The 142,594-nt window shown below is 45.9% G+C and overlaps 3 protein-coding genes across 5 annotated transcripts; 1 reads left to right on the top strand and 2 right to left on the bottom strand.

The window, feature by feature from the left end:
- Positions 1-14,976: 14,976 nt before the first annotated feature.
- Positions 14,977-24,114, bottom strand: LOC145338941 (small ribosomal subunit protein eS17). Its single transcript, XM_080183346.1, has 5 exons — positions 24,025-24,114; positions 21,924-22,075; positions 20,145-20,250; positions 18,072-18,137; positions 14,977-15,102 (listed from the first exon to the last, which is right to left on the bottom strand). The coding sequence occupies exons 1-5, from the start codon at positions 24,025-24,027 to the stop codon at positions 15,028-15,030; spliced, it is 402 nt and encodes a 133-aa protein (XP_080039472.1). The 5' UTR covers positions 24,028-24,114; the 3' UTR covers positions 14,977-15,027.
- Positions 24,115-30,655: 6,541 nt separating this feature from the next.
- LOC145338942 (uncharacterized protein CFAP97D2-like) lies at positions 30,656-42,197 on the bottom strand. Its single transcript, XM_080183347.1, has 5 exons — positions 42,075-42,197; positions 37,726-37,806; positions 34,593-34,711; positions 32,484-32,667; positions 30,656-31,306 (listed from the first exon to the last, which is right to left on the bottom strand). Exons 1-5 carry the CDS (start codon positions 42,165-42,167, stop codon positions 31,256-31,258), a joined length of 528 nt encoding a protein of 175 aa, XP_080039473.1. The 5' UTR covers positions 42,168-42,197; the 3' UTR covers positions 30,656-31,255.
- Positions 42,198-62,447: 20,250 nt separating this feature from the next.
- On the top strand, positions 62,448-141,269 carry sv2 (synaptic vesicle glycoprotein 2). Of its 3 annotated transcripts, none has more exons than XM_080183340.1 (14): positions 62,448-62,526; positions 75,046-75,126; positions 76,808-76,969; positions 79,186-79,348; positions 83,324-83,445; positions 93,197-93,360; positions 110,497-110,577; positions 110,720-110,758; positions 114,442-114,531; positions 117,134-117,222; positions 120,571-120,710; positions 123,609-123,704; positions 127,099-127,258; positions 132,954-141,269. In XM_080183340.1, the coding sequence occupies exons 1-14, from the start codon at positions 62,478-62,480 to the stop codon at positions 133,135-133,137; spliced, it is 1,620 nt and encodes a 539-aa protein (XP_080039466.1). In that variant the 5' UTR covers positions 62,448-62,477; the 3' UTR covers positions 133,138-141,269. The 3 variants fall into 3 exon arrangements, with proteins under 3 accessions (XP_080039466.1, XP_080039468.1, XP_080039467.1); XM_080183341.1 differs by having other exon boundaries at positions 62,459-62,520; XM_080183342.1 differs by lacking the exon at positions 110,720-110,758.
- Positions 141,270-142,594: the final 1,325 nt, after the last annotated feature.

Raw genomic sequence — 142,594 nt, 5'->3', positions numbered from 1 at the left:
CTCCCTCTCCCCCCCCCTCTCCCTCTCCCCCTCTCCCTCTCCCTCTCCCCGGGATACTCACTCACTTGTTGTGGATTTTTTTCGGATGGAAAAAAAGAAAAAAAATCTCCAGAACCCAGAGGGAAAAAACCGGAAACGCCTCTACGTCACCGACCGCCACCGCTTCCGGGTCAGTGAGTGACCCCGCTGTGTGGGCGGGTCCATGACGTCAGCCTCCATCCTAGCCCCGCCCCCAGCCGGGGTTAACCCTTTCCTCGCCCTGGCCCTCCACAGACCTGCTGCCCCTCACACAGCAACTGTGCAGCTCAGCAAATATCCTGAAATTTTGTTAAATTAATTATTATTCATTAATTATTACTTATTCAGTGTCCAAATGTTTTCCTTCTGTGGCCAAATGACACTCAATGGGACAGAATCCCTCTACAACACTGACATGGGGAGACAGGTTATTATTTGAATTGCTGTAATTGAATGTGTTGGATACTCCTGGTCTCCACGCTGGCACAGTGGTTAGTGCTGCTGCCTCACAGCGCCAGGGACCCGGGTTCGATTCCCGGCTTGGGTGACTGTCTGTATGGAGTCTGTACATTCTCCCTGTGTCTGCATGGGTTTCCTCTGGGTGCTCCGGTTTCCTCCCACAGTTGGAAAGATGTGCTGCTTAAGTGCATTGGCCATGCTAAATTCTCCCTCGTGTCCTCTCCCCGAACAGAGTGTGGCGACTGGGGGATTTTCACAATAACTTCATTGCAGTGTTAATGTAAGCTGGACTTGAGTCAGTTGGTACGTGACCTCAGACATTTTTCTGATAGTTATTAGGCAAAGGAGATTTATTTCTAAGTTTGATTTATTATTGTCACATGTATTAGTCTCCAGTGAACTTCGACGCGCTGGACTTGGTCCGCAATCCAACTCATCGATGTAAATTCTAAATAATTGTGGTCCCGACACTGATCCCTGTGACATCCACCGGACTCTGATCACCAACCAGAAACACATCCATTTACCCCTACTCTTTGCTTTCTGTTTGTTAGCCGACCGTCTATCCATGCTAATACATTACCCGTAACTCCATGCACCTTAATCTTACGCAGCAGCCTTTCGTGTGGCACCTTGTCAAATGCCTTCTGGGTGCAGCTCCTTGTCGCATGCCTATCTCTCTGCTCGGAAGGACGCATTCTCCCAAATCAGGGGCAGAGTTCAATTTCTCACTTCATCATAATAAGGATTATTTGCCGAACAGAAAGCTATTAAGAGTTAGTTCCAATGTAGTGTTTTACCCAATTTTATTTATTCATTTGTCAGCATTAGTGGAAGGAATCAAATCCATCAGGTTAGATTAAATTCTGAAATTGTTCTACACCTACGCATTCTCATACCAGCAATCACGAACTGGAATATTATGTTCACTTTACGTTCGAAAGAGGCAAAAGCTTTTTACAGATCTGCTTAAAGTGTACCCCTGAATCACGACTGACTAATTTCAAGTAGGCAGTGCAGTGCGTGTCAGTGTTGTGATGCAACCTCTGAAATCAACAGCCAGAGGTAGCAGATAAAAATCATCAACAGGTCCAAGATGATTCTTCACATTAAACCCAACCCACATGCTAACACAAACCCACGCAGAATCGTACTCCTTCTGCCAAAATCACATCCCTCGTTCCTGAAGCACCACCTGCTGATACAAGAAACGCAAATAAAGAAAATATGCGGAACAGCAAGCGCTTGGTTTCCTTCCATTGGCCTGGATTTTGCCCGAGTAGATTCACAGTCATCGTGAGGTACTTCAGGCAGCAGAGGAGGCCCACGCACGCACAGGTGGACTCAGAGATCTAGAGGTTTCTGTCGGCCACTCCACAAACTTGGTTTTTATTCATTCGTGGGACATGGGCATCGCTGGCTGGGCCAGCATTTGTTGCCCACCCCGAGTTGCCCGAGGGCAGTTGAGAGTCATAGAATCCTAGAAACCCTACAGTGACAATAACAGAAACAATATTTTTCACTGTCTGCTAATACATGTGACAATAATAAATCGAATCACCACACATTGGATGAAGACTTGCAGGGAGGTGTAGTACCAGGGACCCGGGGTCGATTCCCGGCTTGGGTCACTGTCTGTGCAGAGTCCGCACATTCTCCCCATGTCTGCGTGGGTTTCCTCCGGGTGCTCCGGTTTCCTCCCACGTGATGTGGAGGTGCCAGCGTTGGACTGGGGTAAACACAGTAAGAAGTCTCACAACACCAGGTTAAAGTCCAACAGGTTTACTTGGTAGTAAAATCCACTAGCTTTCAGAGCGCTGCTCCTTCTTCAGGTGAGTGTGATGAAGGGGCAGCGCTCCAAAAGCTAGTGGCTTCTGCTACCAAATAAACCTGCTGGACTTTAACCCGGTGTCGTGAGACTTCTTAATGTGTTCCTCCCACAGTCCAAAGATATACTGGTTAGGGTGCATTGGCCGTGCTAAATTCTCCCTCAGTGTATCCGAACATGCGCTGGAGTGTGGCAACTGGGGGATTTCACGGTAACTTCATTGCAGTGTTAGTGTAAGCCTACTTGTGACACTAATAAATAACTTTAAGTTGGCAAAGTTAACCGGGTCCCAGGTTCGAATCCCACCACGGCAGATGGTGGAATTTGAATTCAATTTTTTTAAAAATCTGGAATTAACAATCTACTGACAAACCGATCGTTAGCTCACTAATGTCCTTGAGGGAAGGAAATCATAGAATTCCTACAGTGCAAAAGGAGGCCATTCGGCCTATCAAGACTGCACCGACCACAACCCCACCCAGGCCCTATCCCCATAACCCCATGTATTTACCCTAGCTCGTCCCCTGACACTAAGAGGCAATTTAGCACGGCCAATCCATCTAACCCACGCAACTTTGGACTGTGGGAGGAAACTGGAGCACCCGGTTTCTGTCCTTACCCGGTCTGGCCTACACGCGATTCCAGAGCCACAGCAATGTGGTTGACTGTCTGTGTGGAGTTTGCACATTCTCCCCGTGTCTGCGTGGGTTCCCTCCGGGTGCTCGGGTTTCCTCCCACAGTCCGGGTTAGGTTGATTGGCCGTGCTAAAATTGTCCTTAGCGTCCTGAGATGCATAGATTAGAGGGATTAGTGGGTAAATACGTAGGGATATGTGGGGGGGGGGCCTGGGTGGGATTGTGGTGGGTGCAGACTCGATGGGCCGAATGGCCTCTTTCTGTACTGTAGGGATTCTATGATTTCTAACATAGACCGCACTTGTCAACAATCAGCCAATCAGGAGGCTGCATTCACCTCCCAACATGGCCAATTCCTTCGTTCATTCAAACTGCTGTGGAAAGGAGAGGGGGGCTCTGATTGGAGAATTAGTTGGGCTGAATGGCCTCCTTCTATGCCAGAGCTCCCTTCTGTAACCACTTGTACGAAAGCTAATTTGCCAATTACACACCTACCCGCAAGTTTGAAATGTCTCTCTGTCTCCTATCGCAGTCCATCCCTTATTACGGACACCCCTGATGTGGTGTCCAGAATTGTAAGCCCACATCCACTTTTCCAGTCTAACTAATCAGGCCCCAGTGGATAATTCTTCAACAGACCAGAGCCCCCGTGTTTCCCAGCCCTCCAGGGTAAGTAACTTTCTCCCATTCTCAGCACCCCGATTATATTTAATAAATCCCAATAGTGTTTTTTTCCCCTTTTGGTTCTCCTACTCACACATAGTCACGATCCCCCTGTACAGGATCTGAAAATGACCTCCCATAGCTGTACACGGACAGTGAAAGGTGCAGAAAAACTCTCTGGGCAATATCTTTAAGCCTGTTCACAACACGTTAATGAGAATGGAAATGCGGCCCCCTTTGGAGATCGTGTGGATTCTCCTGTCTCCTGGTCAGTTACTCTTTCCGCTCCTCGTCGCCCAAGTTCTGACCTCCCCCAGAGTAAAGGTCGGGGCAGGCCTGTCTCCACTTGGTCACGCGATCCCTCAGCCATTTAACACCAGCTCTCTGGTCAGCAGTGCCACCAGGAGTGGTGGCCACTGCTGGAATTGCAGGAAGAAGAGATGCCACAGGGTGAAGCTTTTAAGTTAAGTTCAGGATTCCCCCAGGGCAAGGCAGGACCCAGCGAGGAGTGGCGGGAGGGTGGGGGGCAGACAAACTGCTGGGGAGTGGCAAAGTAGGAGGGGGGGGAACCCAGGATTGGGGGGGGGGCAGGGGGAAGAAAGTTGAATCTTTGTTTGGCACAGGGTGTATGAATTGGAGGAATTGGCCACGCAACTGGCAACAAGATTCACCCATTATTACAACCCTCACTCCACCCACAACTCCACCTGGCCACCCCTCGTGGGGATGGGGACGGGGACGGGGGACGGGGGGGGGTGGGGGGACGGTGGTGGGGGGGGGGGGGGGGGGACTGGGGGGGTGGGGTGGCAGGTGGAGGGGGGGGGACTTAAAATCCCAACAAGGGATTAAGGTTTAAAAGCAGTTAGTCAGACTGGAAAAGTGGGTGCGGGGGGTATAATTCTGAAATTTGCAGACAACCCCAAATCAGGGGGTGTCCTTAACACGGGGTAGGCTGCGATAGGAGACAGAAAGACATTTAAATCTTACAGGTAGGTGTGGAATTGGCAAATTAGCTTTCGTACAAATGGTTACATAAAGGAGATACAATGTAGAAAGAGGCCATTCAGCCCAACTAATTTATGCAAGTATGCCTGCTCCACTCGAAACTCCCCTCTCCTTTCCTTTCCTCATCTAAATCTACCATCGTAACTCTCTATTCTTTTCCCGAGCATCTATATTGCTCACTCCAAGCACATTCTCACCACCCTCTGGGTGAAGAGGTTTCTTCCTCACTTCTATTGGGTTTCTGGGTGACTATCTTATATTGACAACCCCATAATTATGCTCTTCCCCACAAGAGGAACCAGCTTGTCTGTACAGGTGGGATGGGAGACGGTACATACCGGTAGGAGGTCACTCACTGTTTGGAAAATAAATGGCGAAATGGGCTTCCCCCAATAGTAAACCAACTGATCATCTGTGACGCTAGTGTACCTTTAAGAATTTTTTTTTTAAATCATGCTCTCTGCGGTTTGTAAGCCAGTCTTTTGTTTTTGTTGTAGCACTCGCTTTCTGATTGGACATCCTTTCATTACTACTTAAGTAGATTAAATGGGGGTTTATTTATTTTTACTCTGGGTCAGATGCAGTGTCCTGGATTTTTATGGCCATGAATTGTTGGAGAGAGAATGATGGATAGGTCAGGTGCCTTTGGACAGTTTTTTTTCCTCCTAAGAGTTCTTTATCATTTTCAGTTTGGGCTGCTGTTTTAGTCAGAAAGTGTTTTACTTCAGGCTGGATGCAATGTTCTGGCTCTCTCTCTCCCTGGTGTTTTGGGAAACTGTTCTGACTTCAAGCTTGTCTGGGTGCGTCTGTGTGTCAAGAAAGCCGCAGAATCCAACAGCAACATGTGATCATCCTTGTTTTCTGTGTTAAATCTATGGCCGGGGTATATTTACATGGTAGTTTGTTTGGTTGGAACATTTCAGTTAGCTGTTAAGGTTTATACAATATCATAATTGCTTTGTTTCTTGTTTGCAATGAGTGAAAGTTATTGCTAATTTTCTTTCTATACCTGTTAACTATATTCTTTGTTTGATAAAAGCTCCCTAGTGGGTTATTTGAATCATACCTGATGTGAAACATCACATGCTCAACCTAGCCAAATTCAAATAGCAAAACTTATGATCCAGGTGGACTCCATAAAACTCTTTGGAGTTTCTGACCTGTATTATAAATACATTGTGTGTTTGGAAATATGGTCCCTCAGAGATTGTGTGGATATTTCTGTCTCCTGTTTTGAATTACTCTCCCCGGTGTCCTGGCCAACATTCATCCGTCAACGTCAGAAAGAGACAGATTACCCAGTCATTATCCCATTGCTGTTTCTGGCATCTTGCTACATTATGACTGGGATTACACTCCAGTAGAACCTCATTGGCTATAAAGCACTTTGAGACACCCTGCTGGTCATGAAAGGAGCTGTAGCCAATTTGCACACAGCAAGATCTCAAAAACGGTGACACGAGAACGGCTAGTAATCTGTTCCTCTGTGACGTCGATTGAGGGATGAATATTGAGCAGGGGAGTGAGAGAGTAATTCAGAACAGGAGACAGAAGTATCCACAAGATCTCCGAGGGGGCGGCACTGTCGCACAGTGGTTAGCACTGCTGCCTCACAGCGCCAGGGACCTGGGTTCGATTCCTGGCTTGGGTCACCGTTTGCACATTCTCCCCGTGTCTGCATGGGTTTCCTCTGGGTGCTCCGGTTTCCTCCCACTATCCAAATATGTGTGGGTTAAGTGGATTGGCCGTGTTAAATTGCCCCTTAGTATCGGGGGGACGAGCAGGGTAAATACATGTGGTTACGGGAATAGGGCCTGGGTGGGATTGTGGTTGATATGATGGGCTGAATGGCCTCCTTCTGCACTGTAGGGATTCTATTCTATGAACATGTTGGGCCTTACTGTTGACCGGGACTGAGCTTGACCTGTCATATAAAAACTGTGGCTACAAGAGCAGATCAGAGATTAGGAATCGTGCAGCGAGTAACTCACTCCCCAGAGCCTGTCCACCATCTACAAGGCACAAGTCAGGAGTGTGATGGAATAGTCCCCATTTGCCTGGGAGAATGACTCAAAAAGACTGCTGACACACTCTGGCAGCAATGTGTACCGTCTACAAGATTCACTGCAGCAACTCACTCAGGCTCCTTCGACAGCACCTTCCAATCCTGCGACCTCTCGCCACACACTACCAGAAGGATGTGGATGCTTTGGAGAGGGTACAGGAGAGGTTTATCGCCTGGGTCTGGAGGGTATTAGTTGTGAGGAGAGGCTGGAGAAACTGAGTTTGTTCTCCCTGGAATGACGGAGATTGAGGGGTGACCTGATAGAGGTTTACAGGATTATGAGAGGCGTGGACAGAGTGGATTGTCAGATGCTGTTTCCTAGAGTAGAAAAGTCAAGTACGAGAGGATGTAGGTTTAAGGTGCGTGGGGAAAAATTCAGAGGAGATGTGCGAGGTGATGAGTGTCTGGAACTCGCTGCCTGGGGAGGTGTTGGGAGCGAGTACGATCGTGCTGTTTAAGGGGAATCTAGATAAATACATGAACAGGACGGGAATGGAAGGATACGGACTGTGTAAGTGCAAACGGTCTTAGTTTCGGCAGGCATCATGATCGGTGCAGGATCCCAAGAATTTGTTGGGAATCGGTTAACAGACCTTCCAATTAAGTCCTAATTTAATGTCAATTATTTAATAGAAGTCGCTGACATATAAAGGGGCCACAGGTGGCTGGGGAGAACTGTATGTGGAGTTGGATCAAAGAAATATCGGCAGGTTATGAAGAAACAGAACTTGTGTTCATCTTACTGAGCTGCAGCTGGGAGGCTGAAACAGAAGCAGACTGGCAAATCTCCCTGGGACTGCCTGCAATGTTAATACATCCTCTTTTTCAGATAAGGGGACCAAAACTGTACGCAATGTTCCAGGTGAGGCCTCATCCTATACAACTGCAACAAAACCTCCTTATCTTTATTCAAAGCCTCTGTGCAGTGACTCATTCCAGAGTCACTTTTATATTCAGCGATTGTCAGGATCAGAGCTAGCTACTTTTTGAATATTTCTCCCGGTGACTGATGGTGCCGATAATCTCTAATTCTTATTTTCCTTTTTGAGGATTCCCTGCACCTCGTGTCCCAAGTGCCAAAAAGCTCAGAGGGTTAACCGAAGCCACGGGAGGAACCTTGTGTTTCCCACAGCACCATCAACCCAAGGACCCCCAGCCCTCTCCTCCAGCTGCCCTCACCAAACTGATGGGATTCAGTTCCAGACACGGCCAAACTCTCCACCCCCTTCTCAAGGGTAATTAGGGATGGGTAATAAATGCTGACCCAGCCAACGACACCCATGGCCCATGAATTAATTTTAAAAAGCCCCTCATCCTTGGTACCGTTCTGCTAAATCTATCGTGTCTGCACCCCAAAAACATTGGCATCTTTTCAGTAGTACAGTGCCTTCAATCGTTCACAGAATCCCTACAGCGCAGAGAGGGGCCATTCAGCCCATCCACAATCCCACCCAGGCCCTATCCCCCGTAACCCCACATATTTACCCTGCTAGTCCCCCTGACACTCAAGGGCAATTTAGCCTGGCCAATCCACCTAACCCATGCATCATTCAGACTGTGGGAGGACACTGGAGCACCCGGAGGAAACCCACGCAGACACGGGGAGAATGTGCAGACCCCACACAGACAGTGACCCAAGCTGGGGATTGAACCCGGGTCCCTGGGGCTGTGAGGCAGCAGCGCTAACCACTGTGCTACCCATTGGTTTGGGACTCTATGCCTATTTGTAATGATGAAATGCTGTTTGCCTTTTCCCGGTCTCCTGCTGCCTTTGAAGATTTAAAAACACTGTTACTTTTTAATAATGGTCATTTTTAATAAATATTGGACCTCTGGCCCCACCTGCTGGAGTCACTGAGTATTACTCCTGTCATGCTCTCCAAGAGAAACACTGCAACTCAGGACCAGGGGTCAGATTACTGATTCCACAAACTCTATCAGCCAACTCCACACGAACCACGGAGAGCTGAATCACAGAGAGAAAGCGGCAAATCCACTTTGACACAGTCAAGGCCCCCAGGGCTCCTTCAGATATGCCTGGCAGTGCATGGTGGCACAGTGGTTAGCACTGCTGCCTCATTGCGCCAGAGACCCGGGTTCGATTCCTGGCTTGCGCCACGGTCTGTGTGGAGCCTGCACATTCTCCCCGTGTCCACATGGGTTTCCTCCAGGTGCACCGGTTTCCTTCCACAGGCCAAAAGACGTGCTGGTTCGGGTGCGTTGGCCGTGCTAAATTCTCCCTCAGTGTACCCGAACAGGCGCCGGAGTGTGGCGACGAGGGGATTTTCACAGTAACTTCATTGCAGTGTTAATGTAAGCCTAATTGTGACACTGGTAAATAAACTTAAACTTCTGACGTACCCTGCTGTGGACTCACCGCCCAAGGCTGTAAGAAACTAAACGGGTAAGTGTTCTCCAAGGCGGCCATCAAGACACAACGCAGAATCGCTGAGCAGAAACTGATAGCCAAGGTCATGCCACGCTACGTGTAACCCCCCCACCATTTGGCCTGGGCTTGTAAAATCCTACTAACTGTCCTGGCTGGAGACAATTCACGCCTCTTAGATGAATGGTCTAGTTGGACCAATGAGCAGCACAGGCTTGGAGGGCCGAAGGGCCTGTTTCCTGTGCTGTACTGTTCTTTGTTCTTTAACCAGTGCTTAACCCTCTCCCAACTTGCATTGCCTGTACCTGTAAAGACTCGATTACTTGTTAAAACTCACATTCCAACATTACCTTGCAATTGTGTCTGTGTCTATAAATGTCCTGTTTGTGAACCCAACTCTCCGCTCACCTGATGAAGGAGCAGCGCTCCGAAAGCTCCCGATACCAAATAAACCCGTTGGACTTTAACCTGGTGTTCTTACTGTGCCCACCCCAGTCCAACACCGGCATCTCCACATCATGTCAGTAAACTACAGAAGGTCGTGAATGTAGCCCAATCCATCACGCAAACCAGCCTCCCATCCATTGACTCTGTCTACACTTCCCGCTGCCTCGGAAAAGCAGCCAGCATAATCAAGGACGCTACACACCCCGGACATTCTCTCTTCCACCTTCTTCCATCGGGAAAAAGATACAAAAATCTGAGATCACGTACCAACCGACTCGAGAACAGCTTCTTCCCTGCTGCTGTCAGACTTTTGAATGGACCTACCTTGCACTGAGTTGATCTTTCTCTACAACCTAGCTATGACAATAAGACTACATTCTGCACTCTTTCCTTTTCTTCTCTATGAACAGTATGCTTTGTCTGTATAGCGCGCAAGAAACAATACTTTTCACTGTGTAACTAATAATGTGACGATAATAAATCAAATAATGGAAGTGGTTCCCTGCAGGGGGCAGTATTTCTCACTTTCTGCTCACACACTGCAGACTGCCCTCAGGCAGTGACAGAGAATCCATCGCCTGTCTGGGAGGACTGAGCTCCCAGAGTTGTAAATGATGCCAAGTCTGCATTCAATCTTTGAGCTTTTCTGCCCTGCAGCCTGTTCCTCATTGATAGCGGGAGTGAAATCAATATCTTTTCTTCTGACAAAAGTAAAGCGAGTTTTTCAAAAAATATTATTCAGAGTCACAAAGCCATTGCGTCAAAGACAGTGAAAGCCTTAAATCCATCTCCCTGCTTGCTCCAAAATACACCATTCCAAATTAGGGGAGGCGATGGCCTAATGGTGTTATTGCTGGCCTATTAACCCAGAAACTCAGCTAATGTTTTGGGGGACCCGGGTTCGAATCCCACCACAGCAGATGGTGGAATTTGAATTCAATAAAAAAACCTGGAATTAAGAATCTATGATGACCATGAAACCATTGCCGATTGTCAGATAAAAACCCATCTGGTTCCCTTTAGGGAAGGAAATCTGCCGTCCTTACCCAGTCTGGCCTACATGTGACTCAAGAGAGCCACAGCAATGTCGTTGACTCTCAACTGCCCTCCAAGAGCAACTAGGGATGGGCAATAAATGTTGGCCCAGCCAGTGACACCCATGTGCCGCGAATGTTCCCCAGGGTCTGAGCTCAGGAAGGCACCGGATATCTGGAAACCTGGTTTTTATGCTTTAATCCATTTCAAGATGGGGTTGGATTTTGGCGACTTCTTGCGAACTGTCCCCAGCAAACACTCTCATTCCATCTTTTATCTTATTCTGTTTAAGGAGACAGAGAGAGAGAGAGAGAAGGAGAGGGAAAGAGAGCACAGGGGAAGAGACAAAAGAGGGAGGAAGAGAGAGAAAGACAGAGAGGGAGAGAGACAGAGAGGGAGAGAGACAGAGAGGGAGAGAGACAGAGAGGGAGAGAGAGACAGAGAGGGAGAGAGACAGAGAGGGAGAGAGACAGAGAGGGAGAGAGACAGAGAGGGAGAGAGACAGAGAGGGAGAGAGAGAGAGAGGGAGAGAGAGACAGAGAGGGAGAGAGACAGAGGGAGAGAGACAGAGAGGGAGAGAGACAGAGAGGGAGAGAGACAGAGAGGGAGAGAGACAGAGAGGGAGAGAGACAGTGAGGGAGAGAGACAGTGAGGGAGAGAGACAGAGAGGGAGAGAGACAGAGAGGGAGATACAGAGAGAGAGGTCTACAAGTGTTCCTCACAGACGTCAGTGTGAAACCACCTGCAGTTGTGTGGTATTGTACAGTTCACAGATGATACAAATTGTTGAGGGGGTAAATAGCGAAGAGAAAAGCTCCAATTACAGGCGAATTGTTCAGGTGGGCAGAACAGCGGCAACTTGCTGCATTTTGGGAGGACTAACAAAGCAAGGGAATAAATAGTGAACAGTGGGAGATTAATTAACACAGAGAACCAGAGGGAGCTTGGGGTCCTTGTCCAAAGATCCCTGAAGGCAGGAGGACAGGTAGATATGGTGGATAAGAAGTCAAATGAGATGCTTGCCTTTATTAATCAAAGAATAAAGTTCACAAGAAACTACAAAGGGTTGTGAATGTAGCCCAATCCATCGCACAAAGCAGCCTCCCATCCATTGACTCTGTCTACACTTCCCACTGCCTTGGAAAAGCAGCCAGCATAATTAAGGACCCCACACACCCCGGTCATTCTCTCTTCCACCTTCTTCCGTCAGGAAAAAGATACAAAAATCTGAGGTCACGGACCAACCGACTCAAGAACAGCTTCTTCCCTGCTGCCATCAGACTTTTGAATGGACCTATCTTGCACTATGTTGATCTTTCTCTACACCATAGCTGTGACTATAATACTATATTCTGCACTCACTCCTTTCCTTCTCTATGAATGGTATGCTTTGTGTGGAGAGTGCGCAAGAAACAATACATGTGACAATAATAAATCAAATAGAAAATAAGAATAGGGAAGTTATGACGGAGCTGCGTAAAACAGAGCACTGCTGGAGAACTGTGCGCAGTTCTGGTCGTTATACTATAGGAAGGATGTGATTGAACTAGAGAGGGTGCAGAGGAGATTCACCAGGGTGCGACCTGGGCTGGAGTGTTTCAGCTATCAAGGGAGGTTGGATAGGCTGGGATTGTTCTCCTTCACCTGATGAAGGGTCAGAGGCCCACAAAGCTAGTGGCTTTTGCTACTAAATAAACCTGTTGGACTTTAACCTGGTGTTGTGAGGCTTCTTATGTCGTTCTTCTTAGGGAAAGAAGGCTGAAGGGAGACTCTGTTGAGGTGTATAAGATGATGAGGGACACAGGGAGGGTAGATAGAAGGTAGAAAGGCACTCTTCCCCTGGACTGAGGGGTCAATAACCTGCTGGGGGGGGGGGGGGGATTGATTTAAGCAAGGGATAGGAGATTGAGAGATTTCAGGAGACACTTCTTCACCCAGAGGGTGGTGGGGGTCTGAAACTCACTGCCTGTAGGAGCAGGAGAGCCAGGAACCCTCACAACATTTAAGGAGCATTGAGATGAGCATTTGAAACGCCGCAGCAATACAAGGCTATGGGCAAAGTGCTGGATAATGGGATTAGGATAGGTGCTGGGGTAGACATAATGGGCCAAAGGGCCATCTTTCTAATATGAACCAGTGGACAGAAAGTTACACAGGACTGGAACAGAATGAACCAGCCTGTATTGGGTGCATCAATTGGCATTGTCACCCAGGGGGGCAGGTGGGGGCAAGGAAAGGGTACCACAAGGATCCTAGAGCTGAACCATGATTGGCCCAACCAGCACAGTAGCACAGTGGTTAGCACTGCTACCAGAGGGCCAGGTTCGATTCCCGGCTTGGGTTACTGTGCGTGTGGAGTTTGCACATTCTCTCCGTGTCTGCGTGGGTTGGGGTGTGCAGGTTGGCTGTGCTAGTTTGTTCCTTAGCGTTGGGGAATAAAAACCCCATAAATATGTGGAAAACTACATTTATATTCCCTAGAATTTAGAAAAAAGTAGAGGTGGCCAAATAAGAGCTGTAAAATTCTGAAGAGATTTGAAGATGTTTCCCTGGTTGGAGAATGAAGAAAGAAGTTGTCATTCTTAGAATAAGGGGTCAGACATGTGCGATGGAAGTGAGAAACTGATTCAAGAAAGCTGCAGTTCTATGGAATTCTCCAACGAAGGCCACACAGCCAATGAGTGTATCCAAGACAAGATGTGGAGATGCCAGTATAGGATTGGGGCAGGCACACTAAGAAGTCTCACAACACCAGGTTAAAGTCCAACAGGGTTATTTGGTAACACAAGCTTTCAGAGCACCAGAATCACCTGTTAAGGGGCAGCGCTCCAATCACTCGTGGTACCAAATAAACCTGGTGTTGTGAGACCTCTTACTGTGTCCAAGACAAGAACAATTGGTTTGTGGATACCAAGTGAATTGGAGGATAGTATAAAAGGTGAAGTAGATCGATAAACTTATGCAATGACAGAACAGGCTTGAAGGGCTGTATGATTTACTCCTTTCCAATAAGTGATTAACCTCAACATGGTTTATTTTCAAGAGCATGGCCATACCCACCCTCTCTCCAATTTTAACATTCAGGGCAGGATGTTAATGATATGGCAGATTCTTCCCCACGCCCTACACTATTCCCAGTTTCATAGAATCCTACAGTGCAGAAGGTGGTCATTCAGCCCATCAAGTCAGTACCAACCACAATCCCACCCAGGCTCTATCCCTGTAACCCCACACATTTATCTAGTTTCCCTGACACTAAGGGGCAATTTAGCATGGCCAATCCACCAGATCAGCACATCTTTGGACTGTGGGAGGAAACCGGAGCACCCGGAGGAAACCCATGCAGACACGGGGACAACACACAGATAGGAATTGATCCCGGGTCCCTGGCACTGTGAGACAGCAGTGCTGATCACAGCTGAGTCTGGTCAGAAAAGTCCTTCAGCTGAATACCGGGTAGTGGATTAAATTCAGTTCCAGTCTATAAGTGAATGGCTATAACTAGCAATAACCAGGGTGATTTAAACACGGAGGCAGTGAGGTGATTTGTTACAGGATATAAACACCCTTAGGTGAATTAACAGCCTATTCTATCCTGGTTCTTGCTGGTCACACCCTCACTGATTTCACATCCATGTCCCAACCCTGCGGTTAGATGTGAACTCCCTCTACTGGCATCCACGCCAGTTGTCATAAAAATCAAATTTGTATACATGCCAACTCGTCACCCTTATGCCCCCTACCCCCCAAGCAGTTTCCCGTCACTAAACTAGCTGTACAAACCTTTCCAACATCTGCGTGCAAAACCAAGCTACCAAAGCGTCTGGCACCACTGGTTGTGGAATCGGTCATGAGGGGGCAGAGTTTTAGGGTGAGGAGCAGAGGATTCAGAGGGGGTTTGAGAAAAGCTTTTTGGTTCAGAATGTGGTGGGAATCTGGAATGCGCTGCCTGGGAAGGTTGTGGAGGCCAGAAACCTTTAAAAAATATTTGAATAAGCACTTGAAATGTCATAACATTCATGGATATGGGACATGTGCAGGAAAATGGGATTAATGCACCTTTAGTGGTGTTTGTGCAGACATGATGGGTCTTTTCTCTGCTGTATGACTATGAACCGTATTTTTGCGCACCATAAAATTCAAGGGACCATATATTAAGATTTAAATCTGAATTTCCAATCCGAACTGCAGGAGTCTCTGATTTAACATTCCCCTAATAAGGATTCCTCAATAAGCAATAATAACCTGCCTGATGTACAGGTAAAAAGAATAACTCCCCTGTGAGAGTTAAAAGATTTAGTAATCAGGATTTACAATCACTGAGCTATCAGCTTGCAGCATTTTATATCGAGCCTTGTTCATTGCTTTACAGGAACATCCAGCAGGTCACAAGGGGAATATCGATCAAGTGGAACGTTAATAAAGCCACAAACCAGCGGGGTGATTTTGTCTTTTTTAATGAGAGAACATTCTGGTACAAATAACTTTAGATTCTTGGAGTCCGGAAAGCCATTCCTACAGAAGGCTGTGTGACTTGCAGGTTGGACAAGCTGCCAAAGTCCTGCAAAAAAGAGAGAGGGAAACAGATTAAACCCCAGGCAGAGAAACGCACACAGGTTCATTCACTAACCAGGCACTGCTGGACCAGTAAGGTAATCTTCCTTCAAACCAGCCATCGACAATGCTGTATGCTAGGGGGCTTAAAGATAGACACATTCTCATATCGACAATGAAGTTAAAAGGATAATTTATTCTGTCCAGTCCCAGAAAGCCCCAAGACGTTGCTCAATTCTTTCTGGGGGTCATTGACTAGACCAGCACTCTCTGTCCCATCCCTAACTACCCTCAAGAAAATGGTAGCCAAGCTGCCTTCTTGGACCGCTGCAGTCTATGTGGTGTAGGTACACCCACTGTGCTGTTAGGGAGGGAGTTCCAGGATTTTGACCCAGCGACAGTGAAGGAACGGTGACGTTTCCAAATCAGGATGATGAGTGGCTTGGAGGGGAACCTGCAAGTGGTGGAGTTCCCAGGTATCTGCTGACTTTGTTCTTCTAGATGGAAGTGTTTGTGGGTTTGGAAGTTGCTGCCTTAGGAACAAGTGCCTCCTGCGCTGGCCTAGAGGATAACAGTAATTTTTTATCTTGGGCTGTGCACAACGGCCAGTCTTTAACTATTACCGACTTCCGTCTGAACATAGAAGCAATTTCAGAAAATGAAGCCTTTGACTGAAAGTAGGTCAGACAATCTGAATTAAATTGAGTTTAATCCAAACCTGGATGTCCTTCATGGGTAAAATTACACAATGTCGAGAATGCCTCTATTTGAGGGAGTGGGAATGAGATGATAGGGCTTGTGGAACCAGACTGAGCTACCATACACAGTAAAGCAGCAGTAAGCACTGCTTTAGTCCAGACACCAACCAACAACCCCATACACAACGCTCAAAGAAACAAGATCATTAACTTGATGAATTAGTCTTAATTTAAAACTTTAGAGTGTCACAAGTAAGGCTTACATTAACACTGCAGTGAAATTACTGAAATTCCCTGAGGTGCCACACTCTGGCGCCTGTTCCGGTCAATGCACCCTAACCTTGTGGGAGGAAACCAGAGCACCCGGAGGAAACCCAAGCAGACACAGGGAGACTCCGCACAGATAATGACCCAAGCCAGGAATCGAACCCAGATCCCTGGAGCTGTGAGGTAGCAGTGCTAACCACCGTGCTGCCCCATACAACTGAAAACTAACCAAAGTCAGCATAAGTTGAAAATGGGCTCGATTCTTTTCTTTGATAAATAAATTCTTCCCAATGCCTCAGCAGACAATTCTTCTACATGAAGCAAGTGGAGAGCCAGATCATATTCATACAGAGTTTATCAAACACTACACTGTAGGGACCTGGAGCACACAGGGTAGCAATCCTGTGCACCCATACTGAGATTATAGAGGTTTGGAAAATCAAACCAATCCTTGAATCTGGAGCAAGCCTGCCCTACTTCACTGTGTATCTGCATCCCAGGTAGATGGATACGGGACCACCTGCACTCTACGGAGCCCAGGTAACTCTCACAAACACGGCTAGTTCTGCCAACGTGTCTAATCTGAAAACTAATAATGTACGGGGGTGGGGAGATTGGGGCTGAGATGAGTCCATAAAAAGATGAGTGAAAAGGCCGAACAGCTGGTAACTTCAGAACAGAAGACTTTGTCTAACATCTTCCCATCTAGAAAAGTCACACTGTTGTAGGGAAGGGGCAGCACAGTGGTTAGCATTGCTGCCTCACAGCGCCAGGCTCCCGGGTTCGATTACTGACTTCTGTCACTGTCGGTGGAGTTTGCACATGCTCCCCATGTCTGCGTAGGTTTCCTCCGGATGCTCTGGTTTCCTCCCACAGTCCATAAGATGTGCGGGTTAGGAGGCCTGGCCATAAATTGTCCCTTAGTGTCAGGGGGCTAGCTAGGGTACGTGGTTCGGGCCCAGATGGGATTGTGGTTTGTGCAGATTCGATGGGCCGAATGGCCTCCTTCCACACTGGAGGATTCTATGGAATCTATGAGACCCCAGAACAATTATAAGGGTACACACTCCTGTAACTATAATTATCTCCCAGTTTTGCCAGACAATGCACTCGGCATTATCGATATAAACGTACAAGTTATCTACTCAGCCTCTGTTTGAAAACTCTGAGGCACGAAGACTTTACATTCAGCACATCCAAGATCTGTCAAATGCCAGACTGGTTCCTGGTGACAGTAATGTGCTTCAGGACAGTGATACGATTGGAGAAAACTAACGCTGTATGGGCTCCTCAACTCCCCCCTCACCATGGGTGGCACAGTGGGTAGCACTGCTGCCTCAGTGCCAGGGACCTGGGTTTGATTCCCGGCTTGGGTCACTGTCTGTGTGGAGTTTACACATTCTCCCCATGTCTGCGTGAGTTTCGTCCAGGTGTTCTGGTTTCCTCCCACAGTCTGAAAGATGTGCTACTCCCTAGTGTACCCAAACAGGCACCTGTGTGAGATTACAGGATTTTCACAGTAACTTCATTGCAGTGTTAATATAAATCTAATTGTGACACTCAAATAATAATGGGTGAAAAATCACAAATGTTCCGAGCCACTATTTCACTTTCTACTTTAGTAGGATCTAATTAGTCACAGAGCGAAAGACAGAGAATGTGAAAACGGGTGATACTTCATATAGAAACTCATAACATCGAATTATATGGGCGAGAATCCCAAATCCTACTGGAAATCGGAACAATTTGATAAGAATATTAAGTTGTCCATTTTAATGATGATTTAGTTGCTTAGTCTCTCCCACAACAACAGGAACCCAGCCAACTTTAACCTACACCACCAGGATGGTTTTTCAGTCGAGTAAACCTCACATACACGTGAATTCCCCCCACCAGAATGATAGAGCTGTCTGCACAGCATCACATTCCAACCTCTGGAGGCGTTTAGTCTCAACAAACAATACAGGACAAATTTGGAACATGGTGAAACAGCAAGCTCCCTGTCACTCACCAGTAGCTTCAGCATTTCCTTGGTGTCTGGGTCCACCTCAATCATCTCCTGGTCCAGAGCAGAAACCTGGAACACACGCAGAGAGGCAGAGTTCAGCACAGACCAGCCACACCACCCAACGCAATCTTTACCAATGATTCGTCAGTGAGCAGCCTGGCTCAGCGGGTGAACACTCACATCCGAGTTCAGGCCTCACTATTGATCCACGCACACACGAAGCATTTGACCAAAGCCTGAAATGGCAGCTCACATTCGGTTACACATAAAGAGCAAAGAATAGTACAGCACAGGAACATGCCCTTCAGCTCTCCAAGCCTGCGTCGATTGTGATGCCTGCCTAAACTAAAACCATGTGCGCTTATGGAGGCCTTATCCTTCCATTCCCATCCTGGTCATGTATTTGTCTAGATGCCCCTTAAATGCCGCTATCGTACTCGCTCCCACCACCTCCCTGGGCAGCGCCTTCCAGACACTCACCACCCTCTGTGTAAAAAGCTTGCCTCACACATCTCCTCTAAACTTTTCCCCACATAAAACCTCGCACCTAAAACCCGTGTCCCCTCGTACTTGACTTTTCTACCCCAGGAAAGAGTATCCAACTTTCCAGCATCTGACATGGCCTCGACGCCACTACAGAAACACAGGAGAGTTCGAGCACACATTCCCCCAACTACAAACTCATCACTCGGTCACCGATTTAAGATTGCAGCTGTGGGATGTTCCTGTGCACTGTAGCTGCCCCACTGACCAACCAGTAACTACAGCACATGAGTGAGTAAGCTCAACTGTCAATTACAAAAACCCTTTCACGCTCTGTATGCACAAAACAAACTATACATCTGCTTCTTCCTCCCAAGGGAAGCTAGTTTTGAAGCTGACCAGAAATACAAAGCACTCTCCCCATCAGTGCACCGCCCCAGGAAAGTTACAGACACTAACCCAACCTGATTAATCCTTTAGTCACTGGCTGCGGCTCAATTAAAGGGCCCAAACCCAGCCAGACTTGAACCAATTATATTAACGCAGCTATTGAAAATCCCTGCGGGAGATGAACAATTGACACTTCCACAATTGGACAAGACCAAACAAGGCCAGGGAAGATATAAATACAAAACAATTTTCACTTTAAATCAATAAAGTGCAATGCCTGGGGATAAATTAACCAGCATGTCAGATTCCACACGCACTGTGTCCTGTGCTGTACACGTCATCATGTAAAATGGGATGGAGCTAATCGAGAGGCCAAACCTAACCTTCAGCAATCCTGTAACCACGCTAAAGATCTAATCAACGTTTCCCTGCTGAGCTGGTAATTGCGTAGCACGATATGTTGGTGCTGTAGCTGGCTACATGATAAAGGTTTGGACACTGTCTATACTGAACTGTCCACTGGGAAACACGGCGAAAATAAGTGAAGATGCATATCGTACAAGTGTCAGAGAGAAACATTAACTATTTGTGCTCGGACGCTCAGCTCACATTGATAACAGCACCTGTACCTTACTGTGGAAATCGTAAATACTTAACGTACACTCGCTCAACCGAGGTCTGAGAGAAGGGAAATTTGAAAAATCAATTGGAAAACTGGAGAGGTTCCAGCAGGCTTGGAATTGGCGCTGTCTGCCCACTAACCTCAAACTGTAGCATAGGTAGCTGCAAGAGGCTACGGGACTGAAGGAACACGTGTATGACAGGATAGAAACACAATGCGCAGCCCAACATCCAAGATCCAGATGAAGGGCAGCAGACACAATTCATTCTCCATGTTATAACTCACTTTCTGGACGCCAAAGCAAGAGAGTTGTGCTGGTAAATGTGGAAGGGTGAGCTCCAATCAGGCTGAATCTAAATCTGAATCTAAATTATGATCCAAGTTCAGAAGCAGAGCGATTCACTTCATTCCAAATGGATATAAATAGTGAAAAGTACCCTGGCCAGTTCCAACCAAGTTCCAGTACTTTGTCTAAAGTCTTCAAAGATTCTCAATCTTGCTCCTTAAAACTACAAAGTCCAGGTTCTCAAAGCATTCAGATTAAACCCAGCAGTGAGTGAAGAGACTGAAGAGGAACCCACCTCTGGGACATAGTTATCCCTCCTCTCCCGCTCTTCTTCCTGCAGTTTGATGGAGATGCCTCGGACGGGCCCACGCTGAATCCGCTTCATTAAGTGTGTCACATACCTGGGTAAATTAAACACCAGTTATTGGGCATTTTCATTGCTGTACCCAAATCTATACTCACACAAGGGCACTAGCAAGCTACTCAACGATTCTACACCAGCTTCCAGCCAAGCTGGTCATTCTAATTTACAGCCGCCTCGAGCTCCAACAGAAACAACTGAGCCGAGAGAGATTATTCCTCTCCCAAGGTGCCAATCGAACTGGATATACATAGAACCCTCCAGTGCAGGAGGCTATTTGGCCCATCCAGCCTGAGCCACCCACAATCCCACCCAGTCCCTAAGCCCATAACACCAAATACTTATCCTAGCTAGTCCCCCTGACACCAAGGGGCAACTTAGCACAGCCAATCAACCTAACCAGCACATCTTTCAGATTGTGGGAGGAAACCCGGCACGTGGAGGAAACCCACACAGACATGGCGAGAACGTGCAGTCTCTACACAGAGAACGATCCAAGTTGGGAATTGAACCTGGGTCCCAGGCTCTGTGAGGCAGCAGTGCTAACCACTGTGCCACCCCAGTATGTTTTAAATTTCAGATTTCTGCAGCTTTTGTTCTTGTTCACTGTGACTCTTATCAACATAACCTGGCCACCAATCCTGGTCTCTGCACATGGACTTGCACAAATACCCACTGACGTCACAGGTTGGACCCATCTACAGCAACACTGCAAAGTAAAACCAGACGCCTTCAAAATGACCTCCTTCAACTTCCTCCTCCTGCCAGGGAAGCAGCATCACCTCCTGGTCTCCCTCAGGTATACTGGTAGAGCTGGCCACATTTTTAAACAGAGGGCAGGAAACACATGAACACCTCAGACCTGCTTGAGGATGAGGCCAGCGAGTGCAGCAGAAACCAAGGAAGTACATGAAAATAAACCTGTAAGGGGCGACACAATAGCACAGTGGTTAGCAGCACTGCTGCCTCACAACGACAGGAACCCAGGTTCGCTATCTGTCATGTCTGTGCAGAGCCTGCACATTCTCCCTGTGTCTGCGTGGGTTTCCTCCGGGTGCTCTGGTTTCCTCCCACATTCCAAAGATGTGTGGGTTAGGTGCATTGGCAATTCTGAATTGCCCCTTAGTGTCTCAGGGTGTGTAGGTCAGAGCGAGGTAAATACATGAGACTATGGGGATAGGACCTAGGTGGGATTGTTGTTGACGTAGACTCGACAGGACAAACGGATTTTATGAATTAAACAAAAGCATTACCACTGGGATGGGAGTGCCCAAAATGGGATGAGTAGATAGCTCTTCCAAAAAGTTAGCACAGACATGATGGGTTGAATGGTCCCTGAGTCAATAAACCCCAACTGAGATTAAAAGATGATGTTCTACAATTGGCCTCAATACTTCTCATGCCCAGTGAAGAAGGGGAAAAGCAGCCAGGGCAGTGTAAGTTTAAAGGTTGGGCAAGAAAAGGATTTGCCTCAGATTCTTTTTTTCTACACTTGCCTACACCCTTAACACGCACACCCCACCCCAGCATAGAAGCCATAGGTGAATAATTTTCCAGAATTCATTAATTTACATGCGAATAGCAATCACTTTATACAATTTTCAGAAGGAAACAGTGTAACAGGAACAGGAGGCAGCCATTCAGCCCCAAAAATCTATCCCATCAATTAGATCCAGTTAGTTGAATTCTGGGGACAAAAAAAAGAGTTCTTACCCTGCAATTTTGTTGCGCAGTTTCTTGCTGGGGATGATGGCAATCTCCTCACAGACCCTCTTGTTGGTGTGGAAGTCATTGCCAAGGCGGGTGTAGTATTTTTCAATGATCACTCGGGCAGCTTTCTTGACTGTCTTAGTCCTGACGCGACCCTGGATGGGAGAGAGGCGAAGCGTTATGAAAGGCCCCCCTCATTCTTCAACTCACTCCAACAGTAACCCAAAAGCAGGTTGTGGAACAAGAATGGTTTGACAAATCATTCCAGCATTAGGGTTCTGGGGCCAATGGAGGCAGTTTTGCATCTCAAGGCAAGCCAAAAACACAAATGGTTTCAGACCTGTCAGACTGCCCTCCTGTCAGCGCCCAGATTAATATCTATTTGATGGTTACAATGCAAATACATTGGCTTCCTCAAATAAGTTGGGCAGCATCAGTATAATCAAGGGCCCCACACACCCTGGACATGGTTGAGAGCTTCAGGTTTTTAGGTGTCGACATCACCAACAACCTGTTTTGGTCCCCCCATGCCAAGATTATAGTTAAGAAAGCCCATCAACGCCTCTACTTTCTCAGAAGACTAAGGAAATTTGGCATTTCTGCTACGACTCTCATTTATAGATGCACCATAGAAAGCATTCTTTCTGGTTGTACGGTTCCTGCTCTGCCCGAGACCGCAAGGAACTACAAAAGGTTGGAAACAAAGTCCAATCCATCAGACAAATCAGTCTCTGATCCACTGACTCTGTCTACACTTCCCACTGCCTCAGAACAGCCACCAGCATAATTAAGGACTCCACGCACCCCGGACATTCTCTCTTCCACCTTCTTCCATTGGGAAAAAGATACAGAAGTCCGAGGACATGTACCAACCGTCTCAAACAGCTTCTTCCCTGCTGCCAGATTTCTGAATGGGCCTACCTCCTCATAAGTTGATATTTCTCTACACCCTAGCCATGACTGTAACACTACATTCTGCACACTCTCCTTTCCTTCTCTATGAACAGTATACCTTGACTGTATCGCGTGGAGGAAACAATACTTTTCACTGTATACTGATACATGTGACGATACTAAATCAAGTTTCAAAAAAAAAGCCATTCTCTCTCAGATACAGAAGTCTGACGTCACATACCAATCAGCTCAAGAACAACTTCTTCCTTGCTGTCAAGCTTACCGTATATTAAGCTGTTCTTTCTCTACATCCTGTGACTATTACACTGCATTCTGCACCCTATCCATTTTCCCTATGTACTTCATTGCTATGTCACAAGAAACAATACTTTTCACTGTACACTAATACATGTGACAATAATAAATCAAACCAAACACAGCTCTGAATATATATAATTTTTCCAGCCCCTCCTGTACATTAATTTTCATACTGAAAACCCCTCAGATAGAAGAGGGACATTTGCACTGGGAGGTTCAAACAATATCAATACCTAACGCATGATACAAAGCACAGAATGAGGCCCTTTGGCCCATCACAGTAGTGCCAGCCTTTTGACAGCCTATCCAGTTGAGCTGTAGGTGTCCCCTTTTCCCAAATTTTATGCGTTTTTTAAAAAAATTTACCATCCAATCTGCCTCCATCCCCCTTTTCAGGCAAATCATATCAATTCTGCAGCACTTAAATCCAAGAATTACCTTCCCCTCTGGCTGTAAACTTGGATACGATTAGTTTTATCCCCGATTTATTCCATCCAAACCTGTCCAAGGAGAGCTCCAGCTTCCCCCCCAGAGCTGCACAGACATTCTGCTTTAAAGCTGCTGCCAGCCTGAGTCAAGCTTCCCCACCTCGGACACAGCAAACAGCCGGGGAGAGCCCGAGGCCTCCCTCACAGGCCTCCCTGCCCGTCCTCCCTCCACCTCCTGAAGCCTTCTCCCCCCCAGGAAGGCACAACATCCCCTTCCCCCTCCCCCATCCCTCATCGGCCGATTCTTTAACCGCTCCCCCCCCCCCCCCCCCAGCTAATATCGGCGGGTAAAGATGGCCGGGGGAGTTACGGATGGGCCCGCACCGCCGCTGGGAACCGTGGCGGCCGGTTAGTGAGCGGATGGAAGCGGATTATCCTCCCCGGCCCCGGCGCGGCGAACCCACCATCTTGGATTCCGACCCGGAGAAGAGAGCGAGTGCTGCCGGGAGCGGCTCTATCAGGACCCCAGCGGGCAGGGTGGCCAGCGCACTGCCTGATTCCAACACCCAGCAAGAAGCCTCAGACCAACAGGTTCAAGTCCAAGAGGTTTATCTGGCAGCAAAAGCCACTAGCTTTTTGAGTGGGGAATGGTTAGGAATGGTGATCACAGTCAGAAGTCTCCTCTTTCAAGGTCAAACCAAATAGACAAACTCAAATTAAGTTAAGACAAAGTAAAAGGGGCAGCTCCCCAAAAGGAAGGGGAACAAAAACAAAAATACAAAGGAAACTTAAGACACATCAAATCAAAATGTGATTGCTGGGGTCTATAATCCACCCCAGCCCCTGCGGTGCCCAGCGGGCATGGAACTGTAAGAAAAAGGCGGCCTTCACGATACACGACAGCGCAGAGTCGCTGAACAGAGACTGATAGCCAAGTTCCGCACGCATGGGGACGGTCTCAACAGGGATCTTGGGTTCATGTCGCACTATCTGTAACCCCCGTGACTTGCCTGGGTTTGCAAAACCTCACTTACTGTACTGTCTGGAGACAATACACATCTCTGTAACCTGTGATCGGTGCTCCTTCCACTCACATTGTCAGCCACTTCAGGTCTTGAACAGCAGGTTAGGTGTAAGGATTCGCATTCTAATCAGTAATCTCTAAACTGTCTGTGCTTTATATGCTCTGTCTGAGGCCAGAACTCTCCATTCACCTGAGGGAAACCTCGAAAGCTTGTGAGTATTATCAAATAAATCGGTTAGACTAAAACCTGGTGTTGTCAGACTTTTTACTGTGTTTACGCCAGTCCAACGCCGGCATACCCACATCAAGTCTCACAACACCAGGTTAAAGCCCAAAAAAGTTTATTTGGTAGCAAAAGCCACTAGCTTTTTGAGTAGGGAATGGTTATGAATAGTGATCACCTAAGAAGTCTCACTACCCCAGGTTAAAGCCCTAAAGGTTTATTTGGTAGCAACAGCCACTAGCTTTTTGAGTGGGGAATGGTTATGAATGTAAGAAGTCTCACAACACCAGGTTAAAGTCCAACAGGTTTATTTGGTACCAAAAGCCACTAGCTTTTTGAGTGGGGAATGGTTATGAATGGTGATCACAGTAAGAAGTCTCACAGCACCAGGTTAAAGTCCAACAGGTTTATTTGGTAGCAAACGCCACTAGCTTTCGGGGCTCTGCCCCTTCATCAGGTGAGTGGGGAATTCCGATCACAAACAGGGCATATAAAGGCTCAAATTCAATTTACAGAATACTGATTAGAATGCGAGTCTTTACAGGTAATCTAGTCTTAAAGGTACAGACAATGTGAGTGGCCTCTTTTAAGATCAAACCAGACAAACAAACTCAAAATTAGGACAAAGTAAAAAGGGCAGCTCCCCAAAAGGAAGGGAAACAGCCCAAACAAAATCAAAGTACAAAGGAACTTGAAAACATCAAATTAAAATGTGATTATTAGGGTCAATAACGCATCCCAGCCTCCTGTGGTGCCCAACAGCCGCGGAAGGCATCAACTGCGCCCGTGGACACAGGACAATGGGAGTGGAGAGAGCGTTAAGCACAGGTTAAAGAGATGTGTATTGTCTCCAGACAAAATATAGTGAGATGTTGCAAGCCCAGGCAAGTCTTGAGGGTTACAGATAGTGTGATATGAACCCAAGATCCTGGTTGAGACCATCCATATGTGTGCGGAACTTGGCTATCAGTCTCTGCTCAGCGACTCTGCGCTGTCATATGCTGTGAAGGCCGCCTTGGAGAACGTTTACCCGAAGATCAGAGGCAGAATGCCTCTCACATCTCACTTACTGTCCTGTCTGGAGACAATACACATCTCTTTAACCTATGCTTAATGCTATCTCCACTCACATTGTCTAGACCTTTAAAACTTCATTAGCTGTAAAGACTCGCATTCTAATCAGTATTCTATAACTGACTGTGTGCCTTTATATGCCCTGTTTGTGATCAGAACTCCCCACTCACCTGACAAAGGAGCAGTGCACCAAAAACTAGTGGCACTTGTTACCAAAAGTTGAACTTTAACCTGGTGTTGTGAAACTTCTTACTGTGTTTGCCCCAGTCCAACGCTGGCATCTCCACATCATGACCAACACCCAGCCACAGCTTTCTGGCCATCACCATTCATACTGATACGCTGCAGGAAAGGATGTCCCGAGCCATGGTACTCTGGAGAGACCATGCAGACGCTACGACAACAGATGAATGAACACCGCTTAACAATCACCAAGGCAAGACTGTTCTCTTCCTGTTGGGGAACACTTCAGCGGTCACAGGAATTCGGTCTCTGATCTTCGGGTCAGCGTTCTCCAAGGCGGCCTTCACAACACATGACAGCGCAGAGTCGCTGAGCAGAAACTGATAGCCAAGTTCCGCACACATGAGGACAGCCTCAATCGGGATCTTGGGTTCATGTCACACTATCTGTAACCCCCATGACTTGCCTGGACTTGCAGAATCTCACTAACTGTCCTGTCTGGAGACAATACTCATCTCCTAAACCTGTGCTTAATGCTCTCTCCACTCACATTGTCTGTACCTTTAAGACTTGATTACCTGTAAAGACTCACATTCCAGTCATTATTGAGTTTGTGTCTTTGTGCCCTGTTTGTGATCAGAACCCCCACCCACCTGATGAAGGAACAGCGTGTTCCAAAAGCTAGTGGCGTTTGCTACAAATTAACCTGTTGGACTTTAAGCTGGTGTTGTGAGACTTCTTTCTGTTTTTACCCCAGTCCAATGCCAGCATCTCCACATCAAGTCCCACCATAGCAAGACTCTCAACCTTCAGAGAAGAAATCTCTCCTCATCTCAGTCCTAAATTGACACCCCTTTATTCTGAGACTATGCCCTCTGGCCCTAGACTCTCCCATGAGGGGAAACACCTCAGCATTTACCCTGCCAAATCCCTTAAGAATCTTGTGTGGCTCAATGAGATTACCTCAACTACAATGAGTAGAACCCCAACCTGTTTAAGCCTTCCTCATTAGACAATCCCTCCACACCCGAGATCATCCGAGCAAACTGTCTCTAATGGGGACCACAACTGAGTGGTAACATTTGGGCAACATGTGGAGTGAATTAATGTCAGATTTGCAAACAATTCCAAGGTTAAGTCTTCTCTTAAAAGAGATTGAATCAACTAGGATTGTGTTCGCTGGAGTTCAGACGAATGAACTCATAGAAACCTGTAAAATTCTAACAGGGCGAGACAGGTAGATGCAAGAAAAGTGTTCCTGATGGTGGGGGAGTCCAGAACCAGAGGTCACAGTCTGAGGACAGGGTAGACCATTTAGGGTGGAGATGAGGGGAAATTTCTTGGGAATTTATTACCACAGCAAGTAGTTGAGGCCAAAACATTGTGGATGGAATCTCCCCATCCTGCTTGCCATGGGAATTGTAGCAGGCAGGGGGTGGGGGGGCCCACGGGGAAACTATACACAGGTCCGTTGACCTGGGGTGGGACTTTCCAGTCTTGGGGGCGAGCATCACCGGAAAATCCCATCCTGTATGTTTTCAAGAAGGAGTTACATCTTGCTCTTGAGGCAATGGGGATCAAAGGATATGGGGATCAAAGGATATGGGGAGAAGGTGGGATCAGGCTATTGAGTTGGATGATCAGCCATGATCACAATGAATGGCGGAGTAGGCGCAAAGGGCCGAATGGCCACCTCCTGCTCCTATTTTCTGTGTAAGCTTGAGTCAGCATCCCGATGGGGGAAAAAATTCAGTTGTTAGAAAGAAAGCTGAGAATTTTAAAACACAGAAAAGCAATGACAGATCTTCCAGATTACCTCAGAGAATGACGTTCCAAAACAGAGTCATCAAGTTTGGCAAATTCTGTTCTGGAGATTGAGTCAAGCTCCCAAAACCTGAGATACACGGTGAACAATGTTAGGGACAAAAATCAAAGCTTTGTGTTTTATTATGCAGTTCCAACACAGAAGTAGCTGACATTACAAAGATTTGAGACAGACCACAGAAATGTTTATTTATTTTGTGTGCTGCAATTACAGTGTACAATCAGGCCATTCAGCCCATCGTATCTGTACTGGCTGCTGATTTTATTCCTATTTCCAGCACCTGGTCCATAGCCTGGCAGGTTCCAGCTCTTCAGGAGCAGATCCAGGTACCTTTGAAATAAGTTGATTTCAGCCTCAGAGACAACTTAGGCAGCAGATTCCAGACACCCACCACCCTCTGAGTAAAAATGTTTCCTGTCATGTCCCCACTGATCCTTCTCCCAATCACCCTCAATCTATGCACCTTGCTAAGTGACCCCTCAGCTGAGGAAAACTAATCTTTCCTGTCTACCCTTCCTAGAGTAAGAAGTCTCACAACACCAGGTTAAAGTCCAACAGGTTTATTTGGTTCCATAAGCCACTAGCTTTCAGGGCACTGTCCTTCATCAGATAAGTGGGAGTTCTGTCTACTTACCTGATGAAGGGACAGCACTCTGAAAGCTTGTGGCTCGTGCTACCAAATAAACCTGTTGGACTTCAACCTGGTGTTGTGAGACTTCTTACTGTGTTTACCCCAGTCCAAAGCCAGCATCTCCCCATCATGGCTACCCTTTCTAGACCCATCACACTTTTGTAAATGTCCACGAGGTCACCCCTCAATCTGTTCTGTTCCAAGGAAACAGCCCAAGTCATCCAATCTCTCCTCATAGCTGTGAGTTCTAATCTCTGACAACATTCTTGTAAATCTCCTCTGCTCTCTCTCCAGAGCAATTAGGTCCTTCCTGTATTTTGATGACCGGAACTGTACACACAATTCCAGCTGTGGCCAAACCAGTGTTTTATACAGTTCCATTATTACATCCCTGCTTTTGTATTCAATATCTCGCCCATTATAGGAGGGCATCCATATGCTTTCTAGACCACCTTGTCCATCTGTCCTGTCACTTTCAAGGATCTGCGGACATGCACTCCAAGGTCTCTCACTTCCTCACCCCGCTCAGTATCTGCCTGTTTATTGAGTATTCCTTTGCTTTGTTTACCCTCGAAATCCATCACCTCACACTTCACCAGATTGAATTCCATTTTGTCACTTTTCCACTTGCTCAATCAAACCATAGATATCGTTCTGGAATCGACAGCGACCCTCTTCACTGTCAACTACACAGACAATTTTTGTGTCATCTGTAAATTTCCCAATCATGCCACCCACATTTAAATCTAAACCATTAAATATACAACCAACAGCAAGGGCCCCAACTCTGGGCTCTGTGGAACATCAGTGGAAACCGTTGTCCATTTTGGGGTGGCACAGTGGTTAGCACTGCTGCTTCACAGCTCCATGGAACTGGGTTCAATTCCCGGCTTGGGTCACTGTCTATGTAGAGTTTGCATGTTCTCACTGTGTCTGCGTGGGTTTCCTCCGGGTGCTCCGGTTTCCTCCCACAGTCCAAAGATGTGTGTGTTAGGTTGATTGTCCATGCTAAAATTACCCCTTAGAGTCTTGAGATGCGTAGGTTAGAGGGATTAGCGGGTAAATGTGTAGGGATAGGAGGGTAGAGCCTGGGTGAGGTTGTGGTCGTTATAGACTCGATGGGCCAAATGGCTTATTTCTGTACTGTAGGGTTTCTATGATTCTAAGTTTCTTTGATTTACAAAAACATTACTCTCTGTTTCCTATCACTTTGGATCCAACCTGCCACTTTCTCACGTATCCTATGAAATCTCACTTCCCTGACCAGTCTGCCTTGTCAAATGCCTTACTGAAATTTGGAACACCTTTCAGCCTGAGAGGCACAGCGGCGCAGTGGTTAGCACTGCTGCCTCACAGCGCCAGGGTCCCAGGTTCAATCCGGCCTCAGGTCACTGTCTGTGCAGAGTTTGCACATTTTCCCCACGTGTCTGTGTGGGTTTCCTCCCACACTCCAAAGATTAGCTGGCCAAGTTAAATTGATCCTAGTATCGGGGGGATTAGCAGGGTAAATGTGTGGGTTACGGAAAAAGGGACTGGGTCGGATTGTGGTCAGTACAGACTCATTGGGCTGAATGGCCTCCTCCTTTACTGTAGGGATTCTATAATGAGTCACATGTCGGTCAGACCAGGGAAGGACAAAATGTAATAGGCGATGGCCTAGTGGTATTATCACGAGACTATCAATCCGGAAACTCAGCTAATGTTCTGGGGACCCGGATTCAAATCCTGCCATGGCAGATGGTGGAATTTGAATTCAATAAAAAATATCTGGAATTAAGAATCTACTGATGACCATGAAACCATTGCCGATTGTCAGAAAAAAACCATCTGGTTCTCTAACGTCCTTTAGGGAAGGAAATCTGCTGTTCTTACCCGGTCTGGCCTACATGTGACTCCAGAGCCACAGCAATGTGGTTGGCTCTCAACTACCCTCCAAGGGCAACTAGGGATGGGCAATAAATGCTGATCAGCCAGCGATGCCCATATCCCACAAATGAATAAAAAAAAGAACCAGATGGGTTTTAACAACAATCGACAATGGTTTCACGGTCATCATTAGACTTTTAATTCCAGATTTTTATTGAGTTCACCCTCTGCCATGGTAGGGTCCAAACTCAGGTCAAACACTGGGTCTCTGGATTACTCATCAGTGACAGTGCCACTGCCTCCCCTTACCTGTTACCTGGATTGGAGAATTTTAGTTATGAGGAAAGTTAGTTGGGCTAGGGTTGTTTCCTTGGGAATGGAGGAGCCCTGGGGAAACCTAACTGAAGTATAAACATTGAGGGGTCTATATGGAGTGAATGGGAATGGTCCATTTCCCCTTATCATTGGGGACAATAACTAGGGGGAATGGATGTAGGGAAGAGGTGGGAGGTTTGGGGGAGATACCGGGGAAATACTTCCATCCAGAGGGAGCTGAGTGCCTGGGACTTTCATTCCCTGAAAGGGTCATGAAAACAGAAACCCATATATCTGTTAAAATGTACTTGGACCTGCGCTTGAAGTGTTGTATGTAATCCATGGGACCAAGAGTTGGAAATTGCAATTAACCTGGAAGGTGAGTTGCTGGCGGGCTTACACACAATTCTTCTGTGAGATTAATTTCTTTGTTTTCTGTGGGTGAAAGGCAGAAGTGAGGATGCTGAAGGCAGTTCTTCTGTCGCCACTCTGTTTGTTGACTCCTCTCCTGCAATCTTCCCTGTTCTTGGACTTGATCTGAGGTGTCATCACTCCTATGACCTCTGACCCTTGACCTCTCTGCTGCAGACTTGCTTTTTATATTTCTGTGGAAAGTAGCAGAGATTGATCTTTCTCATTCAAATTCGCCTCAGTTATATTTGCAAATATTCCGGGTGGTTTGTTGCTGCAGAGGTTATAGAATTTAATTATGTCACAGAAGTATATTGCACTGAAGGAGGTCACCTTACTTGTGTTGGCTCTTTGTAAGAGTTAACCAATTAATCCCACTGCCCATTTCCCCATAGCCTTGCAAATATATGATTAGACCATAAGACACAGGAGCAGAGGTAGGCCATTCAGCCCATCGAGTCTGCTCTGCCATTCAATGAGATCATGACTGATCTGATACGATAATCCTCAACTCCACTTTCCTGCCTTATTCCCATAACCCTCGATTTCCTTACAGATTAAAAATCTGTCTCAGCCTTGAACATACTTAATGCCCCAGCCTCGACAGCCCTCTGCGGGAAGAATTCACTCCCCTCCGAGAGAAGAAATTCCACCACGTCTCTGTCTGAAATGGGTGACCACTTGCTCTGAGATTATGCCCTCTGGTCCTAGGCTCTCCCATTAATTAAAGCACGTGGGACTGGGGGTAATATATTGGCATGGATTGAGACAGGCAACAGAGGCACGGCAGCACAGTGATTAGATCTGGATGTTCTCATTTGTGAGTCACAGAAAACTAGCATGCAGGTACAACAGATAATAGAGAAAGGGAATGGATGGTGGGCATTTATAGCTAAAAGAATAGAATACAAAGGTAAGGAAGTATTGTTGGCATTGGTGAGGCCACACCTGGAGTATTGTGCACAGTTTTGGTCCCCTTATTTGAACACAGATGTAGTGGCGTTGGAGGCAGTTCAGAGAGGGTTCACTAGACTGGTTCCAGAGATGAGGGGTTTGTCGTATGAAGAGAGATTAAACAGTTTAGGCCGATAGAGATTGGGTAAACTGGGGTTGTTCTCCCTGGAAAGACGGAGAATGAGGGGAGACCTAATAGAGGTGTACAACATTATGAAGGGTATAGATAGGGTGAATAGTGGGAAGCTTTTTCCCAGGTCGGAGGTGACGATCACGAGGAGTCACAGGCTCAAGGTGAGAGGGGCGAGGTATAACTCAGATATCAGAGGGACGATTTTTTACACAGAGGGTGGTGGGGGTCTGGAATGCGCTGCCAAGTAGCTTCTTCCTCATTCTGAGCCAGCGTGTGTTTCTTACCTGCTCAGTGTTCAGCCCACGGGGGTAACGTGCGATATCCCTTTGCACTCTCTCCACTTTCTCCCACTCCTGTCTCAGTCTGCTGTGGCTGTACTCCGATTTGCAGTGCACAATGCGATGCAGAATGCCCTGGTTGGCCTGCGTGATCTGCACCAGCTCCCTGTGACGTTTCTCTGCATTCAGGCTGTGTGGGAGGACACTGGAAGATCTCAGTTCAGGGATAACAAGTAAAGTTCTTCTTAATTCATTCAAGGGATGCTGGCTGAATCAGCATTTATTGCCCATCCCTATTTGAGCTTGAGGCTGGAGTCACATGTAGGCCAGACTGGGTAAGGATAGCAGATTTCCTTCACTAAAAGGCATTCATGAACCAGATGGGTTTTTCCAACAATGGTTTCATGGTCATCATTAGACTTTTAATTCCAGATTTTTATTGAATTCAAATTTCACCATCTACGATGGGGCATGGGTCCCCAGAGCATTACCCTGGGTCAATAGTGCAGGATAACATCTGCGTCCCCAGTGCTTTGGGATGAACCAAGTTTCTGTAAAGTGCTATATAAAGGCAAGTGACTTTTTAAAAGAATGACTATGGACTGTTGATGAACATCCTCAAAGCCAATATGTGGGCAAAAACTTTCACTCCGCCTTGATAAAACATACAACCTGCAAACTGCATTTACATTGCATGTTTAATGCAATAATGTTTAAATTAAGGTGTTGCTTAACCATTGTAAGTGACAGAGGATAGGATTGAGAGGGTACAGGATGACTACAAGTTAAGATAATGATAACAAAGTTTTGGATGATCTCAAGTTTACAGAGAGCAGATTGTGGGAAAGGGGAGGTCCTGAGGCACAGTGGGTGGTACCCCCCCTACCTCTGGGCCAGCAGCTCCAGGTTCAAGTCCCATTTCGGGATTTGGCCACAGAAGGGGAGTTCATCATGTGGCTAAACAGGTCGATTAGTAAATCCTTCCGAAATGCCTGATGGAAGGAGGTAAAAGTGGTCAACCATAATCATAGACCGATCCAATGGGAACCCATGGTCTCCAAAGCCTTTGTGAGCATGGTACCTTAAAGAGAAGGATACGGGAGGCCAAATCAATTGGAATCAGCAAAGAACAAAGGACAAAGGACAGCACAGGAACAGGCCCTTCAGCCCTCCAAGCCCACATCGATCACATTGTCCTGTCTAAACTAACTGCCTATATCCCTCTAATCTCCATCTGTTCATGTGTCTATCCAGATAATTCTTAAATGTAGCTGATGTATCTGCCTTAATCACCTGACTCGGCAGTGCATTCCAAGCTCTCCGAGTAAAAAACCTCCCCCTGCACATCTCCCCTGAACCTTTCCCCTCCCTCACCTTGAACCTGTGACCCCTTATAACTGTCATTTCAGCCCTGGGAAAAGGCTTCCAACTCTTCACCCTGTCGATATGCCTCATAATCTTATGAACTCTTATCAGGTTGCCCCTTCAACCTCTATCCTTCCAGGGAGAACAATCCCAGTTTATTCAATCTCTCCTCAAAGCTAATACCCTCCATACCAGGCAACACCCTGGTCAATCTTTTCTCCACTCTCTCCAAAGCCCCCAAGTCCTTTACACAACCTTGGTTCATCCCAAAGCACTGGGGAGGCAGTGGTACTGTCACTGTACTATTGACGCAGGGTAATGCTCCGGGGACCCATGCCCAATCGAAGATGGTGAAATTTGAATTCAATAAAAATCTGGAATTAAGAATTTCCTTCCCTAAAGAGCATTAGTGAACCAGATGAGTTTTTCCCTAAAGCTTGGTAGTGTGGTGACCAGAATTGGACACAGTGTTCCAAATGTGTCCGAACCAATGTTTTATACAAGTGTAACATAATTTGCCAACTTTTATACGCGATGCCCCATCCGATGAAGGCAAGCATGACATATGCAAGTCTAGGGTGAGGGTTAGGGTTAGGGTTAAGGTTAGGGCTAGGGCTTGAATAAGGGTTCCCGGAACAGATGAGCTGAGACAGAGGCAATATTGTGGAGATGGAAATTGGGCAGACGTGCGAGGAAAACTTATATCAGGCAACATCAAGCACCCAAATCTGCCCCTCCTAATCTCTGTACCTTTTAGAGGTGTAATCATTCCAATTTTCCACTCTCCCGTTGGATCTTGTGATTTCAGCCAGTTTGGAGGAAAGGTTCTGATTGTCCCTTGTGATAAGAGCCAAGCGTTCTTCCTGCAGCTGAACAAAGGAGAGTCAGTCATCAGCAATCAGCCCATCTGCCTTCTCTGGAGACCCTGGGGGCTGATTAACGTTAAGCTCGCCAACAGCATCTAATAGTCAATCTGCAACACTAATGTGATGAGACTTTGCTCCTGTGTTCGGAACTTCCTCCCATAGTCCAAACATGTGTGGGTTAGGTTGATTGGCTGTGCTAAATTGACCCTAGTGTCAGGAGAATTAGGAGGGTAAATATGTGCAGTTATGGGAATAGGGTCTGGGTGGAATTGTGGTTGGTGCAGACACAATGGATTGAGTGGCCTCCTTCTGTATTATAGGGATTCTATGATTCTATGAAATCATCTATGAGATGAGAGAAATCTGCCATCAGTGTGAAACTCCACTTGATGGCAGCACAGATTATAAACTGGACCCTATGAGGTTACAGCCCACATCCAAACTGGGAGTGTTCCTCACACTGCTCTACACTGAGAGCAACAACTCTCAAAAAAAAAACCAATGGACCTATGATCTGTGACATTTGCAAATTGTGCTGGAGATGGGATGTGGTAATCATAGAATAGAATCCTCTCAGTGCAGAAGGAGGCCATTTAGCCCATCAAGTCCTTACCCAGGCTCACCGATGCCCCCCACAACCCCCCAGTCATATCTCCGTAATCCCAGATAATACATGGGGTTACATTATGTGGGGTTATGGGAATAGGGCCTGGGTAGGATTGTGGGCTATACAGACTTGATGGGCCGAACAGCCTCCTTCTGTACTGAAACAATTCTATGATTCTATGGCCAATCCCCCTAACCTACACGTCTTGGGACACTAAGGGACAATTTAGCATGGCCGTTCCATCTAACCCGTACATCTTTTGGATTGTGGGAGGAAACTGCAGCATCCGGAGGAAACCCACGCAGACATGGGGAGAATGTGCAGACTCTGCATAGACAGTGATCCAAGACCGCTGGTGCTGTGAGGCAGCAGTGTTAACCAGTGCTGCCCGTCATGTAGGGATTATGTTACTGGACTAGTGATGCAGAGAATATGGGCAAATCTTTACAATACCCCACAAGCTGATTTGACAGTAAGAGATTGGGGGGGGGGGTGGTCAGGCTTGTAAAATGCAATGCTTGGCCTTTCCACCCTCTTCCTGCCTGCCCCATTTCATGACGTATGGCTTAGGTGGAATGGCCATGCTAATTTGTCCCTTAGTAACCCAAGACGTGTAGGTTAGGGGAATTAGCCACAGAATCGCTACAGTACAGAAGGAGGCTGTTCGGCCCATCAAGTCTGTACAGACCACAATCCTACCCAGGATTGGTGGTGACCACAATTCCTTGTGGTACAACCCATGTATCGTGGTGATGGAGTTAGCTTGTCCTTGGCTGACAGCAGGAATCCTCTGCTCCCGTTGTTGTCAACGGGTTTTCCTGCTGAATGTACCCCTTGCCACCAAGAAACCCGCAGGAGGGGGTGCGCCATCGGCAGGACCAGATCATCCTGCCAATGGTCAGAAAATTCCAGCCATTGAGTCTCTTAAATAGAACCTCAATGCCCTCCACCACTAATCTACCCACTGCAAGGGGGAGGGGGGGGGGGCAGGCCAGTTGGGTAGCGTGACGTCTATTACTGGGTATGCCGGTGCCTGTCAGAGGCAACCCCTCCCGCACAACCCTAAAATTTAAAAAAACAACAAAACTTGGGAAATAATTGCTACTGGAGTTCCATTTTAAGACCAGTTCAGACCAATAGCAGTCATTTCCCAAGTTTTATATTTGGTTTCTGGAAAGGTCACACCGCCCTTTAACTCTCCACTCTGGCCTCTCAAACTCAGCACCTCCCAACACCCTTCTCACCTCCCTCGCTGAGGCCTTCCAGCCAGGTCCTGCCAGTACCCCAGGAGTTTGGCTTCCATTAGCACCTCATTTTCAGGGATTAGTCATAGCCTCAGCGATGGCCACCCGCTCAAACCCTGGTGCCATTGGAACAACAGCACTGCTGGATAATCCGTTTGGCTGGCAGCTCTCTGATCACAGAATCCCTACAGTACAGAAAGGGACCGTTCGGCCCATCGGGTTTGCACTGACTCCGACAGAACATCTTACCCATCCCCTGCCCTATCCCCGTAACCCCACACATTTATCCCGCTAGTCCCCCCAACTTACACATCTGTGGACAGTAAGGGACAATTCAGCATGGCCTATTACCTAACCTGTACATCCTTAGAGTGTGGGAGGAAACTGGGGCACGTGGAGGAAACTGGGGCATGTGGAGGAAACCCACGCAAACACAGGGAGAATGTGCAGATTCCACACAGATAGTGACCCGAGGTCAGAATTGAACCCGGGTCCCTGGCGCTACGAGGCAGCAGTGCTAACCACTGTACCACCGTGCCATCCCAGATGGGTGCGGAAGTTTTACCCTTAGCCAATTATCATCCTGCCGAGTATTAAACGGCTGAAGGACAGCTGGAAATGGTGGGGATGAGTTCCATGTTGAATCTCCAGCTGCCCAACAAGTTGTCCAAAGATGTGCAGGTTAGGTGGATTGGCCATGCTAAATTGCCCCTTAGTGTCAGGGGGACTAACAGGGTAAATATACGGGGTTACAGCGATTGGGCCTGGGTGAGATTTTTGTCAATGCAGGCTGGCTGGGCCGAATGGACTGCAGACATTCTATAATTCTACTTTGGCAGTGAGAATGTGAATTTAATTTAAAAAAGATGAGCCTGGAGAAGATTTCAGAAAAGTTGGGTTCAGCAAAAGTGACCGTTAGATTCTTGGGATTATGGCAAAAAATCCCAGTGGTTTGACTCTGAGGATTAAACCAGCCGTCCCCACCCGTCCTGGGACTATGACTCACTTCGAGGCCCACATGACTGGCTACTATCTATCCTCGGAAAGTAGCCCAGTGAGTCACTGAGTTGTGCCAAAGCTCAGAGCAACTGGAGATGGGCGAAGAAAGGGGTCACTGGCTCACAACCTAAAACAGAATTTTAAAAGGACGCTGCCCATTTTTGTACCTGTAGTTTTTTCAGCTTGACTTGAAGGTGTGCAGGAATCGGAGGTCCCCTCGTATCCACAACTGCAGTGGCCTTTCGCACCTATGGATGAATAATCAAACATCTCAGCACTATCTTCTCTTGCAGTACAGTTCCCTTTAATGTTGACAATCTTTGGTATTTGTTTGTGAGTTTTTCCATACCCATATATCAGTATGAATCTACTTTCTAACTCGCGTCTCCATCTCTGTGTATGCCTGTTCTATCTGTCTCTCATTAATGGAGCGTTGATTCTTTAGCACGAGTGCAATTTTTTTCTGTTGATGGTGATGTGTTACAGCTCGCTCAGGAAGTCCGAGTTGCTGCAGCAACATACATTTTGATAGAGCATTCAACCATGTCTGACCCATCTCCTGTACCCTCACCCCTTCCCCTCCTTCACAGAACCTCTTGGTCACCTCCAAACACATCTTCCCCTCCCCCCACCAGTCAACACTCCCTCCGTGATGTCCTGGTCCACTGCTCCATTGCACCGGATCCTTCATCCCATTCCCAAGACACTTCTCCCTGCAATCGCAGAGGGTGTAACATCTGACCCTTTTACCTCCTCCCTCCTCACAGTCCAAAGCTCCAAACGTTCCTTTCAGGTGAAGCAGGGTTTCACTTACACCTTCTCCAATCTGGTCCACTGCATTCGCTGCTCACAGTGCGGTGTCCTCTACAGTGGAGACACCAAACGCAGACTGGGTGACCGCCGCCTTGTGGAACATATGAGCTCAGTCCACAAATAGGACGCCCAACCTCTCAGTCGCTCACCATATTAGCACCTCATGCCCACATGTCCATCCTTGGCCTGATGCAATGTTCCAGCGATGCCCAACTAGCAGAACAACACCTCATCTTCTAATTAGACACTTTGCATCAATATTGGAATCAACATTGAGTTCAACAATTTTAGATAGTAAGCACCCCGTCCATCTTAACCTCCCCTTTAATAATTTGCTGCCTGTAGTTTTTCTGCACCTAACCCTGGTCTTCTATTCTGCCCCACCTCCTCCACTCTCTTTTCAATGATATAATTCTGTACATTTCTACCTTCCTTCTGTTCTGCGGAAGGATCATTTAGATCTGAAATGTTTACTCTGTTTGGTCTCTCTCCACAGATGCTGACAGACCTGCTGAGTTCGTATCATCATCATAAAATCCCTACAGTGCAGAAAGAAGCCATTTGACCCATTAAGTCTGCACTGACTCAGCATTTCACCCAGGCCCATCCTTGACCTTTCGTCTAACCCCATATATTTACCCCTAACCTGCACATCGGGGCCACTAAGGGGTAATTTAGCATGGCCAATCCCCCTAACCTGCACATCCCATGTTTTCTGTTTTTATACACTTTCACATGTATGTTGTAGTCTGGAGCTGTGGAGAGTAAGACTAGTGACTCCAATGTTCTTTCCATCACACGGCTGACCAGGAGTCCCTCCCATCCTTACGCCTGCATTGTTGGAAAGGTTTACAAGCTGAAACTCAACCTGTTAGACCACATTGTGAACGCACTTTCCTTAGCTGTCAAATCCCAGGCTGGGAACCTGGAGGTACTGCTCCGAGGCAGGGATGTTACACACTGCACCACAAAACCTCCTATTTCCCTGTAACTGTGTGTACCCCACCTTGGGTATATCTATCTGTCCATATGTGTACATCACTGTGTGAGTATTCATGTTCCTCTGTCTCAATGTGCATCAAACTTGAATAAGAATCAGTTCAGAACAAGGGCAAAGTACAGTACATGATGTAGAGATGCCAGCATTGGACTGGGGTGGGCACAGCAAGAAGTCTGACAACACCAGGTTAAAGTCTGGCAGGTTTATTTGGAATCATGGGTTTTTGGAGTGCTGCTCCTTCATCATGTGTGGAGAGGTAGGTTTCACAAACACAACATATATATAAGCAAAGACAGGATTGTAAGATAATGATGCAATTGGTGCAAATGATGTCATTATCTTACAATAATGTCATTGCCTAAGTCTGCCGGGTTTGCGAAACCTACCTCTCCACTCATCTGATGATGCAGCAATGCTCCAAAAGTTCATGATTCCAAATAAACCTGCTGGATTTTAACCTGATGTTGTGGGAACTTCTTAAAGAATAGTCCAGCACAGGAACAGGCCCCACAGCCCACCAAATCGGCGCCAATACACGATGCCTTTCTAAACCAAAGCCCTTCAGGTGATGAAACCAAAGCCCTTTTGCCCCTTCATGGTTCATACTTAAATACATTTTTCTACTACGCACCTTTTACAGAGTAAACACTGCGATAAACTTTATTTCCTACAACATACTGGCAAGAAGTAAATGGAGGAATGTAACAACAATCATTTGCATTTGTATAGCACCTTTAATATAGTAAAACATCCCAAGGTGCCACACAGCAGGGTGATCATACAAAATTTGACCTAAGGACGATCAGAAGTTTGGTCAAAGAGGTAGATTTTAAGCAGTGTCTTTAAGGGGGAGAGAGATGTGGGAAGGCTAAGGGAGAGAATTCCCGGTTAAAATTGGGGACGTGTGGAAGAATATGGAGTTGGAGAAGAAATCTCAGGAGGGAAGGGATTATGAGAATGATACCAGGGATGGGCACTGGAGTTAGTGGCAAGGCTGGGCTGGTTTTCCTTACAGCGGAGAAGGTTAAGAAGAAATCTGACTGATACTTTCACATCACAAAGAGCTTTGATCCAAGGAGAAACTTTCCATTGGCAGTAAGGGAACCAGTGGGATATACATATAGGATTAGTTGCAAAAGAAGCGTGCATTTTTCACGGAGTAAGTTATTGGCGCAGAGATTTTACAATCTGGAATGTGTATCTGAAAAGGCGGCGGAAGCAGATTCACTCAGAACTTTCAGAAAGGACTTGGATAAATACTGTACTGGAATATTTTAGAGCAGGGGAAGAGTAGGATTAATTAGATAGCCCTTCCAAGCAGGCAGGAGAGGCTAAATGTGTTATACCATATTATGATCTTTGAGGCTTGGAGGAATACTCAGGTGAAAGAGCTGGGATTATAGTGACAAAGGCTTAGGGAGAGATGATTGCAACATATTAGAGACTGATTGAAGAAAGTTACTCAGCAGCACAGTGGGCAGCACTGCTGCCTTACAGTGCCAGGGACCTGGGTTCGATTCCCGCTTTGGGTCACTGTCTGTGCGGAGTTTGCACATTCTCCCTGTGTCTGTGTGGGTTTCCTCCAGGTGCTCCGGTTTCCCCCCACAGTCCAAAGATGTGTGGGTTAGGTGCATTGGCCATGCTAAATTGCCCCTTCGGGTCAAAGGATGCATAAGTTAGAGGGATTAGTGAGGTAAGTATGTGGGGTTATGGCGATAGGGCCCGGATGGGATTGTGGTCGGTGCAGACTCGACGGGATGAACGGCGAGCCACCTTCTTGGACCACTGCTGTCCCCGTGATGTAGGTACACCCACAGTGCTGTTAGGGAGGGAACTCAAGGACTTTGACCCAACGACAGTGCAATACAGCCGATATATTTCCAAGTCAGGATGGAGGTGTCTTGGAGGGGACATTGCAGGAGGTGCTGTTCCCATGTCTCTGCTGCCATTGTCCTTTTAGATGGTGGAGATTGTGGATTTGGAAGGTGCTGTCGAAGGAGTTGTTGTTGTGAATCTTGTAGGTTGTACACACTACTGGGTCAGTAGTGGAGGGAGTGAATGTTTAAATTGTTGGATGGGGTGACACTCAAATGGCTGCTTTGTCTTGGATGGTGTTGAGCTTCTTGAGTGTTGTTGGAGTTGCACTCTGACAGGCAAATGGAGAGTATTCCATCACACTCCTGATTTGTAACTTGTGGACAGGCTTTGTGATGCATTTAACTGTTAGTCCAGCTTCTGTCATAGAATCCCTACAGTGCAGAAAGAAGCCATTTGGCCCATCGAGTCTGCACCGACCACAATCTCACCCAGACCCTATCCCCATAACCCCACATACTTAGCTTGCTAATGCCCTGATATTAGGGTCAATTTAGCATGGCCACTCAACCTAATCTGCCCATCTTTGGACTGTGGGAGGAAACCAGAGCACCTGGAGAAAACCTGCACAGACACGGGGAGAACGTGCAAACTCCACACAGACAGTGACCCCTGAAGCCAGAATTGAACTTGGGTCCCTGATGCTATGAGGCAGCAGTGCTCACCACAAGCTAGCCTACTCAGTGATGGTCACCGCCCCAAATGAATAGGAGAATGCAAAAACATTGACAGATTTCAGACACGCAGCAGTAACAAGATACTAACAAAACGTTAAGCCGAAATGTACTTTTAATATGATATTTTCTACCATGTTCAACACCACCTGACCTTTTCCTTATGCCTCTGGTAATCATTCTTGTCCCATTTCTGCTGCAGGTACTTGTTGCTGGTTGCCACAATGGGTTGATAAGCTCGATGCATCTCCCAATATCCTAAAGACGCGAGTGTGGTCTTGGGGTATTGAGTTACTAAATAGACCAGAATGGATGTCCAGTGAGTCAGAACATTACCACACATAGAGCTACCTCTCCTGGGTCCTAGTGCCTCCCTGTTGTCCAATTTAATATCATAGAAATCCTACAGTGCAGAAAGAGGGCCATCGAGTCTGCACCGAACACAATCCCACCCAGGCCCTACCCCCATATCCCTACATATTATACCCACTAATCCCTCTAACCTACGCATCCCGGGACACTAAGGGGCAAATTTAGCCTGGCCAATCAACCTAACCCGCACATCTTTAGGCTGTGGGGGAAATTGGAGCACCCGGAGGAAACCCACGCAGACACGGGGAGAATGTGCAAACTCCACATAGACAGTGACCCAAGCCAGGGATCAAACCCGAGTCCCTGGCGCCGTGAGGCAGCAGTGCTAACACTGTGCCACCGTGTTGCTGCAGATTTGTAAATTGGGGGAATCTTAGAATCATAGAACCCGACAGGGCAGAAAGAGGCCCTTTGGCCCATCGAGTCTGCACCGACCACAATCCCACCCAGGCCCTACCCCAATATCCCCACACATTTACCCACTAATCCCTCTAACCTCCGGATACTAAGGGACAATTTTAGCATGGCCAATCAACCGAACCTGCACACCTTTGGACTGTGGGAGAAAACTGGAGCACCCGGAGGAAACCCACGCAGACACGGGGAGAATGTGCAAACTCCACACAGACAGTGACCCAAGCTGGGAATCGAACCCAGGTCCCCGGAGCTGTGAAGCAGCAGTGCTAACCGCTGTGCTACCGTGCCGCCCATATGCGGGAGTATAATAAATTCAGGCACCAATATTGTGCATAGAATCTGGCACTCGATGCAGAGGGTCTTCCCAAAAGACAAGAGCTCTTGCCGGCTCTTTAGTTAGCCACTGAAACCCAAGTCAGTGTCACTAAATTCTGCCAAGATTTAAGTTTTTAAGTTCATTTTTTACTGTCACAAGTAGGCTTACATTAACACTGCAATGAAGTTACTGTGAAAATCCCCTAATCGCCACACTCTGGCAATTTGTGGGAGTCAGTGGATGTTGGAGCAGTCCCATTGATTGAAAACAAAGTTAACATAATGTACATTATAAGACTTCTTTTTATTCCTTCATGAGATATGGGCATCGCTGGCAAGGTTGGCATTCGTTGTCCATCCCTAGTTACCCTTGAATTGGGTATTTTGCTAGGCCATTTCGGAGGGCAGTTCAGAATCAACCACATTGCTGTGGGTTTGGAGTCACATGTAGGCCAGACCAAGTAAGGACAGCAGATTTCCTTCCCTAAAGGGCATGAGTGAACCAGATGGGTTTTTCCAACAATCGATGATCGTTGTCTTGGTCACTGAGACTAGCTTTATATTCCACATTTATCAATTAAATTTAAGTTCCACCGCCAGCTGCCACAGTTGGGTTTGAACCCAGGCCCCCGAGCAATGCCCTAGGCCTTGAGATGACTAGTTTCAGTGAAGTTACCACCACACTGTCTGTGTGGAGTTTTCATGTGCTCCCCGTGTCTGAGTGGGTTTCTTCCGGGTGTTCTGGTTTCCTCCCACACTCCAAAAATGTGCTGATTAGGTTGATTGGCCATGACAAATTGCCCCTTAGCGTCAGTGGAATTAGCAGGGGAATAGGGATAGGGCCTGCGAGAAATTGTTGTCAGTCAAGGCTTTACGGGCCGAATGGTCTCCTTCTGCACTGTCAGGATCCTGTGATTCTATGATAATGCACTGTCCTGGAGTTTTATGACCCTTCTGAGATTATTGGATGGAGCCTGATTGACAGCTCAGCCTGTACCTTGGGATAGGTTTTTTTCCCAGGAAAAATCCACAGGTTTTAGTTTGGGACTACAGACTGAAAGCAGTGTTCACTGTCTCTCTCTCTGGAGTGAAAATTCTGCTGCATGTGAAGTGCAGTGGACACTGGAGGCGAACAGTATCTGTGTGTCTCAAGGTGTGCTGGAAGTTCCAGGTCTCAGAAAGCCTCAGTGATTTCAATATCCAAAAGGAGTAATCCGCAGCAGATGTTGGAGAGCTGAAAATTCCAGCATCACATGAGCATACTTGCTTTCTGTGCCAAGCCTAGAATGTTTGTGGGGTTGTTTAGCTTGGAACAGTATACTTAGATGTTAAGGTTTATACAATATCATGTTTTTTTTGTAATTGGCAAAAGTTATTCTAATTTTCTTACTCTATGTTAACTATGTTCTTAAATAAACTTTGTTTGATAAAAGCTTCCTAGTGAGTCACTTGACTCGTACCTGAAGTGGAACACCTTGTGCTCATCATCCATGCCAAATTCAAAGTGCAAAACTTATGATCGAGGCTAACTTCATAAAATACCATGGAGTTTCTGGCCTGGATTACAACAGTAGATTGTGAAAAAAATGTTCCCGATGGTGGGGGAGTCCAGACTAGAGGGGTCAATATTTTAGAGAATAGACTCATACGGTGCAGAAGGAGGCCATTTGGCTCATTGAGTCTGCACCAACTTCACATGTTGCCATAGAAACATAGAAAATGGAGCATATGTAGGTCATTTGGCCTTTCAAGCCTGTTCTGCCATTCAGTATGATCATGACTGATCCTCTATAGAATCCACAGAATCCCTACAGTGCAGAAGGAGGCCATTCAGGCCATCAAGTGGTAGTAGAGGATTGTTTTTCAAACTGGAGGCCTATGACCAGCGGTGTGCCTCAGGGATCAGTGCTGGATCCACTGTTATTTGGATGAGAATATAGGGGGCATGGTTATTAAGTTTGCAGATGACACCAAGATTGGTGGCATAGTGGACAGTGAAGAAAGTTATCTCCAGTTGCAATAGAATCTTGATAATTGGGCCAGTGGGCTGACGAATGGCAGATGGAGTTTAATTTAGACAAATGCGAGGTGATGCATTTTGGTAGATTGAACCAGGGCAGGACTTACTCAGTTAATCGTAGGGCATTGGGAAGAGTTACAGAACAAAGAGATCGAGGCGTACATATTCATGGCTCCTTGAAAGTGGAGTCACAGGTGGACAGAGAGGTGAGGAAGGTATTCAGCATGCTTGGTTTCATCGGTCAGAACATTGAATACAGGAGTTGGGACGTCTTGTTGAAGTTGTACAAGACATTGGTAAGGCCACACTTGCAATACTGTGTGAGATTCTGGTCACCCTATTACAGAAAGGATATTATTAGACTAGAAAGAGTGCAGAAAAGATTTACTAGGATACTACCAGGACTTGATGGATCGAGTTATAAGGAGAGGCTAAATAGACCGGGACTTTTTCTCTGGAGCGTAGGAGGCTGAGGGGTGACCTTACAGAGGTCTATAAAATAATGATGGGCATAGACAAGGTAGATAGTCAATATCTTTTCCCAAAGGGAGGGGAGTCTAAAACTAGAGGGCATAGGTTTAAGGTGAGAGGGAAGAGATACAAAAGTGTCCAGAGGGGCAATTTTTTCATACAGAGGGTGGTGGTGAAACAAGCTGCCAGAGGTGGTGGTAGAGGCGGGTACAATTTTATCTTTTAAAAAGCATTTAGATAGTTACATGGACATGATGGGTATAGAGGGATATGGGCCAAATGCAGGCAATTGGGATTAGCTTCGGGGTTTAAAAAAAAGGGCAGCATGGACAAGTTGGGCCGAAGGGCCCGTTTCCATGCTGTAAATCTCTATGGCTCTATAAGTCTGCACCAACCCTATCCCCGTAAAGCCATGCATTTACCCCAGCTAGTCCCCCTGACGTTAAGGGGCAATTTAGTCACGGCCAAATCTGCACACCCTCGGACTGTGGGAGGAAACCAGAATATCCAGAGGAAACCCACCCAGACACAGGGAGTTTGAGGATTGGGGATAAATCTTTTAGGACTGAGGCGAGGAGAGATTTCTTCACCCAGAGAGCGGTGACTCTAGAATTTACCACCACAGAAAGCAGTTGAGGCCAAAACGTTGTGTGATTGCGAGAAGAAATTAGATGTAGACGTTGGGGATAAAGGATTCAAGGGATATGCGGGGGGAGGAGGGGGGTATGATCAAAATGAATGGCAGAGCAGGTTTGAAGGGTTGAATGGCCTATTCGATTTTTTGTTTCTACATGTTTTTACTGGAGTTCTATGAGGATGTGTCTAGGGCAGTGGATAGAGGAGAGCCGGTGGATGTGGTCTTTCTGGATTTTCAGAAGGCGTTTGACAAGGTACCTCACAAGAGGTTATTGCAGAAGGTCAGGGGACATGGAGTTGGGGGTAGGGTGTTAGCGTGGATAGAGGATTGGTTGTCAAATAGGAGGCAGAGAGTGGGGGTCAATGGGTGCTATTTGGATTGGCGGATGGTGACTAGTGGGGTGCCCCAGGGGTCGGTGCTGGGGCCTCAGCTATTTACCATTTATATAGATGATCTGGAGGAGGGAACCGAGTGTAGGGTGTCGAAATTTGCTGATGACACCAAAATTGGGGGAAAGGCAAATTGTGCGGAGGGTGTGGAGAGTCTGCAGAAGGATCTAGATAGGCTGGGCGAATGGGCCAGGAAATGGCAAATGGAATTTAATGTTGGCAAGTGTGAGGTGGTCCACTTTGGTAGGAAGAATGGTAGGAAGGACTATTACTTACGTGGCGAAAAACTGCAGCAGGCGACGGTGCAGAGGGACCTCGGGGTCCTTGTGCATGAGTCGCAAAAACCCAGCTTGCAGGTGCAGCAGGTGGTCAGGAAGGCGAATGGGATGCTGGCCTTCATAGCGAGGGGGATTGAATATAAAAGTAGGGAGGTCTTGCTGCAGCTGTATAGGGCATTGGTGAGGCCGCAGCTGGAGTACTGTGTGCAGTTTTGGGCGCCGCACCTGCGCAAGGATATTTTGGCCCTGGAGGGAGTGCAGAGGAGGTTTACTAGGCTGATACCGGAGTTGAGGGGATTGAGCTATGAGGAGAGGCTGAATAAACTAGGCTTGTACTCGTTAGAGTTTAGAAGAATGAGGGGAGATCTCATTGAGACGTATAAGATGATGAATGGGATGGATAGGATAGAGGTGGAGAGACTCTTCCTGCTCAAAAAAGACAGTAGGACTAGGGGGCACAGCCTCAAGATAAAGGGGAGGCGGTTTAGAACGGAGTTGAGGAGGAACTTCTTCACTCAAAGGGTGGTGAATCTCTGGAATTCTCTGCCCGTTGAAGTGGTGGAGGCTGCCTCGCTAAATATTTTTAAGAAGCGGGTTGATGGGTTCTTGATAAGAGAGGGGATTAAGGGTTATGGGGAGAGGGCGGGAAAGTGGAACTGAGCCAGAACAGATCAGCCATGATCTTATTGAATGGCGGGGCAGGCTCGAAGGGCTAGATGGCCTACTCCTGCTCCTATTTCTTATGTTCTTATGTTATTTAAACGCTTGTTAGAGCACAAATTAGCCTGGAGGCTAATGGAGTCGTCAGGGATCGGATTTCCACCGTTTCTTCAGAGCTGGCCCCCCCACCATCCCAAAAATTCAGGCCCATTCCCCCCTCCAACCCCCTCCCGTCCCTCCCCACCACCACCAGAGACACACCAGTAACTGCAGAGCCTTCAAATCTACCTCAGTACCAGTGAAAAGAGTGGATCCGATTAGCAGGGTTTCCCGTGTGATCCTAGTAAATAGTCGTCAGCGCACGTTTAAAAGGAAGAGAGAACCGATATAATTGATTTTTTTCTAAAGTGTGGAGGTTTGTTAATGTGGCACACCATCAGGCCTTTGACAAAATGGCCTGCTCCTGGCTAATAAGGGAAATAAATGAACAGCTGCATTTATATAGCACCTCTCATGATCTTAGATTGTACTGAAATGCTTCACAGACAGTTGAATACTTTGAACGTGCGTGATGGGGTTTTCTATCTGTGCTCGCCCCAAGTCCAGAAAATCCCGCCCGAGGCCAATAGATCTTTGTATGGTCCGTGTCCCATCCCAATATGATTCGTGTGGTAGGCAGGATGGGAAAATTACACTCACAGGGATAAATTTATGCACAGCAAGCTCCCACAACCCCTTCGCAAAGAGGGGTATTCTCCTCCCCCCCCCCCCCCCCCCCCCCCCACCATTAGATAATGGGTCACCCCCTCCCCCCCCCCACCTTCTACACCATACAGGCCTGGGGGTGACCCCTAACCAACCCCTCTCTCCACCTCCCCCTGAGGGATGGTGTCCACTCCCTCAGACTCCCAATAAGCTCCCTCCCTCCCTCAGATCCATACTCAGGACTCCCGTTAGGCTACGCACCTTGGCAAGGCCAATGGTGCACTGCTCCCTGGCATTGACACCCTGGCCTGGCATCTTGGGCCCCAAGCGAAGTTACTGTGAAAATCTTCTAGTCCCCTGTTCGGACGCACAGAGGGGGAATTTAGCACGACCAATGCACCTAACCAGCATGTCTTTCGGGCTGTGGGAGGAAATGGGAGCACCTGGAGAAAATGCAAGCAGATACGGAGAGAACGTGCAGACTCCAGTGACCCAAGCGGGGAATTGAACTCAGGTCACTGGCACTGTGAGGGAGTACTGTGCCACCGTGCCACCCAGTGGGGTCAAGCAGGTAGGTCCAGTGGCCATTTGCCCTCCTATTGCTGCCCAGGCTGCGGACAAAGTGTCCCATAAGGGTCCTGGGGGTTGGGTGGGCTGGGGCTTGGGGCCAGGGGTTGATCTTGGCACTATCCCCTGGGATGGAGGGGGGTCCCATAGCTGGACTGCCCTTTCGAACCCTGATGTGGAGATGCCGGCGTTGGACTGGGGTAAACAGGGTAAGAAGTCTCACAACACCAGGTTAAAGTCCAACAGGTTTATTTGGTAGTAAAAACCACTTGCTTTCGGGGTTTGCCCCTTGCCAGATTACCCTGGGCATGGTGATTTCAGGCAGCTCATTCCTGCCTATTAGCTGTGAAAATTTGAAATGGCCTGGCCACTTTAATCTCCATGCCCCCTGGTCACCCGTCAGGCTTTTAAACGTTGCAGCACTCCATTCAGCTGCAGGAATTTCCCTTCCTCACTGTCAGAAGCTGCAGGTGTGAGCAAACACCTTTGAAGTCCTCTGACAGACAGATGTCAACTTCACTAGGGGGGTGTTTCCTTTACCATAGCTGTTCACTCAGCCCCAATCTATTCACATATAACATTCACATTTAACTATCTGTCTTGATGGAAATGAATGTTAAAGAATGAAAGACATGAACAAGTCAGGAAAACATCAGTAAATAATTTATATTGATGCCAGGAGAAGTATAAGCTTGAGATCAGCCATGAGGAAGGGTTATGTTTGTGATATATGCTAGGTACAAAAGATAGTAAATTCATTAACCCTTTCCCTTCTTTGCTTCCTCTTTTGCAGACCACTTATTTATCTTGAAGAAATGACAGCTGTCATATCAGGCTTAGCACCGTTGTGAACAATGCGGTTAGGAACAATGGGGGTACTTGAGAAACATTCAAGCTTGAAGGGAAGGGTAAATAAACACAGCTGACTGGAGGCTGAGTAGAAAACCATTAAGCTGTCAATCAAAGCCTATTTCAAAGCCCTGCACTGTGAAATTGAAATAGAAATGGTTTCAAAGCATTTGAGCTTTCTCAGAAGGCTCAGAGGCTTCAAATAAAAGTTGCGGTTTATGTCGGCATAAACACAAGATGGGTCTGTCCCCTCCCCTGCCAGAAGTTCAACATTGGCAACATCACTACAATAAATTAACATGTCATTCTCAGGTCCCCATGCCGGAATGAACCCCCCCCAACCCCATCCAAAAATCCATCCACAGCAGCATGAGGACAGCCTGGCATGAATCACAGCTCATCTCTGAAACTGTCCTCCTGGTGGGGGGGGATGGGTGGATGGCAGGGGGTTAGGTGAGTGCATCGTTTGGGGGGGAAGAGGATCATGCCAGGTACTGCTCTAGCATGGCCCAGACAGTCCTGACAATGCCCAAATAGGGCCCAGATATTGCTGGGGACAGTGCCCTTGCCGTGCCCAGATAGTGCTAGGGGCAGTGCCCTGGTAGCACTGGATGAAGATGCCCGGGAGGTTGCTGAGGGATTCCACGGTTAACTGGTTTGGTCATTATGGACACGCTTTAAAAACGGCACCCAAATCCTCACACCTCTAAATTGCTGGTGGGGATTAATCAGATGTCCCCACTCCCCCTGTCAGTTATACGTTGTAGGCGCTGATCTTTGAGGCTTTTTTTCAGATTCCTGCAGTATATGATGAAGAAAGCCACTGATTACCACTGCCTTCCTTGCCTGCCATCGCGCTTTACATAAGAACTAGGAGCAGGAGTAGGCCACCTGGCCCCTCGAGCCTGCTCCACCATTCAATAAGATCATGGCTGATCTTTGTGTGGACTCAGCTCCACTTACCCGCCCACTCACCATAATCCTTAATTCCTTTACTGTTTAAAAATTTATCTATCCTTGCCTTCAAAACATTCAATGAGGCAGCCTCAACTGCTTCACTGGGCAGAGATTCACAACTCTTTGTGTGAAGAAGTTCCTCCTCAACTCAGTCCTAAATCTACTTCCTCTTATTCTGAGGCCATGCCCCCTAGTTCTAGTTTCACCCGTAGAAACAACTTCCCTGCTTCTATCTTATCTATTCCCTTCATAATCTTAAATGCTTCTGTAAGATCTCCCCTCATTCTTCTGAATTCCAATGACTATAGCCCCAGTCTACTCAGTCTCTCTTCATAAGCCAACACTCTCAATCCAGAATCAACCTAGTGAATCTCCTCTGCACCCCCTCCACTGCCAGTATAGCCTTTCTCAAGTAAGGAGACCAAAACTGTACACAGTACTCCAGGTGTGACCTCACCAGCACCTTGTACAGCTGCAACATAACCTTGCTGTTTTTAAATTCCATCCCTCTAGCAATGAAGGAGAAAATTCCATTTGCCTTCTTAATTACCTGCTGCACTTGCAAACCAACTCCTTGAGATTTCCGCACAAAGACACCCAGGTCCCTCTGCACAGCAGCATGCTGCAATTTTTTACCATTTAAATAGTAGTCCATCTTGCTGTTATTCCTACCTAAACGGATGACCTCTCATTTACCAACACTGTACTCCATCTGCCAGACCCTCGCCCACTCACTTAGACTATTTATATCCCTTTGCAGACTTTCAGCATCCTCTGCACACTTTGTTCTGCCAGTCACCTTCGTGTCATCTGCAAATTTTGACACACTACACTTGATCCCTAACTCCAAATCGTCAATGTATAAATCACAACCAATTGCGCTCCCAACACTGATCCCTGAGGCACACCACTAGTCACTGATCGCCAACCAGAAAAACACCCATTTACCCCCACTCTTTGCCTTCTGTTAGTTAACCAATCCTCTAACCATACTAATACATCACCCAGAACACCGTGCACCTTTATCTTATGCTTTGCCAATTTCCGGGAACATCTCAGCAGGGTCGAGAATATTCTCGGCTGAGTTTGATTTCTGAGTGGCGAGAACTGAAGGGGGTGGATGCAGGCAAGAGAATGGAGTTGAGGCCACAATAAAATCAGCCATGATTCTATTGAGTGGTGGAGCAGGCTTGAGGGGCTGAATGGCCTTCACTCCTATTTCCTATGACCTAATGAGTGCGGATTGAGGGCAAAACGGAGGAGAAATTGGTTGAAGATTGAGAACCAGAAGTTAGTTGTTTGAAAAATGGCGTGGGATAAGGGAAGGTGCTGTCACCGAACTTGGTTCACAGCTTAGAGGCTCTCCTCAAGAGCTGGTCAGCTCTTACTTTCTATTGTGCAGTTCCAGCTGCCACTGTCCACCAACCAACTGAACATCCATTGGCATGTTTCGATTTCCCACAAGAGGGTGCATGTGATTGGACTAATTATTCAGAGACAATCATGAAGAAAGCTAAGGGGATGGGAGGAGGGGGATGGTGAGAGTGTGTACCTGTTACTTGAAGGTAGCCAGGATTTGACAAATGAGTTAGATAAAAGCACGGTGGCACAGTGGTTAGCACTGCTGCCTCACAGTGCCAGGGAGCTGGGTTTGATTCCTGGTTTGGGTCACTGCCTGTGTGGAGTTTGCACATTTGCCCCATGTCTGTGTGGGTTTCCTCCAGGTGCCTTCCACAGTCCAAAGATGTGTGGGTTAGGTGCATTGGCCGTGCTAAATTGCCCCTTAATGTCAGGGAGATTAGCTTGGATATGGGGATGGGGCTATGGGGATAAGGCCTGGGTGGGATTGCAGTCTATGCAGACCAAATGGCCTCCTTCTGCACTGTATGAAAATGTGTCAATGGGCCAGATGTGGATATGCCAGCGTTGGACTGGGGTAAGCACAGTAAGAAGTCTGACAACACCAGGTTTAAGTCCAATTGATTTATTTGATAGTAAATCTACTATCAAATAAATCGGTTGGACTTAAACCTGGTGTTGTCAGACTTTTCTCAATGGGCCAGAACAGTGACAGACTGGATAAATAATGCACCGTTATAACTAGCTGATTAATGATTCATAGCAATATTTTAGAGGTAATTTTTAGTTCCGGGAAGATTAAACTTTAACCGTAGGAAGTGAAATAAACGCAACCAAGGCAGCTTGAAGATTAGCACACTGATAAAGGTCAGGGCAACGTTAAGGGGTTAACAGCCAGATCATAAAACAGTCCGTGAGCTTACTTAGCTGGAGAATTGGAGACATCTTGTCTAGTCTGTTGCAAAGAAATGCAACTCAGAGAGTTGTTTTGTTTAGCGCTATAATTAATTTAAAAGCATTCAGTTATCCCTGGTAGGCTATGTTGTCATGGAGATGGGTGAAGCTTTAGAAAGTTCTAGGGCAGGCTCGTCCAATCTTTTCACGTAGGGGAGTCCCTCTTCCAGCTCTTTTCTCACTCACGCGGCTGATGAGCAAATTTAGGAAAGATAAGGTTGAGCACAACATTGAACATAAATTTTAACAAAACTGAAACCTAACAATTGAACCAGCATCCACCGCAGTTTGAGGAGGAGAGTTCCAAACCTCCACCACTCCCTGCGTGTAGAAATTTTTCTAACATCTGTCCTGAACGGTCTGGCCCTAACTGTCAGATTATAGCCCCTGGTTCTCGAGCCTTCAATTCACGGTTTATCCTTATCCACCCTGCCCTTCCCTGTAACTATTTTGTAGACTGCTATCAGAGTAGAAGGCTGAGGGCTGATCTTATCGAGGTCTATCACATAATGAGGGGCACAGATCAGCTAGATAGTCAATATCTTTTCATAAGAACATAAGGAATAGGAGCAGGAGTAGGCCAGCTAGCCCTTCGAGCCTGCCCCGCCATTCAATAAGATCATGGCTGATCTGTCGTGGCTCAGTTCCACATTCCCGCCCTCTCCCCATAACCCTTAATCCCCTCTCTCATCAAAAACCCATCAACCCGCGTCTTAAAAATATTTAGCGAGGTAGCCTCCACCACTTCAACGGGCAGAGAATTCCAGAGATTCACCACCCTTTCAGTGAAGAAGTTCCTCCTCAACTCCGTTCTAAACCGCCCCCCCTTTATCTTGAGGCTATGCCCCCTAGTCCTACTATCCTTTCTGTGCGGGAAGAGTCTCTCCACCTCTATCCTATCCATCCCATTCATCATCTTATACGTCTCAATGAGATCTCCCCTCATTCTTCTAAACTCTAACGAGTACAAGCCTAATCTATTCAGCCCCTCCTCATAGCTCAACCCCCTCAACTCTGGCAACAGCCTAGTAAACCTCCTCTGCACTCCCTCCAAGGCCAAAATATCCTTGCATAAGTACGGCGCCCAAAACTGCACACAGTACTCCAGCTGCGGCCTCACCAATGCCCTATACAGCTGCAGCAAGACCTCTCTACTTTTATATTCAATCCCCCTCGCGATGAAGGCCAGCATCCCATTCGCCTTCCTGACCACCTGCTGCACCTGCAAGCTGAGTTTTTGCGACTCATGCACAAGGACCCCGAGGTCCCTCTGCACCGTCGCCTGCTGCAGTTTTTCTCCACGTAAGTGATAATCCTTCCTACCATTATTCCTACCAAAGTGGACCACCTCGCACTTGCCAACATTAAATTCCATTTGCCATTTCCTGGCCCATTCGCCCAGCCTATCTAGATCCTTCTGTAGACTCTCCCCACCCTCCGCACAATTTGCCTTTCCACCAATTTTGGTGTCATCAGCAAATTTCGACACCCTACACTCGGTTCCCTCCTCCAGATCATCTATATAAATGGTAAATAGCTGAGGCCCCAGCACCGACCCCTGGGGCACTCCACTAGTCACCATCCGCCAATCCGAATAGCACCCATTGACCCCCACTCTCTGCCTCCTACTTGACAACCAGTCCTCTATCCACGCTAACACCCTACCCCCAACTCCATGTCCCCTGGCCTTCTGTAATTTCCCAAAGGTAGGGGAGTCTAAAACTAGAGGGCATAGATTCAAGGTGAGAGGGGAGAGATACAAAAGTGTCCAGAGGGGCAATTTTTTCACACAGAGGGTGATAAGTGTCTGGAGTGAGCTGCCAGAGGTAGTAGTGGAGGCGGGTACAATTTTATCTCTTAAAAAGCGTTTAGTTACATGGGTAAGATGGGTAGAGAGGGATATGGGCTAAATGTGGGCAATTGGATTAGCTTAGGGGTTTAAAAAAAGGGTAGCAAGGACAAGTTGGGCTGAAGGGCCTGTTTCCACACTGTAAACCTTTATGACTCTATCAGATCAACCTTCTCAATTCGAGAACTGTCCGTGTGGAGTCTGCACATTCTCCCCATGTCTGCGTGGATTTATTCCATTTGCTCTGGCTTCCTCCCACACTCCAAAGATGTGCAGGCTGGATGGACTGGCCATGCTAAATTGGCCCTCAATGTCCAAAGATGGGTAGGGTAGGTGGATTTGCCACACTAAATTGGCCCTTAGTGTTGATAGATGAGTCAGTTAGGCGGATTGGCCATGGTAAATTGGCCCTTAGTGTCCAAAGATGTGTAGGTTAGGTGGATTGGCCATGCTAAATTACCCCTTAGTGTTCAAGAATGTGTAGGTTAGGTGGACTGGCCATGGTAAATTGGCTCTTAGTGTTCAAGAATGTGTAGGTTAGGTGGACTGGCCATGGTAAATTGGCTCTTAGTGTCCAAAGATGTGCAGGTTATTCTGTCAGAAAGTTGGTGCAACTCAATGGGCTGGATGGCCTCCTGCACTGCAGGGATTTTATGAGAGGATATAAAGGCCTAATGTGTCTAATCTTTCCTCGTAACTTAATCTCTGGAGTCCAGGTGTTATTCTTGTAAACCGAGGTTGCACCACTTTCTATCTCTCAGAATTACAACCCTCCTCCAGCTCTGCGCTCCTTCAACTCTGGCATTTTGTCCTTCCCCACTTCCTTTGCCCCATCCATTTAGCCTTAAGGACTGGAATTCCCTCTGCAGATCGCTTTGCTTCCCCACTCCCTGTAAAATGCTGCTTCAAACCAACCTCTTTATCCAAGCAAAAAAACAAAACCGAATAATGTAGATGCTGGCAACTGAAATGAAAACAGAAAATCATTAACTCCGTTTCTATCTCCACCCACGCTGCCAGATCCCTGCTGAGATTTTCCTGCATCTCTGCTTTCATTTTTTTTAACAAAGTGTTTGGATACCTGCCCTGAAGTCTGTTCGCTTGGCTTAATGTCAATTGTTTGTCTGATTACATTCCCCTGGGATGCTTCATTCAGTGAAAGGTGCAATATAAACGCAAGTTATTGTCTGATTTCTAATGATGGAAATACCCTCTCTCAAGAACGCTGTGTACAGAAGCCAGACTCCACCTGACAGCAAGAGTCTAGATGCAGCGTACAGCTGGCATTAGAACACAGAGCAAATCTTCAATTATCAGTGCTGGGGCTAAGATTGAGCCTTTAGATTAGATCAAATGTCTGTTTCTTTGGCATCTTCTGTACTTTTTGCACGGTTCCTGGTCTGTTCAAATATTTCATGGTTTAGAATGTCGTTATAGTAACCAGGGAGCTCAGAGGGTTTAAAAATCAACAGGGCATTGACCCGAGTCAGAAAGAGCATTGGATTCAATTTTCCTCCTTTGTCCTTTCTGACCTGTTTCTGAGCGAGATTGGTACTTATTGCCTGTTCTCAGGGTCTTTGATAGTGAATAAGTTTCCCCAACTGTGTGATGTGCTGGGCCACTCCAGGGTGTATTAAGAGTCAATCATAACAAAAGGAAGATTTGCAATTATATTGCATCTCATGACTGCAGCCAAAGAAGTATTTGTTGGTGTCACTGTTATAACAAAATGCAGCAACCGAGTGCCATACAGGAAGATCCCACAAGTTAATAATCCATCTTCTGTGATGTTGGTTGAAGGATTAACGCTGGTCAAGATGCAGGGGAATAGCTGCCTGTGGTATGATTCAATGGTCTGTGAAGCTTTATTTAAGTAAGAAGTCTCACAACACCAGGTTAAAGTCCAACAGGTTTATTTGGTAGTAAACGCCACTAGCTTTTGGAACGCCGTTCCTTCGTCAGGTGAGTGGGGAGTTGTGATCACAAACAGGGCATATAAAGGCACACACAGTTTACAGAATATTGATTAGAATGTGAGTCTTTACAGCTAATCAAGTCTTAAAGGTGCAGATAATGTGAGTGGAGATAGCATTAAGCATAGGTTAAAGAGCTGTGTATTGTCTCCAGACAGGACAGTGAGATGTTGCAAGTTCAGGCAAGTCAAGGGGATTACAGGTAGTGTGACATGAACCCAAGATCCCAGTTGAGACCATCCTCATGTGTGAGGAACTTGGCTATCAGTCTCTGCTCAGCGACTCTGCGCTGTCGTATGTCGTGAAGGCCGCCTTGGAGAACGTTTACCCAAAGATCAGAGACCAAACGTCCGTGGCCGCTGAAGTGTTCACCAACAGGAAAGGAACAGCCTTACCGGGTGATTGTTGAGCGATGTTCATTCATCCGCAAACACTACGACAGCGAGTGATCAGAACTCTCCACTTACCTGATGAAGGAACAGCATTCCAAAAGCTAGTGGCGTTTACTACCAAATAAACCTGTTGGACTTTAACCGGGTGTTGTGAGACTTCTTACTGTGTTTACCCCAGTCCAACGCCGGCATCTCCACATCAAGTTTTATTTAAGCCAGGAAATAGAACTTCTAAACATTGAGTTACAACACAGCTGCATGGGAAGTCAAAAGAGAAAACGCTGGAAAATCTCAGCAGGTCTGGCAGCGTTTGTAAGGAGAGAAAAGAGCTGACGTTTCGAGTCCAGATGCCCCAAGGTCAAAGTGCTTTAACAACAAGTTTTGACAAACTGGTCATCTGGACTCAAAACGTCAGTTCTTTTCTCTCCTTATAAATGCTGCCAGACCTGCTGAGATTTTCCAGCATTTTCTCTTTTGGTTTCAGATTCCAGCACCTGCAGTGATTTACTTTTATATGGGAAGTCATATCACTTCTTAGAATAGAACAGAATCCCTCCAGTGCAGAAGGAGGCCATTTGGCCCATTTAGTCTGCACTGGCTCCATTACAGAGCATTTTACCCAGGCCCTATCCCTGTAACCGCACATATTTACCCTAACCCACACATCTTGGGATACTAAGGGGCAATTTAGCACAGTCAATCGTCCTAACCTGCCCATCTATGAACTCTGGGAGGAAACTAGAGCACCCGGACAAAACCCATGCAGACACAAGGAGAATGCGCAGACTCCACACAGACAGTCATCCAAGGCTGGAATCGAACCCGGGTTCCTCGTGTTGTGAGACAGCAGTGCTAACCACTGTGTCACACGCCATGCTCTAACTGTTACCCTGCCCTCACCACATATCACTGCAGCAACATCAGAAATAAGGCGCATTGCACCAAGTGCACATTGTGATCCACACTCACTGCCTATCTGGCAGCTCCACAAAGTGATGATATTGCAGAATAAAGGACAACCTTGTGCTGCTGCCTCACGCTCACGAAACTGAAACTGGCCAAAATGTTTACGTCAACCACATGAGTTTGTTTAACAGCTTTAGTATCATCAATTGTTACAAGACACTTCACAAGAGCGTGATACAAGTGATAGGCCTACATTGATTCCTAGAATCATAGAATCCCTCAGTGCAGGAGGCCATTGAGCACATTGAGTCTACACTGAACTCAATCCCACCCAGGCCCCATTCCCACAACTCCATGTATTTACCCTAGCTAGTCCCCCTGACACTGGGGTCAATTTAGCATGGCCAATCCACGGAACCTGCACATCTTTGGAGTTTGGGAGGAAACCGCAGCATCCGGGAGAAACCTACGCAGACACGGGGAGAATGTGCAAGCTCCACACAGACAGTGACCTGAGGCCGGAATCGAACCCGGGTCCCTGGTGCTGTGAGGCAGCCGTGCTAAACATTGTGCCACTGTGCCACCTGGTTAAGCAATGCCTCTATTTTAACATTCTCAACCTTTTTTTTCATGGGCTTGCCCCTCCATATCTTTGAAATCTTCTCCAGCCTAACAACCCTTTGAGCTATCTATTGTCCATTAATTCTGGCCTTCTGTGCTTTGCAAATCTTAAATGCTCTGCCATTGCTTGTGTCTCTTCAGCTGCCTTGGCTCTGGATGTCTCTCTGCTCCTTCAAGACAATCCCTTAAAAACTACCTCTTTGACCAAGACTTTGGCCTCTTGACCTAATGGTTGGAATTTTACTGCCCTACCTGCCACAGGAATTGGAACGGGCAAAGGTCTGTGTATTGACTTCAATCAGGCCATTGAAGTTGGCCTACTGGAGTGTGAACTCCCCGATTAAGGATCCATCTACAGGTTCAGGCAGCAGGTGATCGAGGGGGCCATCCAACCTGACCATCTGCCCCTCTGCCGTGGCTACATTCGGGCGGGTGTCCCTGGAAAGGGAGCATGCGATGTCTGAGGGCACACTTGATGCCTTCCGTGTCTGCTGGGCATCGCAGGGACTGGGGTGTATCATTGAGCCTTTAATCACATTTTAATTTGATGTTTTAAGTTTCCTTTCTGCTTTGTCTTTTGTTTCGAACAGTTCCCCCTCCTTTGAGGGAGCTTCCCTTTTTGAGTTGTCCCTAAGTTAAGTTGATTTTGTTTATTTGGTTTGAATACAGAAAGGTGTCTCTGATTAAGGATCCAATTGATGAGTCAATCAGGGAGTTTTTGCCTTGTACTGAACCGGTAGTGTCGGTTCCTCTGACACCCCGGGAGGTAGACTGCTGACTGCTAGCATTCTGCGTACTGCTGTTAGAGTTGTAAATAAAGGGATATTGGTGAAGGGACTTCTGCCTCTATAGGTTTATTACAATCCTTTGACCTTGGATGGGATTTTGGGATGAGCAAGACCGTAAAATCCTGCCCTAAGTCTCCTTAGATGGCCCAGTGCCTCGTATTTGTTTCATAATGCCCCTGCAAAATGTCATGTGGTGCTGCATGATATTAAAAGGTGCTAGATAAATTCAAGTTGTTGTTGCTGATGTGAAATATTCCTGCAGAGTTGCACAGGGATTGTCCTTAATTCTGTAATATCAAAGAGGCTGCAGGATGGGCAGCAAAAGTGGAAAACAATTTTCTCCTGATGTGACAGGTTTAATTTTGATGTTGTGGATGGTGCCAATTAGTTAGTAGCTTTACTTTCCATCTAAATGTGCTAAAAGTTTGATCTCCTGGCTTGATGTGGAGACGCCGGCGTTGGACTGGGATAAACACAGAAAGAAGTTCCACAACACCAGGGTAAAGTCCAACCAGCTTATTCGATAGTAAACCCACAAGCTTGCTTGTGGGTTTACTATCGAATAAACTGGTTGGACTTTAACCTGGGGTGTTGTGAGACTTCTTACTGTCTGCTGTTTTGCATGCCAAACAAGTAAACAAACTCAAATTAACTTAGGGACAAATTAAAAGGGGCAACACCCCAAAAAGGAAGGGGGGGACCACCTGAACAAAAAAAACTTTAAAACATTAAATCAAAATGTGATTGTCAGGGTCTATAATGCACCCCAGTCCCTGCGGTTCCCAGCGGGCACGGAAGGCATCAACTGCACCTGCAGATACCGCATACTCCCTCGGGACACCTGGCCGCGAATGTAGCCACGGTAGAAAAGGCTTCACAGATCCCAGCAATATATTGCACAGAAGGAGGCCATTTGGCTCATTGTGCCTATGTTGCCTCTTTAATCGTTCTCCAATGATCTCACTGTTCCTTCTCCACAGGCTTGCTTTGTTTTTTTTTGGTTAAATATGAGAATCTGATGAACCTTAAATACAAATTTCTGGCAATCACGTCAAATTTCATAAGCAAGTGAAACCTGATTTATGAAATAATTCCTCAGTTAATATAGTGTTGCCTTGGTGCATTTCTGATGTTGTCATGCTCCTGCTGCTGTTTGAATACCTGGTATTTCTGCTTTTGAGCTGTTTCTCTGCTCCCATACATTTACCTGGCAGTACTCTACTCTTGCTTTGTTGTCTCTCCTGTACCCTCTTTTGAGCCAGATATTGGCCTACTACCCATACACTGTCCCATTTTCCTGCACATTATCCTGTCCTCAAGAGAGTACACATATACAGACATCCTTGTTGGAATTCAGAAGGATGAGGGGGGAATCTTATTAAAACTTACAGGATAATACAAGGCCTGGATAGAGTGGACTCGGAGAGGATGTTTCCACTGGTAGGAAAAACTAGAACCAGAGGGCATGACCTCAGGCTAAAGGGGCAATCCTATAAAACAGAGATGAGGAAGAATTTCTTCAGCCAGAGAGTGGTGAATCTGTGGAACTCTTTGTCGCAGAAGGCTGTGGAGGCCAGGTCATTGAGTGTCTTTAAGACAGAGATGGATAGGTTTCTTGATTAATAAGGGGATCAAGGGTTATGGGAAAAAGGCAGGAGAATGGGGATGAAGAAAATATCAGCCATGATTGAATGGTGGAGCAGACTCGATGGCCTAAGTCTGCTCCTGTGTCTTATGGTCTTACAGTGCCCTGCATCTGGGGTGTATCTATCACTGGGCGAATTATCCTCTCCTGAGGGGTAGTATTGGCCTCTCTGAAGATATTACCCTCTGTAAGAAGTCTCACAACACCAGGTTAAAGTCCAACAGGTTTATTTGGCAGTACTAACCACAGAGTGCTGCCCTTTTATCAGGTGAGTGGGAGTTCTGTTCACAAACAGGGCATATAAACTCAATTTATAAAATAATGGTTGGAACGCAAGTCTTTACAGGTAATCAAGTCTTAAAGGTGCAGACAATGTGAGTGGAGAGAGGATTAAGCACAGGTTAAAGAAATACAAATGATCTCCTGCCAGGACAGTTAGTGAGATCTTGCAAGTCGTGGGGGTTACAGATAGTGTGACATGAACCCAAGATCCAAGTTGAGGCCGTCCTCATGTATGCGGAACTTGGGTATCAGTCTCTGCTCAGTGACTCAGCGCTGTCGTGTGTTGTGAAGGCCGCCTGGCGAACACTTACCTGAAGATCAGAGGCTGAATGCCCATGACCACTGAAGTTTTCCCCAACAGGAAGAGAACACTCTTGCTTGGTGATTGTTCATTCATTATTGTAGCGTCTGCACGGTCTCCCCAACGTATCATGCCTTGGGACATCCTTTCCTGCAGCCTATCAGGTAGATAATGTTGGCCAAGTTGCGACTCTGTGTGGAGGGGGGGGGAGATATATCCCTTTTGGGGGTATTGGCCACTATCGGGTACTGACCCCACCCAGGGGGTATTGTCCTCCCTCAGGAGGATATATCCCTTTTTGGGGTATTGCCCACTCGAGGGTACTGACCCCTCAGGGGTATTGCCCACTCGAGAGTACTGACCCCTCCCAGGAGTATTGTCCACTCCAGGGTACTGACCCCTCCCAGGGGTATTGCCCACTCCAGGGTACTGACCCCTCCCAGGGGTATTGCCCACTCCAGGGTACTGACCCCTCCCAGGGCTATTGTCCACTCCAGGGTACTGACCCCTCCCAGGGGTATTACCCTCTCCAGGGTACTGACCCCTCCCAGGGGTATTACCCTCTCCAGGGTACTGACCCCTCCCAGGGGTATTACCCTCTCCAGGGTACTGACCCCTCCCAGGAGTATTGTCCACTCCAGGGTACTGACCCCTCCCAGGGGTATTGCCCACTCCGGGCGGGTATTTACCTTGCTGCCCTTTCCCTGTTTCCATGACACCGAGTGACTTCCAACCCCTCACTTTCACGTCCGTCAATGACGTGAGACGTAGGGCCGGCCAGCCAATGGGGGTGGAGCTGCCCGCCCCGCCCATCCGATGACGCAAGCACCGGGCTCGAGCTGCCGCGAGGATGTCGCTGAGGGATCGGGAGCCGCTGCTGAGGGCGGAGGAGGGTGAGGGTGAGGGAGAGGGAGAGGGAGAGGGAGGGGGGTGAGGGTGAGGAGGGTGAGGATGAGGAGGGTGAGGGTGAGGGAGAGGGGTGAAGCACGGACACAGAACATATATTCTCCCGGCCATTGCCTCCCCCCTTCCCCATACCCCTTCGCCCCCCCCATACCCCTTCGCCCCCCCCATACCCCTTCGCCCCCCCATACCCCTTCGCCCCCCCATGCCCCTTCGCCCCCCCATGCCCCTTCGCCCCCCCCATACCCCTTCGCCCCCCCCATACCCCTTCGCCCCCCCCATACCCCTTCGCCCCCCCCATACCCCTTCGCCCCCCCATACCCCTTCGCCCCCCCATGCCCCTTCGCCCCCCCATGCCCCTTCGCCCCCCCATACCCCTTCGCCCCCCCCATACCCCTTCGCCCCCCCATACCCCTTCGCCCCCCCCATACCCCTTCGCCCCCCCCATACCCCTTCGCCCCCCCCATACCCCTTCGCCCCCCCCATACCCCTTCGCCCCCCCCATACCCCTTCGCCCCCCCCATACCCCTTCGCCCCCCCCATACCCCTTCGCCCCCCCCATACCCCTTCGCCCCCCCCATACCCCTTCGCCCCCCCCATACCCCTTCGCCCCCCCCATACCCCTTCGCCCCCCCCATACCCCTTCGCCCCCCCCATACCCCTTCGCCCCCCCCATACCCCTTCGCCCCCCCCATACCCCTTCGCCCCCCCCATACCCCTTCGCCCCCCCATACCCCTTCGCCCCCCCCATACCCCTTCGCCCCCCCCATACCCCTTCGCCCCCCCCATACCCCTTCGCCCCCCCATACCCCTTCGCCCCCCCATACCCCTTCGCCCCCCCATACCCCTTCGCCCCCCCATACCCCTTCGCCCCCCCATACCCCTTCGCCCCCCCATACCCCTTCGCCCCCCCCATACCCCTTCGCCCCCCCCATACCCCTTCGCCCCCCCCATACCCCTTCTCCCCCCCCATACCCCTTCGCCCCCCCATACCCCTTCGCCCCCCCCATACCCCTTCGCCCCCCCCATACCCCTTCGCCCCCCCCATACCCCTTCGCCCCCCCCATACCCCTTCGCCCCCCCCATACCCCTTCGCCCCCCCATACCCCTTCGCCCCCCCCATACCCCTTCACCCCCCCCATACCCCTTCGCCCGCACCCCCCCCCCCAATTTGGAAAATCCTGATGATGTGAAACTGCTTCACCTGTAGTGAAGGGGTAGCACGGCAGCACAGTGATTAGCACTGCTGCTTCACAGCGCCGGGTAGCTGGGTTCAATTCCCAGTTTGGGTAACTGTGTGGAATTTGCACATTCTGCCCATGTCTGCATGGGTTTTCTCCAGGTGCTCTGGTTTTCCAGTGTTGTGTAGTTTAGGATGATTGGCCATGCTAAATTGAACCGAATATCTGGGGATCAAGAGGATAAAAATGTGGGATTATGGGAATAAGGCCTGAGTGGAGTTGTGGTTGGTGTCAACCTGATGGGCCGAATGGCCTCCTACAGTGTAAGGATTCTGTGGATTTTATCCTATGGATTCTATTATGTGTTGTAAAAATGCTTGTAAGAAAACAGGTCTTTATTTTATGTATGTCAGTGAGATGGTTCTTCCTGCTTCTCATTGCAGAGCTATGTTTATTCTTGGTGTGGTGTTTGATATTTGCGCTGCTTAAATATTTTAAAAGTAATTCTCTGGAATTGATCTGGCACTTCTCCAGACTTGTTAATAGTCAATCTGCCTGTCAATCTTTGCATTGCTCTCCATGCTCCTCCGTGGTGACTCAGTCACCCCACGCTATGAATCTTTTTGGTAAAACAATTAAACTAAATCACATGGAATCATAAAATGGTTATCACACAAAGGAGGCCATTCATGTTCTTGCTGGCCCTCTGCAAAAAAAGTAGCTCAGTGACCCCTCACTCCTCCTCTTCCCCCACCTTTACTCATGGGCCTAAAATTTTCTATTTAGATGCTTGCCCAATTAAGTTTTGAAAGCCACAATTGAATCTGCCTCCACCACATTCCCAGGCAGTGCATCCCAGGTCCCAACCGTTCACTGTTTAAAAAAGTTTTTTCCTCCTATCACCTTTGCCAATCATCATAATGCAGCATCTTCTGCTTCCCGAAACCTCCACCAAAGGTCTGTCTATACACCTCCCAACTTCCAACCCCTCTGATTAGGCAACTTAAGGTGACGGAAGTCTTAGAGAGCAGTGACCACAATATGATAGAATTTACACTTCTGTTTGAGAGGGAGAAGTTGGAATCAGATGTAACTATTACAATTAAATAAATGTAACGACAAAGACGTGAGGGAGAAGCTCGCCAGAGTTGATTGGAAAGGGAGCTTAACAGGGAAAACAGTGGAACAGCAATGGCAATAGTTTTTGGGAGTTATTTGCGAGGCACAACAGAAATTCTTCCCAAGGAGGAGGAAACATGCTAAGGGGAGGACGAGGCATCCATGGCTGATGAGGGAAGTCAAGGACAGCATAAAAGAAAAAGCATACAAAGTGGCAAGAATTAGTGAAAAGCCAGATGACAGGGAAGCCTTTAAAAGTGAGCAGAGGACAACTAAAAAAGCAGTAAGTGGGGGAGATGAATAAACCATGAGTGTAAGCTAGCTAGTAATATAAAAGAAAATAGGAAGAGTTTTTTTCAATGTATAAAAGGAGAGGCAAAAATAGACATTGGACCATTGGAAAATGAGGCTGGAGAAGTAATAATAGGAAACAAAGCAATGGCAGAGGAACTGAATAGTTACTTTGCATCAGTCTTCAGAGTGGAAGATAGCAGTGGGATGCCAGAGCTCCAGGAGAGTCAGGGGGCACAGGGGAGTGCAGTGGCCATCACTAAGGAGAAGATTCTGGGGAAACGGAAAGATCTGAAGGTGGATAAATTACCTGGATCAGATGGACTACACCCCAGGATTCTAAAAGAGATAGCTGAGGAAATTGTGGAGGCATTGGTGGTGATCTTTCAGGAATCACCACCAATGCCTCTTTCAGGACTGGAAAGTAGGGAATGTAACACTGCTGTTTAAGAAGGGAGGGAGGCAGCAGATAGGAAATTGTAAGTCAGTTAGCCTGACTTTGGTCAATGCAAGATTTGAGAGTCCATTATTAAAGATTAGATTGCAGAGTACTTGATAAAGTAGGACTGAGTCTGCATGGCTTTGTTAAGGGGAGGTCATGTTTGACAAATCTGTTGGAGTTCATTGAGGAGGTAACAAGGAAGTTAGATAAAGGAGAACCAGTGGACATAATTTATTTAGATTTCAAGAAGGTCTTTGACAAGGTGCCACGTGGGAAATTGTTAAATAAGTTAAGTGCCCATGGTGTTAAGGGTAAGATCCTGACATGGATAGAGGATTGGCTGACTGGCAGAAGGCAGAGAGTAGGGATAAAGGGCTCTTTTTCAAAATGGCGGCTGGTGACTAGTGGTGTGCCTCGAGTCAGTGCTGGGACCACAACATTTCACAATATACATTTCACAATCTATGATTTGAGGAAGGAACTAAAGGCAGTATTGCTAAGTTTGCAGATGATACAAAGATATGTAGAGGGATAGTTAGTATTGAGGAAGCAGGGGGCCTGCAGAAGGATTTGGACAGGTTAGAAGAGTGGGCAAAGATGTGGCAGATGGAATACAATGTGGAAAAGTATGAGGTTATGCACTTTGAAAGGAGGAATGGAGGCATAGACTTTGTTCTAAATGGGGAAATGCTTAGGAAATCAGAAACACAAAGGTACTTGGAAGTCCTTGTTCAAGGTTCTCTTAAGGTTCATTTGGCAGTTAGGAAGGCAAATGCAATGTTAGCATTCATGTCACGAGGGTAAGAATGCAGGAGCAGGGATGTACTTCTGAAGCTGTATATGCTGTGGTCAGACACTATTTAGAGTATTGTGAGCAGTTTTAGGCCCCATAATCTAAGGAAGCATATGCTAGCCTTGGAAAGGGTCCAGAGGAGGTTCACAAGAATAATCCCTGGAGTGAAGAGCTTGTTGTATGAGGAATGGTTGAGGACTTTGGTTCTCTACTTGTTGGAGTTTAGAAGGATGTGAGGGATCTTATTGAAACTTACAGGATACTGCGAGGCCTGGATAGAGTGGACGTGGAGAGGATGTTTCCATTAGTAGGAAGCACTAGAACCAGAGGGCATAATCTCAGGCTAAAGGGACAATCCTTTAAAACAGAGATGAGGAGGAATTTCTTCAACCAGAGAGTGGTGAATCTGTGAAACTCTTTGCCGCAGAAAGCGTGGAGGCCAGGTCATTGAGTGTCTTCAAGACGGAGACAAACAGGTTCTTAATTAATAAGGGGATCAGGTGTTATGGGGAAAAGGCAGGAGAATGGGAGTGAGAAAAATATCAGCCATGATTGAATGGTGGAGCAGACTCGATGGGCTGAGTGGCCTAATTCTGCTACTGTGTCTTATGGTCTTATCAAATCTCCTTTTTGATGAGAACAACCCCGCACCTCTAATCCATTCACAGGACTGAAGTCCTAAGCCTGGCCCCGATCTTAAAAATCTTCAGATCCTTCCTGATGTGTGGTGCCCAGAATTTTCTAAAGCTTGTTTGTAACTTTGTATGACACCTTTTTAAAATTCCATGTAAGTTTTTAAAATCATTTCTCAACCTGCCTTGCCCCCTTCCATGATTTGTACACGAAGGCCCACTGGGTCTCTCTCTGTGTAAGAAGTCTCACAACACCAGGTTATGGTCCAACCAGTTTATTTGATAGTAAACCGTCTCTGAAAGCTTGTGGGATTACTATTGAATAAACTGGTTGGACTATAACCTGGTGTTGTGGGACTTCTTACTGTGTTTACCCCAGTCCAACGCCAGCATATGTACATCATCTCTCTCTGTGCCCACACCCTTTTGGAATTTTACCCTTTTGTTTTATATTACCTTTCCTCGTTCTTTTTACCGATGTGTACCACTTCACATTTGTGTTAAATTCCATCTACTCACACTTCTGTGTTAAATTGTATCTATGATGTGTTGTATACTTTTATCTAGCCTGTCTGCATGCTCTTAAAGTCCATCATGATCTTGTTCCTAATACTTCCAAGTTTTGTGTCACCTGCAAATGTTGAAATTCTGCACTCCAGTAACTCATTGATAGGGATCGAGAAAAGCCTCACCTGGGAACTCAGCTGAGACCAGTCAGTCAGGAATGCAGCCACTTTGTTTCCTCTCACTTGGCCAGCATTTTCCCAGGAGAACATAAGAAATAGGCACAGGGCCCAGTACGACCATGGCTAATCTTGGGCTTCAACATGGGGTGACATAACTGAGTGATAGGGAGAGAGTACAGGGTTCAAAAACCAGGGGTCATAAATTCAAACTAAGTGGCAGAAGGATTAGAGAAGACAGAAGGAAAGAACTTCTTATGCTGAGGCTATCTGGAATTCACTGCCTTTGATTTGGTTTGATTTATTATTGTCACACGTATTAGTAAGTAGTGAAAAGTGTTGTTTCTTGTGTGCGATACAAACAAAGCACACCGTTCATAGAGAAGGAAAGAAGAGAGTGCAGAATGTAGCATTACAGTCATAGCTAGGGTGTAGAGAAAGATGAATTTAGTATGAGGTAGATCCATTCAAAAGTCTGATAGCAGCAGGGAAGAAGCTGTTCTTGAGTCGGTTCATACGTGACCTTAGATTTTTGTATCTTTTTCCCGATGAAAGAGAGTGTATCCGGGAGCATGGGGTCCTTATTTATGCTGTCTACTTTTTCAGGCAGCAGGAAATGTAGACAGAGTCAATGGATTGAGGTTGGTTTATGTGATGGATTTGTTCATGACCCTTTGTAGTTTCTTGCTGTACCAAGCTGTGATACAGCCAAAAAGAATGCTTTCTAGTGCATCCATAAAAGTCAGAGAGAATTGTAGCAGACATGCCAAATTTCCTTAGTTTTCTGAGAAAATAGAGGCATTGGTGGATTTCTTAACTATAGTGTCAGCATGGGGAAACAAGGACTGGTTGTTGGTGATCCAGACACCTAAAAACCTGAAGCTGTTGACCATTTCTACATTATTCCCATTGATGTAGATAGGGGTATGTCCTTCGCTGTGTTCTTGAAGGTGATGATTATCTCCTTTGTTTTGTTGACATTGAGAGAGAGATTATTGTCGCCGCACCAGTTCATCAGATTCCCTATCTCTTTTCCTGTACTCTGTCTTGTCTTTGTGATCTGGCCCACTGCGGCGGTGTCATCAGCAAACTTGAAAATTGAGTTGCAGGGGTATTTAGCCATTTAGTCATAGGTGTATAAGGAGTATAGTATGGGGCTGAGGACACAACCTTGTGGGGCACTGGTGTTGAGGATGATCATGGAAGAGGTGTTGTTTCCTATCCTTACTGATTGGGGTGTGTGTATTATCAGGATCCAGTCGCAGAGGGTGGAGCCAAGTTGAGTTTCATAGGAATGATGGTGTTGAAGGCTGAGCTGTAGTTGATAAATAGGAGTCTAACATAGGTGTCTTTGTTATCTTGGTGTTCCAGGATTGAGTGCAGGTCCAGGTATCAGCTGTGACCTATTGCGGTGATAGGCAGACTGTAGGGGACCCAGGCAGTCTGGGAGACTGGAATTAATTCATGCTACGATGAACTTTCGAAGCACTTCATGATGATGGATGACAGAGCCACTGGATGATAGTCATTAAGGCACACCGCTTGGCTTTTCTTTGGTACCAGAATGTCTCCTTGAAGCAGATAGGGACCTCAGATTGGTGTAAAGAGAGATTGAAGATTTGCAAATACCCTTGCCAACTGGTCCGCGAGTGTTTATTCAGGTATCCCATCTGAGGGTTGACCTTTGAGAAGGCTGCTCTGATATCTGCAATAGTGATCTCGGATACAGGTTCACCTGAGGCTTCTGGTGTGGTGGTGAGGGGGGGGTGCGCGTGGTGTGCTTTCCCTGACTTCTTGCTCAAAACGGGCATAGAATGCATTGAGCTCATCAGGGAGAGGTGCGTTGGTGCCGGCGATTTTACCTGCCTTTGTCTTGTAACCTTTTATGTCTTTGGTGGGGGGACTTCTGTGTGGCTAGTCTGGGACTCTAGCTTGGTTCGGTACAGGCATCTTTGGATCTCCTTAGATAATTTCTGGCTTTCTTGTGTAGGTCAGGGTTGCTTGACTTGAGCGCTTCAGACCTAGACTTTAGGAAGCAGCGGGGATCCCTGTTCATCTGTTTTCTGTTTGGGATTTGCTTCTTTGGCACAGTCTTCTGCCCACTTGCTCGTGAAGACCGTTACTGTAGTGGCGTACTCATTCAGGTTGGTCGCAGTGTTTTTAAATATTGACCAGTCTACTGACTCTCAGCAATCCGTTAGGAGATCATCCAATTCCTCAGACCAACATTGCACTACTTCCTTAGAAGGATTCAATGATTTGACGGCCTGACTTGGTGGTGGAGGCAGAAACCCTAAACTAATTTGAAAAGTACCTGGATCTCCACCTTATGTGCTGTAAGCTGCAGGGCTATTAGGCATATGCAGGAAGGTGGGATTGGCAAGGGGACTTGGGTGTCTTTGGGTCAGCATGGGCAAGATGGGCTGAATGGTTCCTTTCTATGCTGTATAGTTTCTATGGTTCTAACTCCACTTTCCCAGCCACTCCCCCAATTTCCTAGGAGCACAAGTTCCAGTCTTAAATATATTTGATAATATGGGGTAGGGAATTCCAAACATTCACAATCCTTGGAGTGAAGTAATTTCTTCGCGTCTCAGTCCTAAATGATTAACTCCTTATCCTGAGACCGTGTTACAAAGTTTTAGACTCCTCACCCAGTTGAATCAGCTCTCAGCGTCTTTCGCATTCTGATTAAGCCTCTGGAATTTTATATGTTCAATCATGTCTCATTGTTCCAAACTCCAGAGAATTTTGGCCCAATTTACTCAGCCTCACCCCATAGGACAAACACCTCATCCTAGGGACCCACATAGCCAGCCTTGCTGCAAGCATATCCTTTCTTCAATTCTCAATTTCCACACAACTATCCCTTCTATTCCATCATCTTCATCTTCGCTGATGAACTTGTTATGTGGCACTTTGTGAAATGTCTTATGGAAGTCCGTATCCACCATCCGCGTTACCTTCTTCAACTATTTCCTTTTACCATTGGAGTGCAGAAGTAAAAAAGTCTAGAATTTTAGGGCTTTGGTGAGACCCTACCTGAATACTACGTGCAGGAAGGGTATGCTTGCAGCGGAATCAGCTCAAAAAAAGTTCACTAGGTTGGTCCCTGGGATGAAAGGATTATCGTAAAATGAGAGGTTGAGTAAATTGGGTCTGTGTTCTCTGGAGTTTTAAATAATGAGAAGTGATGTAGTTGAAAGCTACTGGATTCTTAAAAGTTTTAAAAATTTAAATTTTATTTATTAATGTCACAAGTAGGCTTATGTTAACACTGCAAAGAAGTTGCTGTGAAAATCCCCTCGTCGCCACACTCTGGTGCCTGTTTGGGTACGCTGAGGGAGAATTTAACATGGCCAGTGCACCGAACAAGCACGTCTTTTGGACTGTGGGAGGAAACCAGAGAACCTGGAAGAAACCCACACAGACACGGGGAGAACGTGCAGACTCTGCAGAGACAGTGACTCGAGCTGTCCAAAGATGTGCGTGTTAGGCGGATTGACCATGCTAAGTTCCCCCTTCGTGTTGGGGGATAGTGGGTTAAATGCGTGGGGTTGTGTGGATGAGTCAAGAAACTTGTTTTCAATCGAACAGAATGTGTCTTCAGATCTAAGGTGCAAATCTCTCACACACACACACACACACACACACACACACACACAGTCGCAGGCACACTGTGCTCCACACAGGAATCTGAGACATCCGGAATCCTGAGCTATTCTGATGGATTTTCGACTTGAGTTTCTCACTGATGCAACTCAAAAATGAAAATTCCAGCAAGGTTGGCTGCTCAGTGTGACCACAGGCAGAGAGCCCTGTTAACAGAACTTGCTTAAAAAACAGAACTGTTTGGTGTTGTCAGAAAATGCCACATGAGCATCTTTTATACTGCTTTAGTCAGGCTTCTTGAAAATGCAGAGTTGTTGTTTCAAATCATTTCATGTGAATCAGGTTTCGATATGATTTCTCTCTGTTCTGATGATCCTCAAGTGTGTTGTGGACCAATAACAAATTCTGTTCCTCTTCCGCTAGGGTCTGTCATGATGCTCACCTGTGTATGATATAGCCCTCCACCACCACTCTAACAGTGGATTTTTGAAAGAAAGTACTGAACTTGCTGCAAGAATCATATAGGTTTTGTCACTGATATTAGCAAGTAGCAGATATCACGGTCTCCAGGATGTCCCCCAGCATTTCCATCAATGTATTTTTCAAGTGTGGCTGCAGCTAGGATCAGGAGGCAGCTGATATGTGTGCAACCAGCTTCCACTGTGCTGTAAATGAGTAGCCTAAAGATGACATGGTGGCACAGTGATTAGCACTTCTGCCTCGCAGTGCCAGGGACCTGGGTTTGATTCCTGGCTTGGATCACTGTCTGTGTGGAGTCTGCACGTTCTCCCTGTGTCTGTGGGTTTCCTCCCTCATTCTGAAATGGTGCTGGTTAGGTGCATTGGCCATGCTAAATTCTCCCTCAGTGTACCCGAACAGGCGCTGGAGCGTGGCAACTAGGGGGATTTTCACAGTAACTCCATTGCAGTGTTAATGTAAGTCTACTAATAAATAAACTGCAAACGTTGAAAACTTTTAACTAATGTACATGCAGATCAGTGATGCTGTCCGTGGGACGGTGAAACAAACCTCAGGAGCTAAATGGCTGCCTCCTGTTATGATTTTTCTGCATCATTTTTCTATTTGCCTCCTCTCTGTGACATAGTTCGAAAGCTCAACATTAGTTTTCTCATGTATGCTGATGAGACCCAGCTGTATCTCAGCATAACTCTATCTCTGTCAACTGTTGTTAAATTAGCTCTTCCAAAATTTACTCCAATTAAAGGAAAAAGTGCACCACAGGAACAGGCCCTTTGGCACACCAAGCCTGCACCGACCCTTCTACGTAGCCCTCGTCCTCTCTATTCCTTGCCTATTCATGTATCTGTCAGGATGCCTGTTAAACGTTGCTGTTCTACCTGCTTCTACAACCTCCTTGGTAGCGCACTCTAGGCACTTACCATCCTCTGTAAAAAAAAACTTGCCCCTCATATCTCCTTTGAACTTTCCCTCTTTCACCTTAAACCTATGTTTCCACATGATTGACATTTCTACCTAGGGAAAAGCTTTTATAGTTCAGATTGGGCCTGAGTAACACTGACACCCAAGCCACAAGGTCGTAGTGTTAAGCCTCACTCCAGAGACTTGACCACAAAACCTCCAGTACAGTACTGAGGGTGTGTTGTACTGTCAGTGGTGCCATTTCTGGGGTGACACATTAAAAACTTCTATCAGGTTGTCTCTCAGCCTCTTTTGTCCAACCTCTCCTCATAACTAATAGCCTCCAACCTAGGCAACATCCCTAGTAAATCTTTTCTGTACCCTCTCCAAAGCCTCCACATCCTTCTGGTAGTGTGGCGACCGCAATATTCCAAATATGGCCAGACTAAAGTTCTACAAAGCTGCAATATGGCCCGCCAATTGCCCTGAAATCTTGGGAAGACTGCCGTTGTCCCCACTCCCAATCCTGTTCCCTGACTCCTGACTCCATCCCTCTCCCCTGCAGCAGTCTGAGGGTTAGTCCAGTCCGTTTGCAACCTGTGACATGCTGCAGTATGGAGAGGAAACCCACTCTTACTGGGGCATTAATGTCACATTTCAATTTGTTTCTCCGTTCACTTTCTCAGACACTCTGTTCTTACCTCACTGTCTGACCTGCTGCTTTGGATCTTTCTTTCTGGCAGTCGCATTGTTGCTGTGTCTCGCTCTGTTTCGCTTCCTCTGCTTTTCCTTTCCATATTGCAGCATTTCACAGACACCGATGGGCCTCAAGACCATTTCTGCCTCTGTACCGAGGCCCAGCAACAAGTTTTAATTTGTACGTGTGTTCCCAAAGTTAAAGAAAGTTATTATTCATGATTGAAGAATATACTGTCCTCTGCGTCCCATTCTCTAAAGACTTGTTGCCAGTTTATTGAGTAGAATGGCTTCCTACTTTGTGATTTGGCCTCTCTCCAGATTGGTAAGTGATCAGGGCGGGGCATCTAATTTCAGGTTGCTATGGTGTTGTTGTCCTCAAGTATAACACAATACATTTGTACATGTAAAGACACCATAAATTTGTTATTTAAATACGCCTTGCCATCCTGACACCAGTTTAGAGTTAAAGTGCCTTATAAGTGCTTTGGAGCACTGATCTAATTCTTCTTTTGCATCCTATTTGTGCGACTGCACCTCTGTGTATATCTCTTAACAGAACCACTGACTTCTTTTAAAAAAATAACTTTATTTTGCTTAAGTATTATTTTGAAAGTTGCCAATTTTGCTTTTTCTCAGAGGAGTTCCCGCAAACTGGATTTTCATGTCAGCTGTGTGAGAAACGCAGCTCACAGTCAAACAATTTTAGTCGAGTCAAGTTCTGAAGGAGCAAGATATTTTATTTAACGTTCTTGCAAGACCGGGTGTCCAAAAATATAGGCACACCTTACGTCGGTTTGCAGCACGTTTTTATATTTTTTCTACAAGCATTGTAATGGCTTTGCAATATGTTGTTCTACCCTAATTGGTGGTCCCTGTCCCATCTATGTGTTGTCATTCCCCTGTTGGCCCAAGGTGCCCCAAGTTCCCATCCCCTCTACTCCCCTTCTAACCATAAGAGTGCATGTTTGTAGTGTTGATTTAATGTCCTTACTTGATTAGTCCTTATGGGTACCCATCCGTCTTATCTAAAACTGTTCACATGTCCAGTTCAGACCAGCTGTAATCAACCTTTTGCCAACTTAATCACTGCTGTCCTGACTATCTCAGTGACCTTCTTCCCCTTTAGGGAGTATGCTCAGTTGTAGAATCAACACATTTTGCATACCATTTGTTTTTACAACCTGGACCTTATACATTCTTACAGAATGTGGTGTATGCTTCACTGCACGCTACACATCTGGCATTATTCCTGCACCACAGGCAGTCTCTTTATTGTCCCTGACTATTGTTCTGTTAGCAGCAGCGAATTTTATGTCCTGTGTTTGTGACTAAAATCACAGTTGTTCCCATAATGTGGGTTAGCAATGTGCCTGACTATATCCAGTCTACCTGACTTTAGGCTATTTTTGTATGGTGTACAGATATATGTGTTAACAGCATCTTTACCTGTTGCTCACAATTGGAAGGTGTGTTGTGGCGATATCAGCCCTGCGTCACAATCTCTCCCTCTGTGTTGCTTGAGGGCCTTCCCTCTTGCATTGTGGGTGGAACATTTTGGTATATTTAAACTGCACGCTCGTGCCAGTTTCCAGTCAGTTCACTGCTCCTCCAGTCCTCAGTTTATCTTCCCCTTTTGGAGCTGCTTTACACCGATGAGTAAGGGAATGACTACTTCTCTTGCAGGCGAGTTTCTTGATCGGAAGAAAGCTGGACGGAATAGTCACCAAGCCGCGTTGACCTTTGAAGAAGCTGTGGAAGAAACTGGTATTGTTTTCTGCAATCCTTTTATGCTTTTGTGTCAGTTGGAAAATGATTGTTGACTGTATTGTAATAATTGTCATGCTCTCGCTGCGAGTCCAGACCTTCGCTTTGGTTTGGTGGCCTGAGATGAAATTCTTGTTCTGTCGGGCAATCATGTGTTGGCGACCAGCTGTGCCCTCAGTGGGCAGCACTCTGGCCACTGGCTCAGAAGGTTCTGGGTTCAGTCCAAAGATCTTTTAAGTTTAAGCTTATTTATTAGTGTCACAAGTAGGCTTGCATTTTCACTGCAATGAAGTTACTATGATAATGCCCTAATTACCCTGCTCCTGGCTCCTTTTGAGTACCCTAAGGGAGCATTTAGCATGGCCAATGCAACTAACCAGCACGTCTTTTGGGCTGTGGGAGGAAACCAGAGCACCCAGAGAAACCCATGAAGACATGGGGAGAACATGATACTGCACACAGACATTGACCCAAGGCCGGGAATTGAACTCAAGTCCCTGGCATTGTGAGACAGCAGTGCTAACCACTGTGCTATTGTGCCACTCTGTGGGCACAAAATCCAGATTGTCCCCTCATGGTGGAGTGCTGGGCTGTTGGAAGTGCAGTTTTTCTGGCGGGATGTTAAACTGAGGCGTTTTCTGCACTCTTGAGTGCAGGTATAAGATGCCATCACTATTCGGAAGAACATCAGGGCAATTCTGGTGTCCTGGGCTATGTTATGCTTGAAGCAAAATAAGAAATACTTGAAGGAATCAACAGGGTAGATGTAGGTCAAATGTTTCCTTTAGTTGGCGAGTCTAAAACAAGGTGGCACAATTTCAAAATAGGACCAAGATGAGATTTTTTTTACTTAGTGTTGTGAATCTTTGGACTTCTCTCCCCAGGGGGTTGTGGAAGGTCAGTCATTAAGTATGTTTCAAGCAGAGATTGACAGGTTTCTAAATATCATTGACATAAAGGAATATGGGGACACTATGAAGGGGAAAAAGATATTGAAGTAGATAATCAGCCATGAGCGTATTGAATGATGGAGCAAGCTCAATGGGCTGAATGGCCTACTCTTGGTCTGTGTTCCTATGTAATGCTTCTGTGAAAATCCTAAGGTGCTGCATGGTAGCACAGTGGTTAGCACTGCTGCTGCACAGCGCCAGGGACCCGGGTTTGATTCCCAGCTTGGATCACTATCAGTGTGGAGTCTGCATGTTTTCCCCATGTCTGCATGGGTTTCCTCTGGGTGCTCCAGTTTCGTCCCATGCTCCAAAGATGTGTGGTATAGGTGGATTAGCCATGCTGAATTTCCCCTTAATGTCAGCTAGGGTAAATGCATTGAGTTATGGGGATAGGGACTGGATGGGATTGTGGTCGGTGCAGACTTGATGGGCCAAATGGCCACCTCCTGCACTGTAGGATTCTATGACATCCTGCTGTATTAAAGGTATTATGTAAACAGATTGTAATGAAACCTAAAGTATTCCAAAATAAAACCGTTGGCCATAAAGACAAAAACTGATGACGTTGAAGAGTGCTCAGGTACGACTGAGAATCCCACCAGTTTTACTGTGGCGATTTGAATTCCGAGGGCTTGAATAATCATTATTGAATGTTGTGTTTTTTCTTTCTCTGTCAGTTTTACTTTATTGCTGTTGGAAAGCCTAACTTTATTTTCTGTTAACTTTTTCAGGGTTTGGCACTTTCCACGCGGCACTGTTGATTATCTGTGGCTGGGCAAATGCCAGCGATGCAGTTGAAATTGTGTGCGTGTCATTCCTGCTTCCCACTGCCCGCTGCGATCTTCACCTTAGCACGGCAGATATGGGTTGGCTGACAGCAAGCATCTTCCTAGGTAGGCCTTTTCACAAACTGACGGCTATTCCTGGTACCAGCAACTGACGTGGAGATGCTGGCGTTGGACTGGGGTAAACAAGAAGTCTCACAACACCAGGTTAAAGCCCAACAGGTTTATTTGGTAGGCTTGTGTTTATTTGGTAGCACAAGCCTCGAGCTTGTGCACTAACCACCAGCAACTGAGACAGCCCACTTGGGTCTCAATGCCAGGCAGCTGCAGGCACGGTGGCACAGTGGTTAACACTGCTGCCTCACAGTGCCAGCGACCTCGGTTCGATTCCCAGCTTGGGTCACTGTGCGGTGTCTGCACATTCTCCCCATGTCTTTGTGCATTTCCTCCACGTGCCCCAGTTTCCACCCCACAGAGTGAAAGACGTGCTGGTTAGATGCATTGGCCACACTAAATTCTCCCTTGGTATACCTAAACAGGCACCGGAGTGTGGCAACTGGGGGAATTTCATTGCAGCGTTAATGTAAGCCTTAATTGTGACACGAATAAATGACCTTAAACTCAGAGGTATCCAAGGCAAGCCTGAAAATGAGGAGACTAACGTGGAAGTTTTTCTGTCTGCCATTTCCACATGTCACGTCTCCTTCATCTGGTCAAAGAGTGCGTGTTTCTTCTGTCCCAATGATGCGATAGCCTGGTTTGCACAAGCTTCTCTGCCCCAAACCCGTATTGATTTGTGGATGGTTGATGGTAAGCTTTGATGATGGCACAGGGCTCACTGATGAGATGCTGGATGGGTGATGCAGAACCCGCCAAATGAAATCAAGAATTAACATTTAGTGGAATTGAGTCAATTTTGGGTTGCGACTAGATTAAGTGACCCATAACACTGCCAGATTTCTGTTCTTTCATGGAATGTGAGTGCTGGCAAGTCCAGCATCTGTTGCCCATCCCTAATTACCCTTCAGAAAGTAGTGGTGAGCTATCTTCTCAAGGGTAATGAATCATTGCAGTCTAACTGGTGTAGGTACACCCATGGTATTTTTAGGTAGGATGTTCCAGGAATTTGACCCAGCGACTATGAAAAGTTTAAAAAGTTTATTTATTATCGTCACAAGCAGGCTTACGGTAACACTGCAATTAAGTTACACTCCAGCGCCTGTTCGGGTATGCTGACGGCGAATTTAGCACGGCCTGTGCACCTAACCAGCATGTTTTTTGGACCTTGGGAGAAAACCGGAGCACCTAAGGAAACCCATGCAGATTCTGCACAGTCACCCAAGTTGGGAATCGAACCCAGGTCCCTGAGGCTGTGAGGCAGCAGTGCTAGCCACTCTGCCACCAAATCCACCCTACCTACAATATTTGCTTCCTTCAATGCTTAAAAAAAAGTTTAACAAATGCGTAATTTGATTCAGTTAAATCATGAATGTGTGTAGATTCATCATCATAGATTAAAAATTGAATGTACAACATTTATTTAATGGCTTTCAAATGTCGCTTTAATGCACTCTGGGGTCCTGAGTGCGTAATTCAAAACAGGTACTTGTAAGTTTTTAACCTGGTGTTTCCCAGGGTGGAGTGTCATTGGTTAGACTAGCATTTGTTACCCATCCCTAATTGCCCTTGAGAGGGTAGTATTGAACTGTCTTCTTGAAGCGCTGCAATCAGTGCGGTGTAGGTACATCCACAGTGCTGTTAGTGAGAGAATTTCAGGATTTTGACCTAGTGACAAGTGAAAGAACAGTGATATATTTCCAAGTCAGAATGGTGGGTGGCTTGGAGGGGAAATCTCCAGCTGCTGGAGTTCCCATGCGTCTGCTGCCTTTGTCCTTCCAGGTGGAAGAGGTTTGGAAGATGCTGTCGAAGGAGCCTTGGTGAGTTGCTGCAGCGCATCTTGTAGATGGCATATACTGCAGCCACTGTGCACTAGTGGTGGAGGGAGTGAATGAGGGAAAGCTGTGCACTGTTGGAGATTTCATATGAAAAGTTAAACCCAGTGAGTGTCAAAGGCCCTGTGGACTTTGGAGGTAGGTGTAGTTGTGATTGGATGTGGTTGTAGTTATGAGTGGCTGCCTTAAGTTCAAAATTTCTCCTCACCCTGAATCTAAACTGTCTGCTGCTTTGTACTTCAGAATATTTGACTAGATGGCTTTAGGATGACTTGGTATCTGGTATGGATGCAATTCATTTTTTCCAGTGGGTTAGTCTGAGTTACGTGTACGCACCCTTGGATTGACAATGTTTCTTCTTGATTTCTGCAGGTATGATGATTGGGGGATACATATGGGGCGTTCTCGCAGACTTAAAAGGCCGTCAGCGAATTCTTGTATTTTCTTTGGCGGTGAATGGTATCTTTGGAGCTGTGTCCAGTATGGCATCTGAATTTTGGCAATTCCTACTCTTGCGATTCATAAGTGGAATCGGGTGAGTATTGAGTCGAGCTGCTAATGCTCCTCTCTTCACCTCCCTTAGTTCCCTGCAGTGTGTGTGACTAAGTGGCCAAAGCACAGAACATGGCCTGCTGCTGTGTGATGGGACTTTACTGTATTGTCTCGCATCTTTGTTCCTTCTCCCCCTCGTCCCAAACATATTCAGCTGAGTTTGAAAAAGTGGATGGGATCATTAGAAAGGTTGCTGGAGTACTAATCTTCTTCCACAGCTCTTCCTTAAGTTCTGCCTCTCAAGAGGGGCTCATCTTAGTTGTGAGTTGCTGGTCAGTTTTCTCTGCCTGCTCTGTGCAAGAGCAGAAATTGAGTGGGATGGTGTGGGTTGGAGTGGAGTGAGGAGACTTTGACCTACGTGGCTGTCGGAGCTGGAACTGTGCATTGGAGCCACAAATGAGAATACTGTTGACGTATAAGAACATAAGAACATAAGAAATAGGAGCAGGAGTAGGCCATCTGGCCCTTCGAGCCTGCCCCGCCATTCAATAAGATCATGGCTGATCTGTCGTGGCTCAGTTCCACTTTCCCGCCCTCTCCCCATAACCCTTAATCCCCTCTCTTATCAAAAACCCATCAACCCGCTTCTTAAAAATATTTAGCGAGGCAGCCTCCACCACTTCAACGGGCAGAGAATTCCAGAGATTCACCACCCTTTGAGTGAAGAAGTTCCTCCTCAACTCCGTTCTGAACCGCCCCCCCTTTATCTTGAGGCTGTGCCCCCTAGTCCTACTGTCTTTTTTGAGCGGGAAGAGTCTTTCCACCTCTATCCTATCCATCCCATTCATCATCTTATACGTCTCAATGAGATCTCCCCTCATTCTTCTAAACTCTAACGAGTACAAGCCCAGTTTATTCAGCCTCTCCTCATAGCTCAACCCCCTCAACTCCGGTATCAGCCTAGTAAACCTCCTCTGCACTCCCTCCAGGGCCAAAATATCCTTGCGCAGGTGCGGCGCCCAAAACTGCGCACAGTACTCCAGCTGCGGCCTCACCAATGCCCTATACAGCTGCAGCAAGACCTCCCTACTTTTATATTCAATCCCCCTCGCTATGAAGGCCAGCATCCCATTCGCCTTCCTGACCACCTGCTGCACTTGCAGGCTGGGTTTTTGCGACTCATGCACAAGGACCCCGAGGTCCCTCTGCACCGTCGCCTGCTGCAGTTTTTCGCCACGTAAGTAATAGTCCTTCCTACCATTCTTCCTACCAAAGTGGACCACCTCACACTTGCCAACATTAAATTCCATTTGCCATTTCCTGGCCCATTCGCCCAGCCTATCTAGATCCTTCTGCAGACTCTCCACACCCTCCGCACAATTTGCCTTTCCCCCAATCTTGGTGTCATCAGCAAATTTCGACACCCTACACTCGGTTCCCTCCTCCAGATCATCTATATAAATGGTAAATAGCTCAACATAAAGATTGCGTTGGATTTAATTGTAACTCTCAAAAGAGGAACTAATGAATACCAGAAAAGGAAATATTTGCAAAGCTATGGGGAAAGATTAGGGGAGTGGGATTAATTGGAAAGCTTTTTCAAAGAGTTAGCATCGTAAAGATGGGATGAATGACTTCCTTCTGTGCGGAAGCATTCTGTGACTCATTATTCTTGGGCTTTAGGCCATTGTGTAAATCTATTCCCATCGGATGATATAGAGCTATAGAATCCCTACACTGCAGAAAGAGGTAATTTGGCCTATCGAGTCTGCAGCGATTCTGTCCCACCTAGCCTTCATCTCCTCCCTATCTCTGTAACTCCAAGCATTCACCATGGCTAATCCACTTAACCTACACATCTTTGGACACTAAGGGGCAATTTAGCATGGCTAATTCACCTAACTTGCGCATCTTTAGACTGTGGGAGGAAACCCACATAGACACGGAGAGAAAGTGCAAACTCCACACAGTCTGGTCAACAGGAATGGAATTGAACTCGGATCCTTGGCGCTGTGAGGCAACAGTGCTAACCACTGCGCCACCATATGTTTGTGATCATTCTGACCCACCTCATTTCTAGCTAACTGCCTTCCTTTTCCTTTGCTCTGCAGTTTGGGATAAATTTTTTAATAGGCGGGCTCAAATTTGGAGCCTGACTGAGACTTCCACGGTGCTCTGTATCTGCCCACAGTCTCAGAAGGTGAAACCTCAGATGTTTTGGGGTTAGGGCATGGAGGATAGCTTAATTTGATTTATTTTTGTCACATGTATTAGTATACAGTGAAAAGTATTGTTTCTTGCAAGCTATACAGACAAAGCATACTGTTCATAGAGAAGGAAAGGAGTATAGTGTTGCAGTCATAGCTAGGGTGTAGAGAAAGATCAACTTAATACGAGGTAGGTCCATTCAAAAGCCTGGCAGCCAAGAAGTTGTTCTTGAGTCGTGTCCTCAGACTTTTGTATCTTTGTCCTGACGGTGTGCGTGGGGTCCTTGATTATGCTGGCTGCTTTTCCAAGACAGTGGGAAGTGTAGACAGCATCAGTGGGTGGGAGGCTGGTTTGCGTGATGAACTGGACTTCGTTCACGACCCTTTTGTTTGGCAGAGTAGAGGCATGTTGCATGCTTAGAAACGTAGAAATATAAGGACTAACCAGGTACTCAGGTATCCAAGTCACACTCAACCCCTCTGAAATATACATGACACCTTAGTTATCCGAGGGCTACGTTTCATTGTAACATTGTGCAACCGATTAACTTGACAGAACAAACAGAATACGTTTTTAAATAATTAACTTCAGCATTCGCGTTCTCTCTCTGATCTCTTGCTAGTCACGCAGTCTCTTCCTTCTACCTATTACAATGAAGATGAAACGGGCCAAACTACATTCCTGTATCAAACCATCATTGCAAAGTTGGCTGGTATCCATTCAGACAGAGACTAGAGACAGAATTAATCACCTTTTCCCACAAACTATTTAACAATCAAGATCTATACCAGTGGTTTGTAACATTAAGTCTTCAAATGATAATTATCAGAGTTTTTAACTGATTGCTAGGTTTCGTCTAGTGCTTTGCAAACTTTTTGATTTATTATTGTCACATGTATTAGTATACAGTGAAAAGTATTGTTTTTTTGCGAGCTATTCAGACAAAGCATACTGTTCATAGAGAAGGAAATGAGTGTAGTGTTGCAGTCATAGCTCGGGAGTAGAGAAAGATCAACTTAATACGAGATTCAAAAGTCTGGCAGCAGAGAAGTTGTTGTTCTTGAGTCATGCCCTCAGACTTTTGTATCTTTGCCCTGACGGAAGAAGGTGGAAGAGAGTATGTGTGTGGGGTCCTTTGATCAAAACTTCCCCTATGTGACCTTAGCATGTGTGTGCGGGAGTGCCCTAGGGAGCCTATTAGGACAGAAATCCTTTGTGTGCATGTTGAGCTAATCCCAGGATTGTTCCATCTTGAGTCGCCGTTCCACAATCACTATTGCTGCCACAGAGGAGAGGGTGCTTGTGAGCCCAATTGTTCACCCAGCCTGGGAACCCCTGTTGTTGACAGACACTCAAGGCTAAGTTTTGTGCCTCTGCCAGGTTCTTTCACCCCACGTTTAATGCATATTCAGATCTGTATAGCACTCGATTCATGCTCTACAGGCAATGAAGCACCTTTGAAGCAACATGGTTGTTGCAATGTAGGTAACGCATCTGCTGTTTTGTATACAGCAAGATCCCACAAAAAGCAATGGACTAAAAGACCAGGTGATGTGTTGTTACTGATGTTGGTTGAGGGTTAGACACTGTCCAGGACACTGAGGTGTGCTACTCTGCTCTTCCTTGAAATAATGGCCCTAATATTTTGCATCCATGTGCGAGTCCCTTGTGGAAAAGTCAGCATCTCTTGGATCCAAAATGTTCTTCTGTATGGATAGAGGGAGCTGAGGTGGATGTGTTTGATCTTTGATAGTAGGCATGCTATCTACTGACTGGTCTTGTGCTAATCTAACTCTGCTTGCTTCCTCAGTGTCGGCGGTTCCATACCAGTCATATTTTCCTATTTTTCGGAATTTCAACCCCGGAACAAAAGAGGCTGCATGGTCAGTGCTTTGGCCACTTTCTGGATGACAGGCAACATTATAGCAGCAGGTGGGTGAAGTCGTGTGTGTGTGTGTGTGTGTGTCTGTGTGTGTGTGTCTGTGTGTGTGTGTGTGTGTGTGTGTGTGTGTGTGTGTGTGTGTGAGAGAGAGAGAGAGGGCATATGGAGGCTTACACTGCCAACCCTTGCCTCACCCCGTGCCCCACCTGGTGTCTGCTGGATTACTGGGTGCTGGTGGTGTTGCTCCCTTGGGCCCTGTTTGGTGAGAGAGCTGTTGATTGCCAGTTCTGTGAATGTGCCGCCGTCTGGGTAATGGATTCCAACTTTGTTATTCATTCATGGAACATGGGTGTCGCTTATTGACCAGCATTGCCTATCCCCAGTTGCCCTTGAAACTGAGTGACTTGCTAGGCCATTTCAGAGGGCAGTTGGGAGTGAGTCTGGAGTCACACGTAGGACAGACCAGGTAAGTAGGCAGATTTCCTTCCAAAGGACATCGGTGAACCAGATGTGTTTTTCTGACAATCAACTATGGTTTCATGGTCATCAGCAGATTTTTAATTCCAGATATTTTTGCTCTATGCTTCAGGTCACTGTCCGTGTGGAATTTGCACATTTTCCCCATTCCTGTGTGTGTTTCCTCTGGCTGCCCTGGTTTCCCCCCTCGGGTGCAGGTTAGGTGGATTGGCCATGCTAACTTGCCCCTTAGTGATGCGATTTGTGTAGCCATGATGTGGAGATGCTGGTGTTGGACTGAGGTGGGCACAGTAAAAAGTCTCATAACACCAGATTAAAGTCCAACAGGTTTATTTGGAATCACGAGCTTTTGGATTGCTGATCATCTGATGAAGGAGCAGCGCTCCGAAAGCTCATGATTCCAAATAAACCAATTGGACTTTAACCTGGTGTTACAAGTGTATATGTTCGGAGGTTAGCCATGGTAAATGTGTGGGGTTACAGGGATAGGGTGGAAGTGTGGGCCTGGGTAAGTCGGTGAAGACTCAGTGGACCAAATAGCTGCCTTCTGCCCTGTAGGGATTCTATTCTATGAACATCAATGAATGCATCTTTTTCTGACATGCCTCCAACCTCAAATTGAATGATGGTGCAGCATCTGTGATTTTTGCCAGTTCTCTAATGTTTTGTATCTGCAGCAAGAACTGTTATGATGACAATATAATTAGTACTAACCGTTGCCTCAACACGTAAAACACCCTTTGGTGCTGTGCGGTAGAGCGTGTCGTTTTGCCTACTCTCTAATACCATTTGCTGACACGTTGAAGAGTTTCCTTCATCTGCTTGCATCCGTTCAAGATTAAATTTTGATTCGGCAAAGGTATCCTGCATCGTAACGGCAGCAACTTTAATTTGTAATGTGGCAAAACCTCCCACAGACCTGCACTGGGGATCAAATGCAATTCCCGTCCCCAACTCTCTGCAGTCACGTAAATCTTTCCTTGCCAATTGAAAAGGACGTTGCTGCTGCTGCTGCTGCTTGTGGGGTTGGAGAAGTAGTTTACCAATGTCTGAGTATCCGCTAGATATCTGTGAGGATGTGATGGTGGCTAACACATGGGTTACGATTCCACAGGGCAGTGGTAACTAAACAGAAGAGTCCCTTTAATACTGTTTGCAAAACGTCCAAGAGTTTATGTGAGAGATATCACTAGTTTGGAACCAAGGGGTGGCATGGTAGCACAGTGGTTAGCACTGCTGCCTCTCAGCGCCAGGGACCTGGGTTCAATTTCTGGTTTGGGTCACTTGTGCGGAGTCTGCACATTCTCCCCATGACTGCATGGCTTTCCTCTAGATGGAAACCCAGCTCAGGTTTAACCCCACAGTCTGAAAGATGTGCTGGTTAGGTGGATTGGCAGTGCTAAATTCTCCCTCAGTATACCCGAACAGATGCCAGAGTCTGGCGACTAGGGGGATTTTCACAGTAACTTCATTGCAGTGTTAATGTAAGCCTACTTGTGGCACTAATAAATAAACTTTAAAGTGCTGAGGATCCAGCTATTGAGTGATACTTTGGATGATTTAAAGTCGTCTCCACCACCCATACCAACACCAGGTGCAGTGAGAATGAAGCGTGTGTCGTGTGCCTATGTCACATGAAGATTGCGTGACCATCTCAGTACCAGTAGACTCACAACCCAGTTTCAGAATCACGCACCACAGAAGGAGACTCACCATACCTCTGCTAGCTCTTTGAAAAAGCCATCCGATTAGTCTAATTAACTCCAGCTCTTTCTCATGACCCTATTAATTTTTCCTTTTTGATTGTGTCCCGTACTAATCTGAAAGTTACTGTTGCATCTGCTTCTTTTCAGACACTGGATTCCAGACCATTTTAATTTGCTGAGTTTAAAAAAAAAAGAAATTCTCATTTCCTTTCTCAGGCTTGCATTAATACTGCAATGAAGTTATTGTGAAAATCCCGTAGTCACTCTGACGCTTGTCTGGGGATGCCGAGGGAGAATTTAGCATGGCCAGTGCACCTAACCAGCATGCCTTCAGGCATTGTCCATTCGGGTGTGTGACTAGGCTCATTCTCAGTCGTTCTCTGGTATTCCACACTGAGACCCCAGCCTGGATTGGTTACTAGGCCGCAGAATACCCTAAGTTAAGACAAATGAGGGGGAATCTCAGAAACTCCTCAAATTCTAACAGGATTCGACAGGGTAGATGCGGGGAGGATGTTCCTAGTGACGGGTGTGTCCAGAACCAGGGGTCACAGACTGAGGATTTGGGGTAGTCCATTTAGGACAGAGATGAGACATTTCTTCACCTAAAGAGTGGTGAGCCTGTGGAATTCATTACCACAGGAAGTAATTGATGCCAAATGTATTCAGGAGGTGGTTGGAATGGGATCAAAGGTTGTAGGGAGAAAGCATGATTAGGCTATTGAGTTGGATGATCAGCCATGATGAATGGCAGAGCAGGCTTGAAGGGACAAATGGCCTCCTTCTGCTCCTATCTTCTATGTTTCTTACTCCTCCGAGTAAGTGGATAGACATATAACTTGTTGGTGCTTCCTGTCAATGTTAATTCAAAACAAATGTTACTCTATTACTCAGGCTAAATGTTACTCAGGCTGGTGCCTGACCTTGTCTAATTTGGATTAACCTTCTCTGTTGATCTAACTTTCCTGTTTCCCCTGCTTACCTTGTGCTTTCACACAGGCTACCTCTATTACCGATGCTGCTGTTTTTCTTCAGCTAAGGCTGGCATTCCCTTCATCCTGTGTTGACACTGAGTCGCCTTGTTTTTCCACTGTCCTTACCCTCCTTTTGAAGGTATGGCTCTCCTTTACCACCTTTATTACATATCTGCACCAGATAATGTCAATTTGAGCTCTCAATCTTTATCTTTGCGAGTTCTTGCATCATTTCCTTACTGCTCTTTGGTTCTAGTCAATTATTTTAATCTTAGTGTCCTGCAGTGCAGAAGGATCCCATTCAGCCCATCGAATCTGCATCGACCACAGTCCCACTCAGTCCCTATCCCCAATGCATTTACCATAGCTAGTCCCTAATTGGACCTTTTATGGTCTATTTTTTATTGTCTGTAGCTACAACTAATGGTTAGAATTCAAACGTTCTCCCAGGGACTTTATTTTCACTTTATTTACGAGGCCCATTTCCACAGGCCAGCGTATATTGAGACATTGTGTGCAAAGTGATTGAGATAGCACTCCTGTTCATTGTCTGTTCTTGGGTCCAGAATGGGATGACCACTTCATGTTGCTGACCTTTCTGAGAGATGAGAGAATGTCAGACCGACAGGTCTAGGATCCCAGGCAAAAATTCACCATCTAATTTATTACACAATGTAAATTTATAAAGAGTAAAAATAAATTGAACTAGAGAACAGGACAGTGGTTTCACTAATTCATGAAATCTAAATCCTGATCACAGAATACTAATATGATTAAATTCTCTTTTAAGCCCTTTAGTTCCCTAGTTTGATGTAGATCATACTTTGGCCTCCAAGTGATTGTGATTCACCTTTGTAGAGATGTGGGAATAAGATCGAAACAAATGAACTGAGGAAAGATTGCTCCAGTTATACCTGGTCCAAGCAATTTCCAATCAAAACTAACAGTAGGAAAATTCCTCAAAGTAAACCCCAAATCCTTCTCTCTCAACCTTTCCACGTAGGTCAGACTTTCATCTGTTTCTGTAGCTTAATATTCCTGGAACAGCCTGGCTAGCCTGTCACTAGGGGCTTAGAGCTTGAGGGGTATTACACACATTTCTCGTCGTCTGTCTCTCTCTCTCTTGCTTGAAAGCGCATGTGCTCATGCACGCACACATGCACACAAACACACAGGCAAATTAGCATAGTTAATCCACCTAATCTGCACATTTTTGGACTGTGGCAAGAAGCTGGAGCACCCGCAGAAAACCTGTGCAGACGCGTACAGACTTTACACAGACGCTGATCCGAGGTTGGAATCGAACCTAGGTCCCTGGAGCTGTGAGGCAGCAGTACTAACCACTGTGTCACCCATACAGGGTGATGGACATTTCTTAACTTCTCAGGTCAGAGAAATAATTAGTGGGAAGCAATACACGTTTATGCCTTCAGGGATTTATTTACTAGTTTAGATCTGATGCAGAGTCCCCCGCTGCCTCGCTCTGCAGTCTATGGAAGTTGCACCCAATTAGCTCATATGCTCACGTTGTATACTTTATCTGTAACCTTTCTGCAGGAAGATCATAGCCTTGTTTAAAAATTAAGATTTGTATATCACCCGACCAAAAGTACTTATTAGCAGGTATAAGACTGAAACACATTGTCTTGATATTGGTGGTAACTTGTGTTTCCTGTAACTACTATGGTCACTGTTGATTGAAGTTTTCTCCTCATTCATTTAAGCTCTGCAGCTACTGTATCTAATTCAAGGATAAAATGATGACTGCCTAAGTCTCTTACTCTTGATGCTTTCTTAGAACTGTTGATTTCCTTAATTTCCTCAGTCTTTTAAACCCAATTGTTAATTACAAATTCAAATAGTAAATACGTGGGAAAGAGGAACAGGAGTCGACCATACCCTATAATGTCCCAAATATGGGACAGTACAGTGGTTAGCACTGTTGCCTCACAGTGCCAGGGACCCGGGTTCGATTCCTGGCTTGGGTCACTGTCTATGTTTGCATGTTCAACCTGTGTCTGCATGGGTTTCCTCTGGGTGCACCAGTTTCCTCCCACAGTCTGAAAGACGTGCTGGTTAGATGCAGTGACCTGTTCAGGTGCTGGAGTGTGGCAACCAGGGAAATTTCACAATGACTTCAGTGCAGTGTTAATGTAAGCCTTACTTGTGACTAATAAATAAAGTTTATTATGTTAGGAGTTGTTGGTTTTAAGCAAAAGAAAAGACGTGGCTGGCATGTGTAGGTTCAAACTAACAACAGTAGATCTATTCTAGGAACTATGGCCTGTGAGGCAGCAGTGTCAACCACTGTGCCACCATGCCACCCTTCATCTCAGCCCCTTATCCCATGCTTTTGTTCTCAGTTCCCCAGCAACAATCATTCCATGTCCTAAACTAACAAGCCCATTCAAATTGGAATCATTCTCAGAGTTGCTGCAGACTGGATGGGCTGAATGGCCTCTTTTGCATTGTAGTCGTTCTATGATTTCCTTTAGTTTACGCCTTTGAACTTGATTATTGCTGCTTAGTAATAAAGCAGAAGCATTTAGAAATTCTTGCTGAAGATTATCCCTCTTCTTTGCATCGTTGGTTAAGTTTGTAACTTATAAAAGATATATTCTTTATAAATCTAACCTAGAGCAGAAAAAAGTGCAAAAATCCATTCTGCTCGTCCACCATCTTCAAGATTTCCCCATTAGCATTTTCTGTCATATGAGATGGGAATGTGCTTTAGTTTGAATTGTCTACTTTCATGACAGAAATACATAGCGTTAGATTTTTCAGTTTCTTGGCTTTGCTTTGTAGAAGTCTGTATGGCTCTGTAAACTCTACTCTGAGCAGCCTAGCTTCCTTTGTGCCGTGATATAATTATCTTTTACCAAGGTTGCTTCAAGGTGGGTGTGAAGAAGTGGTTTCAAATCTCTTCCCTGGGGTCACCAACACTCATGGTAGCATAGCCCATATTTAAATTAGATAGTCATCAAGTCTGGAGAGACTTGAGATAAAACTCTCATATCCTTCAAAGTCACTCAACAAACATGGTGGGGACTAACTGCATGGTGGAGATGCGTTCACCTTCAAAAAATACACAGTGGGGAAACCACATTAAGTTTGTATGGGAGAGGAACTTTACTGTGGAAGTTCAGTGATAGTAATAGAAGTGCTGGGCCAAACTATATTCCTAGGCAACCTTTTGATAAGAATTTGGAATGAGTCCAGTGACTCTGAATGAACAGTTCACCAAGTGATACCCTGTAGCCTGTGCATTAGAATCATTGAATCCCTGAAGTGCAGAAGTCCAGTGAGCCTGCACCAACAGCAACCCCACCCAGACCCTATATCCCCGTAACCCCACATATTTACCCCCACTAATCCCCTGACGCTCGAGGGCAATTTAGCATGGTCAATCTACCTAACCTGCATGTTTTTTGCAACGGGGAGAATGTGCAAACTCCACGCAGACAGTCCCGAGGCCGGAATTGAACCCGGGTCCCTGGCACTGAGAGACAGTAGTGCTAACCACTGTGCCACTCCTTTCAGATAACTTTTCTTTCTTTGCAGATAATCATCCAGTTCCCTCTTGGATGCCTCAATTGGCCCTGCCTCCACCACACTTCAGAACTTAATCATTCACTTTTCGCGTGTCTCCATTGCTTCTTTTGCCAATTATCTGCAATTTGTGCCCCCCCTCCCCGGTTGTTCTTGATCCTTTTACCAATGGGAACAATTTCTCTCTCTACTCTGTCTAGGCCCCTCATGATTTTGAATACCTCTATCCAACTCCACTCAACCTTCTCTCCTTCGAGGAAAATAGACCCACCTTCTCTAATCTTTAGTCCACGTAACTGAAGTTCCTTATCCCTGGGGATATTCGCATGAATCTTTTTTACGCACTCTCTCATGTTTTCACATCCTTCCTAAATTGCAATGCCTAAAACTGGGTACAATACTCCAGTTGAGACTAAACCACTGTTTTATATAAGTTTAACACAACTTATTTGCTTTTGCCATCTATGTCCTTATTAAAAGCCCAGGATGCCGAATGCTTTACTAAGTGTCCGCAACCTGTCCTACATCTTCAGTGATTTATGCGCATATACATCCAGGACCCTCTGCCCTTGCATCCACTTCAGAGTTGTACCCTTCGTTTTATATTATCTTCCCGTGTTGTTCTCACAACAGTGAATCATAGAATCTGTATGATGGAGAACGAGGCCATTTGGCCCATCGAGCCTGCACCCTTGACTATCCAACCAGGCCTTAAAACTGTAACTTCACGTATTTACCCTGCTAGTCCTCCTGACAATAATAGCCAATCTTCCTAAGCCACACATGTGGGAGGAACCTAGAACACCTGGAGGAAACCCACACAGACACAGGGAGGATGTGCGAACACCACACAGACGGTGACCCAAGGCCGGGATTGAACCTGGGCCCCTGGTGCTGGGGCAGCAGTGCTAACCGCTGTGTCACCGTGCCACCCACTTCACATTTCTCCGCAATAAATTTCATCCACCACTTGTCCATCCATTCCATCATCCTGTCCTTTTGAAGTTCTACAGTCTAATCACCCCAAATTCCACCTGCCACCCCTCCTACAGGGCTGCGCCGATATTAGTGACAGCATCTGAAAATCCGAACATTATTATGCAGGCCCAGGGTGACTTCCCAATATATGTGGTCGAGATATGCTCCTCAGACACTGTCTCCAGTTTTTCCACAGTGAACAAGTACCCACTGATTAATTCAAAATGGCTCATTATTCTGATGGTGCCAACAACTTGTATAAATGTTGTGTCTTTAATGTTGTGTCTTTAATGTTGTGAAGCATCCCAAGGCACTTCACAAGAGCGTTATCGAGCAATATTTTGACACTGTGCCCATAAGGAGATACTGGAGGCAGCTAGCAGCTTGATCAAAGAAATAGGGTTTTAACAAATATCTTAAAGGAGGAGAGAGTGATAAAGAGACAGAGAGCAACTTGTAGAGCTCAGGGCCCAGGTAGCTGAAGATGTGACTGCCAGTGATGCACAGGTGCGAATAGTGAATGCACCAGTGGGCAGAACTGGAGGAATACAGAAATCTGAGTTGGAGAGCCAAAGAAGATTAGAAAGATGGGGAGGTTTTTAAAGTTTTTAGAATTTTTAAAGTTTATTTATTGGTGTTACAAGTAGGCTTACATTAACTCTGCAATGAAGTTACTGTGAAAATCCCCTAGTTGCCACACTCTGGTGCTTGTTCGGGTACACTGAGGGAGAATTTAGCATGGCCAATGCACCTCGTAGAATTAGAAGGAGGCCATTCAGCCCATCAGATATGCACCGACCATAATCCCACCCTGGCCCTATTATAACATCATGCATTTACCCTAGCTAGTCCCCCGACACTAAGGGGCAATTTAGCATGGCCAATCCACCCAACTGGCACGTCTTTTGGACTGTGGGAGGAAACCGGAGCACCCAGAGGAAACTCAGACACAGGGAGAACATAGACTCCGCAGAGACAGTGACCCAAGCCCGGAATTGAACCCGGGTCACTGGCTCTGAGAGGCAGAAGTGCGAACCACTGCTGCCCGGGGCGAAGCTGTGGAGAGCTTTAACAATGGTAACTTTAAAATTGGCATGGCTCTATGTAAAAGGACGAAATGGTTCATCAGGTTTAACTTGTTAAGTGTTGGAATTTTGTATGTTGACATAAGATCGCAATGTGATGAATTGCTGATCATTTAACATAACTTATCATTTAAAACTGAAGCACAATATTCAGGGGAGGGACAGGGGAAGTTATTCCAAACAGGGGAGAATTGGTAGAAAGCAGAGTTCCATAAATCTGAATAGATTAATTTTGTTTTATAGAAGAGCATAATTGCTTTCCTTCTGATTTCAATGGAAAATTTCATTTATAATCTAAAACGTTCAAAATACAATTTGCTTTTGTTGGGAATGACTTTAGCTCCCCTCTGTGGAAACTGCACTTAAGTGGAATCTAATAGTATGTCTCAAATTGGGTGGCAGAGTGACGCAGTAGGTAGCAGTGCTGCCTTACAGTGATCAGTGCTCCTTCCGCTCTCATTGTCAGCCACTTTAAGACTTGAACAGCAGGTTAGGTGTAAAGATTCGCATTCTAATCAGTAATCTGTAAACTGTCTGTGCTTTATATGCTCTGTCTGAGGCCAGAACACTCTGTTCACCTGACAAAGGGACTAACCCCAGAAGCTAGTGAGTGTACTATCAAATAAATCGATTGGACTTAAACCTGGTGTTGTCAGACTTTTTACTGTGTTTACCCCAGTCCAACGCCAGCATATCCACATCATGCCTTAAGGCACCAGGGACTCAGGTTCAATTCTGATTGGGTGACTGTGTGGAGTTTGCATGTTCTTCCCATGTCTGTGTGCTCCGGTTTCCTCCCACAGTCCAAAGATGTGCAGGTTAGATGGATTGGCCATGCTAAATTGCCCCTAGTGTCAGAGATTTAGCAGGGTGAATATGTGGGGTTGCGAAGTTGGAGCCTGGTTGGGATTGTCGTTGTTGTGGATCTGATGGGCCGAATGGCGTCAATCTGTGCTGTAGGATTCTATTCTATGATTCTGCCTTCCAGCCCTGTCTAACCGTGACTTACCTTTGTTCTGTCTTTGTTCTCAGGCCTAGCTTGGCTGGTTATCCCCAACACATCACTGAATTTCCAGCTGGGTTCTATGCACTTTCAGAGCTGGAGGCTCTTTGTGATGCTCTGCTCAGTACCCAGCCTGTCCTCTGCATTCATCTATGCTTTGGGAATGCCCGAGAGCCCCAAGTATCTGATGGAGGTAAGAATGTGTCACCTTCAAATTGTGTGTAACCAAAATGGGGTGGTATTTTTTCACTTTATGTATCTGTGCATGATTAAAACTCTAAGTGTAAGATTTCCTTTCAGCATGGCTTTTGATCACCTTTTATGTGCAAGTGTTAACATTAAAACTTGTACAAGGAGTCATAGTAGAGTCATAAAGGTTTACAGCATGGAAACAGGCCCCTTGGCCTAACTTGTCCATGCCGCTCTTTTTTAAACCCCTAAGCTAGTCCCAATTGCCTGCATTTGGCCCATGTCCCTCTACCCATCTTACCTATGTAACTGATAAAATACTTTTTAAAAGACAAAATTATATCCACCTCTACCACTACCTCTGGCAGCTTGTTCCAGACACTCACCGCCCTCTGGACTCTTTTGTATCTCTCCCCTCTTACCTTAAACCTATGCCCTCTAGTTTTGGACTCCCCTACCTTTGGGAAAAGATATTGACTATGTAGCTGATCTATGCCCCTCATTATTTTATAGATCTCTATAAGATCACCACTCAGCCTTCAACATTCCAGAGGAAAAAATGTCCCAGTCTGTCCAGCCTGTTCTTATAACTAAAACCATCAAGTCCTGGTAGCATTCTAGTAAATCTTTTCTGCACTCTTTCTAGTTTAATAATATCCTTTCTATAATGGGGTGCCAGAACTGTACACAGTATTCCAGGTGTGGCCTTATCAATGTCTTGTACAACTTCAACAAGACGACCCAACTCCTGTATTTTTACAGTAACGCTTTGGTCACAGGCTCTGGTCAGTAAGTGATGCTGTGGAGAGTTTCTGTATTCTACCTCCCAACTCTTGTATAAAACAAAGGGAGCTCACTGACTCACCATGGCAACGCCAGAGCACTTGGGTCTAATTTTTCAATAGTTAAGATAAACCTGTGTTTAAAAATAACTGACTGTTTGGTCCAATTCATTCTTCTGACCGATTGTCTGGACATGGGTGATACTGATATGGTCTATTGTCCAGCCTTGGATGCAGTGAGAAGGTGGGGCTTTTCCATACAATCCCTACAGCGCAGAAGGAGGCCATTCAGCCTATTGAATCTGCGCCGACTTTCTGTCAGAGCATCTTACCAGGCCCATTCCCTACCCTATCCCCGTAAGCTTGCACATTTGCCATGGCCAATCCACCTCACCTACATGCCTTTGTGACACTAAGGGACAATTTATCATGGCCAGTCCACCCTTCTGCACATCTTTGGACTGTGGGAGGAAACTGAAGCATCCGGAGGAAACCCACGCAGACAGGAGGAGAACGTGCAAACCCCACACAGTGACCCGAGGCTGGAATTAAACCCGGGTCCCTGGCGCTGTGAAGCAGCAGTGCTAATGACTGTGCCATTGTTTTCCTTCAGTTGCTATGGTGAAGCTGTCCCCATGCTGATGCTGGATCGTGCACACTCTGATGAATCTCATTAAATATTCGGAAGACTGAAGTCCAATAGTCACCAAGTTAATGCAACAGGGAATTCATTGCTTTCTTTTGTTATGAACAGAATAAATTTATTCTGTGTGTCTGAGTTTAATATGCAATCATGCTGCACAGGAGGCGGCCATTCGTCCCATTGGACCTGTGCTGTGTCTTTGAAAGACTTATCCAGTTACCCTCACATCCTGCCCTTTTTCCCATAAATTTGTGAATTTCCTCTTTTTCAATTAATTCTCTTGAAAGTAACAATTAGATTAGCTTCCGTCAAAGTTTCAGACACTCCATACAGATTTTGACAAATTGGGTAAAGAGAAAATCTCATCTCCCTTCTGAATTCTTTTGCCCATTATCTGATTGTGTTCTCTGATTGCTGGTATCCTGCCAGTGGAAACAGTTGCTCCCCGTCTACTCCTCAAAACCTCTCATGATTTTGAATGCCCCTAAATAATTGCTCCTGACCTGAAAAGAAGCAGCATTGTGTCCTCTAAACCTCTCCATGAATGAAGTCCTTTACCCCTGGTATTGTTGGAGTGGATCTACTTTGTGCACTCTTCCAAGACCTTGACAACCTTTGTAAAGTGTGGCATGAGGAATTGGACACAAGCCTCTTGTTGAAGGCTAATCAGTAATTTACCTTCTGGCACGGTGGCACAGTGGTTAGCATTGCTGCCTCTCAGCGCCAGGGACCTGGGTTCAATTCCTGCCTTGGTCACTGCCTGTGTGGCATCTGCACGTTAATCCCTTGTCTGCGTGGGTTTCCTCCCACACTCCAAAGATGTGTGGGTTAGGTTGATTGGCTAAGCTGAGTTGACCCTAGTGTCAGGGGATTAAAAGGGTAAATATGTGAGGGCATTGGGCCTGGGTGGGATTGTGATCGGTGCAGATTCGATGGGCCAAATGGCCTCTTCCTATACTTGTAGGCATTCTGTGATTCTTTTGTACTTCGTCTCTGCAAAGCCAAGGATTCCTGGATTTTTTTTTGTTTAAATTACCATATCAATTTCTCCTGCCAGTTTCAAAGATTTGTAGGCGAACGCTCCAGAACTCTGTTCCCACGCCCATTTTAAAATTGTCCTATTTATACATAGTGCTGTAATGAATTTCCACCAAGAAATGAAGGAGAACAGGACGGTCTATCTGCTAATCTCCACTGCCTTGGTTCTTGATGTTCAGTGCCTGTGGAGAAGGATTTTATCTGCTTGCATTTGCTGCCCAGAATATGCAATCTGTAGCTCTGTTTTTCTGATTGTCTCCATTTAGTCATTGCCGTTATTCTGTTGTATTCAGCATCTTGATTTGTAGTTGATTTTTCTTTTCCATTTATTCGTCCTGCCAAAAGAGGTGTCTGAGAATCAATTACTTTTCGTCTGTTTTTGCACAAAATACTACAGATTTTGGTACCTGCCTCCCAATTCCTTTCTCTCTCACTGTCCCAAAGACCCTGCTTTATGGAAGGTTGCCATCTCGGTTGTCCTTGAGCAGTTCCTTGTGTGATGATATTGTGTCTTTAAGAAATGCATTCCAATCATGGTTCTTCATAGAATGATAGAACCCTGCAGAGCAGAAGGAGGCCATTCAGCCCATCAAGTCTGCTTCAACCACAATCCCACCCAGGCCCTATCCCCATACATTTACCCTAGCTTAGTCTCCCTGACACTAAGGGGCAATTGAGCATGGCCAACCCACCTAACCTGCATATCTTGGGACTGTGGAGGGAAACCGGAACACCCGGAGGAAACCTATGCAGACACGTGGAGAATGTGCAGACTCCACACAGACAGTGACCCAAGCTGGGAATTGAACCCGGGTCTGTGGTGCTGTGAGGCAGCAGTGCTAACCACTGAACCACAGGCTAATGATTGATTTTAGCTTGGGGTGTGTCTGTTTTAATCTGAGCTGAGTTTGTTTGCTGTCTCCCGCTGGGATCTCAGTGTAGGGTTTTGATTAGGTTCACTGACAGTCATGTGCTTTAAGGGAGCAGCTAAGCTTGCATGGAAAAGCAGGTGGTTATTGCCAGGTTCTGAAAGAAGCAAGAGATCTTACACTCGAGAGATTCCCAATCTCAACAACGTTATTGGAGAGAGTTCTAGATTTTTAAAATTCATTCACAGGACCTGGGCATTGCTGACATGATTGGTATTTATTGGTCACTTGTACTTACCCCGGAGATGCAACTTGAGTGTGTTGCTAGCCAATTAAGACTCCACGATTTTGTTTAGGCCCTGGAGTCAAGCATAGGCCTGATTGGGAAGGATTGAGAATTCCCTTCCCTGAAGGACATTGGTGAACCAGATGAGATTTTACAACATTCCAGTAGTTTATGGCCTATGTTATTTGAATTTCAGGCTTATTTAATTGAAGTTGAATTTCCCCGCAGTCATGATGGTATCCAAATTCAGTAGTCCAGTATCATTGCCACTATCATGCCCTCATTTCCTGTTATCATCCCTGCTCATTTAAACTTGAATTTTAAGATTAAACTCCCTGCTTTTGAATCCCCCATTAGGAAACTCAAACTGACTTCTTTAATCATCTTAAAACGCACCCCCAACCCCCACCGCAGGAGGAATGCCTTCTGAGTGACTGACCGCCCCCAACCATCCCAGGAGGAATGCCCTTGAATGACTCACTGCTCTCAACGACCCCAGGAAGAATGCTGTTTCAATGACAAATTTCCCCCAAGAGCCCCAGGAGGAATGTCCTTTGAATGACTAACTACCCCTACCCACCCCAGGAGGACTGCCTTCTGAATGAGGAGCCGCACCAAGAGTTAACTTGGTTTTGAAGTGCTTACCACGCTAAACGCAATCAGACCACTGCCAAGGGTCAGGAGGACAGCAAAGATATCTTGTGAAAAATACACTCTTAAGTGTTTTCACTTCCTGTTGAGTCTGAAATGCTGAATGGTTAAGTGGGCAAGGATTTGCAAATTGGCCACTGTTTTTAAAAAAAAAGTAATTGGGAGTCCTGATTCAAGCTCAAATTTCTTGGCCAGGACCCGTTTGGTCATTCATTTCCCTACTGCGGGAATTTGCATTGGTGCAAATTGATATTCCTTGCGTTTTATTTATTCCGTCCAGCTAGAGAGATGATGGATGCTGATATTTCTAGGCGTGTAGTCTGAGAGTGGGATGGCAGCGACGTGGCAGTCAGCAGGACTTTTTCAAGGTGCCTTCGCTGTCTAGTCTGTATGTAAATCTAGCAACAATTCATCTTCAATGCTCAGCTATTTAAACCAGTCAGCAGATGGTGCTGATCCAGAGCTCCAGCCTCTTTGGCACAGTTAAGCAGCAATAAATAGCAACTGACACTCCATGCATTTTATATTATAATGGGCCAATAGGATTGCTGCCATTATTAGGGCACGGCGAGAGGGAAGTTAGGAAGCACTTATTCTTAAGAGTCATAGAGGTTTTACAACATCTACCTTATCTATACCCCTCATTGTTTCATAGATCTCTGTAAGATCACTCCTAAGTCTCCTGCATTCCAGGGGGAAAAAAAATTCCCGGTCTATCCAGCCTCTCTTTATAATTCGAATCATCAAGTTGCATCCTAGTAAATCTTTGCTGCACTCTTTCTAGTTTAATAATATCCTTTCTATAATAAGGTGACCAGAACTGGGTGCACAGTATTCCAAGTGTGGCCTTGCCAATGTCTTGTACAACTTCGACAAGATGTCCCAACTCCTGTATTCATTGCTCTGACCAATGAAACCAAGCATGCCGAATGGCTTCTTCACCACCCTGTCCACCCGTGACTACACTTTCAAGGGGCTATGAACATGTACCCCTAGATCTTTTTTTTCTATAACTCTCCCAACACAATACCATCAACTGAGTAATTCCTGCCCTGGTTCAATCTACCAAGATGCATCACCTCACGTTTATCTAAATTAAACTCCATCTGCCACTCATCGGCCCACTGGCCCAAACTGATCAATATCCCATTGCCCTAGATAACCTTCTTAACACACAAAAGTTTATAAATCTCCCCAAAAGGTTGTTGAACAACAGTTGGACCAAATTGGTAAATGGACTTGAAAAGCAAGGTTGGCTGTGACACATTGGGATGGCACCAGCACAGACTTTGAGGGGCTGAGTGGCCCTGGGCAGTTCTTGTTTCCCCAGCTCTCTTACCAGTGAGCCAGATTAAGGTGTGAGGATGCTGACCAAATGATTGAGCTAAGACTTGAGGCAGGCAATTTACCAGAGAGCCCCAGGCCACCAAAACCGCTGATAAGCAAGAGTGAGTTCTGTGGAACGGCAAAATTGAGTAGCGGCGCCCAGCTTGCCTGACGTTTGTCCAGATTGGATTTTAAATCTTGCATTGAATGATTTGAAGAACAGCAGGAGGTTTTTTTCAGTTCATTCATAGGATGTGAGCATTGCTGGCCAGCTAGCATTTGTTGCCCATCCCTAATTACCCTTGCGGAGGTGGTAGTGAACCACTGCCTTGAACTGCTGAAGCCGATCTAGGGTAGGTACATTCACAGTGCTATTACAGAGGAAGTTCCAGGATTTTGGCCAAGCTACAGTGGAGGAACTCACGGTCTTCCCTATTCCCCAGTTGGCCAATGTTTAAAAGCAAAGTGCATTTTGATTTCTCCCCTAAATGCCCAAGCCCTGATTTATAATGTTTGCTTCCTTGTTTTTATTCCTGTCCCACATCCCCCCCGCCATACAAAACAGTTTCTCGGCATTTACTCATTAGTTTCGTAGAACCCCCTACACTGCAGAAGGAGGCCATTTGGCCGATCAGGTCTGCACTGATCCTCCAAAAGAGCACTGTAGGCCCACTCCCCTGCACTATCCCTGTAACCTTACACATTTACCATGGCCAATTCACCTAACCTACAAATCCTTGGACACCAAGAAGCAATTTAGCATGGCCAACCAGACTAGCTGACACATCTTGGACTGTGGGAGGAAACCCATGCAGACACGGGGGGAGAATGTGCACACTCCACACAGACAGTGACTCAAGCCAGGAGTCGAACCCTGGTCCCTGGCATGGTGGCACAACCAACATCACTAATAACAGGGCATATGGTCATCATCTCATTGTTGCTTGTAGGAGCATGCTGTGTGAAAATTGGCTTCAGTGACGACTGTCAAAAATAGTTAATCAGCTGTTCATCAGATACAAGTGGAGGTAGTGCATTTTGGTTGGGAGAATAGGGAAATCATTTATTACTTGGAAAGTGCAAGTCTTGGCAGGGTGGAGTGACAGAAGCAGCTCGGAGTATAAACACATCAATCACTGCAAGCCTCGCAGCAGGTTAGCAAAGGCCTAAGGAAATCTAACCAAACACTGGACTTTATTTCTACAGGGATAAAATTGGGAAGTTGTGCTAAGGCTTTATCAAATCTTAGTTTCGAGCACAAGTACACCGTGCAGTTCCAATTTGCAAAAAGGGAATGAATGAAGACTGAGACAATTGACCAGAGGTGCATTGCTTACACATCAGCGTAGGGCTGATAGGTTGGCCATCTTTTCCCTTTAAGTAGAATTGACGTAATAGACTCCCTACATTGCAGAAGGAAGCCATTCAGCCCATCAAGACTGCACCAAATCTCTGACAGAGTACCTTACCCAGGGCCCCTCCCCACCCCCCCCATCCATGTCATCCCTGTAACCCCCCACATTCCACACTGTCATCCAAGGCTGGAATTGAACCCAGGTCCCTATAGCTGTGAGGCAACAGTGCTATAACCGCTGTGCCACTTGAGTAAATAAATAGAGCTGTTCAAAATGATGAAATAACTTGATAGAGTGGACACAGGAAGAATGTTTCCTCTTGTGGGGAGGAGACTGACAACATAACATAGTTATCCAATAGGGAATTCAGAAGAAATTTCTTTACCCAGAGTGGTGACCGTGTGGAACTTGCTACCACGTTGAGTGGCTGACATCAGTGGTTTAGGAATATTCAAGGGGAAACTACATGAGCATATGAGGGAGAAGGGAACGGAGAGTTCCAATCATAAATTTAAATGGGAAAAGATTGGAGGTGGCTGAATACCAATATAGACTGGTTGGACCAAATGCTAGTTTTCATACCCGTATATACTATATAAAGCGCTTGGGGACATCTTGAAGTTTTGATATAAATAAGTTCTTTCCTTTTCTGCTCACTAATGTACAACATTAGTGAGAGGACATGAGAGCAGACGAACCCACTCCTTTTCTCCCCAATAAGAGGTGACCCTGCTGTTAGACTGGCCTCCAGGTGACTCAGTCAGGGTTCAGGTTGAGGTGCACAGAGCAGCAGCAATCGTGAATTACCTCACCCACCATGGATTGTTCAGGGCACTTGGCAGAGTCAACTCTGAGAGGGAAATTAAATGGAGGTGACAAGTTCCTCTTTGTGTGCCAATCCTCTGGGACTCGGCTAAAGAGATGCTGTCTTTAACTGTGTCTTGTCTGTTCTGAAAGAAAAGCGGTCTTGTGTTTATACAGCCCTTTTAATGACCTCGACCACCCCTAAGTGTTTTATAGCCAGTGAAGCATGGTTGCTGCTGTATTGCAGGAAATACAGCAGCTCGTTAAGAATAGCATGTTCTCACAAATAGCAACGTAATATGAAAAGACAGATTGATGTTGAGAGAGCACTTTTTCCAATCAAAATGTCTCCAAGTGTGTTACAGCCAATTAAGTATTTTTGACATGTACCATGGAAAATGTGGCAGTCAGCTCACTCTCAGCAAACTGCCACAAGCAGCAGTGTATTGGTCTGTGTGTTGTGATGTTGATTGAGAAATGAATATTGGCCTGGTCGTTCCTGATAATGCCACTCCCCGTTCTTCAAAGTAGTACTGTGACATTTCTTTATGGGAGCCAGGCTGATCTCGAGAGTGCAGCACCCCTGCCTTCCTGCACTGCTGTGCCAGCCAACATTTTGCTTTCATCTGATGGGCAATTCCTGTGGCTGATCGCGTTCAGCGTGCTTGTCCAATGTCTTCAACACTCTCCCCAAAATGTGCAATTTTTAAAAACTTCCCATAGCTCATGGCTCAAGTTGGTCACGTTACCTAATTATAGTCTTGCTTTTTTTTTGTTGGCGTGCTGCTCTCCAGATTTGTGTAACTACAAGAGCATAATTTACCATCTCTGGTAGATTAAAAAACCAGGCTTACGCATGAGAGGATCGATGTTTAACGTTTGTAAGCTAAAAATATACATTTGAGTGATTGGAATAAATATCATTTAGCTGGCTGCTTTTGCCATGAAATCGGCACTTTTCACATGGAGTGCCGTGAGTCATTCCTGACTCATGAATATTTGACAACCCCGTGCTAACTTGCCAAATCCTCCCATTGTTCCTTCAAAGTCAACCATTTTCATAAGTCAGTTGTTCTGGTTAACACCTTCGTTCCCTGCCTTCTCCCTCTGAAATCGTCCATTGTTCGCTATGGAATATGGAAGGCATGAGTATTACAACAACTTTCTTTCCAATAAGTACCTTTAGCCCAATGAAATATTCCAGAATACTTACAGGTGTGTTCTCAGGCCACACCGTGGCACAATGGTTTGTACTTCAGGGTTCGATTCCGACTTGGTCTGTGCGAAGTCTACACATTCTTCCTGTGTTTCCGCCAGGTGCTCCAGTTTCCCCTCATAGTCCAAAGATGTGTAGGTTAGGGGGATTAGTGGAGTTATGGGGATAGGGCAGGGGGGTTTTGTGCTTGAGTAAGATGCTCTTTCTGAGAGTCGGTACAGGCTCAGTGGGCCAAGTGGCCACCTTCTGTACTTAGGGACTCTTTGGTTCTATGATATGAGAGTAGGCAGTGAAGTTAAGCCCATTATCTGATCAGCCATGAACAGCAGAGCAGACTTGAGGGTCTGAATAGCCTACTCCCGTTTCTAATTTCTGTAAGTCTTCATCTCAATAACATAGCAGTAGGCTAGTAGTTCAGAGACTCGGGTAGTGCTCTGGGAACCCAGGTTCAAACCTCACCATGGCAGATGGCAAAATTTGAATTCAGTAAAAATCTGGATTTAAAACTTTAATGATGACCATGACCATCATTGTTAATAAAAGCCAATCCATTAGGGAAGGAAATCTGCCATCCTTATATGGCCTGGCCTACATAGACTACAGATCCACAGCAATGTGGTAGACTCTTAATTGCACTATAGTGGCCCAATAAACTGCTCAGTTCAAGGACAATTAGGGATGGGCAATAAATGCTGGCCCCAGCCAGTGACACCGACGTCACATCAATAAATAAATAGTCACTCGTGCAATGACTCCTTCTTGGGAATAGCATTACTTCTGAAGTTTAACTTTATTTATCAGTGAAACAAGTAGGCTTACATTAACACTGTAATCATAGAATCCCTACAGTGCGAAGGAGGCCATTTGGCCCATCGAGTCTGCACCAACCACAATGCCACCTGGGCCCTGTTCCCATAACCCTGCATATTTACCCCTGCTAATCTCCCTGACGAGGGTCAATTTACAACGGCCAACCAGCAGATCTTTGGACGGTGGGAGGAAACACGCACAGACATGGGGAGAATGTACAAACTCCACATAGACAGTCACCTGAGGCCGGAATCGAACCTGGATCCCTGGCGCTGAGAGGCAGCAGTGCTAACCACTGTGCCGCCCATCAGCAGAGGTCCTCACTTAGCAGTTAGAACTTCAGTGCTTATAGAGTGCATGCAAGATGATGCACACTACCTAAACATTTAAAAGAACTCAATCTTCCCATTTTTCAAACCCACTTTGACAACACACTGGAGCTATAGTCCATGCAGGATTAAAGAATTGTGTGCAACCATCTTGCTATCTAGAGTGCAGCTAGCACCAAAATCTGACTTTAAACCATACATTTAGCATTGGTGCAACATTAAAGTTGCAGCATAAACAGACGCTTAGTAATATTTTCATGTAAAAAATGTATTTTTACACACTAGCAGATCCTTGGTGATGTTGCTCATGACAGTTGAATTATAGACCGTTTTCTAATGGAGCTGTATTTGATTTGGAAAATGTTACAGGAAGTAAGTGTGGCATTTTTGGAGGTGTATCGCTTATGCAAGGATCTTAATATATTACTCAACGAGCAAGAGCAGGGCCAACAAAATGGGAGGAAGAGTAGTACATTTTTAAATAATAGGATGGGGCTGGAAAGTATTCTTTAGTTGACAGGTATTTTAAAATTAAATGATATGAACAATATTAGTATTTCAGAACACAGGTGATCGCAGGTTGGAAAGAAAGACGTAAACAAACTGGCCGGTATAGAACAGGACGTTGGAGCTTATAAACACCTGAAATCAAATGTGGAGCTACTTTATCTAAATTACAAACATTGAGATATCGGGTAGAATAGAACTGGAAGGGGAGTGGGAGCTGTCGGGTGGAGAATCAGAAAGCAAGTCAGAGCAGATGGCAGGTCCAGAGGTTGGATGTATTAGAATTAAACTATGTAGAAAGAGGATTGAGACCGAACTACCTAAATGTCTAGGAGGAGGGAGTGGGGCCGAAACAGACAATGAGAAGTGGTCAAGAATGAAGTCACTGTGAAAATCCCCGAGTCACCACTCTCTGGCACCTGTTCGGGCACACTGAAGGAGAATTTAGCACGGCCAGTGTACCCTAACCAGCACGCCGTTCAGAGTGTGGAGGGAAGCCAGAGCACCTGGAGGAAACCCAGAACCTGTTCCTCTGATTTTTATGATCCTTGTAATTTTCTTTGTTATTTCCTTGCTCTTTACATCACAAAATAATGCTCAGCTCACTGAGATCAGCACTTTTTGTCAGAAAATAAGTCTCTAGAATGAGATTTGAACCCAGAACCTTCTGACTCCGAGGTGAGAGTGCACTGCAGTCTGAGCCACGACCCACCCACCATATCCAGCAATCAGTGTTTCTGAATAATTCCAGCGTTTTTGATGTTGTCCCTAATGAATGGAGCATTCTCGATGGGCCAAATGGCCTTGTGTTCTGTAACCATCTATGAATTTTTTTGAAATCAGACGCTTGACCTCCGGTGACCTAAAAGCAGTCAGGCTGAAGCCAAAAACATGAATCAGGAACAGTCTAGAAATCTCCGAGACAGTTCAGATCAATTCACTTCCTGTACCATTTTCTGAGCAGCCAACACTGCATGAGTCACTGATGCGATGGACTAAATTGGTTTGCTCTATGCAAGTATTGTATTGATGAGTTTCACTGTTAAGCACATCCACTGGCTTGGTAAAGCCCTTTCAAATTATCAGTGGTTACTGATGGTTTCCGTTTCTTCTGCAGCTGCGTACAGAATGTTATTTCCAGACTTAACTTGTCATGTCATTCCTATCTTATTGATCCAGCTCTCTTTGAGGGAGACCTGTGTGCCAGCGTGAACCTCCTGGCCACATCCATCAGCTGGAGAGGACAGATCTGCACTTGTTCAGGGAATGGCTCTCACGGAGGCTTTGTTTTCAGCAGGCAGGCAATGCCTGAGTTGTATCGTATTGGGGGCAGCACGGTGGTTAGCACTGCTGCTTCTCAGCGCCAGGGACCTGGGTTTGATTCCTGGCTTGGGTGACTGTGCAGAATTTAGATGTTCTCCCCGTGTCTGCGTGCGTTTCCTCCCAGAGTGCAAAGATGTGTGGGTTAGATTGATTGGCCATGCTAAATTGCCCCTAGTGTAAGGGGGATTAACAGGGTAAATGTGTGGGGTTGCGGGAATAGGACTCGGATGGGATTGTGGTTGTCACAGACTCAATGGGCCAAATGGGAATATATGTGTAAAGATACTATGATTTGGCCAAACTCCAGTGAAGGCAGCCAGTGATTGTATCTTTAGCAATGAACGTTAATGTCTCTGGCTCCTTGTTGGCTGGTAGTACAGGGGTCTGTGCTGCGTGCAGTTTGGAACTTGCAAGTCATTGGAGAGGGTTGGCTAAATGGTGCAAATGTATCGCGATGGGGAGAGATTTTGCACTACCCCGCCCCCGGGCTTCCTGTCACTGGGTCACTGAGCTAAACGAGATGGTTCACATAAACTACTGACCACCAATTTCTACCTCTGAAAGATTGCCTGACTTTGCCCCTGTATCAGTTATCTGCTGCTGTGACCCTCATTCCTGCCTTTTGTTATCTTTGGACTAGACTATTTCAACACATTGTTAACTGGTTTCCTCTATTCTACTCTCTGTAAATATAAGGCTATCCAAGGCACTGCTGGCTGTGTCCTTACTTGCACAAAGCCCCACTCAGTCATCATTCATGTACTTAACGACCTACATTGTTTCCTGGGTTAAGCTGTCAGTTGGTAGGACTCTTGGCACAGTGGTTAGCAGCGTTGCCTCAGTGACAGTGCCGGGTTTGATTCCGGCCTTGAGTGACTGCCTGTGTGGAGTTTGCACATTCTCCCGGTGTCTGTGTGGGTTTCCTCCCATAGCCCAAAGAAGTGCGGGTTAGGTGGATGAGCCATGGTAAATGTGCAGGGTTACGGGGATCGGGCAGGAGGGGAGGGCCTGCGTAAGATGCTCTGTCAGAGAGCCTCCCCAATTTTAATCGCTACATCATAGAATCCCTACAATGCAGAAGGAGGGCATTTGGCCCATTGAGTCTGCACCGACAATAATCCCACCCAGGCCCACTCCCCATAACCCCACGTATTGACCCTGCCAATCCCCTTGACACTAAGGTCAATTTTGCACGGCCAATCAATGCATCTCGCGCATCTTTGGAGTTGTGGGATGAAACCGGAGCACTCAGAGGAAACCCATCTAGGCAGGAGGAGAATGTGCAGCCTCCACACAGACTGACCCGAGGCCAAAATCGAACCTGTCTCTCTCACACTGAGATGCATCAGTGCTCACCACTGTGCTGCTGTTGGTGGATGTACCTTTAGCTGCTCTGCCCTAAGGTTCCCCTCTCTCTCTCTCCCCCACCCCCCACTCCCCTTCTCCCCACCCCACCCACGCCCCCGTCTTGTGCCTCCCCCCCTCCGTCTTGTTCTCTCCTCCCCATCCCCCTGTCTTGCGCACCCCCCACCCCGTCTTATTCTGCCCCCCCCCCCGGCCCATCTTGTTCCACCTCCCCCCCCCCCACCCCTCTGTCTTGTCCCTCTGCTCCTCGGCCTCCCCCCCGCCTCAAACCCCCCCGCTTTGTCACTCGTTCACCCCCCTCGCCTCGCCTCACCTCCCCCACCTCGTTCTCTTCCCCCCACTCCCGCCTAGTGCCTTGCTTCATGTTATTACATTAAAGGCACTGTATAATTGTGTTACTGGACCCTGGGGTGTCACTAGTGTTTATTGGCTGTAGCTCAGTTCCCTGGAGAAGGTGCTGGAGAACCACTGCAATTGCTGTGATGCAGGGACTGCCGCAGTGCTGTCGTGCAGGGAGATCTTGGCCTTTTGACCCAGCTGTGACTTTGTCAGTCAGACAGTGTGCAGTCTGGGGGAGGAACTTAGAGGTGACACTGATACTCCCATAAACATAGTGCCCTCATCCTTTTAGATGCTAGTGGTTATAGGTTTGGATATTGATGTTGGGGAAGCCTTGGTGAATTGCTGTTGTGTATATGATGCACATTGCTACCTCTGTGCACTGGTGAAGGAGAGCTCAAAGTGGAGGGGGCCAAGCAGGGCTGGATTGTTGTTGGAGACGTACTCATCCAGACAAGTTAGAAAATATTCCATCACACTCCTGACTTGTGCCTTATAGGTAGCAGATGGGCTTTGGGGAGTCGGAATTCATTTGAAATGCATGGATTGGTAGTAGGGCCTCTGCCAAATGAATTTTGCCACAGGTGATGCCGTAATTACCTTGTTCTACAACGTACCTGCAGAACCTCTCAGCTGTGTGTACGTGAAATTTTGAAAATTCTAGAAACACTCCAATCTAATAGCATACGGGAAAAGAGAAGCTGTTAAGGTTTCCAGTTGATGCTCTTTCAACAGAACACGGCAAACACATGATCAAGCACAAGAGTGTAGAAAAACCACTTGCAGAACTGTTGCCTCCTTCACACTTGTTGCCACTTGATAAAAGCTGCCATGATGTTCACCGATGACATCTTCTCCTTACAAAGCATCATTATGCAAATTATGCCAGAGATCAGGATCCCTAGGGTGGCACAGTGGTTAGCATGGCTTCCTCGTGTTACATGAGAACATTACATGTACAGTGGACAATGGGGAATCTGTGGATATGGTGTATCTGGATTTCCAGAAGGTATTTGACAAGGTGCTGCACCAAAGACTGTTACATAAGCTATGTTACGGATCAGGTATTAGCATGGATAGAGGATTGGTTAACTAACAAAGCAAAGAGCGGGGGTAAATGGGTGTTTTTCTGATTGGCGATCAGTGACTAGTGGTGTGCCTCAGGGATCAGTGTTGGGACTGCAATTGTTCACGATTTATTTGGATAAATTGGAAATGGGAACCAAGTGTAATGTGTCAAAATTCGCAGATAACACTAAGATAAGTGGCAGAGCAAAGTGTGCAGAGGATTCTGAAAGCCTGCAAAGAGATATAGATAATCTAAGTGAGTGGGTGAAGAGTACAATGTTGGTAAATGTGAGGTCATTCATTTTGGTAGGAATAACAGCAAAGTGGATCATTATTTAAAAAGTTGCAGCATGCTGCTGTGCAGAGGGACCTGGGTGTCCTTGTGCAGGAATCTTAAGGAGTTGGTTTGCAGGTCCAGCAGGTAATTAAAAAGGCAAATGGAATTTCGTCCTTCATTGCTGGAGGGATGGAGTTCAGAAACAGCGGGTTTATGTTGCAGCGTATAAGGTGCTGCTGATGCTTTACCTGGAGTACTGTGTACAGTTTAGGTCTCCTTACTTGAGAAAGGATATACTGGCACTGGAGTGGGTGTAGAGGAGATTCTGGAGTTGAGAGGGTTGGCTTATGAGGAGAGACTGGGGCTATGCTCATTGGCATTCAGAAGAATGAGGGCAGATCTTATTGAAACATATAAGATTATGAAGGGAATAAATAAGATAAAAGCAGGGAAGTTGTTTCTACTGGCGGGTGAAACTAGAACTTGAGGGCATGGCCTCACAATAAGAGGGAGTAGATATAGGATGGAGTTGAGGAGGAACACCTTCACACAAAGGGTTGTGAATCTGTGGAATTCCCTGCCAGTGAAGCAATTGAGACTACCTCATTGAATGTTTTAAAGACAATGATAGATAAATTTTTGAACAGTAAAGGAATTAAGGGTTATGGTGAGCGAGCAGGTAAGTGGAGCTGAGTCCATCAAAAGATCAGCCATGAGCTTATTGAATGGCGGAGCAGGCTCGAGGGGCCAGATGGCCCACTTCTGCTCCAAGTTCTTATGTTCTCACAGTGCCAGGAACCTGGGTTCGATTCCCGGTTCGGGTCACTGTTTATGTGGAGTCTGCACATTCTCCCCGTGTCTGCGTGGGTTTCCTTCGGGTTTGCTCCAGTTTCCTCCCACAGTCCGAAAGACATGCTGTTTTGGTGCATTGGCAATGCTAAATTCTCCCTCTGTGTACCCGAACAGTTGCCGGAGTGTGGCAACTAGGGGGTTTTCACAGCTGCTTCACTTCAGTGTTAATGTAAGTCTGCTTGTGACACTAATAAATAAAGTTTTGTGTCACTGCTGTGGGAGGGTTTTTCCCGGTGTCACTCACCTCTGCTCCTGCTCAATTATATTGAATCGCTCCTGGCTCACTTCCCTTAAACCCAACTCGATCAATTCTCTAGGATGCAGTATAATGAGATCGACTGATGCACTGTTGCCTGAGGTGCAAGATTGCTCCAGATTACTGTCTGCCAATGCAGATTTCCCCTGCCTTAGATCAGAAAGCCTGCCTCTCTGCATTGCTCCAGTCCTTGTCCATTCCTCAATTTTCATTGCTTTGTCATTTCTGGCTGTGCCTTTAGCTAGAATCATCTGTCCCTCCTTTCTCCCTTTCAGACACTGCTTAAAACTTACCTTAAAACAGGCTCAGGAACACCTGTCCCAATGCCCCCATAGTGTCGATTAATGTGTTCTATCACATTAAGGTGCTTTATAAGCTGAACACACACACATTGACTGAGTTCAGAGCAAATTACTGCGGATGCTTGAATCTGAATCAAAAACAGAAAATGCTGGAAAAATCTCAGCAGGCCTGATGGTATCTGTGGAGAAGGTATTGAGCCAACATTTTGATTTGGGTTATTCAAACTTGAAACATTGGCTCTATTCTCTAGGCACAGATGCTGTCAGACGTCTGAGTTTTCCAGCATTTTCTGTTGAGTATCATAGCGTTCCAACAGTGCAGAAGGAGGCCATTCGGCCTGTCAAGTCTGCACTGGCCACTCAGATCCCATTTCCCGTGAGCCCACACATTTCCCTTGCTAATCCCCCTGGCATTTAGCATGGCCAATCAACCTAGCCCCACATCTTTGGACAGAGGGAGGAAACCGGAGCACCCGGAGGAAAGCCACGCGGACACGGAGAACATGCAAACTGCACACAGAGAGTGGCCCGAGGCTGGAATTGAACCCAGGTCCCTGGCGCTGTGAGGCAGCAGTGCTAACCACTGTGCCGCCGTGGATTAGGTATTACTGCTGAAGCTCTGAGTGTCGGGGATCCCTGCTAGAGGGCGGGGGGGGGTCTAGAGGTGAAGGAAGGTTATTTGGGAGAATTGATCTGTTGGAAATAATCTAATGAGCCAACTGTTTTAATTTACCCCATCCAGGCCGGTCGGGAGGATGACGCACTGAGGGTTTTCCAACGCATGTTTTACTGGAATAACCGCAGGACAGCTCGGTCCTTCTCCGTAAGTGAGCAGCAGCTCCTGTTAACTTCGGGCTACTTCCTGCAGCTGAATTCATGTTAACACTGCGCTGTTTACTGTCCTCTGCATTAATAATATGCGTCTCTCTCTCTTTTTTCCACTGCTACTTTTATCTTTTGCTTAGATGTTAATGACTCTGCAGGATTCTGATCTCTTGCCGAAGGTAAGCTCGAAAGCTTTCGCCGTTACCGATTACCCCAGTGGGTTCGGAAATCTTTTCGCGTGCCAAGTTTTGGTGGCAGAATGTATTCAGAATTGTATGCTGTCTGCACCGATGGATACCCTTGTTTTGTGAATGGACATGACGGAGCAAAACTCCTTAATTTGCAGTCAATAATTTGGGCTTACATAAAGGTGGAAATTGGGGTCTTGGTGTTGCCTTGGGGGCGCAAGGCTCAATTAAGGGATAGTGGCTCAGCTTTGGAGTTGGCCAAGAAAGGGCCCGAGTCTGGGAGATTAGATACTGAATTCCCCTACAAATAAAGCCCAGAATACTATATGCACATTGCTGCAAATGTTTGATCATTTATTATTACAGCTAGGTTCCCATCGATATTTAATCAGGTTATTTAACCAGATCACTCATACTTGCTATAATCGTATGAAAGGACCTGATCTCTGCAGGCAAAAGGAACATGTCCAATAATACATGTGGCAAGCAAAATGGAGGGTGCGTTTTCTATCTGCTATGGTTGGTTACCATCTCTACAGCTTTGGGAAGTTCACTAAAAACCTGCTGTAAAATTAAAATTGAGTATTGCTGAAAAAGAGACCTGCTGCTGAAGATTTTCCAGTCTTGCACTCATCAGGACACGCACAAGAACACCAAATTTCAGAGGGAACAGCAGTTTATATTGCATGAGAAAAGAGGTTTGGTTAGCAAATCAACTCTTGATTAGTTGAGATGTTGGCTTGGCAAATGCACCAGTAAGATGTAAGAGGCAAATTGGCCCCCACGCTTCTCTTTATTCAAAAAAGGATACAATGCCTGGACATGTCCTTTTTGCCTGCAGAGGACAGGGCTGTGCATATGATTATAGCAAGTATGAGTGATCTGATGAAATAACCTGATTAAATATCGAGGAGAACTTAGCTGTAATAAGAAATGATCAAACACTTGCAGCAATCTGCATACAGTATTCTGGGCTTTATTTGTAGAGGCATAAAGTACAACAGCAGGAAAGTTATGCTGAACTTATACAAGACATTAGTTAGACCTCAGCTGCAGTATTGTGTACAGTTCCAGATGCCGCATGACAGAAAGGATGTGACCACATTGGAGAGAGTGCAGAAGAGGTTTACAAGACTGGTTCAAGGCGTGAGAAACTTCAGCTATGAGTATTTGGCAAGGTTGGAACTGTTCTCCTTACAGAGAAGAAAACTAAGAGGAGATTTGATAGAGATGCTCAAAATCATGAGGGAGCTGGACTGGACAGAAAAGATAGTTTATTTATTGTGTCACAAGTAGGCTTACATTAACATTGAAATGAAGTTACTGTAAAAATTTCCTAGTTGCCACTGCTCCCACTCAAAAAGAACAGAATGATTTGCAAAAGAAGCAAATGTGATGTGAGGAGAAACTTTTTCACACAATGAGTGGTTGGGGTCTGGAACGCACTGCCTGGAAGTGTGTTGAGGGCAGGTTTAATCAAAGTACTGAAGAAACAATGTGCAGAAGTACAGGGAAAAGACAGGAAAATGGCACTGTCATTTATTTAATCAGTGTCACAAGTAGGCTTACATTAACACTGCAATGAAGTTATTGTGAAAATCCCCGAGTCGCCACACTCAGGCACCTGTTGGGGTACACTGAGGGAAAATTTAGCATGGCCAGTGCGCCAAACCAGCATGTTTTTTCGGACTGTGGGAGGAAACCGGGGCACCTGGAGGAAACCCACGCATACACGGGGAGAACGTACAGACTATACACAGACAGTGACCCAAGTTTGGAATCGAGCCCGGGCCCTTGGTGCTGTGAGGCAGCAGTGCTAAGCAGTGTGCCACTGTGCCTGCAGCGTGGAGAGCTGGTGCAGACATGATGGGCCAAATGGTCTCCTCCTGACATAGATGAAAGTATCAGGATACAAAGGCAGATTCTTGGGATATAAATTCAGCAAGTGTTACAGAAACCAGATGGATCACTCAAACAGTTTCTTGCCCAACTGTGGGCAATAAAAGTATCTACAGTCAGTAATCTGAGAGGATTTAGATTAAGAATAGTATTAGCTTAAAAGTAAAGGCTTATCATGTTGTCAACAAGAGTAGTAAAGTGTGGGAAAATTTTTAAAAAACCAACAAAAGATGACCAAAAATTGATAGGAGTAAATAGAACGAGAGTAAAAAAGCAAACAAAATAGAAGCCCGTGCTATCGGCTTTTGTAAATATGTAAAGAGGAACAAAGTAGTGAAAGCAAGCATGTGCCAATTAGAGACAAACAGGAGAAGTGATGATGGGGTTTCAGGAAATGGCAGAGCTGCTGAACAAATAGTTTGTGTTTGCCTTCATAGCAGTTGAGGCAAAACTCACGAGAAATTGTGGGGAATCGCAGGGAGAGCAAGGAACTTTAATTAACAGCCAAAGAGAAATTAATGGGACTAAAAGCTGACAAGCCGCCTTCCCTGAAAATCCTTGTGTTTTAAAGTAGGTGGCTGCAAAGATAGCTGTGATCTTCCAAAATTCCCCTGGTTTTGGATTAGTCCCAGTGGGTTGGAAAGTACCAAATATAACACAGCCGTTCGAGAAAGGAGGAGAGGATGGCAGGCCGGTTAGCCTGACGTCAATTGTCGGGAAAATGCCAGAATCTATTGTCAGCTAACAGAATGCTGAGAAAATTACAAGATGATTAGGCAGAATCAATATGGTTTAATGAACCAAGTTGTGTTTGACAATTCCATAGGAGCTGTTTGAGGGCAGCGGTGTAGATAAAGTGAATGTAGTGCATTTGGATTTTTGAAAGGGTGCCATGTACACAGTTCATAGAATCCCTATAATACAGAAGCAGGACATTCGGCCCATCAAGCCTGTACCAACCACAATCCCACCCAGGCCCTATTCCTGTAACCCCACACCTTGACCCTGCTGATCCCCCTGACACTAGGGTCAATTTAGCATGGCCAATCCCCCTAACCTGCACACCTTTGGATTGTGGGAGGAAACCGGAGCAACCGGAGGAAACCCACGCAGACGTGAGGAGAAAGTGCAGACTCGGCACAGACAGTGACCCGAGGCCGGAATTGAACCCGGGTCCCTGGCGCTGTGAGGCAGCAGTGCTGACCCACTGTGCTGAACAAAATGAGGGCTAATGGATTTGAGTAATATTGGCAGAGTGTAGCAGTAAATTGGGCATTTTCTGGTTGGTGGATTGCTCGTCCCCTTGATGTGATGGAAAGGTTAATAATCCCTTGAAAAATGCCCCTGGGGCTCCTCGCTCCTGGTACATGGCAGCAAGGTCGGGGGGCGGGGGTGGGATCTTAGAGTGCAAACGCAAATGTCATCGGTGGAAAAACTGGTGAAGATAGACAGTGGGCTCAGCGACTGCGGACGTGAGAGAAGCAGCAAGGCCATCCAGTCACCGTGGTTTGACACTAGCTGAAAATTTCACCCCGAACACCTAACGATCGTGTGGGCAATGTCAGTGCATCAAGGCCCCTGCATTAAGCAAAGTCACACTCGGGCAGCTACGTGAGGTTCATTTGACAGGTCCTTGCTGCTTCTTCACTTCCTCCTCAGCCTCACGCCCTGTGTGAGTTAATGTTCTATTTTTCTTTCTCTCTCGCGGGCATTTTACATTCTGCCATTTACCATCAATGTCAAGCAACTGATCCCTGTCTTTTGTTGATTCGCAGGTTGAGCGGCTGCTGATCCCTCCCGCTGAGAAAAGCAGCAGCAAGTTTTACGACAGTCCTGTCGATAGGTTCTTGGGTCAGATAATGAAGGTACAGTCTCCGGATGTCACCGGTTTATTACCTGTGTCTGCGTGGGTTTCCCCCAGGTGCTCCGGTTTCCTCCCACAGTCCAAAGATGTGCAGGTTAGGGGGATTGGCCGTGCTAAGTTGTCCCTAGTATCAGGGGGATTAGCTTTTCAGTTTCCAAAAGAGAAAGTGCTGGAAAATCTCAGCGGGTCTGGCAGCATCTGTAAGGAGAGAAAATAGCTGACATTTCGAGTCCGCATGACCCTTTGTCAAAGTTGCTTTTTAGTTATTGAATTCTTCCCATGATGTCAGGACATCCCAAAGCATTTAACAGTCAGTGAAGTTCTTTTGAAATGTAGTAGTCTCTGTTGTAATGTAGGAAACCAATTTATGCACAGCAAGCTTGATTTGATTTGTTATTGTCACATGCATTAGTATACAGTGAAAAGTATTGTTTCTTGCGCACTCTACAGACAAAGCATACCGTTGATAGAGAAGGAAAGGAGAGGGTGCAGAACGTAGTGTTACAGTCATAGCTAGTGTGGAGAGAAAGATCAGCTTAATGTAAGGGGGGCCCATGTAAAAGTCTAATGGCAGCGGAAGAAGCTGTCCTTGAGTTGGTTAGTATGTGTCCTCAGACTTTTGTACCTTTTTCCTGACAGAAGAAGGTGGAAGAGAGAATGTCCGGGGTGAGTGGCGTTCCTTGTTATGCTGGCTGCTTCTCCGAGGCAGTGGGAAGAGTGGACGGAGTCACTGGATGGGAGGCTGGTTTGCATGATGAACTAGGCTTTGTTCATGACCCTTTGTAGTTTCTTGCGATCGTGGGCACAGCAGTGGCCGTACCAAGCTGTGATACAACCAGAAAGAATGCTTTCTATGGTGCAAGTTGTCTAAGTCGTGCTAAATTTTGGTAATGACCAGATCATTTGTTTTCTTTTACGTAATGTTGGTTGAAGGCGAGGTGCTGGACAGAACACCAGTAAAGATACTGGAGTCCCTTGTCAAAGCAAAAAATGAATCCTTACTTGTAATAAGATACAGCCAACACGGATGTGTTAAAGGGAAATTGTTGGACTGACCTGATGGAGTTATTTGAAGTAACAGAGAGTGTTGATGAAGATGTGGATATATCTAGGGGCTTTTAAAAGGGTTTTGATCAATTCTCCCAAGTAACCGATTTATCTGTGAAGTAAATAGTGAACGGATAGTAGGAATTTTAGTGTGCAGTTGGTTAAGGGGTGGGAGGCAGAGTATAATGATGAGCCGATGTTGTCCTGATTGAAGGGATGTACACAGGGAGCAGTATTAAGACTCATTGATTTTTGTAAGTGTCCTGGGTTTTAGGTATAGGGAATCCAGTTTTGAAGCTTGTGAATGATTTAAAACTTGGCAATGTGGTAAATAGAGAGCAAAATAATGACCACATTTCAGGAGGACTTGGACAGGTTGGTGTTGCGGACAACCATGTGGGAAGCTAAGCATTTGCGAGAAACCAGCTGGAAAGGCAGTAGCATCCAGATGGTCCCATCTTGAGGACTCCCTTAAAGCTTCCCATTGTCTTAGAAAAGCAGCCAGCAGTATCAAGGACCCCACACATCACGGACGTATGTCTGAGATCATGTACCAACCGATTCATAAACAGTTCCTTCCCTGCAGTAGCAGAGGGACAAGGTGACGAGTTGACCAGGTGGTTAAGAAACTTGACCACCTGGTAAACAGAAGCGTTGAACAGCAAAGCAAGGAACCTTTATAACTCGCCAGGCTAGATGTTAGCTGGAGTGTTGTGTACTACCGTGGGCAGCACACTTTAGGAAGGATGTCCAGGGCATGAGGAGATTTAGCAGGCTGATTGATTTCAGATATGTAGGAAGATTGGAGAAGCTGGGATTGTTCTTGGAGCGGATGTGCCGGCGTTGGACTGGGGTAAACACAGTAAAAAGTCTGGCAACACCAGGTTTTAGTCCAACCGATTTATTTGATAGTAAACTCACAAGCTTTCGAGGGGACTCCCTCTTCGTCAGGTGAATGGAGAACTCCATTCACCTGACGAAGAGGGAGTCCCCTCGAAAGCTTGTGAGTTTACTATCAAATAAATCGGTTGGACTAAAACCTGGTGTTGTCAGACTTTTTACATTGTCCTTGGAGGCAGGCAAATTAAGGAGCAGCCCAATGGAATGGTGAGAGATTTGGATAGAGAAAGCTGACAGAGACTGTATCCTCTGGTGAGTGAGTCAGTAACTGGAGACCATTGATTTGAAATAATTGCAAAGAGCAGGAAGTGAAATAAATTGTAGAATCCCAGTAGTCATCACTAGGCTGCTCTGCAGTCCAATAGGATCCCAGCCTTGATCCCTGCGTCTGTTCAGTCCAATAAGATCCAGGCAATCATCCCTGGGGCACTCCCCAGTCCAATAGGATCCCAGTAATCATTCCTGGGTCTCCAAAGTGCATCTCCTAGCCAATATCATTCCTCTAACTAATACTCGCTCCTCCCCCCCCCCCTTCATTCCTTCTCGACCTTTTGTTTTAGAAAGATCATCTATCTCCTGAAGTTTGCAGGGTGGACTCCATCGGACACGTGAGTCCTGATCAAAGGTATTGTTAACCATCCTGTTCTTATTTTTAGGGTCTGGATCCCATCAAAAAGATTCTTGCACATAAATTGCGACTCACGTCGATTATTCTCGGCGTTATCTTCTTCAGCATCTCGTTTGGGTGAGTCAGTCTGAATTCTGAGCACACTGGCCTGCCAATTCCACCCCCCGCCCCGACCCTTTCTGTTGAGTTGGGGCTGATTTCCTTGGCCGTTCTTGGTTGGTGAGAATACACAGCAAGTGTGGATGAGCTGTTAACTCGTGGATTCATCAGGTCCAAGATTGATCCCCGTCTCTGCCTGCTGTCCACGTGCACACCTAACATCTGGAAGGGGGCAACTGGCTAGTAATGGGGGTGTGGGAAGGTGGAGTCACAATATCCAGTGATCAGGAGGAGAGGGGATCAGTGGACAGTCTGTAATCAGGAGAGGAGAAGCTCTGGCCAGAGTCTTGGACCTCTCTAATCAAATTGCTCTTTTTTATTTGTTCTTGGTATGTGGGAGTCGCTGGCCAGGCCAACATTTATTGCCCATCCCTAATTGCCCTTGAGGTGGTGCTGAGTTGTCGTCTTGAACCTGCAGTCCATGTGACGTAGGTACACCCACAGTGCTGTTAGGAAAGGAATTCCAGGATTTTGACCCAGACACGGTGAAGGAATAGCGATATATTTCTAATTCAGGATGGTGAGTGACTTGGAGTAGAACTTGCGAGTGGTGGTGTTCCCATGTGTCTGTTACCTTTGTCCTTCTAGACGATAGAAGTGTTGGGTTTGCTGTGTGAAAGATCTGCAGAGTCTTCACACCACAAATCAAATCTCGGGATCTGACTGTTAGCTGCATAGAAGCATTTACTCTCTCCCATATAATGGTTTAACCCTCCTATAGCAGTTTATCTCTGTTACACTCCAGTCTACCAAAGGTGGGAGATCAAAAGGGAAACGGTGATGTTAAGGCCCAGGCTGGAAACTCCAAGCTGTTTATCCTAGACTATGTTATATATTTGATTTTAGCAGTAGGGTGAGCATAAGATGTTTCACTCCAGGTATGATTGAAAGTGAGCCACTAGGAAGTTTCTATCAAACAAAGTTTATTGAAGAACGTAGTTAGAATATAACAAAAATAATTAGTGTAACTTTTATCAATTATCAGATTTAAACATGGCGCAGTATAACTCCTAACAGCTAGCTATCTCTGTTGTTCCAATTTAAAAGCAATATCTCATAGACATGTACCCTTCTTCAGAATTAGTTAGCATTAAAATAAGTATGCTCGTATTTGTAGCTTTTAACAGCTGTGGGCAGAAATACAAACAGCCATTTTCAGAGAAGGAGGTATTCTCAAAACAGCAAACCTAGTCTCTCTGCAGCTTCCAATTCTGAAAAACTAAGCTGCAATTCTCAGAAAACATGGCTGTTCCCAGTCATATGACCTGACCTGTCAATTAGCCCAATCAAACTACACTGTGCAATCCCACTCACCTGACAAAGGAGTAAACCCTGAAAGCTAGTGGCGTTAACTACCAAATAAACCTATTGGACTTTAACCTGGTGTTGTGAAACTTCTTACTGAACAATGAAACACAGAACACTGCATTAGTTCAGATTAATACGTTGTCAATTATACTGCTTCAGTAACAACTACTTGCAGACAAATAGTTATTGGCTGCAGACAAAGTGGCTCTGACAAAATGCCAGGGACTGTTCGAAGCATCTTGCAGAGAAACATGATTAAAATACTTTTCTTCATGGCACAGCATTGTCACAATGATAGGGACAGTGCTGGACTCGGCAGGTTAGGGTTTTGGGGTGCTAAGATTGATGCAATGGAAGGAGAGTTGACCTGTAGGGAAGAAGTCTGGTTAACTAATGTCTGAGAGAGGTTGGTGTACATCCTGATGATTCTAATCAGCCACAATCTCCATGGTAACCATCGCCATGCGGACAAGACAATCCATTTCTAATGTACAGAATCTTTCACACGATTCATTCCATGGGGAAAATCTGCTTGTTTGCAAATTCTCCATGGGAATATCGTCATTAATTAAAACAGATCATAGAATTGGCAAGGTGGCACAGTGGTTAGCACTACTGCCTCACAGTATCAGGGACCCAGGTTCGATTCCCGGCTTGGTTCACTGTGTGTGGCGTTTGCACTTCCTGTGTCTGCATGCGTTTCCTCCAGCTTCCTGCCACGCTCCAGAGATGTGCAGGTTAGGTGGATTGGCCATGCTAAATTGCCCCTTAGTGTCAGGAGTTCTACCAGGGTAAATTCACAGGGTTGTGGGGATATGGCCTGGGTGGGATTGTGGTCAGTCAGACCTGATGGACAGAATGGCCTCCTTCTGCACTTGGATTCTATGAATCCCTACTGTGCAGATGGAGACCATTTGGCCTGTCGAGTCTGCACCAATCCTAATCCAGGCCCACACTTACCCCACCTGCCCAATCCCCACAAACCTTAGCGCACCTTATCTACACAGCTTGGGACACTAAAGTCCAATTTAGCATGGAAACCCGTGCAGACACGGGAAGAACGTGCAAACTCCACACAGACAGTGACCCAAGCTGGGAATCGAACCCGGATCCCTGATGCTGTGAGGCAGCAGCGCTAACCATTCTGTGGTAGATTTTTGGCTCTGACAACTAATATTGACCAAAACCAGGATATTATCTGGCAGGTGAGAGGCTTAAGCACTGTGATTGAGGCAAGTATTCCAGCAGCATGCTGAGAGAATGCTGCACTCTGAGGTACCAGAAGAGATGTTGCACCTGATGCTCAGATCCTGTGACACTGATTTGAAGAAGACTATTAGAATGGTCCCAGGGAATTTTATTGACTAGGTTTAGGGTTGAAGAAGCTGTCCAGAGCAAAGGAGACTGAGGTGAGATTTGATGGAGGTACATTCCATGGAACTCTGATCAAGTTTGTCATGTGCAGTTTAAGTGCAGTCATGTGACCCATCAATTAACCCAATCAAACTACACTGCAATCCCACTCACCTGACAAAGGGGAAAACCCTGAAAGCTAATGACGTTTACTACCAAATAAACCTGTTGGACTTTAACTTGGTGTTGGGAAACTTCTTACTGAACGTTAAAACACAACGCTGCATTAGTTCAGATTAATATATTGTCAATTATACTGCTTCAGTAACAACTATTTGCAGACAAATAGTTATTGGCTGCAGACAAAGTGGCTCTGACAAAATGCCAAGGACTGTTCGAAGCATCTTGCATTGAAACGTGATTAAAATACTTTTCTTCATGGGACAGTATTGTTACAATGATAGGGGCAGCGCTGGACTCGGCAGGTTAGGGTTTTGGGGCGCTGAGATTGATGCAGTGGAAGGAGAGTTTCCTACAATGGCTACAACTGTAAAGTCAGATCATAAACCATATCAATGCAAGTCTCTTTTATGTTAGGTAACTAATCCGCTGTTTCTCCCCTCCTCCTCCTTCTCCTCCTCCCAGGTACTATGGGCTCTGGATGTGGTTTCCGGAGCTGCTGAAACGGATGGAGACGGGAGGGGGCTCCGCCTGCTCGAGTATTCGAAACGGCTCCAGTGAAGAAGATGCCAAAAACATTACCTGCTATCCAGTGAAGACAGCGGGTGGGTCCCTACTTGAATTTGTTGGGGTTCCTCATTCTGATGTGGAGGGGGGGCATATTTGACCCCTTTCCAATCATTGACAACTTAAAAAAAAAGTTTTATTCTTTTCTCCAGCCGTTTCCATCTGGGAGAGTCTGTGTTTCATGAGTTTTCATTCCTGTGATGTTACTGGTGCCGGTCGATCAGAGATAGTGTGGCTAATTATTCAAATTCCAGCGTCTAGGGAAGAGTTTGAACAACAAGTGGACTGATTTACAATAAAAACATGGAGAACTAGGAATTCTGTTGGAATTTCCAGCCATTCTCGACATGGAGTGCAGACCAGGCTATCTTTGTGCATGTTTGTCAGCCAAGAATTAAAATTGAAACAGTCTGATAGAGGGCTGCATTCCCAGTAACCTCCCCCCGCACGCTCTATTCTGATCTCCTTGAATGTCTATGAACATCCTGGGGATTCCCATTGACCAGAAACTGAACTGGATGAGCCATATAAATAGTGTAGCCACAAGAGCAGGTCAGAGGCTAGGAATCCTGCAGTGAGTAACTCACCTCCTACTCCCCAGACCCTATCCACTGTCTATAAGGCGCAAGTCAGCAGTGTAATGGATAAGTGCAGCTCCAACAACACTTGAGATTAAAGCCGTCCAAGACAAAGCAGCCCACTAGATTGCTACCCCAGCCACAAAACATTCAGTCCCTCCACTCTGTAGCAGCAGTGTGTACCGTCCAGAAGATGCACTGCAGCACCTCATCAAATCTAGTCTTTGGATAAGGGGTAGCAAATTTAAAACAGAATTGAGGAGAAACTACTTCTCCTAAAAGGTTGTGAATCAATGGAATTTGATACCTCAAACTGTGGTGGATGCTGGGACAATGTGTAAGTTTAAGGAGGAGTTTGACAGATTTTTAATTGGGAATGGGTTGAAAGATGATGGGAAGAAGGCAGGAAAATGGGGATAGGAGCATATCAGCCATGATCAAATGGCAGAGTGGACTCGATGGGCTGAATGGCCTAATTCTGCTCCTATATTTTATGAATTTATTATCACATGTATACAATGAAAAGTATTGTTTCTTGCACATTATACAGACAAAGCATACTGTTCAAAGAGAAGGAAAGGAAAGAGTGCAGAAAGTAATGTTGCAGTCATAGCTGGGGTGTAGAGAAAGATCAGCTTAATCCAAGGTAGGTCCATTCAAAAGTCTGGTGGTGGCAGGGAAGAAGCTGTCCTTGAGTCGGTCGGTGTGTGATCTCAGGCTTTTGTATCTTTTACCCGACAGAAGAAGGTGGAAGAGAGTATGGGGTTCTTGATTGTGCTGTTTTTTCCAAGGCAGCGGGAAGTGTAGACAGAGTCAGTGGATGGGAGGGTGGTTTGCTTGATGGACTGGGCTTCATTCTCGACCTTCCTTAGTGATTGTGGTCTGTGGGTTAGGAAGTCTAGGATACAGTTGCAGGGGGAGGAGCTGAGGCTCAGGCCATGGAATTTGGAGAAGAGTTTCGTAAGAATAATGGTGTTGAAGGTTCCCTGTAGTCAATAAATAGGGGCCTGAGTCTTTGTCATCTAGGTGTTCCAGGGTTGAGTGTAGGGCCAGCGGTGCTGTGGATCTGTTGCAGTAGTAGGTGAACTGTAGTGGATCCAGGCAATCTGGGAGGCTGGAATTTATCTGTACCTTTCGAAGCACTTCATAATGATGGATGTCAGAGCCACCAGACGATAGTCATTAAGGCACCCTGCCTGGGTTTTCTTTGATATCGGAATGATGGTCGTCTTCTTGAAGTAGGCAGGAACCTTAGATTGTTGTAAAGAGAGGTTGAAAATGTTTGCGAATAGCCCCACCAGCTGACCCCACGCAGGACCTGAGGGTTCCCCAAAGCCACTACACCCAATGCCACATCATCTCTCCTCAAATAGGGGGACTAAAATGCGGCAGATGGAGTTTAATGTGGATAAGTGTGAAGTTGTGCGTTTTGTTCAGAAAAATGGGAAGGCAACTTGTTATCTAAATGGGGAGAGACTTCGGGGTGCAGAGGGATCTGAGTGTCCTCGTTCATGAGTTACAGAAAACTCACATGCAGGTACAGCAGATAATAAAGAAAGTGAGTGGAATGGTAGTATTTACAGCTAAAGGAATAGACTATAAAGGTAAGGAAGTACTGTTGCTTTCCATGGGTTGACTTTTGAGAAGGCTGCTCTGACATTGACAATGGTGACCTCGGATACAGGTTCGTCCAAGGCTCCAGAGTGGAGGGCATGCTCTCACTGACCTCGTGCTCGAAACGTTGAGCTCATTGGCAGGGAGGTGCATTGGAGCCAATGATTTCACATACCTTCATCTTTGTAGCCTGTAGATTTCACATACCTTCATCTTGCAGACTTGCCATAGTTGGTGGGGGTCCGCTTGGCTAGCCCAGGACTCTACCTTGGACCCTGGCTTCAATCACATCAGTATTGACCTCAAATTCTGGAACTCTCTCCCTCAAAAACTTGTGGCTGTCGAGGCACTCCAATCTTTCGAGGGTAAAAGATTTCTGCGGGGTAAAGGGGAGTAATAAGGGATAGGAGATAAAGCTGGGATAATGGAATCAGAAACAGGCCATTTGGCCCACCTGGTGTAGGCTCCTCACAAGCCTTCTCCCTCTTTCCCCTTCTCACCCCATTGACGCACATTACCGATCCGTCATGATTGAATAGTGGTTATGGTTCGAGGGGTTGACTGATCTCCTTGTGAATAAGGGCCACAGAATATGATGCACTTACACATTCAACCAGTCAGACATTTGACAAAAATGCCATCCACAAGATCACATTGAAATCATCTGAGCTGCAATTGATTTTCATCCCTATCTCTCTCTCTCTCCCTTCTTACTTTTTAAAAATTTTTTTTTGTGTTTTACAGTTTACAAAGAAGGATTTATAATCGCAGCTGCCAATCTTCCTGGAAATATCTTCTCCATCTTACTGATGGACGTTCTGGGAGGCAAACTGCTACTGTGTGAGTAACAAAATGGGGGAGAGAGAGGGTGAGAGCGTGGTGTGAGGGACTGTTTGCAATTTGCAGCAGTATTAAATGTCCATTAACAAAACTTGCTCTTATATAATGCTTTCCATGTTCTCTACATTATTTCCACAGCCAGTGAATCACTGTTGTTTTGCAATAGATACCCACAACAAATGATAAACATGAAATGTGGATCTGTTTTGTTGATTCGGGACAGATCCACAGACAGATGGGTCCTTGCTCTCAAAGACCTCCAACAGTGTTGCACTCCCTCAGTACAGCACTGACGTATCAACCTCAATAACCTCGAGTCTCTTGGAGGTGGGAAAATGGCAATGTTTTAAAAAGTGGCAGGGTACATCGAAAGTGGGGTGGTTAGTACTGCTGCCTCACAGGGACCCGGGTTCAATTCCGGCCTCAGGTCACTGTCTTTATGGAATCTGCATGTTCTCCTCGTGTCTGCGTGGCTTTTCTCCAGGTGCTCCGGTTTCCCCCCTCAGTCCAGCAACGTGCGGGTTAGATAGATTGGCCGTGCTAAATTGCTCTTTAGTGTCGGGGGGACTGGCTAGGGTAAATACATGAGGTTATAGGGATAGAGCACGGGTGGGATTGTGATTGATGCAGACTCAATGGGCCAAATGGCTGCCTTCTGTACTGTAGGGATTCTAGAACCATCGCATTGTCTCTTGTTTTTTTCCTAATGTTTGCCACCAACAAGGAACAAACGGATGCTCCAATCCTGAGAACCTTGGGCTCCTGAACAACTCTTCTCCCACCCACACTGATCGCACAGGGTGAAGACTGTGACAACAACCTGTGCTGCCTATTGTCTGACATCAGACTCGGAGCAGTTCACCTTGCTGTGAGGGTGAGGATCAGTGGATGGGGCTAGTTACAGACTTGGAAAGAGCAGTGCTGAGATTTAGTCTGTGTGGAGTGGGGAATATTTCCAACACTGATCCTGACCCGTTGTGGAGTGGAGAATTCTCACTCTCCCTGGGTGATTTTTTTTAAAGTTATAAACATCATCAAGTGGAAGGCCCTACAAAGCAGGAAGTGTTTGAAACAATGCAGAAAATTGCCCTTCCTGTTCACCTCTTAAAATACTGTTTGGATGGTGAAGTTCGAGATGAACTATTTAACTTGTTGTTACAGGCCATACCTGATGTGACGGGGCTGTGGGTTTTATGTGGTTGTGGATAGCAGATCCTGGAGAAAAGAACACAAATTTGTAGAGCATTTTCCACCACAACCGGGCGTTTCAAATTGTTTTTCAGCCAACAAAGTGTAGTCACTGCTGTAATGTAGGAAACATGGACAATCTATGCAAGTTCCCATCATCATGGCCAGTTAGTGGGCCTTCATCTCGTCTGAAGGACAGCACCTCCTGATGATGCAGCACTCCCTCGGTCCTGCACTCCAGTGTTAGTCTGGAATTTTGTGCTCAAGGCCTGGGCTTTGAATCCAGAATCTTGTGAGTCAGAGCAAAGAGAGAGAGAAAATCCCTTCACAATCAGGGCGTGCACCTGCTTTTAAAATGGTTCTGTTCAATATCCACAACATTGAGGTACAAATGTAAATACTGTTCCTCCTCCCTGGCACAAGCTCAGTCTTGGTTAGCTTTGTCAGAGCTGGAGGTGACGGAGTTGGAGCTGTTGTCTGTATAGTTGAGCCAGGCATCACTTAGGAAATCAATAATTGAGCTGGCTTTCAGATTGATAGAAAGCAGCTTTGCCTCCAGCATCTTCTGAGCTGCTTTTTATTGGAATCATCCAGAGCAGTGACTCCCTGTATGCTGTGAAGAACCCCACCCCCTTCAAAATTCATGTCATCAAACCAAAACTAGCCTTCAGTTTTAGTTCTGTGGTTGTCATCTCCAAGAGCTGGTGGACCTCAGGCCTCCCGCGTGTGCCTGGGAACAAACTATCCATGCACGATTTGGACTTGTGTTGGTCAGGCCCGTGCACGTGACCAACGGGATTTGGAGCTGAATACAAAGGGCTCTCGTGCGCCCACACAAAATGCAAAACAGAAAAAGGGTGCAAAAACCCCAGGAGAAATGCGAGAGACAGAGAGAGAGGTTAAAAACAAAGTTTCCAGTAAAGGAAGAAGACACAAAGTAGGAGGTGTGCCTCAGAGTTGTTTACAGTACAGAGGAATGCCATGGCACATGAAAGGTTGGGATCCACTGGTTTGGTGTGTAGATTCTAGGCTAAGGTATAGTTTTGTGGGGAGAAAACATTGGCATCCCAATGGGTTTCAGAATCCCACAGCCCATGTCAAACAGAGATTGTTCCCTTGCAATTTACAGTCATAGACCAAGACAGCAGGGAAACAGGCCCTTTGACCCAACCCATGTTGACCATGGTGACCTCCCAGCTAGTCCCAATTGCTCACATTTGGCCTATATCCCTCTAACTCTTTCCATCCATGTACTTATCCAAATGCTTTTTAAATGTTGTTATTGCACCTGCCTCAACCACTTTCTGTGGCAGCTCGTTCCATACACACACCAACCTCTCTGTGAAGAATTTGCCCCTCGGGTCCCTTTTAAATCTTTCCCCTGTCTCCTTTCAATTCTGCCCTCTAGTTTTCAATTCCCTCCCCTAAGCAAAAGACTGTGCGTTCATCCTATTGATGCTCCTCATGATTTTATACACCTCAATAAGTTCACCCCTCATATTCATACGCTTCAAGGAATAAAGCCCCAGCCTGGCCAACTGCTCCCTATTAACTCAGGCCCACGAGTCCTGGCAACATCCTTGTGAATCTTCTCTGCGCTCTTTCCAATGTCTTTCCAATAACAGGCTGACCAAAACCGTACACACCACTCCAAATGCGGCCTCACCAATGACTTGTACAACTGTAGCATAGTCAAGGAATGATTGGCTGCTTTAATAAGATTGGGCGGTCGAAGAGGTGTGGAGTTATCCAGATCGCTCCCTCAACTGCTTTTCCCTTGGCCAGGCTGAAGTACTAGTGCGGGGCAGCTAACTGAGGAACAGAGTGAAGCAAAGTTAAATATGAGCAACTTGATCAGAACTAGCAACTTGCTAACTTCCATTTTAAGTATTGGTAGAGAGACCGACCAGAGGCTGATGGCTGACTCTCTTACTAATAATCTTGTGCACTCTTAGAATGTAAGTAGAGGGAGCAGGAACAGACATTGAATAACACTGTCCTTGGAAGGTCAGAACCTGCTGAACGTCACAGCTCAATTTGTGCAGGCAATTAGTAATAGTTAACAAACTTTGCATTACTAGTTCTCTTAAGGGCATATAACCAGTGGTTAAAAGTGCTGTCAGTTACTGTGATCTGAAGGATAATGACTAATTCAACAGACAAGCTGGGTGATAATTACTTTTTTGTTTTATGCTTTGTCTCCTAGGTGCCAGTCTGTTTCTTTCGGGCGTCAGCGTCTTCTTCATCTGGGAAGTAGCAACCAAAACCCAGAGCTTGATCATGTCTTGTGTGTTCAGTACCATATCGGTCATTGCCTGGAACTCACTCGATGTCATCGGGCTAGAATTGTACCCCACTCACCTGCGGTAGGTCACACTCCAGGATGGAGGAGGTTTCTCCCTGAATATTAGACCCTCTGAAACATCAGTCTGTTGTTCACTGTGGGAGTGCAGTGGAATCATTTCCTGAGAGTATAAAGAACCATCTCTACAGGGACTGAGTTCTACAAATATAGAAACTAGAAGCAGGAGGAGGTCATTTGGCCCTTCGAGCCTGCTCCACCATTCATTTTGATCATGACTGATCATCAGATTCAATATCCGGACTCCCCCCCCCCCCCCCCCCCCCCCCCCCAACTCCCCACACAATATCCTTTGATCTCTTTAGCCTCAAGGGCTACATCTAATTTCTTCTTGAAATCTCAAATTTTGGCCTCAACTACTTTCAGTGGGAGTGAATTCCACACATTCACCACCCCCTGGGTGAAGAAATTTCTCTGCGTCTCAGTTTTAAAATGTTTACCCCCTTATCCTCAAACTATAACCCCCTTGTTCTAGACTCCCCCACCATTGGGAACGTACTTTCTGAATCTATCTGGTTTGATCCTGTTAGAATTTTATAAGTTTCTGTGAGAGGGAATTAAGAGTTATAGAGAGCAGGTGGGTGAGTGGATCAGCCATGATCTTATTGAATGGCGGGGCAGGCTCGAGGGGCTAGATGGCCTACTCCTGCTCCTATTTCTTATGTTCTTATGTAGATCCCCTCTCACTGTTCTAAACTCCAGGGAATATGATCCTGACCGACTCAGTCTCTCCTCATATGACAGTCCTGCCGTCCCAGGAATCAGCCTGGTAAACCATCGCTGCACTCCCTCTATAGCAAGGACATCCTTCCTCAGAAAAGGTTACCAATTATTATGGGAAGAGTGAGATTGGTCAGCACCTACTTGCCTTACAGTCATTGCCACAAAATGAGCACACACACACAAACTAAATTAAATGTGCCTGGGACCAGCTTTCTACTCTGCAATATTTGATCCACTTAGTGTAATAAGTGGTGGCCATTCCGTTTCTCAAATCTGTTTGCCCTTTCAATTAAATGATGAGTAACCTGGGACTTATCTCCACGTACCCACCTTGCCCTTTGTGTTGGAATTTGAGAAGAAAAAAGTCCATCAATCTCAGATTTTAAATTTGCAGTGGACCTGACATTGGTGGTTAGAGAGTTCCAAACTTCTCCCATTCACTCTCTCTGTGTGGAGGTGTTTTCTCATTTTACTCCTGTAAGGTTTCCAAAGCCGTCCGTTCCCCGTGACATGTCGAGAGCTTTGATCGAACCTTTAAACAAAGTTTGCAGTCCCCAGAATGTAACAGGTTGTGTAAGCTCCCCATGACATACCATTGCACCAAAGCATGGGCCAAAGTCTATACAGAGTTTTTTTTTTATCTCTTGTTACAGCAGGGGGCCCTGCTGTCGTAATTAAAATTGTTTAACATTCAGATTCATCACAACAGCTCCAAAGCACAGGCTTGGTCTTCCGGCTCTGCTGGATTCATTCCCACGCAGCTGAGTATTAACATCTCAGATGTCACCAACCTGGGCAGTCCTCTTCAATAACCAAGAGAGGAAATGCTGGAAAATCTCAGCAGGTCTGGCAATATCTGAGGACAGAAAAGAGGTGACGTTTTGAGCCCAGATGACCCTTTGTTCTGCTGAGATTTTCCAGCACTTTTTTTCTTTGGGTTTCAGATTCGAGACCCGCACTGATTTACTCTCACCCAGTCCTCTTCGGTTTCTGATTTAAAAGTGGTCGGGGGAGCATAAGGATATGTTCACGTCTTTTGCCCAGAAACTCCAGCCTTTCCTCAACAAAGGAGTTGAATTCCCCAGAGATGAGCTGAAAATGGCTATCCTTAACTGGGGGTGGCATGTGGTTAGCTCTGCTGCCTCACAGCGCCAGGGACCCGGGTTCGATTCCCAGAGTTTGCACATTCTCCCCGTGTCTGCACACAGCTCACTCATCATGTACACTCATCATATACACTGTTAATGAGCACTGTTAATGCGGTAGATGCCATAGAATTATGCAGTGCTGAAAAGACCCATCAAATCTCTGGATGCTCCGGGTTCCTCCTGTGCTCCAAAGACGTGCGGGTTAGCTGGATTGTCTGTGCTAAATTGACCCTTAGTATCAGCTGGAGTGAATGCATGGGGTTATGGGAATCGAGCTTGGGTGGAATTGTTGTCAGCGCAGACTCATAAGAACATAAGAAATAGGAGCAGGAGTAGGCCATCTAGCCCTTCGAGCCTGCCCCGCCATTCAATAAGATCATGGCTGATCTGTCGTGGCTCAGTTCCACTTTCCTGCCCTCTCCCCATAACCCTTAATCCCCTCTCTTATCAAGAACCCATCAACCCGCTTCTTAAAAATATTTAGCGAGGCAGCCTCCACCACTTCAACGGGCAGAGAATTCCAGAGATTCACCACCCTTTGAGTGAAGAAGTTCCTCCTCAACTCCGTTCTAAACCGCCTCCCCTTTATCTTGAGGCTGTGCCCCTTAGTCCTACTGTCTTTTTTGAGCGGGAAGAGTCTCTCCACCTCTATCCTATCCATCCCATTCATCATCTTATACGTCTCAATGAGATCTCCCCTCATTCTTCTAAACTCTAACGAGTACAAGCCTAGTTTATTCAGCCTCCTCATAGCTCAATCCCCTCAACTCCGGTATCAGCCTAGTAAACCTCCTCTGCACTCCCTCCAGGGCCAAAATATCCTTGCGCAGGGCTGAATATCCTTGCGCAGGACTCGATGGGCTGAATGGCCTCTTTCTGCACTGTTGGGATTCTGTAATCAGAATCTGAGAGATTTTCCTGCCTCCTTCAACTCAGTTTGGAAGGGGCTGGGGCAGTTTGCCACAACATTTACTTTTAACCCCACCTTCCCTGAATGTTGTCCTATTTGAGCCTGAGTGCTGGAAGTCTGTGTTACACGGAATGAGCCTGTCAGTCTGGAGATGTTACCCAAATATGATGTTAAAACCTGGGGGCACAATTACAGTGGTTTTAGAGATAAGGAACGTTGGCCTTGCCTGGTGATTCTCTCTCACTCCCACCACAATCTAGGATTCTTCTGTCCGAGGGCTACTGGTGGAATGTAATATCATGTAGACTTAGGGGAAGATCTCAGCTGATGGGAGAGTGTACTAATCCTGGGGGAGTTCTCTATTTCCCTTTGATCTGCCTTTAAAAGATGTGACGTACAACCTAATCAGAGAAAGATGGAATGGCCATTTTAGTTGAGCAAAGTTGATAGTGGCTGTTCCAACCTAGCCCGTACACCCCTTGGAATAACATTTCACCATCCTTTGCGGAATGAAATTCTTCGTAAGGCTTCCATTTTATTCTTCTTTACTTATTTTTTCCATATTAGCCTGGGTTAACAAGTGTTTGTATCTCCCATGAAAGCCCTCCGTGACTCTCCTTTCTGGCTTGTAATCCTATTTAGTGGCTTCTATTTTTGATGTTGATTCAGTTCTCTTACCTCTGCTCCAGAGGGGGTTCACCAGGATGGAGCATTGGAGCTAACAGGAGAGGCTGGATTGTTTTCTCTAGAGAAGAGAAGGCTGAGGGGGGAATCAATTGAGGTGATTATGAGGGAGCAACTGTTTCCCTTGGTTGAGGGGTCAGTCGCGAGGGGGCAGAGTTTTAGGGTGAGGGGCAGGCAATTCGGAGGGAATTTGAGAAAAAAGTATTTTCGCTCAGAGGGTGGTGGGAATCTGGAATGCTGTGCCTGGGAAGGAGACCGGAAACCTTACAACCTTCAAAAAATTATTTGGATAAGCACCTGAAATATAACATTCAGGGATATGGGACAAGCGCAGGAAAATGGGATTAGCGTGACTTTAGAGATATTTATTGTCAGCGCAGACTCGATGGGCTGAAGGGTATTTTCTGCGCCCTGACTTTCTGGCACTCCTTATTAATAGTGTACGTGAGGAGTATGGTGAGATGTGTGCAGTGTTAACATTTGGCATGGTTTCTAGACATGTACCAGACTGGTGTGACTCCCAGATTTTGATTTGATTTATTATTGTATTAGTATACAGTGAAAAGTATTTTTTTTGCACACTATACAGACAAAGCTTACCGATCATAGAATACGTTAGGTGAGAAGGAAAGTAAAGAGTGCAGAATGTCGTGTTACAGTCATAGCTAGGGTTATAGAAAGATCAGCTTAATGTGAGGTAGATCCATTCCAAAGTCTGATGGCAGCAGGGAAGAAGCTGTTCTTGAGTTGGTTGATAAGTGACCTCAGATTTCCGTATGTTTTTCCCGACGGAAGAAGGTGGAAGAGATAATGTCCGGGCCGCGTAGGGTCCTTGATTAAGCCGGCTGCTTTTTCCGAGGCAGCGGGAAGTGTAGACAGAGTCAATGGATGGGGGGATAGTTTGAGTGATGGACAAGGCTTCATTCACAACCCTATGTAACCTCTTGCAGATGTGGACAGGAACCATACCAAGCTGTGATATATCCAGAAAGGATGCTTTCTATGGTGCATCTGTAAAAGTTGGAGAGTGTTGTAGTGGACGTGCCAAATTTAGATGTGCCCCAGTCTGGCTGCGTAAAGAGAAATTTCACACTAAAGACAATATTTCTTTGTGTGTGATCCAGTGAAGAGTATTTTTGTGTCCTTTATCTAAATGCTGCAGCCTGAGAATGACAGATTGTTCCAGCTTGCAGCTGGGATTAATGTCTTCTTGCTGTTGGTTATTGTTCTCAACTAGAAACAAAATGAGGACTGGATTTGAGCCAATAAACTGCTGCCATTATCTTCATCCTCCACCCAACCTCACCTGGCCTTTACTGACCTGTGTTCAGCCCAACAAGGGACTGACCAGGAATGACAACTTGTCTTTCACAACTGGAGCACTTAAGGCCTTTTTTATGCCCTGACTTTCTGGCACTCCTTATTAATAGTGTACGTGAGGAGTATGGTGAAACGTGTGCAGTGTCAACATTTGGCATGGTTTCTAGATGTATACCAGTCTGGTGTGACTACTAGATTTTGATTTGATTTATTATTGTTACATGTATTAGTATACAGTGGAAAGTATTGTTTCTTGTGCACTATACAGACAAAGCATACTGATCATAGAGTACATAGGGGAGACTTGGAATTGTGAACAGGCGCATCTCATACATTTGGTCTCTAATACATAGTAGCTAATAGGAATTTAATAGCAAACTTGGTTGACAGAAACTTCTTCGAACTGTAGACATCTATTCCAAGTCCAGATTTATAATGGAAAGTGCACACGTGTGTGTGTGTGTGTGCGCACGCGCGCTTGTGTGTGGAAATTTGCACTAGTGGTGGAGTGGTGTCCCCACTGGCAGCTGGGGATAACTGCAGCAAATCTTCACATCGACCATTAGAGAGGCAGATGCAGGATTTTACAATGGAATGGAAAGGGCTGACAAAGCCTCAGTGTGATGTGGAGATGCCGGCGTTGGCCTGGGGTAAACACAGTAAGAAGTCTCTCAACACCAATTTAAAGTCCAACCAACTGACTCAAGAACTCGATAAATTGGCTGGACTTCAACCTGGTGTTGTGAGACTTCTTACAAAGTCTCAGTGTGTCAGTGTAGCAATATTACATAGGAAATATTGGGTCAATATTTCCAAAATGGTTCACCATCAAGATAGCACAGTTCTACTGAAAGAGTGGTGGGGAGGAGTTTGGTTAATAGTTTTGTAACATTGAGGATTTTATTCCTTGACAGGTCATCTGCCCTGGGAGTCTTCAGCAGCATCAGCCGAATTGCCTCTATTTTGGGAAACGTTGTGTTTGGGCAGCTGGTCGATATGAACTGCAGTGTGATCATTCTCTTGGTGGCAGTAATATTCTTCATTGGAGGCCTGGCTGGTCTCAAACTGCCTAACACCAAGCACATAGAACTGAGTTGAGAAGAGCCTCGAAAGCAAAGTTACTGGACCTGTGACTTCAGGCTCCTGTTAGCCCCTCCAGCAGCACAGTCCCAGGATTGAGAGGTAGTGGGACCAGACGTGGCGGAGTGAACACTGTCATGTTCTCTGGGGCTAACTGAGAAGTGTGCATGTGCAAGGACCAGTGATGATATCTTCATGGGGAACTAACTACAGACTATAGCAAGATGAAGCAGTGGGTTGGACTTCAACAACACAAGTGCCTCTACCTCAACCTCTGGCTGGACAGAGAGCTCTTTCAGACGTGAGATTGTGTTTACATCAAATTAACTTTTGTCTTTTTTGGGAGAATCTCCTGCCTGGGTTTCTACTTTGTTCATGTTAGGCAGTGGAAAGGTCTGTACTAATTCCCTCCATCCATCAATGTCTTTGCACCACCAGAATTTCCCCAAAACAGTTACCCTTAACTCCTTGGTGTACCACAACAATCAGTGGAAAAGCTAAAAGTTAAACTCTGAATCAGAGGTACTAGTTTCAAAATTTAGCAGGCAATATATAGTTAGAGGTTTGCAATAAAAGGATTGTGCAGCATTCTGCAAAGGTTTGAATGTATAGACAGGATAGTGATACAGAAATGATTAAAAGTAGTGACACGAGGCCAAAAAATGGCAGCTCAAAGTCTTTGGGTTTTCAGGCAGCATCAGGAGAAGCTTAAAAGGGTAGGGGTGTAGCAGCCTTATTGGTTAAGGAATCAACTGCAGCTGGGGTGGTGGGGGGGAATGAAGCATTAAATGAGGACACGTGGATTAAGCTCAGAAACGAGGCAGCTGCACTGCTAGGAATGTGCTACAGGTTGTAACCTAGGCTGTTAAAGGAAGCCATGGAGCTAATAGTGGATAGACAGAGGTCATTTTCCAATCCTCACTAGATACAAGTGAGGTACCAGCAGATTGGAGGTTGGTGAACAGTGTAACATTAAGAAAAAGTTTAATTATTTGTGTCACACGCAGGCTTACATTTAACCCTGCAGTGAAGTTACTGTGAAAATCCCCAAGTCACCACACTCCGGTGCCTGTTTGGGTACACCAAGGGAGAATTTAGCATGGCCAATGCACCTAACCGGCACATCTTTCAGACTGTGCGAGGAAACCGGAGCATCTGGAGGAAACCCATACAGACGTGGAGAGAACATGCAGACACCACACAGACACTGATCCAAGCGGGGAATTGAATCCAGGTCCCTGGTGCTGTGAGGCAGCAGTGCTAACCACTGTGCCGCCCTAAGGTACAAGAGATAAGCCAAATAATTATGAACTGATCAGTCTAACTTTGGTGGTGGGCAAATTAGCATCAATTTTGTGTGCTAGCATTAACTATCACTTAGAAAGAAAGGCACGGGTTATCAGGGATAGTTAGCATGGTTTTGTTAGGCCTTAATGCTTCCAAAAAATTTGATTAAATTTGTAATGAGGATTGATGGGGATAATGCAGACAATATTATCAACATGGATTTTAGTAAGGCCTTTGACAAGGTCCGGTATGATTGATTTGTAAAAGCCCATGTGATCAAGGGGAAGGTGGCAGATCAGATCCAAAATTGGACAAGTGACAGGAAGCAAAAGGTCTCGTCGTTTCTGGTATAAGTGATTTGGACTGAAATGTGGGAGGCAAGTGTTAGAATCAGTTATCAAGGAAGCAATATCAGGACATTTGGAAAGTTAAAACACTATCCCTCAGAGGCAGTGTGGTTTAGTGAAGGGCAAATCATGTTTGACTGATCTGCTGGAGTTCTTTGAGGATGTAACAAGCAAAATGGCTAAGTGGATCCTGTAGATGTATATCTGGATTTCCAGGAGGTATTTGATAAGGTGCTGCACAAAAGGTTAATTCACAAGGTTAGATCACATGGGGTTGGGAGTAATTTATTAACTTGGATAGGTGATTGGCTGATGGACAGAAGACAGAGGGGCGGAATTCTGGATGGCAAGATGTAACTAGTCGGGTTCGGTCTTGGGCCCGAGCTATTTACAATCTATATTAGAGTGTGATATAGGGATGATAGAAGGCTGTATCGCCAAATTTGCAGATGACACAAAAATAAGTGGGACAGTAAGTTGCAATGAGGAAATTAGAACCTTACAAATGGATATAGGTAGATTAGGAGAGTGGGGCAAAATGTGGCAGATGGAGTTTAACATGGGTAAGTGTGAAGTTGTGCATTTTGGTCGGAAAAATGGGAAGGTGATTTATTATCTAAATGGGGAGAGACTTCAGGGTGCTCCAGTGCAGAGGGATCTGGGTGTCCTCATTCATCAGTCACAAAAAACTAGCATGCAGGTAGAGCAGATAATAAAGAAAGGGAATGGAATGTTAACATTTATAGCTAAAGGAATAGAATATAAAGGTAAGGAAGTATTGTTGGCATTGGTGAGGCTGCACCTGGAGTATTGTGCACAGTTTTGGTCCCCTTATTTGAGCACGGATGTAGTAACATTGGAGGCAGTTCAGAGGACATTCATGAGATTGATTCCAGAGATGAGGGGTTTGTCCTATGAAGAGAGATTGAACAGTTCAGGCTGATACTCTCCGGAATTTAGAAGAACGAGGGGGGCTCAAATTGAGATATACAAGATGATAAACAGTCTGGATAAAGTAGGCGTGGAGTATTCTAAGTCAAGGGGTCTTAGGATAATTTAAAACAGTTGTAAAGAGTTAGATTTTTAATTGGAAATGGGTTGAAAGGTTACAGGGAGAAGGCAGGAAATGGGGATGAGGAGTAGATCAGCCATGATTGAATGGTAGAGTGGACTCGATGGGCCAAATGGCCTAATTCTGCTCCTATACCTTATGAACTTCTGAGGGTTGTGAAATTTGCAGATGGTGGGAAGATATTGAAGTGAAACCTTGGGAATGCATGTCCATACATCCCTGGATGTTGTCAGGATGAAGACAAGGGAGAAGGTACTTGAATACTTGCCTTTATCAGAATACCAGTGCTGGTTAGGCCATAATTCTCTGTACAGTTTTGGTCACCACATTAATTGCTGTGGAGAGAGTGCAGAGGAGGTTTACAAGAATGTTGCCAGGGCTTGAAAATTGCAGTCGAGGATTGTTTTTCCTTAGAACAAAAGGAGAATTAACTTGGGTGTAAAGGAAATAAGACAGACCCTTTTGTCTGGAGGAGGTGGGGGACATATATTTATTATTGGGGGAAGGGAAAGAATGCGTCTGGAATTTGCTGTTTGATGGTGGGGGCCTTCTGCACCTGAAGCTCAGTAATCTGCAAGGTCACAGAGCACAGGGAGTTAGAAAAGCTGGCTAGTTTTCATTTTTCTGCCTTAGGCCAGCATAAGCAAGATGGGCTGAACGGCCACTCTGTGCAATGATAATTGCATTTCTAGATAGAATTTAAAAAATGCACTGGCCTGTAAAACAGTCAAAATCTGTGACTGTGTCACTTCTCAATTCCCCCATCACTGACCTTCCTAACCAGAAGGTGTTGGAGGGGGTGGGAAGGAAGCGTTCAGATTCCCTCCCCCACACCTCCAACCCTCTAGGACTGCACACTGCAGATCACCATTAGACAGTTGTCGAGGCTCTCATTCCCTACAGGAGCTCAGTCAGAACTTGCCCCTTTCATCCTAACAGCTCATAGCCATCATTTTGTTTGATGTCTTCCTAACAAAATATTTCAAGTTCCAAAATCAATTGTGATAACTGTGCTGCACAGTTCATCTCCTATCAACAGGAGACACTTGCATGTTAAAATATCCACTGATACTTAAGATGCAAATGAAGACTCCATACTAGAAGGCAGGAATCACCCAATAAATACAAAATACCTCAGTTGTGGGTATGGAATTTATTAGAACCAAAAGAAATCTAGCAAGATATTTGATTGATTAAAATGAACATTAAAAAAAGTTGAATTTATTGTCATGTGTTAGAATACAATGAAAAGTGAAGTATTGTTCCTGCCACAGAAACCATAGCATCCACAAAGAAGAGGGTGCAGAATGTAGTGTTACAGTCATGATTTGTAGACCTGGATGAAGAGTGCAGTAGCTCAAATTGCAACTTCCATTCGATGGTCTGTTTATTGTAGATTCTATAGCTTGGAGGAATTCAGGAATCTTTAACCATATGGAATTCATTTTTGGGTAGGAATTATAGTATAATCACTGCTACCTCTAGTTTATCCTGTGTCCTGACTGGGTTCAATAGTTGGCACAGAATCAGAAGGGTGTCAATAGGAACAGGAGCAGAAAGGATTTTAGTCAGATTGGATGTAGCCATCAAATTAAAATCAGAGCCTGGGCCAGTTTACAGATTCTGTGATAGCAGCATCATTCAGAGAATAAAGGCAGCTGGACCAGCAGCCCCAATCTAACTGCATGCCTCAATAGGATTGGACTAGCTTCAGAACAGAAGCAACTACACTGATGCAACGTAGACACAAAAACTTTGGGGAAAGTGCTTTAAAAAAATACATTGAATGCTTGTTGGAATAACCTTGCCTCTACTTCACTCTGCTGCTGTTTGAGAAGTTTCTGCAATGATTTTATTACATTTGTTTTTTTTCTCTAACCAAATGTTTGAAATATAAACATATCCAAGCAACCAATCACCCCCATCCCCAATTGTGTCCCCATTCTCCTGCTCAGGCAGACCAAAGCATAAACAAAGTCCAGTGTTGCAATATGGTCAACAACCAACCTGGCTAAGAGTGGGGTTGTGTGACTGTGACTTTTACTGAACTTACACAGCCAGGGGAACACTGCTACTCTGCATCAGAATCAATTTTGTTGCGTATTACAAAAAAAAATTCTACATCTCTCCTGAAGAGACTTCAAACAATTGGGTCTGGTAGTGAAAGAGTTTCTTGGACACTCCTTTGCAGAAACAGAGAATCCAAATGCCTTTACCTCAATCAACTGCACCTTCCCCTATCAGAATTCAACTACTGTAAACTTTTCCACTGTACAATCTGCAACATGCCAAGAATAAATTACATGGCTTGTTGTTTCCTCACCCCCATTTGCAGAATGAAAGAATTCATTATTCATCCCATTCATTGGAATGCAGAAGATTGAGGGGAGGTCTTTTGGAAACATCATGAAAGGAACAGATAAGATAGAAGCAGGGAGATTATTTCCACTGGCAGGTGAAACCAAATCTAGGGGAAATAGCCTCAAAATAAGGGGGAGCAGGGCTTCTTCACACAAAGGGTTGTGAATCTGTGGAATTCCCTGCCCAGTGAAGCTTCATTGAACATTTAAGGCAAGGATAATTCCTTTACTGTTCAAAAATTTGAGTGTTATGGTGAGAGAGTGGGTGGGTAAGTAGAGCTGAGTTCACAAAGATCAGCAATGATCTTATTGAATGGTGGCACAGGCTCAAGGGGCCAAATAGCCTACTCCTACTTCTTATCATCATTTTTGCAATGAAGGTGCTCCCATTGATCAAAGTGGTTTGATACTACAGAGTAGCTTAACTTGTTCACTTGCTTCAGAGAGCTGTCTATAGTCAGTCACAGTGGTCTGCGTCTAAATCACATTGGACAAGAGAAAAGAGGAGACCCTTAGTGAACGGGATAGGATTCAACTAACTTTATGAAGCAAGCAGCAAGGTGTGCTTGTAAATGCCAAGAGTGCCATACATAAATAATACTTCAATGCTGAGGCCAGAATGGCTGGGATCAGTCAATTCTGGATTACGAAATGCTCAACCGCAAGTATGCGGATCAGAAAACACTAGATAAATATGTTAAACAAAGTGGTATTGTTTGGACAAGTAAAACCTCCTTCCATTTTCCACTCCCCAAATGTTTCAAACTGGGATTACAGACTGCAGAAGTCTGTGTAAACTTGAGCTGTCCTAGTAATCCCCTAGTAGTGGAGACCACACTAACATCTCAAACCATGCTTCACTGTGGTGGGCAAGGTGTCAGGTGGGAACCAACTGACTGGACATATACCTGTTTGTTAAAGGCCAAAATCAGAGCCAGCACTAAGTGAGCATGTAGGTAATCACTGCCAATTCTGGTTGTTGGTTCTCTTCACCAGTACAACCCCAAGCTGCTTTAATCTACATCAGACCCAAGCATTTGCCATTCACTGTTAAGCAGCAATTTAAAAAGGTTTAAAAGTTCAATTTCACGCTAGTAGCTCACATAACAACTAGTGCAGACTGTACTCAACCAGCCACAACATTCTAAACAAACAAGCCACCAGCTCCAGCACTGTGGCAGTGCTATCTTTTGGCACTTACTTCACAGAACTCTGCTCATTTTGACACTCCAGGCCCACTCAGCTCCTGACCCCATTGCAATCTTGGTTCAAACATGGACAAATGAGCTGACTACCCTTGACATCAGAGCAGCATTTGACCCAGCAAGTATTGATTGGAATGGAATGCTGACTGGAGTCATCATAACTCAGCAAAACACCATTATGGTTGAGGTCACTCATCTCAATTCCAGGAGTTCCTCAGGACTTTAGGCCCAACCATCATCAGCTGCTTCAATATTGAAACGTCCTTCCATCACAAGGTTAGAATTGCACAATATTCAGCACAATTCATAACTTCACAGATACTGAAAATGTCCAAATGCACCAAGATCTGGACAATATCCAAGCTTGGGCTGACAAGGGCCAATCCTATCCAAGTGTCAGGTAATGACCATTTGAGAATCTAACCATCAGCTCAACATTCAATAGCATCACCACTGCCAAATTCCCTACATCACTAAGGGATGTAGGAACCCTGCAAAGAGCAACTCAGCTTCCACAGCCCCAAAGCCTGTCCACCATCTGCAAGGCACAAGTCAGGAATATGATGGAATACACACATCCATGCAAGTAGAGAGCAACATCAATATTTGAAGCACAGGACAAATATTCACTTGTCACCTTTCAAGCCCATAACTGTTACACCATCTAGAAGGACAAAAGGTAGCACATGTACAGGTTGGGTGGATTGGTTATGCTTATTTGCCACTTAGCATCCAAATAATGGCTTAACCATATGGGGTATGGGGAATGACAGGGGTGGGCCTGGGTAAGGTGCTCTTTCAAAGACTTCACTGACCAAACAGCCACCTCCTGCACTATAGGGATTCTATACCTGGAAAACACCATCTCCTGAAGTTCCCTTTAAGCCACTCCTTATCCCTGTTTGGAAATATTGCCAATCCTTCAGGCACTGAGTCAAAATCCTGGAACTCCCCCAACAGCAGTGTCCCTACCCCACATGGACTGCAGCAGTTCAAGGTAGCTCAGTACTACCTTGAAGGGCGATGCGTGTTGGGCAATAAATACTGGCCTAGCCAGTGAGACAGCATTTGCCTTTAAGAAATGCATTTGTGCCATGTTTCTTGCAGGATTCATTGTCACAGTTCCATGCACTCAGCCATTTTGTCTGCATGCAGCAGCACTTGTTACTGCAGCAGCACAATTGATCTTAATTGGTACAAGGTTTGTTTTAATCTGGATGAATGAAGTGTGATTGAGTTGAATCCCTTCTAGAGTTTATAAACTTTTCCAGGATTATGAATTCTAGTGTGACCATTGATACTCATTAGCAAGTTATTCAAATTTGCCTTTTGAATTTTTTTTAAGCAAACTGAGCAATGAAGTCAATCATCTGTCATGCAGCTAGAGTGAGGGAGGGAGAGGTAATTTTTGGGCTGATATTCAATTTGCTCCCACCACTGTGGGTACTGCTGTATATCTCCCAGGATATTTCAAAGTGGGGCTTGATTGACAGGCAAGGTCATATGACTGGATGGAACTAGGCTTAGGAGATGTCAAGTCAGTCTTCTGTTGGTATCTTTAGAGGGGTCACTTCATGTCTGGAGGGGAGACTGGAATCTGCCAAGAACTAATCTCAGATTGGATCTGTCTTCTGGTTCTCATACAAACACCTCCAGACAGACACGAAGTTGTCAAAAGGCTGGAAACAGCTCCATGCAAGTACATTTGGTGAGCATTTGTACTATGTGCTAACTAATTCACAATAAGGGTGCATGCCTAGGGATATTGCCTTAAATTGAACTATAGAGATAATTGTTAACTTGATCACATTTAAATACTTTAATTGTTATAATCATAACTTTTACCAATGTTGTTCAATAAAAGTTAATTTTGATAAAAGCTTCCAAGTGGATCAATTGAATCATACCTGGAGTGAAACCTCATTCACAGGTTGGGATCTAGGTTAACTTCTCAACATCAGGATTTTCCAGTCTCACCCCAACACCAGCTATGCCCACATCTTGAATTATACATTAGTAAAGCTTGGTTGCTGCAACAAATGTTCAGTTTGCCTGCATTTCTCAATCCTACAGCAAACAGATACTCCAAAGGAAACAGTATTCCCAAGATACAGCATCCTGACTTGAACCCAGGACAAGCAGCTGTCCAAGTGATCATACAATCCAAGCATGATTCCAAGTACTACAGCAACACCAGATTGTCAATTATTAAACAGCCCAAAAATGACTCCTCTTCCTACCCCCCTCCCTCCAGCTGCACTACAGACTATAAGCTTCTGTCTTTTGAACATTCCATGCTTGCATGTGGTTGTTTAACCTGGGTGTTGAGACTTCTTACTTAGTAAAAGTTCAACAGGTTTATTTGGTAGCAAACACCACTAGCTTTCAGGGCTGTTCCTTCATCAGGTGAGTGGGGAGTTCTGATCACAAACAAACAGAGCATATAAAAAGCTACACATTCAGTTTACACAATACTGATTCAAACACACGTCTTTACAGCTAACCAAGTCTTAAAAAAGGTGCAGACAATGTGAGTGGAGATAGCATTAAGCATGGGTTCATGTCACACTATTTGTAACCCCCATGACTTTCCTGGGCTTGTAACATCTCACTTGCTATCCTATCTGGAGGCCATACACATCTATAACCCAAGATCCTGTTTGAGGCTGTCCTCGTGTGTGCAGAACTTGGCTATCAGTCTCTGCTTGCTTACTTGAGAATGCTTACTTGAAGATTAGTGGCTGAAAGACTCACATTCTAAATCAGTATTCTGTAAACTGAGTGCATGTCTTTATGTGCCTCATGGTCAGAACTCCCCACTCACCTGACCAAGGGGTAGAGCCCCAAAAGCTAGTGGCGTTTGCTACCAAATAAACCTGTTTGACTTTAACCTAGTGTTGAGACTTTTTACTATGTTTACCCCAGTCCAATACTGGCATCTCCATGTTATTTTACTAACCCAGCAAGACCAAAGCAGATTCATACAATTTGCAAATTTTACATTCAAATGCACATCATTGAAATGAGTATCCATGATCACAGTGGAATACAGTCCTGCAAATTTAAACTCTAGGATCAGATTAAATTCAGTCCCACCATTGTGGATCAGAGAGAGAATCCTATAGTGCAGAAGGTGGCCATTTGGCCCATTGAGTCTACACCAACCACAAAACCACCCAGGCCCTGTCCCCATAATCCCATACA

Source organism: Carcharhinus amblyrhynchos, unplaced genomic scaffold (assembly GCF_965287045.1).
Source record: "Carcharhinus amblyrhynchos unplaced genomic scaffold, sCarAmb.v2.hapA chromosome_254, whole genome shotgun sequence".
Classification (NCBI taxonomy): Eukaryota; Metazoa; Chordata; class Chondrichthyes; order Carcharhiniformes; family Carcharhinidae; genus Carcharhinus; species Carcharhinus amblyrhynchos.
The sequence above is the reverse complement of the archived record's forward strand: the minus strand, read 5'-3'. Positions and strand labels throughout refer to the sequence as shown.

Bases quoted from the DNA above. Each gene is read 5' to 3' on its own strand.
- LOC145338942 (XM_080183347.1), bottom strand. From the start codon at position 42,167: ATGCATCGAGCTTATCAACCCATTGTGGCAACCAGCAACAAGTACCTG. The intron at 34,712-37,725 runs GTACAAAAATGG...TCCTTTGTTCAG, and splicing joins TCAAGCTGAAAAAACTACAG to CTGCAGGAAGAACGCTTGGC. The intron at 32,668-34,592 runs GTACAGAGATTA...CCTCCCACACAG, and splicing joins AATGATTACACCTCTAAAAG to CCTGAATGCAGAGAAACGTC.
- sv2 (XM_080183340.1), top strand. From the start codon at position 62,478: ATGTCGCTGAGGGATCGGGAGCCGCTGCTGAGGGCGGAGGAGGGTGAG. The intron at 93,361-110,496 runs GTAAGAATGTGT...TACCCCATCCAG, and splicing joins GCCCCAAGTATCTGATGGAG to GCCGGTCGGGAGGATGACGC. The intron at 114,532-117,133 runs GTACAGTCTCCG...TCTTATTTTTAG, and splicing joins TCTTGGGTCAGATAATGAAG to GGTCTGGATCCCATCAAAAA.
- LOC145338941 (XM_080183346.1), bottom strand. The intron at 20,251-21,923 runs GTAAGAACTCTT...TAATTTACCCAG, and splicing joins CTGCGCAACAAAATTGCAGG to GTATGTGACACACTTAATGA. The intron at 15,103-18,071 runs GTGAGTGACAGG...TCTTTTTTGCAG, and splicing joins AGGAAATGCTGAAGCTACTG to GACTTTGGCAGCTTGTCCAA.